Below are 144179 nucleotides of genomic sequence, written 5' to 3' on the forward strand. Positions count from 1 at the left end.
ATGAAAGTTTTTGTAGTCAATATTTGAAGTTATTTAGTGAGGAAGTCCTATGGTTTTAATGACAATAGGTCGTTAGGAGTTAAAGATCTACTGTTACTTGTGCACCTTTTGGTTCTAATATTTTATTGAATCTATTTTTTGGTAGATAGTGATTTTTTTTTTTTTAATTACCTTTTGTCAAATTTCTTTGGTTCTACACTATCACTGGTTTTGTCCAAGTGATTCTTGAAGATGGGTCTCTAACTTACTTTCCCACCTTTCAATTTGTACGACCTATTAGGAATAGTGAGTAGGCTCTATGTACATAATGTATACATAAAAAAGGGCCCTTGAATGTGGAGAAAATAATTTTAAAGTCTTTCCCTAGGCAAGCTTGTGGTGAGTCTAGTTAGGGAAGACCATACAGAAATCAACATATCTTATAAAGGAGAAAAGATAAAGTAAAAATTACTATTGGAAATGGAATAAGGATTTCTTAAAATAATTAATTGAAGAGGAGAGGTTCATACCAATCCAAGAACAATCCAAAAACAATCTTGTTTGTTGAAGCAACCAATGAAGCCTAAAAAGTCCTATTTTCACCTTAATTAAGTTAGGGTAATGGATGGAAGGGTATGACCCCAAAACCAAAATTTTTTATAAGGAGTTGGTAAATAAACCAAGAAACCTAAAAAAATATTGCAACATTCCTTTGCAAGGCATAGGATAAAAACTATGTTTTCTCGCCATAGGAGACCTAATTGGGGCTACTAGCCTCTTAGGCCTAATTGTAAAGAAAAGAAGCAATTAGGTGGAAAGATGGAATTGATGAGAATTCTAAATAACCTATTTTTTTGAGTTGTGTTTTTTGATGATATCTCCATACCTATGAAAGGTTTGGTTTAGGATTTTAAGGTTGAGAGCCTTTATGTTACCACAAAGGCTAGGATGAATTAAGTGTGAAAGAAGAAATTTTTCACTTGATAGTGTAATATTTCTTGGTAGTTGGGTTGGCTAGAGAAACTAGCGGACCCTAAGAAGTTTAAGGTCCTATAGGTAATAAAGGGGTGAAGAAGAGACATCCTAAGGGTCTTGCATGAAAACCAAGATCATGAATCAATGAATGATTCATCCAAACTCCCTATCAGAGTTTGTATGAGGTCACATGTGGTAGAGGATGAAAACTTTAAAGTAGTTAGATACCTTATTCATTGCCTAAGATGGAACATTCAATAAGAAATGACTCTACTCAATCCTAAAATAATACATCAGTGCTACCAATTAGTTACAAAGATTGAAGAAAAGAATAAAAGAAAGCATGATCAGTCCTCCAAAGGAAGAGGTAGAGGAGATATTAGAGAGGTCATAGATGTGGTTACCAAGGTAGACGAAATGTATGAAGTAACCAAGGGGAGTTGAAGGATATAGAGCATGGTGGTATAACCACTCCAAGAGGAGGTCATGTAAGAGGTACATGATCTTAAGAAGGTTCTAATAGAGGAAGGGGTTCAGGTAGGAGTAACTCTTACTTTTCTAGCATGAAGTGCTATAGCTATGGATAGTTGGTTCATCCTTCTTATAAGTGTCCTAGGAAGACATCCTTTTCTAACAATGTGTTGGCTACTAATTTTACATAATTTGAACAACCTTTTACAATGTCAAAAAACCTAGGAATTAGGTAAATACCATAATGGAATTTTGAGAAATAGAGTAAAAGGACCAACCAATAAGACTTCTAAGGTCTTCTCCTCTTTGAATTCTGTAAGATTCAACTAGGTCTACCTAGGAATTCATTCTTATTCATTTACTGTTAATATTGCCAATATGAATTCTAGAAATAATAGATAATTTAGCCTTCTTTCTTCTAACTCTAGAATAGTACAAGAGATGAAAAATAGCTACTTTATCAAACTCTAGAACTTCATGAGTCAAGTATTGGATGAAATTTCAAGCTTCAAATACAAAAAAGTAAAATATTAATTTATATGAATTTCTACATTATGCGAAGCTTCCCAACTAGATAAATTCTTAAGAATAGCTAATGCCTTATCTATTGGGCTATAAAATCATAGGTATTATACATTTTTTTCTAGATTTTATCTTGACACTTTGTGAAAAGATTATCAATATTCATTTCTAGATCTCATACTTATCATATCTTCACTGAAAACCATAAAGCTCTTCCAATTTACGTTAACCATTTACATAACCCATTAGATTATCAGCAAAAGCAAATTGAATTGTAACTCAAAATGAATTACAACTAAAACTTAATAAACTTTGCCATTAAATCTCAGATAACAAAATGAAGATAAAGCAAGAGATAAGATCTATGATTAACAACCAACTTTCTTGATTTGTATTAATTTATTTGAAATTGTATATAATTTAATGATTATCCCTATTAGAAAATGACACCAATAGACTGGCATCTGTTAACCTTCACATTCAACTCTAGAAAAAAAATCACAGTAGCATGAATCAACTAAAAATTAAACAATAATAAGTTTAACAAAATAAATTTGGACCAACCTCTAGCCTTGGAAACTCACTTATATAGTGTGAGATGCAACAAGCTTCAAGTATAGAAGGAATATGATAGCTATCATTAAACAAAAGGTTTACATACAAGATAAAAAGTCACATTCACTATTACACAAGGACAACAAACACATTTTTGGCCTTCTGCTTGATAAATAAATGATTTCTTTATTCGATGCTTTATGGTGGGGCTAGTTCTCTTTTGGTAGTTTCTTGTTCCTCCCACTACAACATTTGGGATCAAATTGAAACATAAGTTTGCAATGATGATGTAATTTGTGGTGACTTTCATATATTTTTTGCGATTGTCCCTGACATCATCACAATATTGATGTTGTCATCATAATTTTTATGCCCACATGAACATAAACAAAAAAAGAAAACATGAAATAAATTATTCCCATTTATTTTGAGTGTGGAGAGCTATGCATGAAAGATGATGGAGATCTCTAAACATTATTGTGCCCTTGTGGTCAGTGCATTTTGTTGATGTGACATCTACATTTATTTGCCATGCCTTTGCTTTATGATTTCATTGTTATGATCTCTTCATTTCATTGTTGTGCCCTTGTTGTATGACTTCATTGTTGTGCCCTTTCACTACTTTTTTTTGCCGTGCCCTTACTTTGCAATTTTTTCACCACGTTTTGCTTTGTGATTTAATTTCTATGCCCTAGCTCTACAATTTTCTTCAAGGGCTATGTAAATGTTCATTTCTTTTCCTTCTAAAGAGGTGTCTCTTTATATTTCCTTCTAAAAATGTATTATAAAAGATGTTTTTTAAGGTGCTTATTACATCTTATCACAATAGAAAAATTTATCTAGATACACACATATTATAGAATCCAAATAATAAAACAATAATGTTGGAAATATGGTTAGTTAGATGTCTAGAGAGTTGTCATTTATGGAAACATGTATTTAGCATTTCATTTATGCATTTAGAATTAGAAAATTGTCTAAGTGTTAGACAGTTTGCAGTAGTACAAAGACAAATATTATGTGTATGGATTACACACTTCAAGTTAGCTCATGCATAGTTGAGGATAGCTTAGAAAAATATTAGGATGATTTAAGTCAGTGTATACATGTGTGCAAACAATATGATGCAAGTTGTAGATACAATACTAGTTTACATATTTGATAGAGTATAATAGAGCATATCATAAATAAGAGTTGTATGAATTAAGGAATTATTTTGGTAACAAAATAATTACTAATTCATGATGATGCAACTTTATGGATTTTAATCCATAAGTGATTTTATAATATGTCAAATGTGTGAGGACATGAAGGTTGACTAAGCAGAGAATTATTAATTTGTGAGATATAAGTAGAGAACTTTTCTTGCACAAACCATATGAAGTTGGGGTGAAAGTAGTATGACATGTGAACTTGAAGATAACTTGAAAGATATGTGAGCCTTATGTGATGCAAGATCTGATGTATGATTAGATAAAGTGTGAGTTTTAGTAGTGAGAAAGTACTATATATATATATATACTTGTGAAGAACTTTATTGATTATTGCATGTTAGGGTAGTGTGCTCTTCTTGCGTACATTGTATTTGATCTACCAACTCATAATAGGTTTGAAGAAACTCCTAAAAAGGTTGAGGCTTCTAACATGACCTAGTCCTCTAACAAGGAATCAAGACACTATATGTACTTCATAGATTCCTAACAGGGTCAATATCCTTAACAAGATTCTTTTGTTTAGTAGATCATCTAGTGGGTATCATGCCCACTAGGGTTTTCCCTTAGCCAAGGTTTCCATAGTTAATAAATAATGGTGTTATGAGTTCTCTTTGTGTATGGTTATATTCACTATTCAACATTATCAGTTTAATTTCATATGAAATTTATAAAGTAATCAACAATATTTAGTTATGGCCAAAAGCTTGTAGAATACTGATTCACCCCCCTCTTAGTATTATCTATTTCTAAAAATTGGTATAGATTTGAGTTACTCTAAAGAGGCTTAATAGCTTGAGTAAGATCCCTATGGACATGGAAATGTTAAATAGAAATTTTGAAGAAGCTCTTGAACATATTTACCTTCTTACAGATGAAATAGATAACCTGAAAGATAGGTATGAAGATGCAAAATTTTATATTGTCAAGTTGAAAGACAAGATTGATGATCTAAAAGATTCATCAATAATGAAAGATTCACCAATAATTTATATCTTTTTCTAGAGGGGGGTTTCTAAAATTTCTCATGATGGAGGAAGATCTGATGGAGAAAGGAAATAGCATGTATGTTACAAATGTAACAATCCTGCACACATTAAAATGAATTATAGAGCACCTGATAATCAAAATGAAACCATTCAGAGGAGGATTGCACCTATATGTTAGTTATGCAATAACTTTTAACACACAAAAAGATATTATATAATAGCTAGAGGGAACTTCAACAGGAATGCTAATCATAGAAGAAAAAATAGTGTTAGTGAGAATAATCAGAAGGAAGAAATCAAGGAACATGTTGATGAATTTATGGAAGCATTTGTGAAAGCTTATAATCTGAAAAGTTCTTATACAATTTTGGAGGAAAAATATTTTGATCAACTTGATGTGAGATTAAAGTTAGAAGATGTTTGTGACTTATCCTATCTAAATTAGCAATTTTAGAAGAGGTAGACCATCAATTAATGTTAGAGAGTGAATTGAAAGTTACATAATTAGTAGAAGGTAAAGGACATAGATAGAAAACTATGGTTGAGTTTGCAAGCTTAGATATGATCATAGTAAGTTGTAAGATGGAAAACAAGTTTACTAGTAATCAATGATAGTTTTTGATTTTATGGTAGATACACATTTAATGCAAAGTCTGATTTGAAGTTATTTAAATATTGTAAACAAGATTGTGTGTACCATTTGTTCATGTGAAGAGTTGAGAGAAATTAAAGAGAGACTTGATAGAAAATTGAAGTCCATAAAGAAAAATTTGAAATGTGAAGTTTTAAAAGACCTAAACATGATATTTTAAGGTAATTAAAAAAGATTGAATTAATTTTTCAGCGCATACAATTGAAATAATTATGGCTACTTAGATGGTATATGATGTTAGTGAAAGACCAAGATACAAGTTCAAGAAACACCCATTTTTTTCTTTAGTGGATGACATGTTAGGTACATTTTCACAAATCCCACAAAATGTGCTTCATGTAGAAGATGTTTGGATTTATATACATTGTAAAATTGAAAGTATTTGAGATGAGGATATACATAAGGATTTAGTAGTCATGTATAACAATGACCTAACCTTGAAATCTTTGCACACACACCTGAATGAGTTAATCCTTGAAAAGTATATGTTTTACATAGAGTTTGACAATCATGATCAGACTAGAATCATTCTAAGGAAAGTGTATGATGAGATGTTTTGGATAGGTGATGCATAGGCAGCAATTGATAATGACCTAATTCTGAAGGTCATAGGTCTGAGTAATGAGGTACGCAACCTTGTAAATGACGTAAATGTAACGAAGTTGGTTGAGATGAACCTATTTACTAGATTTGATGGAAGAAACATGAAGGTCGATATAATTCAAGATAAAGTTGTCAAGGTATTGGGTAAGTTTTTAGGGTACAAGTTTAACCATGGTTAAAGGGTTAACTCAGTACCAAATGAATTCGTGCATCCAACCTATGTAATGCTAGTTGAGAGGAAAAAAAGTGAGCTTATGTGAGATAATCAGAGTATAGTTATTGGATAACATTGTAAAACTAAAGAAGACCAACTTCAAATTTGAGTCCTTATTAACACATTTGTTTTTCTATGAAATAAAGAAGTTCCTAGGAACAAAAAATTGGGAAAGCAACAAGCGGGCAATGAAGTTGATGACATAGTGCTAAAGGGAAAAGTTGCAAAATGTTAAAGACAATGATAGACAGGATGATGAAGAGTTTTTAGACTAAGATGAAATAGAGGTATAGAGTACTTCCCTCCATCATGGAGAAGTAAAAAGGTGATTTATACTTCATGGTGAAAATTGATAACACATGCATGGATGTAGTAGAACCTAGGGTGAAATTCATTGAGGCCATGGGATATGGGATGAGTGGAAAACTCATAGAAGGGTATGCATAGATCATACTCTAGTTGGAGAAAGACACAAAGTGCTCTATATGTGGTACTTATGCAGAGAAAGTAAGAGAAGTTCATTATAAACTTCACAACAAGGAAAGAAAGAAAAAAGTGGAGAAAGTGACAGTTCTATTCTTTAGGAAACATGCATGACTCGAGAGGAATTGGATGAGGTCAAAGAAATTGCACTAGAAATGAGGGAAAGTGGGCAATGTAAGGTGATATCAGAAACACCTATTATTGTTGAAACACCTTTTTAAGGTGTAACTACTGCTAAACTAAGTGTCTGAGCACTATATGGAGTAGTTGTGAAAATTCAACCAATAATAATTTAGCTACCTAAAAGGCAATCAGAGATTATCATACCTATTGTGTAAAGGATGTAAGAAAGATTGGTAACAGTCGAACAAAAAGCCACACCACCTACCAAGAAAAGGATCAAGAAAACTATAAGTGGGAAAAAAAAAGAATAAAAATTCTACAAGCCAGTGGTTCTAAGGAATCAAAGGATTAAACTGAGGACATACCAATGGAGAAAGTAGTGCAAGAAGGAATAACACTAGTAGGAAAGAAATCATGTAATACTTACCTGGAGATCCTTAGAACAAGGATAAATAGAAACCAAGATTTTTTTTTTGAAAAAGTATGAAAGAACAAGACAACAATCATACATGGATTATAAAGATTGCAATGAAAGACTAACTAAACAACCAAACACCAAAGAATTCTAAGCATCATCACTGACCAAAATGTAAACAAGAAAACAATAAAGACCAATCATGGTCTGACACATTTTGAGAACACAAAGTAAGCACAAATCAACTACTAAACACCAAGGTAAAAGACAAGAGCTAACTCTTGAAAATTGGTTAAGTCTTAAATACTAAGCCCTAAAATTTCCTAGAATCTATATCTTCGCTCGTAGAGGTTTGGAACCTATCTCATAAGACTCATTGCATATATTAAAATATATCTTAAGTATAAAAAATTAAATATTAAATGATATATTTTAAACCCCATAGGAAAAAAAATTCAACTAGGAAGGTGTAAAACCTAACAAGGTGTCCAAAATCAACTTCCAAACTTTTCTCAAACAAGCTTAGATAGCCCTTATTTTTTTCCTGAAGCTAATAGATTGATAGATTCTTGCATGAGGAAGTGCAATATGCCATGTGAGAAACTACATCTATGCAAGAAAGTGTACTAAATGGTGCAATAATATACCTGGCCCAATATCTAAGACACCTAAAACTAGTGGTGGGTTTTATGAGAGAAAGTGCTAGAAGTTGCATGAAGATACCCAATACACCACATGAGAACTTGCATTCTCATGCAAGAAATTGCAATTTTGCATGAGAATCCAAAATAACAAGCTAGAAAACATTAAAGGAAGAAAGCTATAAAATTAATTCCTCCACATGTAATACCCCACCAAGGGATCCAAAAGAACTAACCTAAAGTTTTACTAACTTTGCCAAACATTTTTTTTTAAAAACAAGATAGATAAATCATTCACATCAATCATGAAGTAGCGGAAGCAGTAACATACAATTAACTATAAGCATACATAATAGGTTACATTCCTTAAGGATCCCAAGATGTTGAGTCACATATAATTAATTAATTCTAATTCTAACAACTACCATATCCACATGAAAGAATAATTAGAAATTCCAAATTCCATAATATACATTTGTTCTGAATACCTCTTAGCAAATGAAATCCAAAATGCTCAATTGTCCACTGTACATGTCACAGGGTATGAAAGGCTAAAAGAATATACATATGTAAAAATAGAGATACATCATCCTCATTGAATCCATGATACAAGTGCAATAAAATAAATGAAACTAATAACATACATGATAGATCCCTACAACTATCCATCATAAAAGATATATACATCCACTATGAAATATAACCATCCATCATAATGATCCATGAATAGAATGAAGGTAAATGTAGACAAGCAAGCTCTAGCCATGGTGACTATGGATATATCTCAATGGTAAGAGTGAAAAGGCACTACCACTCGACCACGTGTAACCTAAATGCCCCACTCCCATCGTGCTGAGGAGATAGTCTCAAGTCCCAAAAAAGATATCAAATTAGATAATCACAAGTACTCTCTAAGTCTAGGAAATCCTAAAAGTATACTAACTCAAAGCTTCCAACACATAGATCGACATCTAGAACCAAAGGCACACAAAACATGTAGGAAACCTACTATGCAACAAGGAAAGTTTCATCACATGAATCATGTTGGAAGTTACCCGAGCAATCCCTTAGGAATCTTGGATCCCCAATGATACCTGTGGCCACTAGTATTCTCTCATACTGACACATACTATGGAATGCAAGGTTATAACCAAGCATTCTCCCAACTCCTAACCTAGTTTGTACTAACACTCGAGGCATGGGAGAGAACATATAATTATCTTGTTAGGGTTCATTTTTCTCTTATTTAGTGTAAATTTTTTCACTTATTAAAATAACTTACAATGGGTTTCACTAGCAATCTCTTAGGGCCCTGACCCCCATTGCAAGCCACTTCTCAACACTACACATAGAAAACCTGCCCTAGGCTCATGAAAAAAAAATCAAAGAATCATAATAAAATCACATTAGCCCTATACAAGTGACTGGAAAGCATCAAAGGATAGTCCATAGCAATCACATGGGTTCTCCATGAGCAACTAAAAAGCATCAAATGATAAATCACAATATCCATCAGTTCTCCACAAGCAACTGGAAAGCATCCCCAAAATAATATTGATCAAAGACTCCAAAATGGTCAAGTCAAACATGTCAAAACTTGACATTATCAAAAAAAAATCATCCAAAGCATCCCAGTCCTCTCAAAGTGAGTGGAAGGTGAATCAAATATAACTAATCGATGACTCACAATGGTTAAGTCACATATCTCAAATACATACACCTCAACTTCACACAAGGAAATTGGAGAACAATAAAAATCAATAATCCACACACATCATAGAACATGCCATCACATTACCATGGATGGGATGAAAAGATCAAGATCAAAATAACATAACATTAGATTCACAGAACCCCTGAGCCTTTGGTAACAATCTAAATTGGTCAACATATAATCAACCCAAAAACCCCAAATACAAATAACATATAGAAAGTAAGATGCAAGAACATGTTTTGGTTTGTTTTCAAAATCACACGGTTGGGTTTAATATAAGGTTTTCAATTTTTGTTTCAAAGACCATTTCGAGTAAAAGAAATTCTCGGTATACTTTTCGAGTTAACCCATTCTATTTATACGAACCTAATATAGAATTAACCCCATTATATTTAAAATAAATTTTAAAATATTGTAGGGATAATTATTTAATATTTTAGATTATGGTAAAAATAAGTTTTGAAGGGACCCCTAAACCCTTTCACATCTTCAAAAAAGGAAAAAAAAGGCCATCCATCAGGAAAGAGTCCTTATACCTACTAGAAGCAGAACCAAAATCAAGTTTTATAGGGACCTAAAATCACTAACAAAGTCCAAATAAAGTACCTAGGTTTTACAAGGACCTGGAACCATTAGTATAGTTTAAAACTAAAAGCTAGAAAATAGGACCAAACATAGGAACCAAAAGTAACAACCAGCAAACAGGACCTGAACAGGAACCCAACTAGAAAAGAAGACCCAAGAAACTATTGCAGTTCTGCTATTATCTTAACTGCCTCCTTACCAATCTTAGCCATGTCCTAGATGGAGTTAGCAGCTGAAGAAGCAGCAACAATCAAAGCTTTCTTCCTTGAACTCTATCTTGTCCTCTTGCTAGGGCCCTCCGAAGATATGGTTCCTTCATTTTCTCTTTTTCCCAATGTCGTTGTAGCTACACAGATGCTTGAGGTTACCTGCTCCATTTTTTCTCCACTTTTCTTGATGAGCATTCTAAGATTCTACTCATAATCCTTAAATTTTGTTGGGATATCTCCCATTTGCACCTCCATGTGTTGAATAATAGCCTTGTCAGCCTCCTGGTTATGTTCCAAGGTATCCACTTTCTTCTTCAGCCTCATTATTTAATTATAAATCTAGGAGTTGACTTGAAGGAAAGAGTCAACTTCTTGTTTGGTAGAGTGAAGGAAGGAAAGTTTGGTTTCCCTCATTGGGGAGTCACCCGCATCATCAATAGTGGTGTGTGGTAAAGGGCCAACTTTATCAATTTGTACCCCCCATCCTACAACTCCTCCACATAAGGCTCTGCAGGAATATGATGGATCAGGACCTCCTTATCTTGTCCCTCAGTCTCCTTTATAGGAGTGGAAGCTATCCCCATTTTTTCCCCCTCACTCAAAATTGTTGGATCATCAATTAAATTTTCCTTCTCTTTATCACCTCCCCCAGACACAATATGAATATCCTCATTATCAAACTTGCTCTATTCTAAGTTATCCTTAGTAGTATCTTCCTCTCTCCCTTCCTCATTTTTTTCTTTCATCTCTAGATAACCATCCAAGTTAGAGCTAAAATCCCCAGCATCCATCCCTTCCTCTTCCTCAGGGACATCCTTATCTGAGCCTTCAGTACTCTCCACCTCTATATCCTCTTCCATAATTTGTCTTCGAGAGCTAGAGGGTTTTAGTTTAAACTTAACTATCTCTTTAACATTCTCATCAGTTTTACCTTTTAAGGGTTTATGATTCTTATGCTTGCCAATGGAAGGAGATGAGGCAATGGAATAATTTTTATGAAAAAACTCAATGAGTAAAATCAGACCTTCATCTAAGATCGGTCAAGACTATTTCTTTCTATGGGCATTCAAACTTTGGAGCAAAGAAAACTACAAATAGAAAGGGAAGGAAATTTTTTCCTTGTACCTAAAATGGTTAAGAAAGACAAAGTGGAATTTGTGCACCCTTTTATTCCTTCCATCAAGGATAAAATACTCACAAATACATCCAAGCACATCATGCCAAATACCTTTAATCTATTGCACATCAAAGAAGTCTCCATTCTTCTCCAAATGCATCTCCTCTTCATCTATCTTCAAGAATTTTTGTTAGGCCACATTGGAAATACTAGTCTACGTCGATAATTTGATACCTTTCATGGGGAGACCAGTGACCTAGGCAATGAATTCCTTAGTAAGCTTCACAAAGACACCATGTAAAGTAACTTTGTCATCCACCTAGTTTTTGAAGAAGGTGGTGGTGACATGGGGTTTGAATCCATGCAACCACTCCACGTAGCTGACCACCTTCCCTTTCTAGAGAATCTTCCAAATGTCTTTCCTAGCCTTCCAATCATCACATTTTTTGGGTTCCTACTTCCTCAGTTCACCCCCCATATTTCAGAGCAAACAAAAAACTAGAGACACCCAGATACAGATAGCAGAGAGGTTGAAGTGAGACCAATTTTTTGTGACATGATATCGAGGTTGCCTTTTTGATGATACGTGTAGAGAACACATAACCTTCACATGAATGTACCTCCTCAAGGATTGTAATCTGATAGTCATAAGGCCACTCCCACAAATCATTAAATTTCTAATCCAAGCAAATCTTTCCCACTTTGGAATGAATAACATCATAATTAATAATTTCTTTAAGATCCACATGTTTGTTTAATTCATCAAGCCACCTCATCTTTTACCCCATTTGAAATGCATGATTGCTATCCAATCAGCGACCACATTGGCTTCTCTATAAGTATGGGAAATGATCACTTTTTCAAAATTTTGAAATAAGGTTTTGATTTTCATATCCGTTGCCTCTATAGACCAAGAGATAGAATTTTTATTATTAAGGATATTAATAATATTTAGAGAATCACCTTCCAACCATAATTTGGAGTACCTCAATTCAACAACTAAAATAGTGGTATAAAGGGTAGTGGTAGCTTCAGCAATATGGCTATTTGAGTGACCAATAGGGATAGCAATAGTATCAATAACATTTCCCATATGATCTCTAAGAGCACCTCCACATCCTACTCTTCTTGGGTTACCCTTAGCTACTCCATCAAAATTCCCCTTGATCCATCCATTAGGAGGAACAAGCCACTTTATAATCGATCAAGGATTATCAATTTTAAACTTAGATCCTTGAGATCTTATAGGGTAATCAAGTTGGAATGTTTGAGCATGCTCCCTCTAGGACTTAAAATTCTCCTTGAAGGCTCTAATGATATTTTGACCAAGCACCCATCCTGGAAGATCTTTATTTTTTAATATTCTATTATTTATTTCTTTCCATATGGCCCACCAAAGGTGGTGGAGGGTTAGTTTCCAAAGAAATTAAGCATCAAGATCCTTTGAGGGGCATCTCCAACTCTTGAAAGAAAGATCCAGATTGTTTTGATGGACCCATGTCATATCCCAAAAATTCAAAATCTTAGTCCAAACTTCCTAGGTATAAGAGCATCTCAAAAACATATGATCTCTATCTTTAAGTCCCTTTCTGCATAAAGAACACCTATTTACCAAATTTATACCTCTTTTTTGTAAGTTTTTGAGGGTTAGAATTTTGTTTTGGAGAAGAGTCCAAAAGAAAATGTTAATTTTGGGTATGAGACCCTTAATCTAAGCTTGTGACTAGAGAGGTTGATTACTCTTATCCTTAGAAGCAAAGATAGAAGAGACTTTAAATTTCCCACTAAGATTAGCATACCAGATAATCTCATCCTCAAGATAAGGGTAAATAGAGACATCATTTAGGGATAATTGAATATTACTAAAGCCTTGATCAACATCAATTAAATTCACCCATGAATCATTCTGCTCGTAATGACTAACAACAAGGCCAAATCTCTACTTGCATCGATTAATTAAGGCTTTGTCATGAAAATCTTCAATCAAAGGATGGTCCATAAGCTAGGTATCCTCCAAAAATTTCACTTTTAGTCCATTACCAACTTTCTAGGAACAACCTTTTTCTAAAGTTTTCTTGGTCCCCTGAATAGCTCCCCATATGGAGGAAGAGTGAATAACATCAGGAGAGTCAAGGTAATCTAGAAGGGAATAAGTATTGAAGAGATACTTATGTTTCCAAATGGTACTCCACTCTTTGTTATGATGGTAAACTCTCCACCCCTGTTTGGCTAAAAGGGTTTTATTCAAACATTTGATTTTTTGAAGTCCCAATCCCCCTTCACTACGAGGTTTACAAACTTAATCCCAAGAAATTAAAGGCATTCTCCTTTTTTCCTTAGAGCCAGTCCATAGGAAGTTTCTTTGAATTTTATCAATTGACTTAGCAAATTTAAAAGGAATTCTAAAAAGACTTAGAGCATAAGTAGGAATTCTTTGGAGATAGGCTTTGAGAAGAGTTAACTTACCAACCTAGCTTAAAAGAATTCCTTTCCATCCTACCAACTTTTTGTTGAATTTATTAATAAGATCTTCCTAGAAAGCATCAAGGACATTCAAGCCTAGGGGGAGCCCCAAGTAAGAGGATGAGAGAGATCCTATAGAATGTCCCAGGATATTAGCAATTTGAAATTGTCTGTGGATAGGGGTGTTAATGAAAAACATAGCACTTTTACTCTAGTTAACCCCTTGTCTGAAAGCGAAAGAATATAAGTTAATAGCTTGCTTTCAAGTCCTAGCTTCCTTCACTTCAGCCTTACCCATGAAGATGGTATCATCAACAAATTGTCCATGAGAACAAATTAATGGATGGGAAGATGGTTGTAAGCCCTTAAGAAATCCTCTTTGGACAAAGTTCCCAATAAATCTCCCCAAGAAATCAACCATAATAACAAAAAGGATGCGGGATAAAGGATCACCTTGTCTCAACCCTCGAGAAGGAAAAAAGAAAGGAAAGGAGCTACCATTAACCAAGACCGCAATAGAGATAGTAGAAATCAACTGACTGATTAGACCTACAACCTTATGATCAAAGCCAAAAGAAAGAAAAATATTATAGAGGAAAGAACAATCCACTCTATCATAGGCCTTAGCAATGTCCACTTTCATAAAGAAGCCCTAATTGTTAGAACATGACAAGGAATGAATATTCTCATGAGTAGAGATGATAGAGTTAAGGATTTTTCTACTAGGGACAAAAACCATTTTGTTGTTTCACAATAATCAACGAGATCACTCGAACAAGTCTGGAGGTGAGAACTTTGGAAATAATTTTATAGAAAGAGTTACATAGGCTGACCAGTCTAAACTGATCTAGAGAATCAGCCCCAACTTTCTTAGGAATAAGGCATAGAAAGGTGGAATTGATTTCTTCAAGCAACTATTTTGCCCCATAGAATTCCTTAACAACATCACAAACATCTTTACCAACAACTTTCGAAAGCTTTTGAAAGAAAAACATGGGGAATCCATTAGGACCAGGGGCTTTATCTCCTCCCAGAGAGCTAACATCTTTAAGAATTTCATCATCCTTAGGAATTGAACATAACATTTTATTTTGTTCCTTTGTAATCAGTGAAGGAATCATTTTGAGGAATTCAACCTGACTATCCACATTAATGTTGGAATCAACCATCATAAGGGAGAAGAAAAAAGTCACCATCTCATTCATGATAGCCTTGTCTTCAAATAATTTCACTTCTCCCTTTTTAAGATATGATATGTGAGATTTGGCCCTATGCTTTAGAGGGAAGAGATGGAAAAACTTTGTATTTTTATCTCCTTCCCTCAACCATAACAATCATGATCTCTGTCTCCAATATATTTCTTCTTTACTGATGATGTCATGGTATTGGGAAAGCTTTTCATTTTCTTCAAGGAGGAGATTAGAAGTATAACCTTCCTTCGAGATTTTTTCCTATATATTAAAAATTTCCTCCTTAACAAAAATTTTGTTCTAAAAAATGTTCCCAAAGCTATTCTTGTTTCATTTTTTTGACTTCCCTTTTAACATTTTTAAGCTTGGAAGCAACTCTAAAGAGGGCGGTACCTTCAAAATCAATATTCCACCATTCTTTCAATTTAGTTACAAACTGTGGGTGCTACATCCACATCTTCTCAAATCTAAAAGGAAAATTCTTCTTGAGGTTAATCTTCTTAGCAGTGAATATAAGAGGGAAATGATCTGATCTTATTTTCTAAGAAGCCTTTAGCTTACAAATGAAGTCTTTAGTCCAATCAGGAGAAATGAGAGCACGGTCAAGCCTAGCCTGAATACTTTCATTACCAACTCTCTTGTTGCTCCACGTGAACTTGATTCCATAGAGGTCCAGATCCATTAAGCCCTCATTATTTATGAACTCCATTAAATCCAATCTTCCTTCCAACTAAGTAGTATTGCCTCCCATTTTCTCATGGTCATAAAGAGGGACATTAAAGTCTCCCATAATGATCCATCAACTAGAATGGTCTTTGCTTTTAAAATAAGAAACAAAATCCCAGACCTTTTTCCTTAGATGCTTTGAGTTTGGAGCATAAATATTCACAATATACCAATCTTCCTTCTGGTCTGAACTAGTAATTTTGGATATCATAAGGTGTTTACTAGAAATCAAAATTGTTCCAAAGAAACAATTCTTCTTCCATAACATCAAAGTTCCCCCTAATGCCCCTTCTGAACTGGTAGCATTTAATGAATAGTTTTCAAAAGCTTTAATCTATTCTGCTTTCTCTTTATTCATCTTAGTCTCTTAAAGCAAGAGAAAATTAGGCTTTTTTTCTCTAACAAAATTCCTAACAATGTCTAGTTTATGAGTGCTATTCAACCCCCTAATATTCCAAGTTATGATCTTCATATCCAATTTTTAGGAGTAAAATCCAGAATAGTTTCCTGCGTACCATTAGCAATATTTTGCATACTTTCTAACTCTCTAGTTTTCTTAGTCGATCTTCTTCTAGGTTTGTCTAGGGAACCAACATCCAGTTTTACCTTAGTTTGTTGTTCTGTTCTTTTCCAAGTTTTTTTTTGGATTAGAAATAGGAGGGTTTGCCTTGATATACTGATCTATTTTGCTGCTTCTAGTCTCTATCCCCTTAGTTTTGTTCTATTTTTCAACCATTTTCCTTTCGTTTGGTTTATGAATTGATCCATTTTATTTCACACCATCCAGGGGAGAAGGCTCCACCATAGAAAGGTTATTTTCTACCTGGGTTTGCACCTAAATCTCCCTAGATTGAGAAAAAGGAAGATCTCCTTCCTCAAGTAAATTTCCAATATCAGCCAAGATTTCACCATCCTCAAGAACAATTTTGTCATCAATATCTCCTCATTGTTCTTCTATCCTTTGATAAATAATTATATGTTTTGATATATTTGCCTAGTTTTCCAATTCTTTTTTAGGTAAACTAGTTTCAGATTGTAAACTAGGACCTTCTTTCTCAGAGTTGGCTTCCTCAGAAGCGAGCTCTTTCTCTGCTTTAGCCTATGGAACTTGAAAATTTTCAGTACTTTTTTGTTCTTGGCATTGGCCTTCTTTGGGTTTCCATACTTTCTTATGCTGAACCTTGTTCTTTTTCCCTTCCAAACCACTGCTAGCCTAGTTTTTACTTTTGGAAGGACAATTTTTAACCAAATGCCCCTACTTCTTACAAGCATAGCAGGAATTAGGCAAATCTTCAAAAAGGATTTCTTGTGTTATTTTACCCAACTTGGAGATCAAATCCACCTTTGCTGGGAGGTGATTCAGGTCTGCCACCTTAACAAAAAGTCTGGCACATTGAAGTTTGGATCTAGAAGCTGTAGCATTATCCATAGCCTCTAGTTCTCCAAAAGAACTAGTGATACCTTTAAAGATATCTTCATGCCAAAATTCTAAAGGGAGTCTAGCAAGTCTAGCCCAAATAGGAGTGGTTAAGAAGAAAGAGTCTAAAAGATCCATGTTGGGTTCCCATTTTTTAATGGTGAGAGAACTTTTACCAAAAGACCATGACCCTCCACAAAGAACTCTATCCATGTCTTCTTTATAATTGAAGATAAATGAAAAGAAGCCATTCAACATGGGGGCGATGTCTACCTCTCCTCTAATAACCCATTTCCTTGTCACCATCTTTCTAAGAGATAGAAGATCTAGTCTAGTGCCTAAAAATTTTCCCACTAAAGTGAAATCCATGGAACACACAGAAAAATCAACTAAAGGGTCTGGAATAAAAACTTGAAACTCACCTTTCTTCGAGCAAGTTTTTGCAGTCACCAGTGGGAAAAGAGACTTTCCAGTTGGTTTCTTGCCAAATAGGGATGACCAAGTTTTTCCTTTAGAGGCCCCTCACTTCTACCTTGCAAAGGACTTTTCCTTAAAAGAAACAACATTTTGTTTCTCCTTCTTGAGATCCTATCTTGACACATGAGAAGTAGACAGGGAATCCAAAGGTGGGACACAGACCCCACACAAAGGTTCAGAATCACCGAAGGACTTTCCATTGTCCACCTCAACCAAAGATTTTGACCTCGTAAATTTCTTAGCATCCTCTGTCATTCCCCCAGGGTCTATACCGCTAGCCAGATTCTCCCTGACCAGTTTCCCAACAGCATACGATCTAGCTAATTCAATTTTTGAAAAAGCACCCATTCCCCCTTTCACAGTTGACAATTATTTAATGTTAATTTCCAAAAAAAAAAAAAGATAATTAAAGGATAATTATTTATTCATTTAAATTATTAACATAAGTCCATGGATTTAAAATAAAACAATTTGCAATTTTATTAAAAACTAGAAATTATTAATACTTAAATGAATGTGTCTGTGTGTGTCTATATATATATATATATATATATATATATATATATATATATATGTATGTATGTATGTATGTATGTATGTATGTATGTATGTATGTATGTATGTGTGTGTGTGTGTGTGTATATATATATATGTATATGTATGTATATATATGTATATGTATGTATATATGTATGTATATGTATGTATATGTATATATATATATACATATATATATGTATATGTATGTATGTATGTATATATATATATATACTAATTAAATAATAATCATTATTAAATAATTAATTAAATTAAATTAAATTAATCAATAAATATAAATATATAAAATAATCATATCAATTAATAAATATAAATAATTATATTCTAAATTAATAATTAAAATTTTAAAAAAATTAATAAAATTTTATTTATTAAATAATATTTAAAATCAATATTAAAATAACATTTATAAAATTAAATACAATTATAACCCTACATTTTTGTTTTTATTTTAAAAAAAAGAGAGGCACTAATTTAAACAGTTGTCAGCCTTAATAACGGTGACCACCTGCTATCGCAAGGTGCTTATGACTGCAATGTTTTGTACCACTACTATTGCAATACCCTACGATTAGCAGGGGTACACTACTTATGCGGTGAAGGGAGGAGATAAGGAGGTGGGGGGGTTGGCCCCCACCCACCCAAACACATTTTTATTTTTAAAAAATAGATAAAACTTTATTATTATTATGTTTTGTTAAACATTTAAAATAAAATTTGTTTATTTTATAAAATTTATAAATCTGTAAAATTTATTAAGCAATATATATATATATATATATATAATTTATTTTTTATTTTTATTTATTTTTTGAAAATGATTTCATCTTTACTCTGATAGAGAAAATATTATCAACCATCCAAATTTTTAATTTAGAATTTCATCTTTAAATTCAAACCCTTCCCAAATTAAATCCTATTTTCCTTAATCTATAAAACAAGCTTTTCTAATTACTTTTCTATTCTCCACGTATGTAGAAATTAATGACAAGCATTTAATAATTTACAATATTGAAATGTTTAAGGGTCTATCACAAAGAATTCAAATTTACAATCCACAGGCACAAAGAAGACAGGAAAGAGAAAATTGCATAATTAATTAGTGATCAAAACATAATACCCTACCTAAGCTTGATGTTAATACGCAACCCCCAAAAACTATGAGAAAATTCACTCCTTTTCAAGAACCTTTCTTTGAAAATTTTCCCAAAATTCTCCTTCTAAAATTTGCATCCAAAATTCACATTCAAATTCATCTCCAAAATTTGTGTCCCTTGAAAATGAACCCTCAAGTGGTGATAAGGAGTTCTCTCATCAAATTGGGGCACTTAATTTTGCATTCACCTGAGAGGACTCCTTGCTCACAAGACTCAAACTCTCCATTAACTTTTCTTAATCTTTTCCATGCATATCAAATGAATTATTATAACTTTATTTAATTTTCCACTTGACTTCTATTTTAATTTATTTATTAACTTTAATCTCATGCACACTTTATGAAATTAAAATGTCTTTATTAAGTTCACATGTTTAATCTTTTTAAGTAATTTCTTCTATTTTAAACTTATGCACGCATCATGGGATCTACAATCTTTTTATAAATTTAATATCTTTTTCACTTTTAATTTATTCAAAAATTTAATTGATAGAATATTTATTAACTCAATTAATAATAATATTTAACATTTATTTAAAATTGAACTCTAAATATATTATTATTAAATTAAATAAATATTATCATATTCTAAATTTAAACTTATAACTTTTATGTTAAAATTTAATTCTTTTTTATTTAATTAATTTCTAAATTAATTAAATATAATTAAATATTAAAATATCATAATAATTTTTATTAAATTAAATCATTAATTTAATCTTTTAATTAGACTTATTTAACAAAAAATACACCAAAGACTCATAAAACAACATATGAAACCCATAATAGCAAAAGACATACTAAATCAAACATACTAAATCAAACAAAAGGGTTATAATCATGAATTAACATCATTTGATGCATTCAGAGGGTACTTGACTCAGATACTTATCCTAATTTTTCATTAGGACAATGGCTTAAAGGTTTAGGATTTGGACTTGAGAATTTATCTCCCCTCTCTTACCATTGAGATAATGCGATAGGGTATGCTCATCTTGGAAATTCAGGGAAGTCAATACATGGTACCTACAACCTACATAAAATCCACACATGTATAGACACAATATTCTAAGCTAAACAAGTAATGGCAAGAAGTGGTGCATCGTGTAGATCTCAACTAGTAGGTGACTATGACTCCCTTCCTTAAACACTTTAGAAATGTCATACGTAAAGAAAACAAACACTCACACCATACACATGCAGTATGAGGTAAGTATCCATAAGAAAACACATGTGATAATAAACCATCTAACTAATCATCATGTCAATAACTAAAAACATTGAATAATCATCATACATACATGAAATATAGAGTACCAAGTAATCTTATCATATAATAAATTGAGTGTAAAATAATTTCTAATAATCTCCAAAATAATAGTACTAATCATGAAACATAAAATTGGCCTAAAAGAGTTTGGCAATGATAGAAAAATGTAACTTAGGGGTAGGCACTACAATACACCAGGGAGTACCAAATCCACATATCAAGGAAAAGACACTTGAATTAATACTGAAAGACTAAAATAGCATCTAACCATCTAACAAGTAGTGAAGGGAAAGTACAAAAGGAAGCATTGTAGTGTACTAAAATAACATCACAATGAATAGTACAAATAAACTAAGTATGGATTCCTCCCAACCATAATAGCAACATAAGACCATTGTGGGCCCTAGCCATCCCAAGCTATGAATCAGATCATCGGTACTATCATATAATGATGTCACTACTAAAACATGCTACAACATAAGAATTATGAAATCTAACATGCTAAAAGTAAAGCATAAGATAATCTTACAAATATAGATAACATCACCTATCATATGCTAATCATCATAATAAGGAAATGCATCAATAAATAACAAATATAAACATGATATACAAGCATCCCAATGAAATAATAAATCACAAGAAAGCATAGTCCAGAACTCAAAGCACCAAGTGAAAATATTTAGCTATGGTCACACTAGGACAAGAGACCATCTCTTTAAAATGGTCCCTAATAGTGGTATAGGTAGCTATGCCTCCTAGCAATGTGGCACCCGTAGACCCACTCCCACTGTGCTGATGGAGATAACGATCCAACCATGAATACACACTAAGAAAACATTAATGGCTAATACACATGTCATGCAGTATGATGACTGAAACCAAGACATATAAAATGCATAAACTAAAAGTCCTAGTCAAACACTGAATGGGATACTAAGTAGGGGCTAACATCATGAAGAGTTGCTTGGCATCAATAAGCCCATGCTCAGATCATGCAGATTCAATTGCCTCAACAGAAGGTTCAAGCACAAAACATTTTTTATTAACTTAAATTTGATTGCCACCTAGTATTTTCTTTAGCTATCACTTAATTAAAGCTCCCTCTCCCAATCTATGGCACCATGATCACCAAGCTACAAGATAGAAGCCCCCTCCATATGCTACCCTACTCTACCCATGTTCATCCAATGATGAGTGCCTATAGGCATGGAAATTCCCAACCCAATTCCAATGGTCATAACTTCCAAAAGTATTATGAAAGATTAGGCCTTGCAAGTCACCCAACAAATGTACACACATGTACTCATGTATGGTGCACCACCATCATGAAAATCAAACACAAGGACTGGATGAGAACATAAAGTAGAAGGTCACTTGACCAAAAATAGACTTGGGAGTACAAATGTGAGAAGCATCCCAAAGAAACATAAAAGTGCAATGAAGGTCCAATTGACATCCAAACAGATAATACAGGTCCGTAACCAAACTCATGCTAAGAAAACCTAAGAAAATAGGGTGGCACAAAGAATGTCGTAAAAAGCCCAAAAATTGGAAAACTTCAAAATTAACACCCATTTGGACTCTACATGCAAAAACACCCAAAATCAAATAATATTTGAGTTCAGATATCATGTGCAAAAATGGGTAGCGTAACAGTGTGAAAACCCAAATCCCCATCCCAAAAATAGGGAAAATATTCATACCTAACCAACCGGGTAGAACCAACAAATAGAAATGGAGGGGAACACTAGTTCTTAGCCTAATAACAAACTACTACAAGGAACAAAAGATGAAATGAAGTAACAAGAAAACTGGAAAGTTCTACCTAACAAAAAAATGGGTAGAAATTGAAATCAACAGATAAAATAAATAATCTACCAAAACTACTGAAAGTAATGGAAAAGCAAGGTCTCCCCGAGTCAGATCCAGTGAGACTAATCTCACAAAAATACCATGCTCACAACTCCTAGAATGAACAAAAATCCAATCCTTCAAAAGATGATTTTATAGGAGCTCTCCAATTTCCAAATTGTAAAATTGAAAAGTGAGAAAACAAATCTCTGAATCAACCAAAATGAAAAACTAGACTCTGAATCAACCGAAATGAAAAAGGTTATTCCTCGTAATGGGAATTCAACTGAGGAAAAGTTTCCAGAAATTAAGTTCAAGAAGATTTCAAGCCTAAAAACCCAAAATCACATAAAATCCCATAACAATTTTTGTGACAAATGTGAATCTCTAAATGCACAGACATGCTCACTAGTCTAATCACATAATGCAGATGAGTTCAAATTTAATAATCATTGAAAGGCTTTAGTTTAAACAATTAACATAAGGATACGTCAACCATAGATGGATGAAACTGGTCATATGAATAGCTGAACAAGTAACTTCATGTGCCACTGCCAAGGATATAAATCCTACACACTAAAACACACAATCAAGTGCAATTGCATATAATATCATAGCCAAAGAAAAATGCATTAATATGCAAATATGATAAATTGAACAACATAGTAGTAAGGCATCTATGGTATTGAATAAAACTATAACATTTGACCCTAAGGCCATCTGAAATTACAAATAAAAGAGTATTAAGTATCTCTCAAATAAAAAATAAACAAGGTACAAACTGCAAACACGAAAGGCACTACCAAGCATGGAAACCAAAGGTAGAAAACCTTAACATGAAAATTATAAATGATGAATTTTGTACAGTTAAATAAGTATTATAACTTGTATAATAATATGGATAGAAGATAAATAGAGAATTCCATAGTGAGGAATATGATTTTGATGAACAAAAGATTTGGTATCATACAAAATAATATTCTAGTGAACCTATATAATAGGTTATGAAATAGGAAGAAAAGAGTGATAGAAAAGGACATTAAGTTGAGAGAAACAAATATTAACAAATTATGTGAAGTTAACATTAAAGAGGGCATGGACATAATTTTTAGGGGTGTTGAGTTGTTGCTAAGGAACAAACTAAGAACAATTCTTTTGATGGTAGGCAATTATGAAGATGCAAGAAAGGAAATATAGGAGGCCATAGTGAAACATATGACCTTAGTACCTTCTATATTAAAGAAGAGTGCACAATAACAACCAGAAAAAATCCATTTTATGTGGAAGACAATACTCCCACTGATGATAAGGAAGAGTTTGAGGAGACATAATAGACATGGTCACCACCTCATATATTTATAGGTACTAAGTCCATGCATGTGGATAGTACATATATAATAGTGGATACAAAAGAAAATCCATTTGTAGCTTTTGGCACATCTATTGTTGGCAATTGTTGGATACAATTGTTAATTGTCTATTGTCTTTGATGTTACACAAATGTCATATTAGTCATCAAATAGAGTCTATGAAGTTTACATGATCAATAAAGCAATTTACAGTATTAACCGAGCTCCCATGATTAACAAAGAAAAGTTAATGTTTACCAAGCTCACTCGGGCATCAAAGGATCTTGTAGCAAAAAGTTAATTTTTACTGAGCTCACTTGGGCATCAAAGGATCTTATAGCAAAAATTTAGTGTTAACTGAGCTCCCAAGGTTAACAAAGAAAAGTTAATGTCTACCGAGCTCACTCGGTTATCAAAAGAAATGTGGTAGAGAGTTAGCTTCTACTGAGCTCACAAGGTTAGCAAAGGAAGGTCAGTGCTAACCTAGTTCAATCGGTCTCCAAAATATTTTTTCAGGGTTTGCAATGTTTACCAAGCCTCACTTGGTTAACACTAGAAAACCATTCTGGAGCAGTGGTCGCTGAGCTGGGTTGGCCAGCAAAGGATTTTATTATTTTAATATTAAGTTCAATTATTTCATGCAGCCGACTGATGTATGATTTTTTTCAGTTGTTGTAACTTATATTTGAGCCGACTTAATAATCTAAAAGGTATATATTTAGATGTTCAAGTTGTGAATTAAAGAGTGTGTGAATATATGGATTAGGATGGAATAAGCGAATATTGAGAAAATTTTGATGAAGGATTAGATATCCTGGAGGAGCTGCAAAGTTGTATTTGATCAATAAGGATCCAGTAAAGCATAATAGAGATCTGTAATTAGTAAAAGATAAGTTGCATATTATTCAGGTCACCTCATTGTCACTTTCTAATTATTGTAACAGTGAATTTAGAATCTCTTAATAGAGTTAGTTTAACAGCCATTTTGTAAATCCTCTAACAAGGTGACAGTTTAGTTGAATTGTCCTAAAGACCTCTAACTAGGCCACTCCTAACAGGGTGATTAAATCCTCTAACAAGGTCACACCTAACAATGTGCATTGTAACTTTTTAATAGGGTTGGCTCCTAACAGGGCTCACTTCAGAAGAGTGAAAATTGGTGACTAGTTACTTGGTGGTTTTTCCCATATTGGGTTTCCACATTATTTAACCTTTGCAAGAATAATAATAACTATGAATGCTAGATGATCAGTAATTAGTTAACCTACCGAGTTACAGTATTCCTACACTATTTACCAAGTATCAGCAGTAAGTAAATATTATAGGCATCTAAGGGATTTTTGGAACTATTTTTGTGGTAACTGATTCACTCCTCCCCTCTCAATTACTTCATCTATATTTTCAACAATTGGTATCAGAGCCTTTGGTTCTTATAGGACAAGATTTCAAGGATCTAAGCCAAAGATCAAGCTGTCTTATAAGAGAAAAATTCCAAGACTTAACACAGACAACTTCTTAGCATGGCAAGGGTTGATGAGACTTCATCTAGCTTCTATTGGAGATACATGACTAAAATACCTTGACAAAAAATATACAAAACTAGTTGGTACACTATCTATCAATGACATTGCTAAAAAGAAGACCCACAACATTATGATGATAGATATAGCGTCTGCTCTAAGTTATGAAGAATTTGATGAAATCAAGGAAGCAAATCTGCTTTTGAAATGTGGAAAAAGCTAAAAGAGATCTATGGAGGAGATGATAATGTAAGAAGAGCCAAAGCAGAAAGTCTAAGAGGACAATTTGATCAGATGAGGATGAGAGAGGATGAAAACATTACAAAATATGTTGAAAGAGTCAAAGCATGTGTCAGTGCAATCTAAGCATCTGGAGGAGACAGTTATAAGTAAAGTTCTTAGAACTCTACTTCCCATTTTTGCAATCAGAGTTTCTGCAATTCAAGAAAGAAGATGTGAAGCAAATCATAAGATAAATCTAGAGGCCATACTTGGAAGATTAACTGCATTTGAAGTAGACAACTTTGACAACTATGTTCCAACTTTCAAAAATATTGAATCAGCATTTGAAGCCAAGCTTTCACTCAAGGAGAAAAGTAAAAAGAAAAAGGAATCTTAGTCAGGAAGTGAAGATGAATCAGACCAAAGTTCAGACAGTGATCTTGAGGTGATTGAAGCTCTACTAGCAAGAAAATATTCTAGAGGCAGAGGAAAATATAAAGGTAAAGTTCCTCTAATCTATTTTTCATGTGAAGAAATTGGTCATATTGTTGCTAGGTGCCCAAACAAGAAGAACAAATATGAGAAGAAAGGTTACAAGTACAATGGCAAGAAATAATTCAAATCATTTAAGGATAAAGGTAAGAAAACATGTTTTATGGCTAAAGATTCGAATGATTCTAATGATGAAGAAGAAGATGAAATTGTCTACATTGCTGTGAAACATGAGTTTGATAATGATGAGGAAATGGCACTCATTTCTCATATGAGCAAAAATGATACATGGATCATAGATAGTGGTTGTTCTCATCACATGACTAGTGCTAAAACTAAGTTTGAGTACTTTGAAGACTATGATGGTGGCAGTGTAAGATTTGGTAACAATAAACCTTGTTGTATAAAAGGAAAAGGAAGAATCTCTCTAACCAAAGAACTTATATGTGATAATGCCTATTGGATAGAAGGACTAAAGCATAATCTATTGAGTGTGGCATAGCTACTCAATAATGGATTTAAAGTAGAATTCATGCATGGAAAAGCAAGACTGCTAGATGGCAAAGGAAAACTGATTGGATCAGGCACTCAAACAAAAGGTAACTTATTTTATCTTGAACTTGGTGAATGTTCATGTTTTATTGTTCAAGTTGAAGAAAGTTGGTTATGGCATAAAAGGTTGTGTCATGTAAATTTTGATAACTTGGTGAAGATAAGAAAATTCAAGAAAGTAAGAGGCATTCCAAATATAAAGAAACCTGAGGTCGGTCTATGCAAAAATTGTCAGATTGGTAAAATGGGAAAGACTAGTTTTAAAAGTAAAAACTATCAATTAGAAGATATATTAGAAATTGTGCATATTGATTTATGTGGACCCATTGGAATTGAAAGCTATACTGGAAAAAATTTCTTCATTCTTTTTGTTGATGATTACTCAAGAATGATGACTATCATGTATCTAAATAACAAATCAAAAGCATTTGAGAAATTCAAATGGTATTTGGCCAGAGTAGAAAGGGAAGCAGGAAAAAGATTGAAATGCTTGAGGTCAGACAGAGGTGGAGAATTCATTTCACATAAGTTCAATAACTTTTGCATTGAGAGAGGAATCAAAAGATAGGTATCAGCCCCTGAAACTCCAGAACAAAATGGAATAACTTAAAGGAGGAACAGATCTATCATGGATTGTGTAAGAACCTTAATGATTGAAAAGAACATTGCTATCAAATACTAGAAGGAAGCTATCACCACTTCAGTTCATACCTTGAACTAAGTACAGCTTAAAAAGGACTCATTCAAAACTCCCTATGAGCTATGGTATGGCTATAAACCTAATGTAAGTTATCTAAAAGTATTTGGAAGTAAATGTTACATCTTGAAAGAATCTAGAAAATGCAAATTTGATGTAAAAGGTGATGAAGGAATATTTTTGGGATACTTTTGCAAAAGTAAAACATATAGATGTTTGAACTTGTCTATTTACAAAGTCATAGAAAGTACACATGTGAAAGTTGATGAGTTTGTAAAAAGGACTGAAGAAGAAAGAAAAAGGGAACCATAAGATTATAGAAGGTTTGGTTTTACTGAACCTGATACAGTACCAGTCAATCAAGAATCTTCTACTCTCGAGTCATCGGTAATCGAGTTACAGGAAGTTCAAACCAAGCTACAACAACCCGAGTTACATTTTGATGCTACTAAACAAGTGTCTACTGAGTCTGAAGGACTCAAGCCAATATCTACCAAGTCAAAATAGCCAGAACAGCCAGAACCTGAAGCTAAAGTGCAAGAGGATAACAATGAAATTCATTCAAAAGGCAAGGAACCTGTATTAGCAAAATATGTCAAGAAACATCATTCAACATATCAGATCATTGGAGACAAATCTGAAGGAACCATGACAAGAAATAAGTTGAAAGGTACTTGTTTACTTGCTGATTTTGAACATAGAAATATCAATGATGCATTGGGAAATGATAGTTGGATTGAGACTATGAATGAAGAAATAGAGCAGATAGAGAAAAACAAGACATGGACTCTTGTACCTAGGCCTAAAGATAAAAATGTGATTGGAACCAAGTGGGTATTCAAAAACAAGTTGGATGAAGATGGTAAGGTATTAAGAAACAAAGCTAGACTAGTATGCAAAGGATATGCTCAAGAAGAAGGAATAGACTATGGAGAAACTTTTGCTCCTGTTGCAAGATTGGAAGGAGTCAAAACCTTACTAGCATATGCTGCTCACAAAGGATTCAAAGTTTATCAGATGGATGTCAAGTCAACATTTCTCAATTGTATACTAGATGAAGAGGTTTACATTGAACAACCTAAAGGTTTTTTGATCCAGATAAGAAGAACATGGTCTGCAAATTACACAAGGCATTGTATGGTTCGAAACAAGCCTCTAGAGCATGGTATGAAAGATTGCAATAGCTTCTATATAAAGGAAGGACCAGATAATAAGATTGTTTTGGCAGAAATATTTGTAGATGATACTATTTTCACAGGGAATGATGATCTTTGCAAAGAATTTTCATAGCAAATGAACAAGGAATTTGAAATGTCTATGTTTGGAGAAATCAAATTCTTTGTTGGTCTTAAAATTCAGCGGAATAAAAAATGGTATCTACATCACTCAATCAAAATAAATCAAGGAGATATTGAAAAAGTTTGGTATGGAAGATTGTAAACCAGTTGGGACTCCTATGTGTACTAGATTAAAACTTACCAAGGAAGATGAATCAAAAGAAGTAGATCAAACATTGTATAGATCTATGATTGGAAAGTTGCAGTATGTAGTTCATACTAGGCCAGATATTGCCCTTGCAGTTGGTATTGTAGCAAGATTTTCAGCAAAACCAAGAGAAAATCACATGATGGCAATCAAAAGAATAATGAGATACTTGAAAGGAGCTGAAGATTATGGATTCTGGTACAAATTTGGAGGTAATCTAGATTTGAAAGTGTTTACTAATGTTGATTGGGCAGGAAACCTTGATGACAAAAAAAGTACAAGTGGAGGAGCATTCTTTCTTGGAAAGAGGTTGGTTTCTTGGACAAGCAAAAAGTAGAATTGTACATCTCAATCTATAGCAGAGGCAGAGTATGTTGCTACTACAGTAAACTATTCTAATATTGTTTGGTTTAAATAGTTGTTGGAAGGCATGAAGCTAGAAATCAAAGAACCAGTTGTTATGTTCTGTGATAATACAAGTGCAATAAACATATCTAAGAATCCAATGATGCATTCCAAAACCAAGCACATTACAATAAAATATCATTTTGTTAGAGAATTGGTGCAAGATAAGGAGATTAGATTGGAATATGTTCATACAAAGGAACAAATTGCTGACATATTCACAAAGCCATTACCTAAGGATGCATTCTTGTATCTAAGATGTAAGTTAGGGGTCACTCCTCTATCTGAAGTTCACTAAAATGAAGTTTTAGTGATGCATCAACACATACCAAGTTGAAGATCTATCAGTTGATGCAGCATAATCAAGAAATATTGCATATGATTTAGTACTAAAGGTACATTAACATCCATTTGAATTGTGTTGTCTTTGACATGTGTTGTCAAAGAGGGAGAGTTTTACTGTCATATCTTTTTGAAATTTGTTTGAGAAGAAAAGTTTGCTATACAATTCCTTCACATAGGGAGATTACTAAAAGAGGAAGAGTTTTCTATCTAATAAAGAAAGTTGTTCTAACAGAAAAAGGCTTATTAGACTTATTTTCAAATTTCATTCAAATTTCATTTTGTTATGACATGTTGTGTTGCCATCAATGCCAAAGAGGGAGATTTTTTAATACAATTGTTAATTGTGTATTGTCTTTGATGTTACACAAATGTCATATCAGTCATCAAACAGAGTCTACCGAGCTCAGATGATCAACAAAAAAATTTACAGTGTTAACCGAGCTCCCATGATTAAAAAAGAAAATTTAATGTTTACCGAGCTCACTCAGGCATCAAAGGATCTTGTAGAAAAAAGTTAATGTTTACTGAGCTCACTCAGGCATCAAAGGATCTTGTAGCAAAAATTTAGTGTTAACCGAGCTCCAAAGGTTAACAAAAAAAAGTTAATGTCTATCAAGCTCACTTGGTTATCAAAGGAAATGTGGCAGAGAGTTAGCTTCTACAGAGCTCACAAGGTCAGCAAAGGAAGGTCAGTGCTAATCAAGTTCACTCAGTCTCCAAAGGATTTTTGTAGGGTTTGAAGTGTTTACTGAGCCTCACTTGGTTAACACTAGAAAACCATTTTGGAGCAGTGGTCACCGAGCTGGGTCGGTCAGCAAAGGATTTTATTGTTTTAATATTAAGTTCAATTGTTTCATGCAGCCGACTGATGTAATGATTTTTTTTCAGTTGTTGTAACTTATATTTGAGCCGACTTGATAATCTGAAAGGTATACATTTAGATGTTCAAGTTGTGAATTAAAGAGTGTGTGAATATATGGATGAGGATGGAATAAGCGAATATTGAGCAAATTTTGATGAAGGATTAGATATCCTAGAGGAGCTGCAAAGTTCTATTCGATCAGTAAGGATCCAGTAAAGTAGAATAGAGATTTTTAATTAGCAAAAGATAAGTTGAATATCATTCAGGTCACCTCATTGTTGCTTTCTAATCATTGTAACAGTGAATCTAGAATCTCTAAAAAGAGTTGGTTTAACAACCATTTTGTAAATCCTCTAATAAGGTGACAGTTTAGTTGAATTGTTCTAAAGACCTCTAACTAGGCCACTCCTAGCAGGGTGATTAAATCCTCTAACAAGGTCACACCTAATAGTTTGCATTGTAACCTTTAACAGGGTTGGTTTCTAATAGGGTTCACTTCAAAAGAGTGAAAATTGGTGACTAGTTACTTGGTGATTTTTCCCATATTGGGTTTCCACGTTAAATCTGGTGTCTCTTGTGCTAATTTATTTTAACCTTTGCAAGCATAATAATAACTATGAATGCTAGATGATTAGTAATTAGTTAACCTGCCGAGTTATAGTATTCCTATACTATTTATCGAGTATCAGTAGTAAGTAAATATTATAGACATCTAAGGGATTTTTGAAACTATTTTTGTGGTAACTGATTCACCCCTCCCCTCTCAGTTACTTCATCTATATTTCCAATAGGCAATATCACAGCCTACACTATCTCTAATGAAGAAGACAAGGAAGAGGAAAAGAAGAAACATGCATACGAGAAGAGGAAAGAAGAAAAAACTAGAGAGGTTAGAAGAGGAAAAGAGAAAGAAACATGAGGAAGAGGAAAAGAAAAAGAAGCAAGTGAAAGAAGAAAGGAAGAAGAAATAAGAAGAAGAAGAAAGAAAGAAAAAGCAAGAGGAAGAGGAAATAAAGAAGAAACAAGAGGTAGATGAAAGGAAGAAAGTAAAAGAAAATTAAAATAAAGAAGTTGAGAGAATAGAAGAAGAGAGGAAGAAGGCTGAGGAAGACAAGAAGATTACAAAACTAAAAACAATTACACTCATTCCAATAGTAACTCCAGTAGCAGCAACAAAAACAATAATAGAAGTAGCAATACCATCTGATGATGATGATAATCAAAAGGGATTGATGAGTTCTTTGAGTAAATTGCTCCAAAAGAATAATTTTTTTAAGTCTTTGGAGAAGAAATTATCAAAAGTTTTGGACATAATGTAGAAGATAGTTACTACAACTATAGTTAACCAATACTTGCAATTGAACACTAAAGAATTGGTGAAATTATTTGATGAAGAATTCACAACCTTTTTTGAAGTAGCTTCAACTCAATCAAAAGAAAAGTATGATACAATACTTTGTGACAAAGTGTGCATGATTCTAAGAAATCATTTAAAGGCACTTTATATATGTGTTAAGGAGTTGAGGAAACATATTGATGAGGGAAAGAAGTTGTATGGAAAATGTGCATTGTCATACAATTACCTAACAAATTTTGAGCATCAAATAAAGGATTAGATGAGTGAAATTCATACTCTCACTGCAAAGTTACAACTCCTTGAGGCTAGCATTGAAGACTACAGAAAAGAAGTGGAGAACATCCATAATACAATTAGAGGTTTGGTGTTTGATAAGGAAAAGGTAGTAAAAATGTTCTCTACTCTTAGATAAATCCTATCACCTAAGAACAAAATATTAGAGAGGCAACTGGAGGAATGTCTTGTAGCAATCACTTGTTATGATAATTTTGTATATACTAATTTGAGGGCAGTCAAAGTGGCATCCTATGTACTATGCACACTAATTGGTATTTATGATATAGTTAAGGTGAACTGGAAGAAGGAAGTGGAAAGACTAAAACTTTCATATGCAGATTTTTTTTCTAGGATATCAAGTTGATCAACAATAGGCTACCTAGTTTTGTATATAGTTTTTGACACCTTTTCCATTGATGTCAAAGGCAGAGTAATATATGTAAACAAAATTTTATGTACTAAGGAGGAGTATATGTAAAGGGGGATAAATATTATATGCGAAGGAAATTGTATATGTGTATGTAAGGGGGAGTACACTTATGTATCAATGTAAGGAGTGACAAGGAATGTAATGATCCATCAAAACATGAATAAAATGGTTGTATTGAAGACAATTTTGTGTAGTTACTTTAATTTAGTCATGTTTTGTATGACATCATTTTGAGACTTGGTCAATTTTTCCAAATGTTGCCATCAATGCCAAAGAGGGAGATTGCTAGTAATATGGTCAATTAGATGTCCAGAAAGTTGTTATTTATGGAAATATATATTCAACATTTTATTTATACATTTAGAGTTAGAAAATTGTCTAAGTGTTAGACAATTTGCAATAGTACAAAGACATATGTGATGTGTACGAATGACACATTTTGAGTTGTCTCATGAATAGTAGAGGATATCTTTATGAAAGTTTTATGATGTTGTAAGTTAGTGTGCATATGTGTTTGAACAGTATGACACATGTTAAAAATATAATACCAATTTAATATTTGATAGAATAGAATAGAGCATATAAGAAATATCATTTGTACAACTTAAAGAATTATGTTGGTAACAAAATAATTACTAAGTCATGATGAGTCAAATTTTTGGATATTAATCTTATCTTGTACAAACTAGGTGAAATTGATATGAAAGTAGTAAGACATGTGAACTATTGTGAAGATAGATTGAAAGATATGTTAGCCTTATGTGATGCAAGATCTGATGTATGATCATATAAAGTGTGAGTTTCAATAGTGAGAAATTATTGTATGTATACCTATACTTGTGAAGAACATTATTGATTATTGCATGTTAGGGCAGTGGGTTTTTCTTGCATACATTTTATTTGATCCACCAACTCCTAATAGGGTTGAGGATCTAACAAGGCCTATTCTTCTAACAAGGACTTGAGACACTATATATACTTCATAGACTCCTAATAGGGTTAATATCATTAACATGATTCTTTCTTTTAGTGGATCATCTAGTCGGTATCATCACCACTGAGGCTTTACCTTTGCCATGGTTTCACTAGTTAACAAATAATTGTGCTATGAGTTCTCTTTGTGTATGGTTAAATTTACTATTGAACATTATTATTTTACTTTCATATGCAAGTTACAAAGTAATTAACAATATTTGGTTTTGGGCAAAAGTTTGTATAATACTTTTTGACTGCCACCTCTTGTATCAATATTATCTATTTCTAACAAATAAAAATCACTCAACCCATGCTATGTGACTTACCTCAAGATCATTCAAAAAAATAATGCAGACCAAGAAAAATGGGTAAATTTTGTAAGAAGTTTTAAAAAAATATATCATAGAAAATATTTTTAGAAAGGAACTAGCCATAACCCAGTTAAATTAGTCTAATTGCTGATTAGCTAGGTTGATTAAAAATTCTTGTAGAACTCTCATTAGATTAGATACAATAAAATGAATAATCAACTTTTCCCATCTAGTACGATCAAATACAATTTTCCAAGGTGATAAAATTGCATAAGCAAGGAATTGAAGAATAACTTTACTGAAGAGTTGAGTTTAAGGAGTTGAAGAAGGAAGTTCTGCTTTTGTAAAAGGGTCATAATCACAAGGATCATTCCCTTTCTGAAGCCTCTACCACAATGAAATTACCTCTAAACCATGCAATGGATGTTGAAGTGGTTCAAAACCTTGAAACACTCTTATAAGCATTTGATACTTGGGATCATCACGGGGAGACTGTATGAAACACTCTTATAAGCATTTGATATTTGGATTGTAAATTCTCAAAGACACTTGAATGTGATTCCAATGTCATAGTACCTACTACAACACTTTCTTAGATTTTATCTTGTGGCTCCCATAATATCCTCTATGTTGTCTAGTTGTTGTTTCTTCCATGCAATCTCTTTATAAAGCCATTCCTTCTCCTTCTCTCTCATGCCTTAAATTTTGATTATCAAACTTCTGAATATCTGCCTCTACCTCATCTAAAATCATGTAGTGCCTACCCTCATTCACATCTTTTCTGGATATATTGTTGCTATTATTATCAGACTACGGTGGACTAGTTTTATGTTGATGGATTAGTGGTATTGTTTTGAGACTATCAGACATTATGTTATGGATTCAAAGGTTATGTGATGAGATCATTTAGACTTCAAATTTCATGCATACATGATGAAAATTATATTGTTTTCGGCTATTGTTGATGACTAGTTGATGGTTATTATCTCATGTGTTTTATTATGGATACTTACCCCATACTTGCATGTGTATGGTGTGCGTGTTTTCTTATTGTATGGCATTTCTGATGTGGTTAAGGAAGGGAGTCATAGTCACCTTCTTAGTCGGGATCTACACGATGCACCACTTCCTGCCATTGTCTATTTAGCTTAGCATTATATATTGTATGTACATGCATGGTTTTTTTGTAGGTTGCAGGTACCGGGTGTCGACTTCCCTGAATTGCCAGGATGAGTGTACCCTATTATACTATCTGAATGATAAGAGAAGGGAGCTAAATTCTCAAGTCCAAATCCCAAACCTTTAAGCCAATTGTCCTAGTAAGGTAGGACAAGTATTTGGATATTTTACCCACCGAATGTGTCAAATGACATGATTCGTGATTTTTAATCCTTTAGACTGATTTTGAGTGATTTTCTGTATGATGGGTTTTCATATTTTATTCTTGGAGGTCTATGGTGAATTTTCTATTAATTAAGTCTTAATAAATAGATTTAATTAATAAATTAATTATTTGAAAAAATTAATATAAAATATCATGTTATTTGATATTTTGATTATAATTAATTAAATGAGAATTAATTGAGGAAAAAGAATTAAATAAAAGAAAATTAGAAATTAAAAATAATAATAATAATAAAATAATAATAATAAGTAATAAATAAATAATAATAATAAAAGTTATAAAAATTAAAATGAAAGTTATAAAGATTAAAATGGAAGTTATAAATATTTAAATAGAAATTATATAAAAAGTGAATTGGAGTTATAAGCTTGCATGGGAGTTAACACACTTTTCTATTTCTCAAGTGTCAACAACACGGGGGTTAGTGCATCAATTAAGCACATGGTGTCTACAACCCTATGGCTCATCTTGAAGGTTGGAAAAGACCCATGCTTAGTTGGTGACACCTTCCAACTATTTCTAGAAGCATTCTAGATGTTTCCTGAAAGCTCTTTATATTCAGGCATTCATAGAGGCTTAGACATAGCGGTTGGAGTGCAAATTGGAGCATTGGAGGACTCGAGAACTCTGAAGAAGGGAGGAGCTTGCTCTGCGAGTTTCTGAGGAAGAGTGAATTAGCATCAAAATCTGGGTAGATTCTTGTGATTTTACTTATGCTATTTCTACATCATGCATTCCCTGTCTTCTTCGTGTCTTCCATATGTCTTCTGAAGAATTTCATAATTTATTGTGCATTCTCAATATGGGTAGATTAATTTATTTGAGAATTTTTATATGCATGGATCTAAAAGAACACGGAGCTAGGGTTGAGATTCATAGTCAAACCCATTAGATTAATTATTGGAAATTTTGGGAGATCAAAGGTTTATGGGGGAATTCTAAAAAAATTGAAGTTGTATTGATATATTGTCAATTTTCTTATACTTACATATATATATATATATATATATATATATATACATATATATATATATATATATATATATATATATATATATATATATATATGCTCATATATTATGATATTATTAATTTTGCATATATTTGTATATATACATACATACATATATATATATACCTTTATATATATACATATATATGTATATATAATATATATTTGTTAAAAAGCCGGATAACATACCCGTGGGCGAAAATGTTTTAAGAAACATTTTAAACCAAATCGCAAATGGAAATCGCGTTAGCAATTTTAAAAAAAATAATAAACATTATAAACATTGAGTCGGGGGGTGACGAGACCTGCACCCCCCACTGCGGTCGTAGGTACTGCGACCGCAGTGGTATGCAGTACCATTAACGTCGAAGGCCCTACGACCGCAGGGTCCTGCGTACCGATAGTCATATTATATAAATGTGTGTTGTTTTTAAAAAAAAATGTTTGCCATATTCGATTTTAATTTTGGCATTAATCGAATTTGATTAATTCAATTTTGTTAAATGATAAAATAATTTATATATTCATATATGTATTTATATATATATTTTTTAATAAAATATATATATATATATATATATATATATGCATGTATATAATATGTAAATACGATTATTTGTTTTATAATTGTAAATTGATAATTGATTTATATCAAAGGCCCATGATTTAAATTAATTGTTTTATTAAGTATATTAAAAATTGATTTGGTGGGGGATGTTTGGATTAAAATTATAATTAAAGAATGGATTTGTATTCATTCTAAATGTATAAATGTTCCTTCAAATTCTTTCTCTAAACTTGGGAAACGTAAACCGAGACTTTTGCATTTAAATTCAAATTGTAAATTTAGCAAAACCAAAACATGTGTTTACATTGTGTATTCATTATGCTATTGTTTTGGGTTTTGGGTTGACTAGTGTTGACCAGTTATAGGATGTCTACCAGAGGCTTGGGAGTTATGCGATTGTGATGTCATTATGATGTTTTAATCTCGATCTTTATAAACCCAACCATGGTTATGTGATGGAATGCTCTATGTATTGGATGTGATTACTGATTGTTATAGTTGAGATTCTTATGTATGAGACACTTGACTTAACCATTATTTTTGGTCATCGATCAGTTATCCTTGGTTATTTTCTAGTTGCCATAATGGGACTGTGATGTGGATTTATTCTTGATGATGTCATGATGTGACATGTTTGACTCAACCATTTTTGGAGTCTTTGATCAGTTTGATTGAGATATATTTTGGTTATTGAGAACCATTGGATACTTCGATTATCAGTGATACTTCAATTGCCAATAAAGAGCTGTTGTGTTCATGATTTTCTATGAATGTTAGCTCATGGAGATTTGATGCTTTTATGCATATTTGATGATTTTATTATGGATTATCCTTTGTGTTTTTGAGATTTATGATTCCATGAGCATTAGGGTAGGATATCTACATGTAGTGATGGGAAGTGGCTTGCAATGGGGACCGGGGCTCTAAGAGGCTGCCAGGCTAACTCATTGTAAGTTGGATTAATAAGTGATAACATTCACACCTAATACTAACTGAATGAACCTAAAAAGATAAGTGTTTTTTTCTCACCCATGCCTTGAGTGCTTGTACAAGCTAGGATGGGAGTAGTGAGATGCATGGTTGCGACCTTCCATTCCATAGTATGCCTCATCAGTATGAGAGGATACTAGCAGCCGCATGAAATCAGTATGGACCCATTGAGTTTAGCTAACTGCCAGGGTAACTTGTACATGATAATTGTGATGACACTTTCCTGCTTGCATAGTAGGTTCCTACATGTCATTGTGTGCCTCTGGGATTAGATGTCAGATTTTGTGTTTGGAACCTTTGAGTTAGTATACTTTTAGGATTCCTGGACTTATGGAGATTTGTGTATGTGTTATGGATAGCCTTTTTGGGACTTGAGATTATCTCCTCAGCACAGTGGGAGTGGACCACTTAGGTACCTCGCGGTCAGGTGGTAGTGTATTTTCCACTCTTATCATTTTGAGATTCATTGAGACATCGTGGCTGTTGCATCCTTCATGATGGTGGATATGTATCCTTTTTCATTGATGATTAGCATATGTTAGATGATGTTATCTTATGCTTTTATTTGCATGTTAAGACTACTTTCTACATATGATGTTGTATATGTTAGGAGCGACATTCCTACTATGTTAATATCGATGATCTCTTCGGTGATTTGGAATGTTACGCACGGAGGGATGGCTAGGATCCACGATGGTCTAATGATGCTATTAATGGTTGGGAGGAAATGTGCACTTAGTTTATTATGTTTGATCTTTATGATGGATGTATATGTCTTCTATGATGATGTATCATGTATATCATGTGATTATCTTTACTTTGATGTATCATGGATTAGAATAGGAAGATGTACCTTATTCTATGTATGTATATTCTTTTGAGCTTGTCAGACCCTATGACATGTACAGTGGATGATTGAGTATTTGAAATGTAATGTATAAACATTGGACTTATCATTATTATTTCATGTATCTAGATGTAATCCAATGTTAAGGGATCTTAAAGAATGTAATCTATTATGTATGTTATGTTTACTTTCAGATGGAAATTACTATTGCTTCTGTTATTGTGCATAAGTTATACGTGGTGTTTACTTTCATGAAAAAAAAAATGCTACTAAACTTAGTGAAATTCTAGGTTAATTCTTTGGATCCCTTGGCGGGGCATTACAAATCAACTTCACATCTTTTTTTAACTCTAGCATAGTTTTTCGATCAATGATAGCTTTCATTTCAGGATTTATGTTTTCAAGATTAGTCAACACCCTCACTTGGAGACCTCTCATGCCAAGTACTTTATGTACAGTTTCAACACCATGTTCTAGCTTCTGAGCTAAGAGTTCTTTAGGTGCATTTTCTTGTAAAACATTATTCTTTTTGAAAAATTGTAAACTCTAATAAAGTGCATTGTTATTTTCATGTATGTATGTATGTGTGTGTGTGTGTGTGTGTGTGTGTGTGTGTGTGTGTGTGTCTAGAGAGAGAGAGAGAGAGAGATCGTGGATAGTGGATTATGGGTTATAAACAAAGAAGAAAAGAAAACATGACATCAATCATTCTCCATTTGTTTTGATTGATTATGGAGAGTTGTGTGCAAAAGAGGGTGGGGAGCTTTGAACATTGGTGGAAATTAGTAAAGATCTAGGATTTTGTTTTTGTTCCCTTATGATTGTTGTATTTTGATTCCATGACATGCCCTTGTGATCTTTGTGTCCTTTCTCTATGATTTTCTTCAAGGGAAGAAGAGTTACCTATGTAAATGTTATTTTTTATTTCCCTTCTACACATCTATCTCTTGTTAATGTATAATAGTTTTGATCATATTCAAGGATAACTAATTATGATGATTATATGTATATGTGAATGCATCTATGTAACCCAGTTCACTATGTGAACTACTTTACATGCATACATACAAACTTGCATAGTATTTGTACTAAATTAAATTAATCATTCATGGCTTCAATTCACACAAAAAATAATCCTTGCATTCAATCAAAACTATTTGTACCAAACTAAGTATGTAGGAATCTATACTTACAAATTATATTATCTCTTGGTCATTAAGTAAAGATCTCGTGCATAATATCATCTAGGTAATGATTGGATGCATTCGCATCAAGTCATAATAGGATCGAGCAGATGATCTATTTATGTTACTTCATACTTTTTTTATTAAGAATTCTGTTTAACATTACCATTAATATTAGAATTATTGGTCCATTTCCTCTTGATGATTGGTCCTTTTCTTCTTGTTTTTTCTTTAGGTTGCAAGACCACTTTTTCCTCTTTGGTTATTCTTAGCTCAGTTTGATGAGGCATTTGTGAAATCAATTCCTCTATTCTCTCCTCATCTATTTGAACAATTTTATCAAAAATCTATAGCTCCTCTATAGTTGTTTCCTTGTCCACAAACTTTTTCTCAGATGCCACTTGTAATAATTGCAAGGCTGAAGAATAATCTACCATCCACTTGTTGAAGTTTGTATCATCTAGACAATTGAAACTAATAATCTCTTTTTCTCTTTTCAAAATATCATTTCCCAACTTATTTATCCATAAAAGTATTGTTGGAAAGAATCAAAGAATATTTGAACTTGAACTACTTCCTCAATAGTCCTTCCAAACTAGATATACTTTTCTTTATTCACAACATCATTCAATCTAACACTCATTAATTCTTTTAGTTCATTTCTCCATTCCTACTTTTCTTTTATAATTCCTAGGCCTTTTAGCACATGGGAAAGAAGATAAAAAAAATTCTGAGATATTAAGAGAATAATATTCTCAATTTCCTTTGCAACATATCTCTTTTCTTGTCAAAAGTCAGTAAATCATTTTCATGGTCAAACAATTTCTCAATCTAGTCATTAATTACATCAATGACAAAGAAACATAAGGTGGTGATGAAATCATCCCTACTAATCCATTTTTTCAAAATTTACCTCAAGGTATTCTCATTGCTCTCTAATTCCTTCCAAATACTTACTAACCTTGACAATTCTAATTAGAAAAGAAGCTAGTTTATTCTATCTACCAAAAGAAAAATTGCGTCCCTTCTCCTATCTTCATGTTGTATACTGAACTCTACATGAAATGCCTAGAGTTTTGTCTTTTCCTCATTTATTTTCCTTTTAGTGTAAAGTATTGGATGTTGGGGTGTGCAAGGGATCTCCATCATAGGACTAGTGGGAGATGGTGGAGAAGGGCAAGTTGTAATTAGAGGCTAGCTAGGTCCCTCTCCCACATTTCTCTTACCTTTCTACTTCTGCAAATTTTGAAATGATTTTTTTCCATTTCACTTATTATCTTCCCCCTCTTATCATATGATTCTAAGAACTTCTCAAATTTAGCATTTAATTCAAGAAATTTACTCTTATCTTTTGTAGCTACCATAATGCCAAAATCAGATACCTCTTTATTCATTCAAACAACACTCTCATTGTCCACTTCCTACCACTAGGCTTCAAGCGTATTAAGCATCTGAAGCTTCCTCCATTCTTGAGGTGTACTTTTAGATGTACCATATCACTAGAGCCTTGTGATCATTGTTGTACTTAACCCCTTTATGATCTTCTTTCACCTCTTCTTCTATATTGAATTTGGTTTCTTTTTCCTTGATTATTGCATAAAAAACCATTGCATTAGCAATGTCCAACTCTTGAAGTGTGAGCAGTTCTAAATCTTTCAACAATTTCCTTCCCCTTTAAGGGGTTATTTGACTAAATTCTTGCATCAAATTAGCATTTATTTCCTCCTCTATATCAAAGTCCTATTTATTAGGTTGCTCTAATTTTTCTTTCTTACACTTTGTCTAAAAAATTTCTATCTTACTCCAAAAAAAATGGATAAAGGCCCTAGATTTATAAAAGTCATCATCATCCAAAAATTTCATGGTAGCCTATTCTACAATAAGATCCATCATTTTCCCTTTGAAATCTTTGAAAGTGAGGGATAAGTGTGGCATGGGAGGTTCTTCAGGCATCCCCTAATCTAATTTTGATGTTGTTATCAAAACATCATCATGCCCCTTATCTACTTGAATTTATCCCTCAAGGAGTCTTCATTGTCAAAATTGATAGGAGTTTGGGATGGGAAATATTCTTCTACCCTTAATGAGGACACTTCTTCCAATTTATGCATCTTTATAGCTAATGCTAAGGGTGGGCTCTTTCAATGTATCCTTGTATAGAGTGAAATAGGCTATACAACTATATTCCTGACCACTACATAGCCTTCTTTCCACTGGAGGGTATACTTCCCTAGGATAATTACAACCTTATTCTTCATCCTCCTCTCTACTTCTTTGGCTTGATCTGGGTATGCTTTTATTAATATTTCTTTATTTTCATTTAGGGTTTGCATAATCCCAACAAAATGTATCATGAGTATATTTATTTTATCTCCCCAATATTTGATATCAGCTATTGGGTCATATTTCCTATCTAGGGCATTGACAAATTTCAAAACCCTACTATATACCTTCCAATTTTCCTTTTTTATTTCCTACTCCTATAGAGAAAATTCATTTCTGATTATATCCTTAAGGAAATACACTATTTTTTCATATGATTTGGCCTTAGTTCTTTCTTTGAACATTTCATAGAACCCTTCCGAATCATTAAAATGAGAATGGGACTCGGCCATTTGATATTTATCAAGGAATTTACCCAAATGTCTCCATCCTCCTTTGGTAAGCACAAAATTATGAATGACTGTAAATTTGGAAAGACGTTTCCCCAAGATCTTCCTACTAATTCCCTATCTTCAAGCCCTCCAACCTTCTATAAGAATTCAACAATTTGAACCTTCAAAGGCACTTGGTATGGTAGGACATGAGGTTTCCCTTGGAAACCATATACTTTGAACATGGTCAAAATTGAGTAAGGGATGATATCTCCCTAGTTGTGACTAACCTTCAAACCTTTAGCATGATCTTTAGGTCTAATCAACTCTAATAAGGGTTGAGGAATCCAAGGGTTGTCTCCACTTTAAAAAACCCTCATCTTTAATGAAAAGAACCCATTAAAGTGGAAAAAACTAGCATCTGTGACTTCCCAAGTCATGTTTGCACTCCAGAGCTAAACTAGTAGCTTCTCTCTATCTTTCTCCAGCTCTAGTTCCATGTCTTTTGAAAGGATAGAAATGCCCTTGTTCAAGTGCATGAACATAAAAAATGAATACCAAAAAAAATTCCTATCAACCTTACCCTTTGTGATGCCAACTAGCCCAATATGTATCTTCTTAGTGAAGTAAGATGAAAAATAAAAAATGTTTCTCATACCATATTGCAAAGTTTGAGCAATCATAAAAACCAAGAGAACCCTGGTTGTGGTCTTTCTCATCCATACCATTTTTTTTGCAAAGAGAGATATAAAGGACCTATGCACTAGGATTGAAATACATTTTTAATAAGGGCTCTAGAGTGTAAGATGTTACAAGTGAAAGATACCCTACCTTTTCAAAATGTTCCTATAATGGTCATCCCCACAGATATACTCTCCGAGCATCATATCTTGATTGCAAATTATCCAAGTCAATCTTTTCATGCAATACAAGATTAGTTTTCAACATAAATACTTCTCTAATCACCTAATCATTTACCCTAAAATTATTATCTCCAATTTAGTTCTTCACAACCCTCAACACAAGATAATATGTTTTTGTTAACATTGTCAACAAATCATTGTCCATATAACAGGGACAACCAACTTTCCAATATCAAAATCCTAGATGTTTCTTAGTGGTGTATCATAGTTTCTCTATGAAAATAACTTCCTGAATAATTCCAAACCACCCATTGATGTATTTTCATGTCTTATCCAATTTACTTTGTCATAGAGACCCTCATTAATTATCGATCTAGGGTTCTTAGGAACCAACTCATTAACCTTGGTTTTTGCATTGGTAGAGAGAGGTAATTCTTTGAGGAAATTATCGTGTACATTCCTATTTTGATAATCCATCTTTCTAGAAAATTGCTTCATGGAGGCATCAAAATAGAAAATCTCCAGGGAAAAAAGGCTCAGGCACTTACTCATAAATTTTCTAACCTTGGCAAGATAATTTGTTCACACTAGTTCACTGTGTGAAAACCAAAGTCCAAGACTTTCTTTACTATCCTTCAAATCTCTTTCACTTTGTGACAAGTTAAGGAATGAATTACAAACTTTCTGTAAAATTTTGTTGCACGATGTTGCCTTGAAACACCATTAACACTCCAATAGTCAAATTGTGTATGTTATGCTCAGAATTTGAAAAATGATTGTTGATCTAGCAAAAATTTGACAATGATGATTTAAATTTGATACTGTATCACTTTTACTTAATGAGATACATGGCATGTTCTCATATATTCACTTTGGTTAAAATTTGAGCTTTCTAATTTTGTAAGAACACGACATCCCTTTACCCTTTTACATCTAATGACTATGAAACATCATTATTTTCTTACCATTCATTTCAAGAAACTGGCCCACAGGGACACGTGGCTAGTCTTCACATTCTCATATTGGGTAAATTTCAAACACCTTTAATCTGCAAGGGTGCAATAGCCATTAATGTTAGCTTGATCTGACAACTAGAAGAAACTATTAATCTTTTTCATACTCAATGCTTAGAGAAAATTAGAACATGCCATTTGGTACTCCACACTAACATCATCCCTTTTTTAACTCATAACACAAGATGGTCCCATAAATTCCACATGTCAAGTTCTTTCTTAATTGCCTTGGTTAGAACCTTCACACTTTGACTTTGTGAGAATATGACCACCATGGATCTTCATCTAAATCTAAATCAATGGAATATGCTCACTCTTTATGTTATTGAATGTAATATAGGGCCCTAGGGACACTTGTCAGTTGTTCACATTCTCAGATTCTTCAAACATCAAATACTTTCATCTTGTGAGGATGTGGCAACCCTTTATCCTCATTGAAATCAATGTTAGGAAAGAAATTTTAGTCTATCATAGGAACCAATCCTAGTGTGACAAATGGCACATTACAAAAAAAATTTGAAGAAATATGTTTGATGTCACTTAGATTGTGCCTTTATGCTAAAGATTAACTTTCAACAATCTAGTGAAACATGGGATGATCCTTGGCCTGTAAGTATGCCATGTTAAGGATCAACCTCTGGTACAAAGGACCAACTTCCCTTGAATCACCTCTCAAAACTTGAAATAAAATTGATGGGAAAAGAGATAGAGAGAATACATTTAACCTAACTTGAACTTAAACTAAGCTGATTCACCAATATTATGAAGGTAATGCAGCTTTGAAGCAAAAACTCACAACTAAAATGAATGTAATAGCTTGATCACAAAGAGCCCCTACTAACATCAAGTTCATGAAATATAAAAGGTGTAGAATTAAAAAGAAAGAATCTTGTTCACAAATTTTAAACCAAGATTACACAAAAATTACACTTATTTTTAAAAAACTATCTCTCACATGCCTCATAAATACTTAACTTTTAAGCCAAGGATTTGTAAAAAATCACACTAACTTAAAGCTAACAAGACTTAGAAGATAAAGAGAAATTATATATAACACCAAAGAAGATCATTGCTGCATATTTATTTAGAAGGAGCCAAAATGCTCAAAATTGCATTACAAAAGGACTTGAGCTACAAAACACTATATGTCAAAAGAGGTAGAATTCAAGAACTCACAAGGAGGTAGAATGTAAGAGCTCGACAAAACAATGCTTAGGGATAAATATATTTGAATCCTAAAATTTTATCATCTCCTCAAAATGGAAGCATATCCATGATTTCCCTCAAATCATCTAGTAGGTATAATTTGTCATTTCCATAAATCATGTTGAAATCTGAAATTTGAAATCTCCCTCAAATCAACTGGTAGGTGTAATTAACTTGCCCTTTTATGAAAATTCTCCTACCCATAAATTTTCCATAATTAAATCAAGTTATCCTCTCAATTTTTGAATTTCATAAATACATTTAAATGGAATGATTTATAAGAATATCATCCATTTAAATATTTACATTAAATGCAAATGTAAAAATAAAATGCCCACCTTCTAAATGTTGAGCTATCATTTTGCGCGATGCTTAACAACAGGAATCCTTTCAAACTCCTCTCTTGAAAAGCTAATCCAAGGATCAACTCCAAGATTCTAAGTAATCTTGCGAGCTACTAGAATCCACTTAGTTGAAGATAAATGTGAATGTTCATGAGGATGCCTTTGCTAGTTCAAACCAATTTCGGATCAAATGACCAATTTGCTTGCTATTTCAAAATTAACCACAAAAAAAAGAAAAAAAGAAAGAAAGAAAGTGTTTTTGGTATAATTTGTTTATAATGAATGCAATTTTAACAATGCAACTAGTATGAATTCCTAATTTAACAAGGGGTTAGTAAAGAAAATAGCAAGAACTTTAAAGAAAATAACATGAAAGTAAAATCCTAATGGACATAAGCTACAAAAAATGACACATCTACGAGTTAAGCTTTCAAAGAAATCGGTAGGTAGACAATCAAAGTAGGAGCAATGCTTCCTTAATTCCATTGATGCAATCATCAGTGAGAAACTTAGTAACCGTATGATGTTTTTCTCTTCATCAAATTGCAAGGCCATGAGAAGTGCACTCATGTGAGACAAAGAGTTATATAGGCACAACTTGGTGATTTCCTCTCAAGCTAGATACATCAGTGGAATTCATAAAACTATAACAAACACTGGAACTAAAAGATCACACAACCAAAAACAAGGAAATAAACTTTTTTCTCAATCACAATTCCATGAACATAAATTCACAAAAATATGACACATCTAGGCAAGAATTAATACACTCTAAATGTGACCACCAAAAGCATAATTTTATTGCAAAATAATGGCAGCCTCAATTACATCTTTCAATGGAGTATTTATAAGAAATTGTCTCCTCAATTTGTGTTGAGAGTGAGAGATATCTTCATCCAATAAAATGCTTTTAAACAATAAAACAAACTAATTATATACAAACTAACAATCTAACTGGTGCTAAATAGGACTCCATCCATATTTTATTCATTATTTGGATGCATGAGCCTTTACATGTTGAAAAACAAAGAATTATGAGAGAAGATATAATGAGCAAGCTCTGAGTTGAAGTGGAAGTGACTGGAAGTGCCTAAATTAGAAGCTAATCCTTCACAAGGTGTTTGTAGGAGTTAAACTGCCATCAGTGTTGATGCTCAAAATTGCATTCCCATTTTGAGCATCTATTTGAAATTTTCAATCAATTTAAGCCCTGTAAGTGCTCTTTAATGAGATTGTACCTGACTATACCTTTGAGTGCCATGAGATTTTTAATGTTTCTAACACCCTCCATTCAGCCTATCCACTTGTTCCATGATGATAAATTGCCATTCTAAGTCATTTGGTGAAGTCTCGTTTTGAGCTAGTGTCAAATCTACATTTTTACCGTGTCAAACAGCGACAGGAGGCCATGTTTGCATCTGAATATCTCACACCTAGAAAATTTTCTTGACTTGACCCTTTTGGAATATTTAGTGTCCATACTAGAGAACCTATGTTTCAAATTTTGAGTCATTTCAAATTTGTTTGACTAGGTTTTGAATCCCTCAAAGTTGGTCAATTACTATTTTCATGCTTTTGCAATTAATTCTAAATTCTAGGAAGCCCTGTTTGACATGCTATAACTTTTGATCAGTTGACCAAAATGCCAAAATTCCTTTTACATTGCATTATAAATGTTAGAGACTTGTTATGTTTCAAGTTTCACCTCATGAAAAATCTATTTGATAAGTTTTCAAATGCGATTCCGAACGCAATTTCTAAAGTTTTACTGGTGTTAGCATTTGTAGATTGATTAGTATCCCTATTCATGATTTCATAACTCAAAATTCATGATTGGCTAGATTGAATGGATTGCACCACTATGTAATACTCTTAAAATACTTTAAGTGTGCCCAGTTGCAAGTCTTCACGAATCCATATGCACACTTTTGCAAGTCCATTCCATTTGCAAAAATTAATTTCCTGCCATTGTTTAAATCTGCAAAATCCAAGTAGCCCACTTTGAATGCTCACCATTTGCACCCAAATATTCATTATGAGCCCAAATTTTTGATCCATAATGTCCTCATGACAAAAAATCAATGCCCTACTTTTCATTTCCCTAAGTGTCAATTTACCCAGTTTTCGAAACCAATTCTAGACCTAATTTATTGTTTTCTAACTTGTTTACTTGTAGGTAATTCTGAGAGGTCAACTTTGACAGCGAATATTTTTTGACCTTAAATTCATCATGAGATGAGATTTGACGAGTAAAGAGTGTGTGGAACAAAGAATTAGTGTGCTAGTTTTCAGAGCCCGATCAGCTGTTCTGGTCAATTTTTAAGGCTAGTCAAAGGACCTCCTTATGCAAAATTGACAATTTGTAGAAATATGTAAAATGAGCTCCTAATTTGATTTCAATGGTCGAAATGGTTTCAAATCAGTGCCAAAGGGTGAATAAGTTAATTTGGCAATTTAGTCATCTGGAAACGAATTTTTTTTTAGCTGGACCCATTTTTGGGGCTAGGCTAAATTCGTTGAGAGATTAAAGGAGGCATGAAATATTATTGATTAGAAGGATTCCATCAAAGAAAGATCAAATCCAAGGGTGAGGGAGAAGTCTTTCTTGCTTCAAGATGAGATTTCAATAATACTCTATCAATGGAAAAGGACCTAGGATATTTGTGATATATGTTTATGGCATGTTCTCCATATTTTGTTGGTTGGACAATAAGTAAAAATTCAATGTGCATATTACTTTTTCCCTACATTTGACTAGATTGAGAATGAAGTTACAAAGTTTTGTTATCAGAGTGGAAATGAATTCAATTGTGGAGGGCTCACTATAAGATTTCTTTATGGTGTTGTTGGCTATGGTGGGCATTATCATTCAATCCTTCTTTTGTTATACACTAGGCATCAAAGTGGTTATTCCTTGGAGCCCCATGCAAGAAAAAGGTATAATTCTTGCATCAATATGTGATGCAAATCCTATTGTCTTTTTTCTTAACCCTAAGTGGTTGTATCAATTGGCAGTAGAAGAGGTTCCTAAGTAGGATTATACATTGTCATTGTCCCAAGTAGAGGTGATTAATGAGGGGATAGATGCATATATGGTAATAAATTAAACTTCACATCTAATCTTCCCATGTACATAGGCTGGTCGATTAACTATTAGCTGACACGTGCTTGGTCAAGGGAAATGCAAAAAACTAGCTATAGCAAAGAAGGCAGCCCATTCCAACAGAGCTAGCAGGTGACATCAGAGAGGCAGAACTTGTGTACAATGGAAGGAGAGTAAAGTACTCCATGTAGGGAGCCATGTTTTTATTAAGAGTTTTCCATGTTAAAAGTAGAGCAATGTAAAAAAGGAAGACTCCACATGCTAAGCAAAGGGGATGTCTACAATAAAAAACATAGCATGTGCAGATGTGGAGAGAACTCGCATTCCAAGAGGAAGATGCCACCATATTTCAAACGAAGCGGCTAGAAGGAGCAATTATAAATCAAACCACATAGGTCATGGTAAAGAGGTAGACCCCCACACATTTATAAATCTGCCAGTAGATAACAAGGTAGCTCAATATCAAAAAAACATAAGGCAGAGAGAGCTAGTGCTAAAGGATCTCTACTCACATAGGTTAATGAAAAGGGGAGTCAGTCCACGCATGTTTAATAGTAGAGTATCAACACTATGAAAAGGAAAGGAAAGTTTTTTGAACAAGTAGAGCCTCCCACTTATCAATTTGGGAGTCAGTATTATGCTGAGAAAGATTAGCAGCATGAAAGATAAGAAGAAGCCAAGAAAAATGAGCCCCGCAAGCTTGGATTGCTGCCCACGCATGTAGTTTTAGCAAGAGCTAATTGAAGGCATGAAAGGAACACACATGGTTTAACAAGTCATTCACACATGCAAAGGCATGCACATTTCATGAGCAATAGATATCTAGTTCCAAAATCACGTTAAGCACATAAAGGAGCTACTAGCCACATTCAAAGGGACAAGCAACATATCCCACATTGGTCGAGCAAAGGTCATTCCAATAATTTAAATATGAAAGCATTCGATATGTTTGATGAGTTAAAGAAAAGCCTTCTATAAGGTCGTAGGCTACAAGGTGGACCATGGTGTTGCAAAGGACATCAAGTATTAAATTTTGAATAGACACACAGTCCAAAGCTAGTGACATCAGCATTGTCGATTGCGAGAAAAGTCAAAAAATATGGCAACTCGCTACCTCGCTAGGAAAAAGATTGAAGGATTTTTGGCTAGTGACATAGCAAGTCAGCAAAAAAACTCAAGAATCTGGCAAAAGTCAAATACAATGTGGATCCTACCTAGATACGTCTGCATATGGAGCAGTGAATCAGGTAGCACCAAGTCGCAGCTAGCTGGATGGATCGTTAATGATGTGGTGATCAGATTTATTAAGTGCACCAGATCATGCCACACGGTAGATATAATGATTCTCATTATGTTGCTATGGTGAAGTTGCATGCCAGTTAACATAGTGACATAGCGAGTATGATGTGACATCCAGGTGGCTTGTTGACATGGCAGTGAACAAGATAGATAATGTGGTGAAATGTGGAACCCAGTTGTACAGGCTTGAACCAATCATAAGATGACACATGGAAATGGTGGTCAAACTATGTTTGACTTAGAATGAAACCTATGAGGAAATTTTTAAAAGTTTTAAAAACTAATTTTTAAAGATTTTCCCCCAAAGTCACATACAGATCAACATTTTAAATAATGTTTGATTTTTTCATATAGTTTGAACAATTGTAAAAGGGTAAATTTTTGCAAAATATTTCGAAAGCCATGGAGTGGAAGCCTAAAACTTTAGAAGAGCATAAATGGAGCAATTTCTAACCAAAATGGGTGCTCCAATATACCATCAAAACTCGAACAAGATGAGCTTTCTAAATTTGAGGTCAGATTATGCACAGGTACTCGCCAGTTTGTGTTAGAAGCCAATTTGTAAAATCCAGGGCATTCTTAGCACAATGGACAAAATTGTCAAGGAGCATAAGAATAGGTCAAAGAGTAGTTATGAAGACTATTTGAACATAAAATGTGGAAAAAATGACTTTGAGAAGATTGCATTGCATGTTGGAGGCCTTTTAACTAATTTTTGGCTTAACCATGATTTAAAATTTGGCATCAAAAGTGGTTATTATTCTATCAAGTTTGTGAGATACTTTATGCTTTTGATAGCCAAATTCATTAAGGATTTGATTCAATAGTTGAAGAGAGAGATTAGAGAGAGTCTTTTCATGGAAAAGAGAGGGAATTTCAAGTGGACACATGTCAGTTGCAGAGTAGATCTGGGAATTTCTTCTTCCTATATCTATCTCATTCTTTCTCTTTGTAGGGGTTCTAGCTTTTCACTATGAAACCATTATTGGTTCCATTCTTTTGGAGAAAATTGGCTCATTACTGTGACACCAGGGTTTTGGTTCCAGTCTTGATGCATTCCCAATACTAAGACACCATATATTTCAGCATAATTCTCTCATGTGAATAGCATTAGGAAGGACAATATGGACAGTTTAGATATGTTAGGTTATCTCTTGTTTTTATTTCATGCATATGACTGTATTAATTTCAAGGAAATAAATAAAAAGAACAACCAACTGAGTTTCATCTTGAATATTGTCTCTTTCATCAATGATCTTCAATGTTTTATAATCTTTGATAGAGAGCTTAGGTTGTAGTTACAATCCGTTAAGGTTGTATGTTGTTTCATTGTTGCCTATAACTCAAAGGGTTATGTAAATGTTTTAGGGAAATCAATAGGGTTGTAAGGTTACTGACAGGGATATCATGTAAGAATGACGTTTAGATTGAGCATAGATGTCTATTTACAAGTTAAATAGATAGATCAGATATCTAAAGATACACATATGTCTTAGATATCCATATGTATGTTTTTTATTCATGGAATTGCCCAATGGTTAAGGAATTGATCAGTTACAAGATCATTAGGTCTTACTATTGCATATTAGAGGGTATGTTAAATTCAACATTATTAATCAAATTGTATTTCTCGTTCATGTTGAAGGACCTAAATGTGATGCCCTCACTCAGCTTATAAATTTCATAGATTTGCACCTAGCTACCATAGATTTGTGCCATTTAATGAGTTATTAGGAGATATAGGGCTTTTATCTACTTTAATAGATTCATGAATATGTTTTTGCACTGGTACCATATTGATTGACTCTAAGGTCCACCCACCTAGGTTTTTTAGAGCCTAAAGTGAAGAAGGGTCAATACCTTATAGTTGGCTCATTGTCTGAAATGATGTGTTGAAGACGGGATTTAGCTACCCCTAGATATGTCATATTCTCATTGGGATAATTGGAAAACCTCTAGCATTTTCAAAAACCAATAGTTAGAATGTATTTCCAATGCATGGAAAGCTCTATTTTTGGAGCTAGCAATCAACTATCAATGGAACTTTTTCAAAAATTTGTACCTGTGGAGATACGGACCTACACACCTCAAAAATGCACACCTCCAAAATGTGCACCTATTGAAAATGCACACCTCCTAAAAATGCGCACCTCCAAATTGCGCACCTACTGAAAATGCGCACCTCCTAAAAATGTGCACCTCCAAAATGTGCACATGCTAAAAATGTAAACCTCCTAAAAATACACACCTCTAGAATGTGCACCTGCACACTTGCACACCTCGAAGGTCCAAAAATAAAAAGTTTTACTTAGTCCCAAAAATGAAATTCTGTCTTCTAGGTTTTGTTCCCTTCATACCAGAGCTATGTCTAGATTTTTTCCCTTAAATGTCTCAATAATATTAGTGACCTTCATCACATCCAATAAATCTAAAGCATTATATTATCTTTTACCTTTTGGCTATAATTATTTACCTCTACACGAGTTTCAACAAAATCCCCAAGCTTGGCATTGAGTACTAGAAAAGATTGTTCTATCCTAAAGGCCTACTCGATGTCTTAATCAATAGAAACTTCTTCAAAAATATTTTTGAACCTATGAAAAAGTACAGTCTAATTCCTTTGATGATTTATACCCTCTTTATATCTAGAAAACATGCATACATTTGAACTCCTTCTACTTCTTCTACCTAAAATTCCAAGGCACTCGTGTTGAATCTTGTCATTGCATAAGATGAGGAACATGTTCTGGTTCATGTGTCCAACCTCTATATCTTTGATCTTTTCTTCTCTCCAACTAACCTATCCTTCCTAGTGAGAGACTAAGTGATTCTTATTATCCAAAATGATTAAATGTTTGAAACTTTTTCACAAGATTTTCTAAGAATTTTTAACTGGCTTTTTCATAGGTCTTCTGCTCATAATTTCAAGTTGAAACTTTCATCAGTCCCTAAAATTGGGTAGCCAAAGGCTCACTATTTTGGGGACTAACATTAGATCTTCAGTTCTTCTTTCCAATAGTGTAAACAGTTTTGAATTTTGAGCTCTAGGTCAATAGTTATGACCTTAACTAGTTGAGGATGTCCTTTTTAACTACAAAAGAAGCAAACGTTAGTTAGGAGAGTTGAAAATTAATAAGCCCTAACATGACAAAAAAAAATACTAAGAATGTAAAAACATTGTAAAACTCACAAAAACATCATTTTAGCCTTTGATAAGCAAAGAAAAAGTGCACCAGGCACACCTCAGAGGTGTGCTAGGTGCACCTTGTCCTCATCAATGGTTTAATATATGAGAATGCACACTAGCACACCTCATGGGGTGCATAGGGTGCACACCTCACATATCCTTTCTAATGCATGATGAATATAAAGGTGCATAGGTGTGAACCTTCCTTTTGTGTTCTTTTCTTTGAATTTTGGTGCACTAGCGCACCTGGGGAGGTGCGCTGGTGCACTATTTTTTTCTTTGCAAGAATGACTTATCCTCTTTGATGATGATTTCCAGAATCTAGGTTTTTGAATCGGTATCCAAATTTGACCAAAGACACTAGTAAAAACCCTAGAAAAGACTTAGACCCTGAACTAAGGATCCAAAAAGCTAAAAATATAAAGTAGGGGATCCCTATTTCTAGGCAAAATGGGGCATGCATTGTGAAACCACAACACTACACTTGCATGTTTTATCTTGCCAACTTCACCAATTTGCATTTGAAGATAACATTTAAATAAAATGATTTATAAACCATCATCTTATTTAATATTTTACAATAATATTCAATCCATTAAAACCTCTTGAGATTTGGGCCTTTACAATTCAATTATCCAGCTATTTAAAAAAAATGTTTTAGCATTCTTTTTAACAAGATAGTTTTCAGAAAATGGATTAGATGACCCCCTAAACCTCCATAGAATTTTTATGGGAAAGAACAAAATTTTTTCCTAACATCAACATCTAACTCCTCACAAATTTATAGGGTCATATGACACCATATGTGGCCATACCAAATTTTTAATTCTTGACTGTAGGTGTAGAAACTTTTTTTGGGCAAAGGTATTGTCGATAAAAAGAGTATAACTCTTTCATTTATTCATGAAAATACCTCAAAATTGATTTAAATGAAAGAAAAATAAAATACCTTTCGATTGAGAATTATTTTTCATTATCAAATATTCATATATAATTATAACATTTGTGAAAAGTGTTACAATAGTCAAAATCAGCAACCAGTAAAACTTGTACACTTCTAGTAGCAACTGATAACTTCATATTTCTTAATTTTTCCAGTTGTAAATTCCTCACAACATATATTTTTACTTATAATCCATTTTACTTCATATTATTCCCTTATGTTTCACATTGAATATAACCTCCTATAGAATTCATCATGATTGAGCCTGCCAGCTGAAAATTAGATAACAATGTTACAAGGTTTGCTATTTGTGCATCAAAATCTTATGATGTCACTTTGGTTAAACTTTGAACATCTTTATTTTTTGAAGACACAAGAAACATAGTTCTTGGCAAGATCAGAGTACTATTTTTAAAATGCTAACTTTGTTATTTCCTTATCTCCCACAAGATAGGTGTCATTCCCTTGCTTTCTCACTTTAGGTAAAAATATTGCATCTTTACACTAAAATAATGTGACATATATATATTTTTAAGGATATCAATGGTTACAATAATAACTCACCATGAGAGTTAAAAATAGTTATTTTTCAACAGACAAGTTAACTACACCATAACCATAGGTGAAAACGAGTCACAAGTTAGGGAAATAACCAAATTTTGTGAAGGAATTCAAAAATAACCAAGAAAAACCTTACAGAAAAAAGATTAAAAAGGAACTAGGGATTTTTAAATATTTCACATTAGTACTTAGGATTCAATTCAAATTATTGCCTTGGCAAAAGACATGATCATTAATTTTTTTCAACAATATTGCAAAAAAATTTGACAAAAAAAGGGCATTGATTATGAAATAGGGTTTTCCAAAGGTAAACCTACATATGAAAAATGTAAACCCTAACAACTAAGAAAATAAACATAATTCTCAAAAATATTTTAGGATTTAAAACAAGGTGAAAATATAGGCCAATAGTGGCTTTGTCTGGGGATGATGGATAGCTAGCATCCATACAAGGATTAATAATTTCTAGTTTGAATAGACCACACACTTGGAAATGATGGAAAAAATTTAGAGAGCAACGAACACACATGGGAGATACACACCAATAGACAAGATTTAGAAATTGCACATAGACTAGAAACTACTACTCATAGAAAGAAAAGTACCTTCAACATTAGTACTTCTTCAAGAATTGTCCATGAACATAAAATTCAAGAATATTTCTTGATAATTCCTTCTAGATATATGAATTTTAACCCCATGTAGATTTTATCATGGGCCAAGCCAAATTGGATCAAACTTGCCATGCTTGCCTTTGTCTTCAATCCTTGCATTCCGCATTAGAATCAAATCTGAGTTCAAATTTTCCTACCAATGCCTTCTTGTTATATAGATGTTTTGCTTGCAACTATAACTTTTCATTCTTGTTAGAGACTTCCTTCATGACTTCATTCAAGCCTATCAATTCATCCTTTCTTTCCTACATGCCATTTATGTTATCATCATCATACATCTAGATATAATTGTATAGCCTATCAAATTTTTTTTAGGCATTCTTTCTTGGATTCTATATACTAAATCAAAGGGTGAAACATCAATTGCTTTCTTCATTGTTTCTCTCTCAGCCAAAACTATGAAATGAAGCTTGGAATCCTATGCCTTCTTATTATCATCCAACATCCTTTTGATAATTTTCAATAGACTTTCATTTGTCAACTCTGCCTTCCCATTCCCTTATGGATGATATGGGGATGATATTGACCTTGCAAAGCCATATTTAAAAAAATAAAAAATAAATTCCTCTGATGTAAGGCACATGGCATTATCTGTGACTATTCTTTTAGGAAACTCAAATATGGTTATTATATTATTCAACAAAAAAATTTCCACCACTTTATTGGTAGCTTTTCTGGTAGGGATAACCTCTACCTATTTTGCAAAGTATTATGTTCCTACTAGTATCCTTGAATAACTAGTGCTAGACTTAGTTTATATTTCATCGGTGAAGTCCATTCCCCATTTTTTCAAAGATGTTTACTATTCAACTAATTTCAAAGGGGTATTTCTAGAGAATTTTAAATTTCTAGTAAATTAGTGGCAAGAATCTCACTTCCTAACCAAGGCATGTGTATCTTTAAATAAGCTTGGACACTAGAAGCCAACTCTCATTACCTTGTGGGAAATAGTATTTTCCATGCAATGACCTCCACATACTCCTGAATGCACTTCAAGGAGTATTCTTTCTGATTTCTTATAATAAATACATTTCAACAATATCTCTTTATCTAATTTCCTGTAATTTCATAGACCTTCTCTCATTATCAATCAAATGAGATGGAGCTTCTACCTATTTTAAATAATATATAACATTTATGTACTACCGCTCACAATCATCTATATCACATGCGTTTTCTCTATGGACTTCATATGCAACATTGATGTTGTTAGCATCCAAGTTTGATTGAGCCATCAATTTTGCTAAACCCTAGCCTCTCACCAAATTTGTAATTTGAATTTCAATGTTCAACTCTTGGATTCTATTAATCCATCTGCACCTTATGCTAGACACCTCTTGCTAAGAGAATATATCTTTGACTGCTACACTAGACACAAATGCAATAATAATGACACCAACTAGATAACATCTAGAAGCTTTCACAACTTTAACAAGAGCATTTGTCTACTACTCATTAATCTTATATTTTAATTTTTTGGGCTAGAGTGACTTTTTGAAAAAAGAAACAGGGTTTCCAAAACCTTCTTCATTATTTTAGAGTAGGACTACTGCAATAGTATGAAAGGATGTAAATAAAAAAATATGTATGGATTTTGCATAATGTATCCTTAGCACTAGTGCATTTTTTATGGCATCCTTGATCTCTTGGAAAGCATTAGATGGTTCACCTTCCCAATTAATTAATGCTTGTTTCTTAAGAATTTTAGAAATAGTCCTACTAATCTTAGTAAAATTAGTGACAAACCACCTCAAGAAATTAACTTAGCCAAAGAAGGAATGAATTACTATGGCATTTTAGGCTTAGGGACCTTATCTATTGATACCACCCTTTCTAGATCTTTATCTTAACTCCATCTTTAGATACTATATGGCTGACCAATTTCCCTTCTATCACTATATAGGTACACTTTTTTGGGTTTAGTAAAACTCAATTTTCCAAAGCTTTTACAAAAATCTTCTCTAGATGCCTATAGTGGTCTTTAACCTTAGTTGAATAAGTTGGAAAATCATCTTGATAGACAGCCATGAACTTATCAATATATTACTTAAATGCAATATCCACAACTCTCTGTAATGTAGCTTGTTTGTTGATTAGATCAAAATTTATTTGTACATACACATATGTTCTCTAAGGAGTTATAAAGGTTGTCTTGAACTGCTCCTCATCAACCAACACTTGGTTGTATCTAGAAAAAACATCCATCGTGGACATTAGTTTAGAACTGGTAACTTGCTACAACATGACTTCCATATTTCACATGCCATAATTATCTATCAAAGAAGAAATATTCAAATTCCTAAAGTCTACACACAACCTATTGTCACCATTTTTCTTTCTAACTAGCACTAGGTTGGATACCCATGAAGAATGTTTGATGGCCTTAATAATCCCTCCATCCCTTAGTTTTATAAGATCTTCTTTTATCTTGAGGGCTAATGTGGAGGTAATAGGTCTTTTCTTTTTCCTAAAAGGATTGACATTTTCTTTAAGGGGTATTGCATGTTGAAATAAATCTTCCTATATGTCATGCCCTAAATTTAACAAGGCAAAACACAACCAACAAATTTTTTTTGAAAGGTGAACTAAAGGACAACACAAATAGACCTATACTTTGTTATGAACATTCTATTGAACTAAGGGTTGTTTGAAAAGAAAATAAAGGGTATGTGCAAGACCATGGTCAACCAAATTATGGTCTTAAGTGGCAATAAAAAATAGAAAATCAAGGTTATGTCAACTTGACATGCAATTTTTTACTCGTTATTAACTTTATATCAAAAAGTTGAGAGAAAAGAATCTCTAGCAAATTGAATCTAGTTTCTAAACTACTAGGACTTATCTCAAAAAAATAAAAATTGATTGGTCAAAATTTTGAATTTTAATGCAATATTACAAAAAATTTAGAACAAAAATAAGAAGTAGATGTATGTTTGACCACCTTAATCAAAATCAAAGGATAATATTTTTTAATAATATTATAGATATAGATATAAGTAGTAGACTCATGCCTGGATGTGACACATATATTTGGGTGTTTTAATTCTAAATAAATAATTTATAATTAATTTTTAACTTTAGTAGATTTTGGAACAAAAAAACTCTCGTGTCTGACAACCTTAACTAATTTAAAACTCTACAAAATTCAAATTTTCTTTTTTTCCCTTATAGTAGAAGAAACATGGAATGTGATGCATTTTTTGGGTTTAAAAAATGTTGTATTGTTTTAAAGTTATAGTTATTTTTCAAGTAGTGTGTCAGTTAGCACTTTATATGTAACGCCATTAGAAAATAAGTAATAATTACTTACTAAACTCATAATTTGACAAACCCTATTTTTATGGAAAGATAAGAACATTCTTAAGAAACCCTTTTCATTTCATCAAATTTTGGTCAAAAAAAGGTCATCAACCACATGTTTGAAGTAAAAATCACATAAAAACAAGTCAAAAGCACATTTTTATTATGTTTTTATAGTTGACCATATAGGTTTAGTATGAAAAGATATAGTAGACCTTATAAATATGTTAATTGTTTTCATTTAGTATCAGGGTGGGTGCAAAAAAAGTTGGAATAGATTTTGAAATGGTTTGAGATATTTTAGAACTGCAAATTTATTAGATCACCACTTTTAGGCACACCATGATCTTGCACATACCCTAAAGTAACAACTCTTGTTACTCAGGGATGTTGGATTATTACTTTATTTGATCATTGAGTTGGATCTAATTAGTTCTAGTTCATGTGGGAGGATTATGTTTCATTCAAAACTCTAGACTTCAAGTGTTCAAGGAGACCAATTAGTTTTCTAGCATTTGTTGGAACCTAAGTTATAATGTAGGAGCCAAATGATGTTATCATATTGAATCCACATCCTATCCTTGAAGTAAGACATTACATTAGTAAAGGTGACATTCAAATTCTGCACCAATGTGGTCAAATGATTCAATAGTTTGCGAAAGTGAAATTTGTTTATAATTGTCCTAAAAGTTTTGATTCTAGGCTGTCTAACCATATATAAATAATCTCAACTTGCTACATCCTATGTCCACTTCTATTTAGGTGTTTTATTATATACGTACTATTATTTTAATAGACTTCTTACATTTTATCCTTAACAAATTTCAACTAAATTGATGTCTTATGAGTTAGGTACTATTAACTAGAGTTCTAAATCTATCATCACTATTAAATCTTTGGATTACTATAATGTAATACCTGACATTCATCTTATCAGCAACTTCCTATATATTTACTTATTGAATAGTACCCTGATCCATTTAAATGATTATGCTCATGTGTTCTAAATCTACAAATAGCCACAAGAAGTGTATATGTTTTATACATTTTAATATATATATCCTAAGTACATACTATACCTACTTACTAACACATACCCTACATAATACTCAAAAAAAGCATGTTGAATATATATATATATATATGTATATATATATACATATACATATACATATACATATGTATATGTATATGTATATGTATATATGTATATGTTATATATATATATACATATATAAATATACATATACATATATACATATACATATATACATATATATACATACATATATATGTATATATATATGTATATATGTATATGTATATATGTATATATATATATATATATATACATATACATATATACATATATATACATACATATATATATGTATATATATATGTATATATGTATGTATATATGTATATGTATATATGTATATGTATATATATATATGTATATGTATATATGTATATATATATATATATATATATATACATACACACACACACACACACACACACACACACACACACACACACACACACACACACACACACATATATAATTACTAAACTATAGTAATTTCCAAATTTATCCATATCCTACTAAGAATCATACCATTACAATTTGATTTTAAAAATAAAAAATTAAGAAAAATAATCAATTTATTAACCCACATTAATACTGACTTCTATACTAACCTCTACTTCATAAAATAATACAACCTAGTTGCTAACTTTTCAATTTATATTATTTCCTACCCCTTTACTAACATTTCTTTAGCTCCTAAGCTCCACCATACTTACTAATCATATCAGCATTCCTAAGTACTAACATACACATCCTAAACCTATACATACCTAACCTTACTCCTTACACATTTTTTCTTTCGAAAAAAACTACTTATTTTCCTTTTAAAATTTGGCACCCCTTCTTTCCCAAGACTCATGTGACATGGGAGGAGGGACCCTTGATATCTCTTGCCTTTGGGATGCCTTATCCAAGGTGTAGATTTGGGTAAGGTGCATATTTATATATGAAGACTTTTTTTGACTTTAATCACATCAAGCACTTTTTTAAAAGCTTAGAACTACACTTTCCACCTTGCTGACTTGGTCCTCTCACATGTGAGGTAAAAGTAATTGTGAGGCGTCCAAGGTGGTCGGCCCTTGGGGTGTTTCCAAGATTTCTCTTTTATATATATATACTTTATTTTATTTAGTTGTCACTATGAAATGCATTTTCCAAAAGGGGATGGTTTCTTAGGTCTTACAAATTTATTGACTTAGGTGTTTTAAAATGTCTAGCTTCTAGGTATATGTTTCTCCATGGGTAGGACATATAATGAATTATCATGATAATATTTTATTTATTTATATTTATCTTCAAGGGATTCCAAGAATATTCTCTTTGAATATTTTATAGGACTGTAATAGGGAGGAATTAATTTTCTTCCCTCCATAAAATTTCTAAAGAGGAAATGTGTACCTACAACAAGTTTTCTAACTTGTGTTATATGGCTTACAACTCCCAATTTCTTTTATAAATCCCCAATTATGGGGCATCAATGTTTTGACTTAACCTTTCTATCACTCATATTTACAAGTTGATATCAATGTTTGCATACATCTAACCTATGAATTTATGGTACTCAAAATTTAATTATTTTTTTACATTACAAAAAATCAAATCTTAAGTGAACTATGGAATGAGAGGATGCATATGATTTGTTTAAAAACATATCTAATTATTTCACCATGCATAAATAGGATCCATTAAAAACTTAATATTATCCATTTCATCAAAAAGCATGACAAAGAATCCTTAAATGCAACCTTTCAAATTACATTAAATAATCATTACAATGTCCTTCTCACATTAAGAATTCCATAGGGTTTAGTTATTGATTTATCACAAAATCAAGACAAGAACAATGAGATAATATACATAACTTCAATATGTTTCCCCACAACATTAGATATTCTTCTAAATGAATTGATCTTTTCCCTCCTACACAACTATGACAGTGTTACAATAAGTCTCTTCTAAAAACATCTATATGAAAAATCTCAAATTTCACTTTACATAATTTACAACAATGGAAAATAGGAAGTAAATCCCCTTTCACATCACAATATCAGAACAATGGAAACTTAATATCATATCACATTTTGAGATAGCCTGTAGGAGATTAATCTCCTCACAAGCACTTGGTTCTTCAACATTTTCCAAGGGTGAAACCCTAATCCTCTTCAAATGGTTCTATACTTTCCAAACCTATAAAACAACATGAAACTTGAAACAACTGATAATACATGAAAACATAAAACACAACACATAACAATCCCTTCCAAGGTTTGCACATTGATTCAGCATTAGAACCATTAACACATTGGGTGAAGGTTGGCTCTCCAAAGAGGAGAATACCAAATCCATATACACATATACATTTGGAATTGCACATTGCCTCTTCTAGGCTATGAAAATACATCATCCTCATCACATCAATACACTTATACCTTCCATGATACAAATTCCTCTTCAAGGCTATTAAACAAGGCATATGGCTTCAATGGAGCCCATACTTCATGAACAAAAACATCGTCTCCAATTGGAGAATCTCTCAACTTCAATGTTGAGCCCAACTAGCACCTTCACACAGGGCTTCTCTTCCTTGCCAAGGGTGAGTGAAGCCTTCACACCCATGAACAAATTCAAAATTCAAAGCCAAACAAAGAGATAAAGGAAGAAAACCAATAAAATGCATAAACACAATATATAATCACAACACTACACCAGATTAAAATGAAAATACATGGTCCCATAGCAACACTCAATACCTGCGGGTTCATTATGTAATGCTAAAAAAAAATGTTGATGATTTGATCACCAACCTTAGTCCAAGCTAATAGAAATGATAGTTGATGAAGAGCTCCCTTAGCCTCCCTCCAAAATCCTAACTGTCTCTAAACTTAGAGAGCGGGTGAACACCCCACTAGTTTGTCCAAGACTCTTTGAAAAGGCCTTCCTACTAACTATTTTAACAAAAACACCAAGCAACTTCCTCTTATAAACTTATCTCCCCCTAAGTTTTCCATTTTTGACTTAGTGGGAACATGGGAGAGAGCTCATGTGACAACTTCATTTTCGAATTGATGGAAGAAGGCATTGGTAAAGGGGTCCCCTAGGTTGTCTAGTCTCTATCATGGTCAAGATTAGGTCCCTAACATGTCATCCTTCCATATGGGTAGATTATTTTCACACAAATGGAACTTTCAAACAACCTAATTACCCTTCAAACCCTTGGTCAATTCTAAATTAGAATTGCCTTGTGATAGTGACCCATCCTACCCCTTGACAATTTGGGTTTATTTAATCACTAACTAGTTAATTAGTTTTAGGGTAACATGTTACCATGACCAAACCCTAGATGACTTGTCATAACACACAAAATTCACAAGTTTCAAGTGATACATAAAAGCACATTCCACATCATCATGACATGCCCCTAATGCATCTTTGAGATTAAAAATTTGACACACAACCAATCTTACATTTATGAAATAAAATACATCATAATGAGGCTTTTGAATCTTTCAAAGATTTTCCTTGGCTACACTATGTTCACATAGGTTTGGAACTTGTTTCCCCCAAAAACTTCCATGATTCCACTTCTTGCACACTAAACTTGAGCATCAATAGTCCCATAAGGTTATACAAAATACATATCATAAATGGGTAAGAATCTAAATAATACATAAATCCATATTAACATAATTCAATTGAATTCCTTTAATTAATCATTTCAATATAAACATTCAAAATGTTAAAATATCAAAATTTGCATATCAACAATATTTAATTAAAATTTATTTCCTATCATAGTGATGGAATGTTGAATCTACACTATTAAATCAGTCAACATTGAAATTTGTTCCAAATACATATTTTAGGTCAAAATCATCAAAATGAAAACATCTCCACTAATATCCTTTGATTTAGTTAAATATCATTGGGTTGTTTGTCAATATCCTATTATCATTATGAGATAAGTATAAAGTGTATCAATTATGTCAAGTAGACATGATGTTTGCATAGTCATGTCACATGGTTTTTGGATCCAATCATAAAATGAATAAATTATATTTTTTTGGTTCATAAAATATTTCCTTATAAATATCAAGATATCCACCTAATTGAATCATCACATTACATCATATCAAGTTCTTCCATGTAGACCTTTATCCAAATTTGATAACAATTTTCATCTTATGACTATTAATATTATCCACAAGAGTGCGTGTTAATTCATCTTTCCATACTAGCCATCTAATCTAATTATCCTAATAGGCCATCAAATATCAGGAACCCATCGACATAGTTTTCTAAGTTATGGAACCTAAAGTCTCTATTCCATAGGGTCTTAGCTTATCAACCTAATTTAATTTGAACATAATACTTAGCACAAAAATGACTACAATATACATCAATATCAATAAGATTTCAAGTTTGTTATAAATCAAGGCATACTTAGATTCCAAGTCCTTCTTACCATCATTCTATCATGATGTGTATAGTAACGGTCTAACACTCACAAGAGACAAAACATAACATCTTATCTCCTTTATTCTTCCTAGATCTAACCATATTCATGTTATTAAGATTTATAATAAGGTACTAGGGAAGGGCATAAATTTCCTTAAAAAGTCAACTAGGGAATTTCTTATTGAAGGAGATAGTGTTTTTAATATATATACTTTCTTTGGAGACTTAGCTATCTCTAAATTTATTTCTTCCCATTCTTGTGGTTTGTTACCATTGGAATCTAATTGAACCTTTGTCTAATTATTTTAAACACTCTCTAAAACCACTAGTCCTTTGGGAACTTTGTTTATTTTTAGCTACAAAATTTCTTGGCCAAAAGTGGTCTCTTTCCCATCTACATTCTCAATTGAAGTGTTACAATCTAGTTCCTAGCCATGGTATTTATTTTCATTTAGAAGAAAATTTAAAATATCTTTATCATCCTCAAATACCTACCAATTTTATATGACTTTAGGAATGATTTCTTTTTCCGCATCTCAATCTTAGGAACACTAGCAAATGATATGTCATTAGACTTAATGGATACAATATTAGCCAGTAGATCAACTACATTATTGTTACTCCTTTCCATCCAAGAAATACCAAAAGAATCAAATGCTTCAATCTGATCCCAAATAACATTTATGTATTGTTTTAACCTCTTGTTCTTGGATGCATATGCCTCCTTAATTTGAGATACAACCAATTCTGAATCACTAATAACATGCAATTTTTTGATACCATGATTTGTTGTCACATTTAACCAAAGTAAAAGAGCCTCATAATCTGCTATGTTATTAGTATAGGAGAAGTTTAGGTTAAATGAAAATATAAATATATTTTTCTCTAGGGATATAAAAATGACTCTAGCCCTTGACTCTTCTTTAGAGTTAGCCCCTTCAAAATGCATAGTCCAAAGATGCTAAGAATCTATCCATTTTTTTTCTTCTTGTGAAATTAATGGGACTATAATGGCGATTTCAGCTCTAAAAACATTTACCTCTATATCTAGAATAAAAGTAGCATCTGTATCAATGTTGTCTTCAATCATGTGAATAAATTTTGGCTCTCTATTGACCTTGATGGATTTATCTCCTCTATGAAATGTGGAAAATGAAAAATCACATTGTAGGCTACCTCCTATTATAGTGCTCTACTTTCTTGAGAGTAACATTCCATATTGTGAAGGAATATCAACTACTAAGATAGTCATAGTTAAGTCAACATCAGGATAGGAAGCTAATCTAAAAAGAAATGGATTAATTGTTCCTATGATAGGGACTTCTCTAGCATGGGAAGCTCTATAGAAATCCTATTTTGTATCTACCTTTAAACCAAAGTCTTCCTATTGAAGAATGAGATTGTTGAGAATAGATTGATACAAGTATGATAAATATGTTTCAATCATTATTTTTTCACTAATTTCAAACCTTTTTTTTTTGGTTAAGACAAATGCTTATATGATTTAAGTACCATCACTTATTTGATTGATGAAGAGGATTTGATCAAAAAGATGTAACAATAGCACCTAGAGGAAAGGTTGAGTTATTTTATGTAAAGGAATACAAGAATAAGATAAGATAGTGATAACATGGTGTATTGATAATCTACTTATGGTTGCAAAGGTTGGTTACACTAAGAATGTTTAGAATAACAAGTTAAACAAAGTTTGTCTGCAAAGCTTGACTAAGTGGATAGTAGGTGCTGAGAAAAGTCAGTGCAACCAAACCAAAAAATTAGTTGGAGCCAAGTAAGAGGATATGCTACTGTATGCTAAGAAAAATAGTGGATGTCAAGTAAATTCTAGTTGATGTCGAGCACTAGTAAACTTTACTTCATGTCAAGTGATTTTTTAGTGGATGCCAAGCAATGCAATTTGTGCCAAGCCTCAGAAGCAAGTTAATGTTGAGTGGCTGCATTATTAGAAAGATCATGAATTCAATCGATCTGAGCTAATAAATTTGTTTTCTTAGATTATGTCTAGGTGGAAGATAAGATTGATGAGCTTGTGGTACATAATTCATGATAAACTATTTCGAGGTGAACTCAAAGAGGATTGAAGGAGAAGTTTCTAGAAGTGATATGGAATGAGGGATTGATTCATTGTATCCTACCTAATTTTTCCTAACCCTAAATTGGATGATGGAGAATCAGCGACAAAAGATCTTAATTCTCTATTTATAGGGATGGTTGGTCAGAAGCAAGGGTTTTCATGTGTAAGAACCTAAGAAAAAAAAGGAGTAAAGGGGTATTTCTTCATCAAGTGAGCTAAGTGAAGAAGTTTGCATTGGCATGTTAAGAAAGAAGGCTTAAGGGTATGAATTCTTGAAGGTTGAACAAGCTATCAAAGCTGAAATGTGTGAAAGCCAATCAGAATGGAGGACTAAAATAGAGATATGTAATCTACAAATGGAGTTGTAAGTTGTTGTTAGATCAAGCCTTACTGCTACTCTCTAATAATTGTATCAATCTAGGGTAAATTCATTGGATTAAGGTTGACCTAATAGTCATTTGTAAATCCTTTAACCAGGTGACATTCCAAGTGAATGGTCAAAAGTCCTCTAACAAGGCTTACTCCTAATAGGATAATTGAAATCCTTTAACAGGGTCATATTTAACAATGTGTATTATAACCTTTAATAGGGTTGGCCTTTCATAGGGCATCACTTCAGAAGACTGAAAAATAGTAGCATGTTACTGGTGATTTTTCCCAAATTGGGTTTCCACATAAATGATTATGTCAAGTGTTTCATGTTTAGATTTTTGCAAATTGATTTTATAGTAACCTACAAGTTTCTAAGTGATTGCATAATCTTATAGATGCATGTATGATGATAAATATTTTATGGGTTCACTAAGCTATGAAAAGTTTTATTTATACATATGGACTTTAAATAACTAGTTCACCCCCCCAACCCTCTCAATTATTCTAAAGAATTCCAATAATTGGTCTCAGAGCCATCTACTTGAGAGGAATTGTTTGAAGATACTAGAAGTATAAAGATCAAGATGTCATAAAGAGAAGTACCCAAGCTTAATAGAGATAACTTTCCTACATGGAAAAGTTTGATGAAGCTACACCTTAGAGGAATTTGAGATCATGCACAATCTACCATTACAACTGATCATGTTGATCTTGACAGAGCCCTAACTATCAAGGATATATATATATATATATATATAAAGAACACAACCAAGCAATGCTAGAGGTTACCTCTATCCTAAGCTATGCTAAATTTGATGATATCAAAAATCTTGACAGTGCAAAGAAAATGTGGGATGCCTTAACCACTATCTATGGAGGAGACACTAATGTTCTAAGAGCCAAAGCTAAAAGTCTTAGAGGTAAGTTTGATGATATCCAAAGACAAGAAGGTGAAAATATTGCTTAGTATTGCTCAAGGATAAAAGATTTTGTTAATGCAATAAGAGGAGCTACCAATAGAATAGATGATGATATTGTACTAAGAAAAGGTTTAAGAACACTACTACCAATATATGTTATTAGAGTTTCTACAATACAAGAACTAAGATGTATACTAGGGAATAATTTATCTCTTGAAAGTTTAGTAGGTAGGCTCACTACTTTTGATCTATCTAATTTTAATAATTACAAACCTAAAAATATTAAATCTACTTTCAAAGCTAAGCTATCATTGAAGCAACTTGATGAGAAGAAGAAGAAGAAAAAATATAAGGTATGTGTCGACTGATAGTGATACAAGTGAGGAGGATATAGATCAACTTGAGGGACTGCTAGCAAGAAGATTATACAAAGGTAAAGCAAAGTTTAAAGGTAAGCTACCTATCATTTGTTTCAATTCCAATGAGGTTGGTCATATTGTTGCTAGATGTTTAGAGAAGAATAACTACAGAGGTAGTGACAATTACAAAAGTAGAAGAGATGAAGACAATAAGGATTACAAAGACAAAGGCAAGAAGTCTTGTGACATTGCTAAAGAGGAACAAAGAGATGAATTTGATGAACATGATGATGAAGTGGTGTATGTTGCAATGAAGGACAAATTTGATGAAGATGAGGCAACTACACTTGTGACTTGTGTGAACAAGAACGATAGGTGGATCATTAATAGTGGGTGTTCACATCACATGAATGGAAATAAAGTAAGTTCATTACATTGAATTTTTATGATGGAAATAGTGTAAGATTTGGTAATTATGGACCATGCTTGATAAAAGGAAAAGGTTCTATCAAACTCATAGACAAGATTTTATATGAAATGAATACTATATTGAAGGACTTAACTATAATCTATTGAGTGTGTCACAATTGAATAATTTAGGATGTAAGGTTGAGTTTGAAAACTCATTGGAAAGGGTGATTAGACTCAGAGTAATCTATTCTACCTTGATATAAAGGATTATACTTGTCTATTTGTAAAATTTGATGATGTGTGGCTATGACACAAAAGGTTATTTCATGTTAATTTTGATAACTTGGTTAGTATCTATAACATGAGAAAAGTTAGAGGTTTGCCTAAGTTGAAGAAGCCTGATAATATAATGTGCATACAATTTTAGTTTGGCAAAAAGACAAAGTCAAGTTTTAAGAATAAAACTCATACCTCAAAAGAAATATTAGATATTGTTGATACTAGCTTGTGTAGACCAATCAAAGTGAAAAACTACAAAGGAGATAAGTACATTATTCTATTTTTTATGGTTATTATAGAATGATGATAGTTATGTTTTTTAAACAAAAATTTTATGCTTTCCAAATGTTTAAGTGGTACTTAGAAAGAGTTGAGAAGGAAACAACTAAAAGTCTAAAATGTTTGAGATCTGATAGATGAATAGAATTTACATCAAATGAGTTTGAGATGTTCTATAATGATAGAGGTATCAAAAGATAGACATTTTCTCCTAGAACCCCTCCACAAAATAGAATTGCTAAAAGAAGGAATAGGTCTATAATGGACTATGCTAGGACACTTGTGATGGAGAAAAATATTGCTTTGAAATACTAGAGAGAAGATGTAAGTATAGCAATATATACCTTGAACAATGTATAGGTCAAGAAAGGTACTCATTCAACACCTTTTGAACTATGGTATGGATACTCACCCAATGTAAAATATGTTAAGGTATTTGGAAGAAAATGCTACATTCTTAAAGACTTTAGGAATGGTAAACTCTATGAAAAAAGTGAAGAAGGTATATTCCTAGGTTGTTACAAAAGAAGTAAAGCTTACAAGTGTTTAAATGCTAACATTAACAAGTTATGGAAAGTGCAAATGGGAGCTTTGATGAATATATAGAGGTATGTGAGATTGAACCTATAAAATAACCAAAGAATAAAAATCATTTATATACTTTTATGAAGGTATGTCTGCTAAAGAAGATGCTACAAATCAAGCTACAAACAAACAACAAGTTTCAGTGACTACCAAGTCATATACTATGAATGCCAAGTTGCATTCAAGAACTAAGCCACATTCAGATGTTGAGCTATAGAATGAAGTTGAAGCACATTCTAATTCTAAGATTAGTACACATGAGAGAGATGCTAAGCTACCTGATAGAGATGTACATAGTGACTCTAAAGTTGAAAGACCAAATGAAGAAACTAGAGTTCAACCAAGATTGTCCAAAAATGTCAAGAGACATTATCCTGCTACAAAAATTATTGGAGATATAGATGCTAGACCAATGACAAGGAAAAAATTGAGAAATGATACATGTTTTCTGAGCGTGAAATAACCTAAAACAATGAAATATGCCTTAGAAGATGTGGACTAGAGTAAAGCCATGGAAGAAGAGATTGAATGAATTAAGAAAAATAAAACATGGACTCTAGTTCCTAGACTAGGAGACAAAAATGTGATTGGCACCAAGTGGGTATTCAAAAATAAGCAAGATGAAAATGGTGAGGTCACAAGGAACAAGGAAAGATTAATCTACAAAGGTTATGCACAAGAAGAAGAAATTTAATATGGAGATACTTTTTCTCATGTTGCTAGAATGGAAGGAGTAAGAACTCTTCTTGCTTATTCTACATAGAAAGGTTTCAAAGTTTATCAAATGGATGTTAAATCTACGTTTATGAATGGCATATTAGAGGAAGAAGTTTACATAGAACATCCAAAAGGATTTTTTGATGTTAACAAAGAAAATATGGTATGTAGATTACATAAAGCTCTATATGGTTTGAAAGAAGTACCAAGAGCATGGTATGGGAGACCTCATAACTATCTTGTGAAGGTTGGATTTGAATGGACTGATGATAATAGAAATCTATACATGACAATAAAGAAAGGAAAAAGTATTTTGTTATCTAAATTTTTTGTTGATGATATTATATTTGGAGGTAAAGATGCTTTATGTAAGGCTTATGAAAATGAAATGAAGCAAGAATTTGAAATCTCTGTATTTGGGGAGATCAAATTCTTTGTGGGTTTGCAAGTATATCAAATGGAAAATGGTATATACATCACTTAGTCAAAGTATGTCAAGGAAATACTAAAAACTTTTGCTTTGGAGGATTCCAAACTAGTAAGTACACCTATGGTTATAGGACTTAAATTGTCAAAGCATGATGATTCAGCTAAAGTGAATCAAACATTATATAGGTCTCTGATTGGTAAATTACAATATGTAGTACATAGTAGACCTAGAATTACATTATCTAAAGGGATAGTTATAAGATTCTCTACTAATCTGAGGGAGAATCATTTGATGGCTATAAAGAGAATAACAAGATATCTAAAAGGAATAGAAAAATATGGTCTATACTATAAGAAAAATGAAAAATTTGAATTAAGAGCCTATACTAATGCTAACTGGGTTGGAAACATTGATGATAGAAAAAACACCAGTGGAGGAGTCTTTTTCTTAGGCAAGAGGCTAGTTACATAGACCAACAAGAAAATAAACTACACTTCACAATCTACTACTAAAGTTGAATATGTTTCCGCTACTATAAATTGCACAAACATTATATGGATAAAAAAGCTACTGAAATGTATGAAGGAAGAGATCATAGAACTAGTGATACTTTATTGGGACAATATAAGTATTATAAATATATCAAAGAATCTAGTGATGCACACAAAGACTAAGCACATTGCAATCAAGTATCATTACTTGAGAGAATTATTTTAAGACAAAGAGGTGAAAATGGAATATGCTAATACAAAAGAGAAAATTGTTGATAGCTTCACAAAAGTGTTACCTAAGGATGCTCATGAGTATCTAAGAGGTAAAATAGGGGTGATACCCCTATCAAAGGCTATCTAAGTAACAAAAGGAGTGCCCTACATCAAACAAGTTGATTTCCATATGTTACGAATTGATGCAGTGGATCTTACTTTAGGAGATGCCTAAAGTAATCAAAGAGTTGAAACTAAAAATTGGTCACAAGCAAGGTGACACAAAAGAAACTGAAGAAGTTCATATCTACATGTTAAGATGACAAGTCTTTGGAATTTTTGTCAAAGAGGAAGATACTTACTGATCAAAAGAATAAAAGAAAGAGGGAGATAGATAATAATTAGGAGAAATACAAGAGATTGGAGATTGAACAAAGAGGGAGAAATCCTAACACAATATGAGGGAGAAATGCTAACATAAAGATAGTGTATCTGATAATAACATCTACCTACTATGAGGGAGATTATTGTAGAAGGGAGATATAAGAAGTAATTTAGAGGTAGTCATAAGGATGAATTGATTGTCTGATGGTCTATTGATCAAAATAGAACGATTGTTTTTTCCCTATTTAGAAGATGAAAGTTTCTGATAGAGAAAGAGATTCCCATACGAGTTATTTTCTTTTTGGTATTTTTTTGGTCTTACTATTTTAACCTTGTTAGTTTGGTTGATCAATTTGGTTTTCCATTAATACCAAAGAGGGAAATTGTTGAAGAAGGATATTGTTGAGAACAAATTGATATAAGTATGATAAATATGTTTCAATCATTGTTTTTAATTGATGTCAAACCTACTTTTTGCTAGTAAGACAACTGCTTATATGATTTAAGTATCAACGCTTATTTGATTGATGAAGAGGATTTTTATCAAAAAGATGTAACAATAGCACTTAGAGGAAAGGCTGAGTTATGTAAAGGAATACAAGAATCAACTAAGATAGTGATAACATGGTGTACTGATAATCTACTTAAAGCTGCATAGGTTGGTTAGATTAAGAAAGTTCAAAAGAATAAGTTAAACAAAGTTTGTTTGCAAAGCTTGATCGAGTGGATAGTAGGTGCCAAACAAGGTCAGTGCATGCCAAGTAGAAAATCAATTAGAGCTGAGTAACTATATATTATAGTGTATGCAAAGAAAAATAGTCGATGTTAATTAAATTTTAGTTGAATATAAGCACCAGTAAACTTTGGTTCATGTCAAATGTTTTTTTAGTGGATGTTGTGCAATGTAGTTTGTGTCGGGCATTAGAAGCACATTCATATTGAGTAGCTGCATTATTAGAAAGATCATGAATTTGATGGATCTAAGCTGGCAAGTTTGTTTTCTTAGATTATGTGAACTAGGTGGAAGATAAGGTTGATGAGCTAATGGCACAGAATTCATGGTAAACCATTTTGAGAAAAATTCAAAGGGGATTAAAGGAGGAGTTTCTATAAGTGATATGGAATGTGGGTTAGCTTCATTATATCCTACCTAATTTGTCCTAACCATAAATTGGATGATGGAGAATGAACGAAAAAAGATCTTAATTCTCTATTTATAGGGATGGCTGGTCAAAAGCAAGGGTTCTGATGTGTGAAAACCTAAGGAAGATAAGGAGTAAAGGGGTATTTCTTCATCAAGTGACATAAGTGAAGAAGTCTATATTGGCATATTAATCAAGAAGGCTTAAGGTTACAAATTCTTGAAGGGTGAACAAGCTATCAGAGCTTAAATGGGTGAAAGCTAATTAGAATGGAGGACTAAAACAAAGATTTGTAATCTATAACTAGAGTTGTAGTTGTTATCAAATCAAGGTTTACTATTACTCTCTAATAATTGTATTAGTCTAGGGTAAATTCTTTGGATTAAAGTTGACCTAATAGTCATTTGTAAATCCTTTAACTAAGTGAAATTCCAAGTGAATGGTCAAAAGTACTCTAACAAGGCTCACTCCTAAAATGTGATTGAAATATTTTAATAGGGTCACATTTAACAGTGTGTATTGTAACCTTTAACAAGGTTGGCCTTTCATAGCTCATCACTTCAAAAAAGTGAAAAAGAGTAGCATGTTACTAGTGTTTTTTCCTAAATTGGGTTTCCACATAAATCACTATGTCAAGTGTGTTTTTGAATCTATTATGTTTCATGTTTGAATTTTTGCAAATTGATTTGATCGTAACCTAGAAGTTTTTAAGTGATTGCATAATCATATGGGTGCATGCATGATGATAAATGTTTTATGGGATCACTAAGCTATGAAAATTTTTATTTACACATCGACACCTTGAATAATTGATTCACCCACCCCCCCACCCCCCACCCCCAAATTTATTCTAATGAATTCTAACACTTCCATGATCTGAAATGGCATGATAGTATTTGAGGATCCTAAATCAATCATGCAATTCTTCAAGATTTTCCCATTTATGATTAGGCTAAGGAAGAAAGGGTCAATATCAACTATAGATGAATCATCTAAATTAAACTGAGGTATTTGGGACACGACTCATTTATCTTCTCTTTTACTACAAGTGGTATTTTGTACCCTATTGATGATTCCCTTTCAACAATATTTCTATTCATGATTCCTTCTAACCAAAAGAGGTCTTTACTATTATATTCTTTTATTCTAAATATTTTAGATAGAGGGACTTTAACAATAATTTGTGATAACATAGAAATCATGTCAATATGATCATATACAAGAGGTTTGGATAGATTACCTTTGGCTACTTGTACTTGAACAATAGGGTCCTCTACTTGTCTAATAACATCAAGATTTGATTTATTTTCATGTGTATTCATGTTGACTGCCTCTACACCTCGGGACTAAACTTGTTTTTTAGGTTCCCACTTCTTATTCTTACTCTCTTTGATTTTGACTATCATTAGATTATCTTCTTTGTTTCCATCATCCATTTTATGAGTTATGTCCTTAATGAAAATGCCAGATGTTTTCCCCACAACATTGTTTACTATTCTATTTTTGATATTATAGGTGTTGTGAACTTGGACCACCATCTCAGTAGTTATTCTATAAATTTCTTCATTAGAAGGCTTCCTCAAATTCATTTTCTCAACATATAATATCATATTGCACATCCTATCATCATTTTGATCTTTATCATCTAAAAATATTTTTTGATGATGTCATTGATACATATTTATATGATTATTAACATCAATCTCAAAATCTTCTAAATCACATGCTTCACCATTATCATATAAACTAATCATATTACATGCTACATCTTCATGGCTCTTCTCTTCCTCACTTTCCTAAGGATGTATTTTCTAATTTTGTAGAAAATGATTGAGCAACATTACAATAGTAAGGAGAATGAGGTAATTGCCAAATAATGCATCGAGGCATTTCCTCCATCATATTTATATAATTTCTTTGTAGTAAATTTGGTGTACTTTTATCCTTTGTGTCTTGGGTAGTGTTATGAATAGGTTTACCATCATTCTAATGTATTTTATAAGGATAGTTCTATTGGTAGTGGGCCAACATTGCTCACATGGTTTGTGACATTTCTTAACCACCTCCTATGGTTCTATAAGACAATTGGTTGTATCAAGCATTAATATGTTAATCTTTTGGTGCAAGAAAAACCTTGTTCTTTCTAAAAATTGGTATAAGAGCTTGGTCATAAGTTTGAATCTTGCAAGCCACGAGGAGTGACACTGGGAGGGGGATTGTTGGGAGTGGTCCAACATCCCTTGCCTAGTTCAGGACATGGCTTAATAATCTCTTATGGTTCTGTAATACTATAGGTTGTATCAAGCATTAATAAGTCAATCTTTTGGTCCAATGAAAACCCTATCCTTTCTAACTAGTTCTGCAATCTGGTCTTCTTATTACAATTATTATTGAATTATGTTTTTTCACCATAATTAGGCTTATTTTTAAAGTTTTATAAGGGATTCAAATTTTTCAAAAAATTTAAAACCTAATCCATCTTATTATCACTAGGCTTGTCACCTTCATTCCCATTTCCCCTAGGATTGTATAATTTTGGATCGTTTGTCCTTCCCAACTTACTAGATTCTTTTCTATTATTTTCAATGTTGACAACTATCTTAAAATCATCCCTTATTATTCTAGGATCTATCTCTTAGAATATAAGCCATATTACTATCAAAGGCATTGAAATAAGTAACAAGACATATGTTCTCACCTAGTCTCATGACTTGAAATAACTTATACATTCCCTTTTGGAATCTTACATTAAAATAAAATTTTGACTCATTCTAGTTTTTCTTTATGTTATTGAACTCATTCAACATAAAATTTGAATTAGTATTGTCACCATACTACTTTTTAAAGAGCTTTTCTAAATCATCCCAAGAACCAATATTGTCATCAAGTAGTCTTGTAAACAAATCCCTTGCATCCTCAATAATTTAGTGCACAAAAAAATTCATAACCATATCCTCATGCTCCACTTCATAGTCATTTAGCATATCAATAAATTTTCTGACATGCTCTTCACTAGTTATAGAATTATTTCATAAGAATTTAGTGACCTTATCTTTCAAGTCATTAGAAGTGGGATGGGGAAAACCATGGATACTTACAAAGGTCATTTTCTAATATATTTCCATGTAAATAGGCCTCTTATGGAAACCTAACATATTTGAATTAATGGTTCCAACTCCTTGGGTGTGTGCAAAGATTTGAACTTGTTGAGTTGCTATTGTTTGGCCAGTATTTGGGGAAGAGGAAGTTGGTATTGACTAAGAAAAGTTTTGGCTAGTCACTATGGGTCCAAAATTGGAATAGAAGACATGGTCTATGAGGGCTAGTTGTGAGGCCTCGCCCTGACCCATCCTAGCACCGATGATACATTATTATTTTGATACTCATGCCTTGTTATGTCAAAACATTATTGGATACACTGAACATTTTAATGCTATTTTACAATATGTGATGCTTTACTTCAGTTATCTAATTTTATCATTTAAATGCTTATAAATATGTATAATGATGAAGAAAATGTATGCAACACTAACACTTTTGGTTATGCAAGTCAAAGGGTTAGGAATATGAGTGGAATTAGATAAACAACTATTTATTAAGAAATGGATGCTTTAATTTATATAATTCCTCTAATATGTAATTCACATTATGCATGTGGTTTTTGGACCTATTGATGTGTGCAATGACTGTGCAGGAAAATTAGCTGAGACAACTCAATGGAAAGCCAGAGCTAAATTACTCTTTGATTTTGTGCTAACTTTGTATTGTAATTCTTTAAAGGTTGTAAATTGGTCTTACTATTATCCTAGCTTTTAATTGTTCCTAATAAGTCTTTAAAGGCCTAAAAACATTAAATTTAAGTACCCTGTGGGCAAGGGTATGGGTGGGGAGTACTTTCCAACCCTTTAACCTCCTTGGTTGACTTTTAGGGTCACTCAAAAACCCTATTTTAGGTTGATTTCGAAACTATATTGTTCTTTACTTGAGTTAGTGAAACCAAACCTCCATCTTGAGTTACTTGAAGTCTAGTTAAGGACCATACTTAGAGGCATTTTGGGAGTAGTTTTGGTTTTTTTCACCCAATCCTCTAGTTTTGGAGGAAGTTTTAAGATTGAAGGAAGAAAGGGAAGCTCTTCTCAAACCACCATTGCCATAACTCTTCTATGAAGGTAGGAGTTCTTCACTCCTTGAATGGTTCTTTATGTGTGTTCATGTTTTGAATCTTGCATGAATCATGTTTGAGACATTGTGTAGTTATGCATTTCTTGCTTGTGTGTTGGGGGTGGATTTGGGAGGGATTTTATCTTGTTTTCTTTTGATGTTATTCATATTCTTTCTTGATGTTTTTTTTGTCTTTGAGAGGTTTTCATGGGGATGGTTTTGGAAACACTCACCCTTGGATAGGGAAGAAGTGGTCATGTTTGGGGAAAGGGCCTTAGTTGGACCTCAATAGTGTAGAGTCTCCTCTCATGGTGAGAGGAGGGGAAAAGGGTAGGGTGTATGGGCCCCTACTTTTCATCCCATACCTTGTGGTTATTGAGAATTCTTGAATATGAAAAGGAATGGAAATCCTTGTGGAAATAGCCTCAAAAGGGCCTTGTAAAAGAATCGAAGTTCTTGAAATTTTAGCCCCAAAAGGGCTATGTGATGGTATGGTGATTGACTTCTCCTATTGAGAGAATCCACCTTTCCCCTATATTGGTTCATTTTTGTACCTATTGTGCAACCGGGTTGGGAATGCATGCTTGAATTGCTCATCTCATTCTGTTGTTTACCTCTATGTTGTTTCTTGTCACTTCCATGGTTTCCTTGATGCATTGAAAACATTTGAAAAAAGTTCTCTTGTGAAAGCCTTGAATAAAATTCATTGAATTGTAATATTATGTAAATCATAATTGAATTTTGATATATTGGCAAAGACATCGAGTTTTCTTACTGGTTCTTTCCCGATGGAGCCTTGAACCAGGATGAATAATAGAGAAAAGAAAAGAGATTATGAAATCTTCCTTGTGTTGCTCTCATGTGATTTCAAATTTTTCATATGTTGTGAGAAAGAAATTGATAGATAATGTCATTGAATTATAAACTTTCAAGTTCCAATTATGTTAATGAAATGCAATTAGATATGTTGAAGTTCCAAATTTTATGGTTTAAGTATTTAGATTAATTAGAAATCCTACATTGAGATCCAAGTTATCATTCTCTCATTGTTAAATTTCATCATTGACACAATCAAATTTGACTAAAAGTTATGCATCACTTGAATCCTAGATAAATGGAACATACACCTTACTATGATGATTGTTAGAACATGAATTGTAGGATGAAAGACAAAAGAAGGTACAACATTATGCACTTCCTTGTATTTAGAATGTTGTTAATGTAATATCTATATTGTCGTTACACTAGAATGCACTCTTAGATAAAGATTAATTGGCCAACACTAAGTCAAAATTGGCTTTCAAAAAAAAAATGTGCATCTCCAGGTCTAAAAACCCTCTCTAGAAAATGTATGGAGGAAATTTTAATTCCCCCTTAGTCATAGAGAATATTATCTGTATTATCCCTTTAGATTGCAATTATAGACCAATATTAAATCTCTAAAAAAAAAAAACAAGGAATATGTAAATCAATTACATGTAAAATTAAAAATATTTAAATGTATGCTTGGTGACATTTCTTAGCTATAAAACTTTTACATTAACTCCTAAAAGCTAAGAGGCAAGGCTCTAAACTAGGACTCTATATCCATCATTAATTTTATAATCAAATTTAATCTAAATATGACCCACTTTAATATTACTCTTTCTATCTTCTATACTATTTCTTTAGCCCTTATTAATGCTAGGCATGGACTTTACCCCCACCTACATTGTACCCAGGCCACTCGATGGCTAGGTCACATCATAGGGAGGCAAGGTAAGTGGCTCACAAAAAAAATTAATGCAAAAAGGCCAAAATACCGTCACTTCTCCCAAGTGCTGGCTCCATCCTCCCATTCACACAAGACCTAAAGAGGGGGGGGACATGTCTATGTACCACAGACCTAGGGCAGTGCATTGCCCATTGGGATGTGGGGGAAACGTGGGTAGCTAGCCCACTTGGCCTAGGATAAGAGGGGGTATGGATAGGAAATGTGTAGTAGTAGTTAGTATTATTATTTTGGGTTGGTAGATTTTTATGGTTAGCTTAGATTGGATTCTTTTAATTCATTAGTTAGATTTTTAATTACTTTATAAATTAGATGAGATTCTAATTTATCAATTAGACTTCAGTATATTGTTTTTTTTAGTTTTCATATTAAGCTTGGTTAATTTAGAATCCTTTGTGTTATGCATTTATGCTTGGGTTGATAGTTAAGCTTTATCCATAATGTTATAATGAAGGTAGTATGGGATAGAAATTTAAATGTAGACTATTATAAGTTCTAATTTAAAAGTTAAGTTGATATTAGGTCATTTTAATTAAAATAGGTTTAAAGTTTTATAACTAGTTGATACTATTTTTGAATTAGTTAGATTTAATGTAATGTTGACATTTCAATATTGGACCTTAAATTATAATAATTTGAATAAAGTTTAATAACTTATAGATTTATTCGAAATTGTTCTAGTCATCAATTTTAATAGTAAACACTAAATTAATTAATTAGATTGTATAAGTATGTTGGAGGAAATTTTAAGGTTAGTATAGATTTTGGACTAAAGATTTAAAATGTAGATTAGAATGAAGTTGAAAGAAGTTAATTAATGGCATTAAGCCTGAAGTAAATGATTAAGATTGTAATGATGTTCAAACTTTATCATGCCAAAGAAGGGACTAGTCAATTAGATCATCTTTAGGGTTAGTAGTATATTTATCATAATTAAAGTGTATCATTTAAACAAATTGATGGATTATGACTTTAGTTAATTAGATCAAACATTTAATTTCATTAATGGAGGAACTAAGAGTCTTTCAAGTGTAACCAAGCGATCCCTTTTACAAAATGACCAAATTGAGATGTAACCCTTTTATTTATCAATGGTGAACTTGCACGTATCTTCAGAGTACCTATGGTTATTAGAATTCAAAACCTCTCGAGCAATTTGTTCCACTATAGTTAATCATTTAAAATCTCTTGCGACCATTGTTATCTTATTTAATTGTAGTTTCAAAAAAAAAAATTGTGTGCATTTTAGCCCTTATATTTTGGGCATGGCACTAGTTTGACCAATATGTTAAACTAGAGGTGGATTTGTGAAAATATATCTTCCTCGTTTCTATAATTTTGGCCTCATTTTTTAGCCTTTTCCAACTCTTTGGCCAGATCTTCCGTTTATTTCTTTGTTTTTTATAACTCTAAATCAAGTTTGGACATGACAAGGGTTTTTGAGGCAACTCAAGGTTCATTGATTTGTATCCCTACAACCTTTTTCTTTCCTTTATCAAGGTTCTTAATGGTTATATCTATGACATTTTCTTCAATAGCTTTATAGGACTAGATTTGGGAAATAATAGGTCCTTCCTTCTCTCTTAGAAAATGTTCTTAGTCTTGGATTTTTTACCTTATCTCTACAACATCTCCAAATTTTTATTTTTCTCTTTGAGAACTTCCATTATTCTAGAAAATCTCTCTCTCTCTCTCTCTCTCTCTCTCTAAGAGCATTCATGGTTATAGCTTCTTTTTCTTTTTCCAAATGATATTTTATCCATCTTCTTTACCAACCTTCTTCGTTAATGTTTGAATTTCTAATAACAATTCATTAGGGTCTACTAAAGTATTTTTTGAATCTACTAGATCATCTAGGTCTATAAGATTCCTTTCAATGTATGGGACTTTTCCTATGTTTGGTCCAATATTCAAATTGTCCTTATACCCCCACCTATGGTTTATTTCTTTAGTCACATTAAGTCTCAAAATGGTATCTCCTACAAAAGAAAAAAATTTAACATGGTATATTCTCTCCTTTGGTAATAGGGCATTAAATATTTCACCTAAAAGTCTAGGGTTCTTAGATTCAAAATTAAGAGATGAAAATTTTCTCTCTATTATTGGTTGATATTGGGAATGAGAAGAGACACTATCTCTAGGCTTCCATGTGTAGTTAGGATCTCCCTTCTTTTTCTTTATATATTCTAAAAATCAACTCTAGTGGCTAGAAATTATGATTTCCTCATAAATTGTCAAATGCTATCCCTCAACCAACACTATGTTCTAATGCTCAATAATCACTAGGTTACTCAATTGCTACTAACATTTCTATTTTCCACATATATTGATGCTCAATCAATATCAATGCACAGTCAACACTAGTTCTTCTTAGCACATATAGGGGCTTAGTTGACACTAGCATCACTTGATATATACTTCAAGTTCCTTAATTTTTTCTCTTCTTCTCGATCAATCCTATGCATGCATTTAGTTATTCTTTGATCACTTCTTTAGGGCTTCAAAGAAACTATTTTCTTCACTTGTAGCTTTATTAAAAAACATCTTTATCTTGTCAAAGTCTAACTAATCAAGAGTCCATTTTAGTTTCCTCTCATAACTCAACCTTTCCTCTAGGTGATGTTTTTTATGTCCATCTTCTCTCAAATCCTCTTGATCAATCATATAGATATGAGACTTAAATCTGATAGAAAATTATCTTTCTGATAAGGTTTGACATCAATGACAACATAATTATTTTTCCAATTATAGTTTAAAACATAATCTAGTCTTAGACTCACATAATAAGCATGTATCACTCCTCAATATTTTTCTTGTCGTAAATCCCAAGTCTTTATCTCTAATGATTTGATCTAGGGCATGATGTATTCTCACATATTTTTCTAACAGATGTTCTTGTCTTCTTACTTGTTTCTCTTTCTCTTTAGGTTCATCTTCTATAGTCTTTTGAAGTAACATTTCTTATATCTCACCATCTATTACTGGTTATTTGGCAATCAATTCCTAATGTTTAGCTCCAACTACCTGATACTTACCAGTTAGCAACTGTGACTCAACATGCATTGGTTTTTACTACTTGACAACTTTCTTCTTAGGTTCACATAAAGTGTTGGGATCTCTTTGATCAATGTATATGAAATTTCTATAATCTTTAGGTTTCTTAGACTTATGCTCAACTTCATTTTCTCTATATATTCATGAACTCTAAATTTTTCACTTTCTACAACCTTTTTAGTGTTAGAGTTCAAACATTTGTACACTTTTATTTTAGTGGAATATCCTAGGAATATTACTTCATCACTTTTTGCATCAAGTTTTCCATGTCTATTATCTTTCAATATATAACATTTTCATCGAAATACTTTGATATACTTCACAAGAGGTGCATATCCATACCATAACTCAAAAGGTATAACATCTGTAGCTTTCTTGACTTGTACTCAGTTCAATGTATAAATAATTATACTTATAGCTTCTCACTATTGCTCTTGTGAAACATTATTCTCCATCATCAATGTCCTATCATATTACATGATTGATTTGATCCTCCTTTAATCTATACCATTGTTTGGAGGGGTCCTTGGTGGTGACATATATCTCCTAATTCCTCTATCATTGCAAAAATGTGTTGAATTCCTCAGATATAAATTCACCTACTCTATTAGATCTTAGACACTTCAAGATTTTACCTATTTCCTTTTCAACTCTAGCCAAATACCACTTAAATAATTGAAATGCATTATATATTTCTTTGAGAAAAAATACAATAATCATTCTAGAGTAATCATCAAAAACTAGAATAAATATTTGTCACCACAGTAGCTTTTCACTCTAATAGTTCCACAAAGGTTAGTACGAACTAACTCTAAAATATCATCAGAAGTATAGATCTTTCTCTTGAAAGTAGGATTTTTTATTTTGTCCAATTGACATTGTTCACACATTACATTGTTAGTTTTTGTCAATATTTGTAATCTATTAACTCTTTTCATCTTACTAATGCTTACAAAATCATCAAATTTGACATGGCATAGCCTCTTATGCCATAGCCAAATGTTTTAATATTGTCCTCTTTTTTATTCTCCACTTCCAATAAGTTCACCATAAACAACATATATCTTAGCCTTCTTGTGCTAAAATTCAACTTTGTAGCCTTAAATGTTCAACTATGCTACACTCAAAAATTTGTTGTTAAGTCCTTCAAACCAATATGAATCATCACATTTAATCTTATTAGTTAATATTATTGTTCCTCATAGTGTGTCATTTCCAAACTCAACTCAACTTCCTTTATAATATCTAACATTTAAAACTTACTTTTATCACTAGTCGTGTAATGTGAGAAATCACTATCAATTGTCCATCTATCATCTTTACTCACATATTAAATAAGTGTAGTTTTCTCATCTTCATTAGAGTCATATTTAATAGAAACTTAAACAACTTCTTCATCATTACTATTAGAATCATCATCAGTCTCTTTTCAGTAATTTAGCAACACTTCTTACTTTTTTCTTTGTAGGCTTTATATCTATTGTTGTCTTTTCCATATCTTCTTCCTTTGCACTTGGTATCTTTCTTCTCATCCTTATCATCCCTATCAAGACATCTTATAGTAGTATGGCAACCTTTATTGAATGAAAAATAAATTATGGAGATTTTACCCCTAAATTTTTCTTTACCTCTTGGTAGTCTCCTATCCATTAATGATTCAGGATCCTCAAGATCATCATCAGAATATTCACTCTCACTATCCTCATACTTTCCTTTCTTTTTCTTAGACTTTTGAAAAACTAATTCTTACTTGAAAGTAGATTCAATAATAGGGGCATTAAAATTATCAAAATTTGTCAATTCAAAAGTAGTGAGCCTAGGAACTAGACTATATAGGGTTAGATTACAAGTAGTACATCTAGGTTCTTGTATTGTAGAAAATTTAAAAGCATAAATAGCAAGTAATTTTCTTAATACATTTATGATCATAGTTTCATCACTAATCTTTCCATCAACTCCTCTAACATCATTCACAATTTCTTTGATTATTCCAACATATTGAGAAATTTTCTCGCTTTCTACTATCTTCATAACATTAAAATTTCCCCAAATTTTTTTGATTTGGATCTTAGTAAATAATTATCTCCTCCAAGGATCTTTCCCAACTTTTCCCATAGCTTCTTTCTAGTAATTCAATCCTTTATTTCATCAAACTCTTAGTAACTTAGGGAAGATGTAATTCCAAACATTACATGATTGTGCTCTTGTTTCTCCTTCATATGATTGGCTATGATAGACATAGGTAAAATTAAATATTCTTTCTCCAAGTGAAATATTATTGAATCTTCAATTCCAACAATGTGCAATTTCATCAAACTTTGACATGAAGAGAAGTTCTCCTTGATCAAATTGAGTATCTTCTTCTTGTATATCTTGGTCCTTAGCTTTAAGTACCTTCATACTTTTCTCTACAAGTAAAATAGTTCTAATACGATTTGTTAAAATTATTTAGAATAAATGAGAAGAGGCAGGGAGTGAATCAATTATCCTTCAGTCTAAATCTACCAATTAAATTTTTGAATTCATCAAACACCTTAGATCTAATCATTAAGTAGCTTGGCCTCTATAGCAATTTATTAGTAATATAAAATTGCACTCCCTTATCCCAATAATAATTTAACTTGTTGAATGTAAAACATTAAATTCTAAACATGTCAATTAACATCCACACAAGTAAGATACTAGGAGTTAATGAGGAAACCCAATTTGGGAAAAAGGACTAGGAATATGTCACCAATTTTTCAATGTTCCAAAGTGAGTTCTATTAGGAACCAACCCTATTAAAGGTTACAATACAAACTACTAGGTGTGATCCTATTAAAGGATTTAATCACCCTATTATGAGTGGCCTTTTTATAGGAATTAAGAGCATTCCATTAGAATGCAACCTTAATTAAAGGATTTACAAATAATTTTTAGGTCAACCTTGATTAAATAATTTTAACTGATACAATGGTTAGAAAGTAACATCAGATTGATCTGATAAATATAACACACTTTGTAAATAGATATCACAATTTGGCTCAACAGTTGATTCACTAACCAACCTCCATTATCATCTTCATCACTGATTTTCTTGGAAACCCTTTAAGAAATCACTCTTCATTGTTTAGTCTTTTGCTCAAGTTTTCCAATCAGAAAAAAAAAAAAAAAAGCCCCAACCATACAGTGTTGGCTCTTGTGTCTCCTTTAATATGTAGGTTTGATTTGTTCCCTCTTAAAAACCATTTTTGATCTTAGGTTTAGGTTAGATTCATTGAATCCTTCCATCTTCTCATATCCTCCTCCTCCTTCTAGAAACTTCTAAAAAGTTCTCTTTGAATTGAAACTTAGAAATGCTCAAACATGGTTTCTCCTATATTAAATAATCCATCTCATAATTTTTTATCTTCAAAATAATTTACATATTCCAAGAATTGATGATAGGTGATCCCCTTAAAACAATATACTCATAACAAAGACAAAGAAACAACAAAAAATACAAGAACAAAATATGGACTTCTTATTATCACTGCAAATGCAGAATTACATAATTCACAAGTACAGTATGCTAACCCAAATGGGAACCTTCATTACAATAATTTGCAAGACTAAGCTGCAAACTACCATCCAGAGTTTTCCTAGACAATGTTTAGGCCTTTCCTAAATAGGCAATTTTATGCAACTTGAGAAGGTTCTAGACATTAAAAATTAATACCTAGGATAAATAGACCCTAAGAATAGATATAGAGTATGCTAAATAAATCTTTGAGAAATTATTTTAGATATTTTGGGTAGCCCAACTCTAGAAGGCCATAACTCTTGAATTTTTGCTCTAATTAACTATTATAACCACTTTTTAGAAATTCCATCTCTCAATCTATAAGCTACAAAAAGTGCAAATGCCCTTCTATCAAGTTTTTTGGCCTCATTTAGGAACTCTAAAGCCTCCAATGGTGAGCCTACAAATTTTTCTGCAAAATTTTCCACTAAAAATTCACAATAAATTCTATGATACCTAAGCTAGAGTAATGAGATTTTTATTGTTGGCTTATAATTCTAAAATGAACCTTCATGTAGAAAATGAGAACATTCTAAGCTTGTATGGAAAACTTACTAAAAATAGTAAGCCCCCAAAAATAGTAACCACCATTTATACTAATCTTTATTAAAATAGAAAAACTGAAAATAATTTTTTTTGGGTGATGCAAGATTTCTCTTACACCTAGGATGCTCTTGCATTAGACACCCAGGGTAATTTAAGAAGTGACTTTGTCATATCTTAGGTGTTCAAAGGAAAACCAAGATGATTAACCTCCTCCCTTGCTAGCTATGATGAATCTTCTACTTTCCTCCCTTTCCATTTGAATATGTATTCCTCATAAGTTTTGTTCCTTGTACTTTTTCCAACATGACTGTCCAATATCTCCTCAATCTCCTTTGTAGTCGAACTAGCTATTGGAATGCTTCACTATGCTTTTGCAACTTTATCTCCATCACCTCCTTCATAATACTTATCATATTTGAAATTTTAAATACTAGTAAAATATTCAATTCAACGGGAAACTCCACTTGATAAGAATTTCAAGAATCATGCCTTTTCACTCTCTTGCATGGTCCAAACCTCTTCATCTTCAACTTATTATATGTACCCATTGGAAAACACTTCTTTCTCAAATGAACCATGAATTCATCCCCAATCTGAAATTCCTTATACCTCCTTTTCACATCTTCCTTAGCCCTTTATTGTGTATTCATCTTTATGATGTGCTTCCTCACCTCCTCATGGACGTTCTTCAAATGTTCAAAAAATTATTCTACTTCAACACTACCTATATCTCCTTTATCTAACTACCACAATTTTGAAGCATTTCTAGGACTACTCTCATATACAATCTAGAATGGTGATTTACTAGTACTCCTATTGATAAAATTATTATATGCAAATTCTACCTATGGTAAAATTAGATCCCATCCTTTTGGCTTGTCTCTAACCAAACATCTTAGCAAATTTCTCAAACTACAATTCACAACTTCTATCTATCCCTCAGTTTGTAGATGATGTGATAAACTAAACTTCAAATCTATCTTCAACTTCTTCCACAATGTATGCCATAAATACCTAACAAATTTGGTACCTTGATCTGTAAGTATACTCTTTGGCAAACCATGTAGTCTTACCACTTCTTTAAAAAAAAACTCGGCCACATGAACAACATCACTAGTCTTCTTGCAAGGAATAAAATGTGCAATCTTGGAAAACTTTTCATACACCACAAAAATAGAATTATGCTCACACTGTGCGGTAATCCAAAAATAAAATCCATGCTGACATCCTCCCATGGCTTCTCTGGTAAAGGTAATGGCTGATACAATCATATATTTTGCTTCACTCCTATTGCCATCTGAAAAACTCTACAACTCTATACAAACTTCTTCACATATTTCTACACTTGTGGCAAGTAATAATTCTTAGAAACCAAATCTATGGTTTTATCTCTACCAAAATGTCCAAGTAATCCTCCATTATGCTTCTCCTTTATAAGATTCTCTCTCATTGAACTTCTAGGAATGCACAACTGACTTCCTTTGAACAAGATACTATCTTGGATCATGAAATCCAACCACTTTATCCTATCAAGTGTAACAACTTCTATGCAAGCCTTCCATACTTCAACAAAATCATAATCATCTAGATACAAAGTACTTAGCTCCTTGAACCCAACCATCTCTATCTACATTTTTGTCAACAAAAGTTGTCTTCTACTAAGAGCATCTAAAAATCTATTAGACTTTCCACTCCTATGTTTCAAAATAAATATATAACTCTACAAAAACTCAACCAACTTCAAATGCCTTTGATTCAATTTCCCTTGCCTATTTAAATATTGCAAAGCTTGATGATTAGTATACAACACAAACTCCTTAGGAAGAAGATAACATCTTCACTTCTTCAATGCTTAAACTATAGCATAAAATTGCTGATCATAAATAGAATATTTTATTGTTCCATTACTCAACTTTTCACTAAAATAAGCAATAGGTCTACCTTCTTGGCTCATAAAAGCTCCTATTGCTAAAACACCTTGTTAAAATTAGGAAGTGCTAAAATAGGATGCTCAATAACTTTCTATTTCTACAAATTAAAATTCTTATCTACTCCTACAGTATACTTAAACTCTTTCCTATCCCTTCTCATTATTTTAGTCAAGGGTCCACAAATATTGCTAAAATCTCTTATAAAATTTTTGTAAAAACTAACCAATCTATGAAAAGATCTTATCTCTGTCACACTCCTTGGAGTAGGCTATTCAAGGATAGCCTTCACTTTCTCTAGGTCCATTTTTAGACCTTCTACTAAGACTACAAATCCAAGATACACCAACTCCTTCTTTACAAAACTCCACTTCTTTAGGTTTATCAACTACTTTTCTTCCCTTAACTTATCAAACACCTTACAAATATGAATCAAAAGCTCCTCCAATGTCTTACTAAACATTAATATATTATCTAGGTAAACAATGAAAAACTTACCTAGAAACTCCTTTAGTACCTCATTCATGAGCCTCATGAAAGTTCTTGGTGCATTGGTTAGCCCAAAAGGCATGACTAACCACTCTTACAGTCATTCCCTTGTCTTGAAAGAAGTCTTCCACTCATCACCTTCTTTGATATGAGTCTAATGGTACCCACTCTTGAGATCTATCTTTGTGAAATATTCAACTCTGCTCAAACAATCCATAATATCATCCATCCTTAGTCATGGATGTCTATACTTGATTATGATGTTTTTGATAGCATGAATCTATGCACATCCTCCATTCTCCATTCTTCTTTGGTGCTAATACAATTGGTACAACACATGGACTCAAAATCTCTCAAATCAATCCCTTCTGCAACAACTCATGAACTTGTCTATTCAACTCTTCACTATTTGCTAGTGTCATTGTATGTGCTACCTTATTTGGAAAACTGGCTCCTGGAACGAAATCTATTTGGTGATTGATCTTCCTCATTGGGGGAAATCCATCAAGTGCATTATCAAATACAATATCATAAAACTCTCCCAACATAATTGCAACTGCTACAAGTACCTCCTCTACTTTTTCTTTACTATCTTTAGGAATTATAACAAAACACATATGATCATGCTTGATACCTTTCATAAAATATTTTCCATAAAGAAAACATATTTTGGTAGCACTAAATACCTTTTCTTCTTTCTCCTTCAATGACTTCAACTTATGTTTTAGTCGATCCTTGGTTAGAGTGTAGGTATTTTCTCACCCATTGTGTACAATATGCCTATCAAACTACCATGACCTACCTAACAACATATGATTTTTTTGATAGCATGAATCTATGTACATCCTCTATTCTCCATTCTTCTTTGGTGCTAATACAATTGGTACAACAAATGGAATCAGACTCTCTCAAATCAATCCCTTCTGCAACAACTCATGAACTTGTCTATTTAACTCTTCACTTTTTTCTAGTGTCATTCTATGTATTTCCTTATTTGGAAAACTGGCTCCTGGAACCAAATCTATTTGGTGATTGATCTTCCTCATTGGGGGCAATCCATTAGGTACATTATCAAATACAATATCATAAAACTCTCCCAACATATTTGCAACTTCTATAGGTACTTCCTCTACTTCTTCTTTACTATCTTTATGAATTATAACAAAACACATGTGATCATTCTTGATACCTTTGAGAAACTCTTTTCCATAAAGAAAACATATTCTGGTAGCACTAAATACCTTTTCTTCTCTCTCCTTGAACGACTTCAACTTATGTTTCACTCCATCCTTGGTTAGAGTGTAGGTATTTTCTCAACCATCATGTACAATATGCATGTCAAACTATCATGACCTACCTAACAACATATGACATATGTCCATAGTATGATATCACATAGAACCTCATCCTAGGAGCTTCTAATATTGAACTTCACTAAGCACTACTTATTGACCATGCCCTTGTGGTCATCTTGTAGCCAAGCAATACAATATGGACATAGATGTTTCCATCTCTTCAACTTTAACTTGGTGACCGTCATTTCTAACACTAGATTGTCAATACTTCCACCATCAATGATCTCATCAAAATACTTATCTTCACAGCAACACCTTGTGTGAAAAAATCTCCTTCTTTGATCAGGTTCATTCTCACCACTTAGTAGGATTCTTTTGTTAACTAGGACTTCTCTTGTTTCAACATTTTCACAATGTGATGATCTGGCATCTTCATCAACATGTACAACTCTAGCCTATATTTTGTTCTTTGATTTTTCCTTCTTTAGTACTAGGTACATTCAAATACTCTATGCCCTTCTTTTTTGTAGTGACAACATTTCCCATGGAAGCTTCATCTTCCATATCCTTATCATCTACCTCTTCCTCTCTAATCTCAATATCTGATCATGGAAAAAATTGAAATTATTTCCCCTCTAGTTTCTAAGGCTACTCCTAGCCTCATACTTATTCTTCTAATCATCATTATTACCTCCATAAGATTTTCTGTTAGATCTTCCATTGCAACCTCTTCGGCCATTCTTATGGTCAAACTTCTTGCTCAATTTTTCCTCAAATCTTAGGGAAAACTAGTATGCCTCCTCAATATTATTCATTTGAACCAAACTCAATTCATCCTTAATACTTTACCTTGACCCATTATGATAACAAGCCACTCTTTCCTTATCAACTTCTACATGGTCAGTTCTAATGAGAACTTGGTAGAACTCTTTGGAATACTCTTGAAAAAAATTTCCTGCTTCCTTTAAACCTTGCATTTTCTTCAGTAGATCAAGCTAATAATCCATAGGAATGAATTGTCACTTCAATTTGGCTATCATCCATTCCCATAGTGATTTTTTCCTTTCTCTTTCTATTTCTCTCCAATTGAACCTCTTGCCACTAGATCTTTACATGTCCCTTCAACTTCACCCTCACAAACTTGACCCTATTAGGATCCTCAATATCTTCATACTCTAAGTACTCCACTAGTTCATTGATCCAATTAATCAACTCCTCTAGGTTAAGATTTCCCACAAATATGGGAACTTCAAACTTAGGTCTTTTTTCAATCTTGGAGATGACCCTAGAAAGCCTCTCTTCCTCTAGGTTTAGAATTGCCTATGCTTTCGCATTTCCTTCTACTTTTTCCTCATCCTCACTTTCATCTCTTACAGGAACATTTATTCCTTTATGAATTTTTCTTCTAATGCTTGTATTTTTTTGTGGAGGGCTCTAAAAACTTTAGATGTAACACCTATAGGTCTTCCACCACACTCTCTTCATGGAGTAATTTTCATGCTTTCACTAAAAACCTAGTGTAAATTGCCTCACAATTAGCAATTTTTCTACACACTTAGCCCAAACTATGCTCCTGGTGTGGACTACCTCATAGTCAATGATCTATCCACACACTCAAGAACTCTAGATCTAATACCACTTGATGAAGGGTGCTCCCTTAAAACCATAAACTCATAAAAAAAACAAAGAAACAACAAAAAAATATGGACTTCTTATGATCTCTGCAAATGTGGAATTATAGAATTCACAAGTACAATATGCTAACCCACATGGGCATGTTCATTATAGTAATCTACAAGACTAAGGTGCAAACTACCACCCAAAGTTATCCTAGACAATGTTTGGGCCTTTCTCAATTAGGAAATTTTATGCCACCTAAGAAGGTTCTAGATATTTAAACATAATACCTAGGGCCAACAGACCCTAACAATAGATATAGAATTGGCTAAATACATCTTTAATAAATTATTTTAGATATTTTGGGTAGTTCAACTTTGGAAGGCCATAACTCTCAAATCGTTGCTTTGATAACCACTTTTAAAAATGATATCTCTTGATCTACAAGGCTAACATGGTGCAAGCACCCTTTCATCAAGATTTTAGACCTTATCCAAGCACTCTAAGGCCTCCAACGGTGAGTCTGAAGATTTTTTTGCAATTTTTTCCTCCAAAAATCTGCAATAACTTCTCTGATACTTAAGATGGAGCAATGATATTTTTATGGCAGGCTTATAATTCCAAAATGAACCTTCATGTGTTAAATGAGAACATTCTAAGCTCATATGATAAAATTACTAAAAATAGTAATCTCCCAGAAATATCAACCACCTTATCTACAAGTCCTTATTAAAATAGAAAAGACTGATTTTTTAAAAAAAATTTGGTGATGCAAGATTGCTAACACCCAAGATGCTCTTGCATCAAGAATTCAAATATATTGGCTAGGATTCTAAATTCCTTCACAAATTATATTGTCACTCATCTAACAATGTGTTGCTTGGCCTTAGTCATCACTAGACAACTCAATCATCACTAACCATCTTGCTTGACTTATACTATCTTTGCTTGGTCCTTTTACTTTTGCTTGGTCGAAATTTTTTGATACTCTATCTTTATTGGTGCTTAATCGATACTATATTTTCTTAGCTTCTACTATTCACTTAGTCAACACTAGCATAGCTCAACCTCAACTATAAGTTCCTTAATCTTCTACTTTGAAGCTCTATTAAGCCTATGTATTTTATCCTTCATTGATAATCTCTTTTGTGCTTCAACTCAACTATCTTTTCAACTTAGTGTAATGATTAAACAACATATTATCTTGTCAAATTCCAGCTGAACAAGTGTCCATTGTAATTCCATATAACTCAACCTTTCATCTAGGTCCACTTGTTATCTCTTATTCTCATGTCCTCTTCATCAATCATCTTGATATGGCACTCTACTCAGGTAGCATTGTCTCACCAATATAGATTGACATCAATGACAACATAACAATAGTTCATATTGTAGTTTCTAACATCTATACCTATGTGTGACAATGGTAAGTACCTAGGTGCAATATATAGATGTACTTGAATATTTTTATATTATAATTTATTTATATACAATTCTAACTCAAGGTTTATATATATTCATGATGATTTTGGAGGATCTCAACATGAGTACTAGTAGGAGTATAGGACTAATCTAGATGGAGCTACATACATCATTCGTTTAGGTTAGTATTATGCCATTTATATGTACATTTATTTTATACTATGATCTTTAGAAAAAAAATTGATAATTTATGTATTATGTTGTCAGATTTGACTATAACCACATTTGGTGGCCATGATAGTGCACTTACTTCTATCACTAATGGAGGCCATGATCACATGGTAAAATTTTCAATAAGTTTATTTTTTGTTCCTTTTGTGAACTAGATTATGCAAATCATTTTATGTGCATGTTGTCTTCTCATACTACTTTTTAATAATATATAGGAGGGTTGACAAAATTGCACATAGGATGTCATAAAAGAAGCCACAGAGAATGATCCATCTAAGACCTCTTTACATGGAATGAAGAGGATTATAGATGATATTTTCTTACTACTTTATCTATCTGCAACTAAATTTCTAAAGGTTGATACACATTAACTGATCTGATTAGGATCTAGGACTATTATAGAGGAATGCTAATTTATCACATAGAATTAATTTAAAACTTTTAACGAATCAAATTAACGTAAATGAAATAAGAGAACAACAAGATTAAGCTGATAAAAGAGACAATGAGAGAAAGAAGATGCAAACAATTTGATCTCAGAGTTCATTCATATGAACTATGTCTCCAAGTCCAGCTCCAATAGGGGGACCGATCCGATTATCTCCAAAAATCATGTACAAATTTTTACAAAGTCATTCCTTTAAAGTACAAAAACATCACACTGTTTCAAAGTACAGGAATAAACGCTTCAACAAATCTCCCTTACTCTTAGCACTTCGACATTCTCTCCTTTTTCTAAATGCCCCAAGAGTCTCCTAAACCCCCTTTTTATACATGAAATTAGCCAAAATAAGGCTATAACAAAATGATGTAATATTAGACCCTTCAATTAATTCCTCCCTTCGAATTAACCTTTAGCCATTTTTGAAAGATTTGGCTTAGGTTAATTTTGGGGTCAAAATAGATAATAACCTTATTTTACTAAGGTTAGGCCGTTGGTTTAAAGGATAAAATAAAACTGCCCTAAATATATCTTAAAGTGCCAAAATAGCGCATTGGCAGTTGAGTATTTTAAAAAAGGCATTGGTCGGGGGTTCCAACCCCGCCGACAGCTTCCTTTCTCTCCAATTTCTGGTGGGAAGGGGTTATATACAAACTGCACTTTATATATTTCAAAAGCAACGAATGCTCCAATGGTCATCAGCGGAGTCTTAGGACTAGGAGGTCACGGGTTCGACCCCCCCCCCCCGACCATCATCTATATTTTTGAATGGCATTTTTAATTTTTTTTTTTAAATATATATATATTTAATGCCACATCACCTTGGACTTCAATCGAGCGTCATTTTCACATACGATCTCCGTTTTTGACAAAACGAACATCGTTGGAGAGCTCTTGATGAGACCTTCGATTTGATGCCGAATTTGACCAAATTTGGAGAGTTTGATTTTTTTTGCCTTTTTAATAGCCTCTGTACCTGAATTTGACCAACCTTTGACTGGTCATAACTTTTGTGTACGGACTCCTTTCTCACCCGTTCAAATTGCGTTGGGTCCAAAATTTCAAGGAGTTTAATCTGATGCTAATTGTTGGAGGTTTAGAGATACTTCAATTTTGACGTAAGTATCCCCCGGATCAAGCCTCCCCATTGAGGAGCTTTCGAACCACCAAAAGTTTGGATTACTCAGAAAGAAGGTGAGGGTATAGTTCCCTCACTTTACCAATATCCATCCATCTTGCCTTGCTTGGATGCATCCCCTTCAATCCCATTGGAGGTATTCAACTGGTCCTCTTCATGAAGTTCTGACATTCCTGTCTAGGATAACATCTTCTAGCAATTCTAACATATACTCTAGTGAAAGATCATCAACTGATGGAACCTGAACACTGATGTCTTCATCCAAGATCATTGGAGGCTCATACAACTTCAGATTCTCAACATTGACATCTGAGTAAATTTGCATGTATGGAGGAAGATTAAGGTGAAAAGCATTAGTACCGATCTTTTCCAAGATCTCAAAAGGACCATACCTGATAGCTTTGAGCTTCCTTCCTTCACCTTGCATTCTTTCCTTGCTGATATATAACCAAACTCTATCACCAACTTGGAATTGGTGATCAATGCAATGCTTATCATGGCAAGCCTTGTATTTTGCTTGGCTCTGCTCTAATTGTGCTTCTACTGCCTGATGGATTGCTTGGACCTTCTGGATGAACTTTAAAGCCTTTTTTGCATCATGGCATCCATCTACAACATCGTCCTTCCCAAAAGCAAAATACATTGGTGTCTTAGGCAAGTAACCGAAGCAAGACTCAAAAGGAGACCTCTTTGTAGAAGAGTGTGCTGCATGGTTGTAAGCATGTTGCACATAATGAAGACTTTCATCCCACAACTTAGGATGTTTTCTGCAGTAGCCTCTAAGTAGATGCACAATTGTCCTGTTCACTACCTCTATCTGTCCGTCGATCTGCGGATGGAAGGCTGTACTCTTCTTCAGCTTGGTGTCCATGAGTCCCCATAAAGATGACCAAAATTCCCCTAAGAATCGAGAATCTTGATCCGATACAATAGAAGTGGGTAACCCAAAATGAACCCATACATTTTGAAAGTACAAATGAGCAGTCAATTCAGCAGTAACTTGCTTTTTACAAGACATTAAAATACACATTTTGCTGAACCGATCAACTACTACATACAAATAATCATGACCCTTCCTAGAAATAGGTAAACCTCCCACAAAGTCCATAGATACACTTTCCCATGGACAGGATGGTACAGGTAATGGTGTGTACAAACCTAATTTCCTATTACTTGGTTTACTGGTTGCACACATTACACATCCTTTTATATACTTGGTGACAGTTTCCTGCATACAAGGCCAATAACAATATTTCTACAATTGAGCTAATGTCTTACTTACCCTGAAATGTCCTGCAATCAATGAGGTGTGTGCTTCACGGATTACATGTGCTTTTTCATTTCTAGGAATACATAATTTTCCCAAGTGGTACAACAAATTATCCTGCACATAGTAATCTTTCTCTTCTACATGTTTACCTTGGATTAAAGTTGCATAGATATCCTTAAAGTTCTCATCATTAGCATATTGTTCTTGAAAACTTTCATGAACCATAGGACTATTTTGAAGGATTATCAAAGCATTCTGAATAGGAGGTCTAGATAGAATATCTGCTACTTTGTTATGGGAACCCTTCTTATACTTAATTACCAAATGAAACTGTTGTAGAAAACCCATCCACCTAAAGTGCCTACTTTGTTGCAACTTAGATTGTGAGTGCAAATATTGTAGTGGTTGGTGATCAATGTGAATTATAGTTTCCTTTCCCATTAAGTAATGTTTCCATTTTTTAACACTTTGAACTAAAGCATAAAGTTCTTTATCATACGTAGGATAGTTACTTACTGCTCCTGAAAAAGTTTCATAGTGGTAGCAGACTGGTTTACCTCCTTGCATGAGTACAGCTCCCATGGCAAACCCACTCGCATCTGTCTCGATCTCAAATGGTTGATGTAAATCTGGTAAAGCCAGAACTGGTGCAGTGCTCAACTTTTCTTTTAAAGTGTCAAAAGCCTTCTATTGCGGACCTCCCCACTAAAAAGTTGCCTTAGTACTGGTTAATGCATGTAATGGTGATGCAATATAAGAGAAGTTTGCAATGAACTTCCTCCAGTATTGAACTACACCTAAGAAACTCTTGACTTCAATAACTATGCTTGGCTTAGGCCATTTTACAATACATTCAACCTTTTTAGGGTCTACTTTTAGTTGACCATTCCCTACAACATATCCTAAGTACACTAAAGATGTCTTTGCAAATTCGCATTTTGACATCTTTACATATAGTTTTTCTTTTCTCAGTATTTCAAATACTTTCTTTACATGAATTACATGATCATCCCAAGACTTACTAAATACAAGAATATCATCTAAATAGACTATGACAAAATATCTATAAAGGGATGAAAGACATCATTCATGACTCTCATAAATGTAGCTAGTGTATTACAAAGCCCAAATGGCATGACCAACCACTCAAAAAGTCCCTGTTTTGTCTTAAAAGCAGTTTTCCAAAGATCACTTTCTGCAATTCTTATTTGATGATATCCACTACATAAGTCTAGCTTAGTGAAATAGATTGCATGTTTCAACTGATCAAGTAAATCATCAATTCTAGGAAGAGGGTACCTGTTCTTTATCATTATCTTGTTCAAAGCCCTATAGTCAATACACATTCTCCAAGTCCCATCTTTCTTTGGAACCAACACAATAGGAGAACCACAAGGAGAAGTACTAGGATGGATAACTCCTTTCTCAATGAGCTCCTAAACTTGCTTTTTGATTTCTTCATTCTGCAAGATTGATAAATGGTACATTCTGATATTAGCAAGTGGTGCATCTTGCTCCAACTGAATCTCATGTTGTATCGCTCTCTTAGGAGGCAATCCTTTCGGTTCCTGAAACAAGTCATTGTAAGCAGAAACAACTTTGACTATTTCAGCCTTATGTTTTGGATCACATCCCTTAAATGCCTCAGATGTTTCATCTTCTTTGTCTTTTACAAGCATCAACACAAAATTCTTACTAGAGTTGACTAACCTTTTCATCTGACCAGCATTAACTAGTGCCAGATTAGTCTTAACCTTATGTGCCCGTACAATGTATTCAATCTTGTCTTTAAACAAATGATATTTATTTTCCCCCCTATAAAAGGTAGCTTGACGATCAAAAAAATAGGGACTCCCAAGTACGAGACCACATATATCTAAAGGGACTACATTAGCTTCTACCTCATCTACAAAGTTTGCAGTGATAGCAAATCTTAACTTGCATTGTTTAGTTACCTGTAACTGTGCATCATCGCAAACCCATCCAAGAGGGTATGGTTTTGGATGAGGTGTTGTAGTCAAGTTAAGATTTTTAACAACTTCCTCAAATTTCAAATTAACTTGGGAACCCGTATCGAATAATGTATCAACCTTATTATGCTTGATAACAACTCGAATGTGAAATAATTCATTCCTTTGCTTATCATTCTTAGGAGAAGATTCTTTACTTGTACTTGCACTTATGCTAGAAGAACTTGGAGCTAATGAAAGAGATATACCTTCTCCTTTACCTTGAATCCTAGTAGCAACAATCTTTGTCTCATCTCCGGAGTCAGATCCAAGATCTTGTTGAATTACAGTAGCAGTTTTCTGTTTACCTTTGTTTCCACCATATCGCTTTGGCCTCTTTTCAGGATGTAACTTCCAGCACTTAGAATCATCATGCCCTTCTTTCTTGCAATGTGAGCATGTGGGTTTCTCACCCTCTTTCTTTACTATTGCTATCATTTTACCCTTTCCTTTTCCTTTGGACTTTTCCTCAGACTTAGATGGCTTTTTATCAAACTTATCAATGAAAGTACCCTTACCCCTTGATTCTAAATGTGTTGCCTGGACACATACTTCATCCAAATTACAAGGATTCAGGACGAGAATAGAATGCCTTAGGTAAGAATGAAGACCACCTATATACTTGAGTAAAGTGTCCTGGGTATACAATGGTACATTTAATGAAATAGCCTTTTTGCGAAATTCATGGGTGTAATCCTGGACAGACTGACCTTTCCCTTGCCTAAAATGTTGCCAGTTCATCATTAACTGCTGCATATGGCCTAGGGGGTAGAATTGCTTTTTAAAAGCAGTAACAAATTCTGACCAAGACAAACTAAACTTACCATGTTGTGAAGTTTCATCCCAAGACCTACTCTCTCACCAAGTTAGGGCTACACCACCTAAATGAAGAGTGGCTAACTAAATTCTGTCAACATCATCTACAAGGTTTTGAATTCTACAGTAGACTTCTACTTGCTGAATCCAGTCATCTAGTTTCTCGGCATGTAACTCCCCACAATATTTTGGTAAGTCAAACTTTACATCCAACTTAATTCGAGGCTTATGTCCTCCTTTGAAAATATTAGAAGACTCAGAATGGGTAGAAGAAGGAGAATAGGGGGAAGAAGGAGAAGAGGGAGAAGAAGGAGAAGATGGAGGTGTCTTTGGTGGATCACGATCAGCTCCTTTCCTTTTCCCTTTGTCCTTTCGAGCTGCACGTCTTTGCATCTTCTCTTCTCTTTCTCGTACCAAAACCTCTACCATTGTCTGCAAATTCTGAAGAGTCTTCTGAATACTCTTATCTTGAGAAGCTTGTCCACCTTCATCTGCCATTTGTGATGATGGTTTAGTCCTTTGTTTTCCAATCTCAGGATTGTATTCCTCAAGCGTTCCTTCGCCTTTCTCAATCCTAGATCTTGTTAACATTCAAATCTGCAATACTAGTCCAACAAAAGCTCTGATAGCAAATTTGATCTGATTAGGATCTAGGACTATTACAGAGGAATGCTAATTTATCACATAGAATTAATTTAAAACTTTTAACAAATCAAATTAACGTAAATGAAATAAGAGAACAACAAGATTAAGCTGATAAAAGAGACAATGAGAGAAAGAAGACGCAAACAATTTGATCTCAGAGTTCATCCGTATGGACTACGTCTCCGGGTCCAGCTCCAATAGGGGGACCGATCCGATTATCTCCAAAAATCATGTACAAATGTTTACAAAGTCATTCCTTTGAAGTACAACAACATCACACTATTTCAAAGTACAGGAATAAATGCTTCAACAAATCTCCCTTACTCTTAGCACTTCGATGTTCTCTCATTTTTCTGAATGCCCCAAGAGTCTCCTAAACTCCCTTTTTATACATGAAATTAGGCAAAGTAAGGCTATAAAAAAATGATGTAATATTAGACCCTTCAATTAATTCCTCCCTTCGAATTAACCTTTAGCCATTTTTGAAAGATTTGGCTTAGGTTAATTTTGGGGTCAAAATAGATAATAACCTTATTTTACTAAGGTTAGGCTGTCGATTTAAAGGATAAAATAAAACTACACTAAATATATCTTAAAGAGCCAAAATAGCGCATTGGCAGTTGATAATTTTAAAAAAGGTGCCAGTTGGGGGTTCCAACCCTGCCGGCAGCTTCCTTTCTCTCCAATTTCCGATAGGAAGGGGTTATATACAAACTGCGCTTTATATATTTCAAAAGCAACGAATGCTCCAACGGTCATCGATGGAGTCTTAGGACTAGGAGGTCACGGGTTCGACCCCCCCGACCATCATCTATATTTTTGAATGGCATTTTTAATTTTTTTTTAAAAATATATATATATTTAATGCCACACCACCTTGGACTTCAATCGAGCGCCATTTTCACATACAATCTTCATTTTTGACAAAGCAAACATCGTTGGAGAGCTCTTGACGAGACCTTCGATTTGATGCCGAATTTGACCAAATTTGGAGAGTTTGATTTTTTTTGCCTTATTAATAGCCTCTGTACCTAAATTTGACCAACCTTTGACTGGTCATAACTTTTGTGTACGGACTCCTTTCTCACCCGTTCAAATTGCGTTGGGTCCAAAATTTCAAGGAGTTTAATCTGATGTTGATTGTTGGAGTTTTGGAGATACTTCAATTTTGACAAAAGTATCCCTCGGATCATTAACATCTCAAGATTTCTTTGTTAATCAAGTTACATTGAATATCTAGTTCTAATTGAGTTGTGAGAGGATTTGCATAAGGGATTTGGAATTTATTTAGTAGTAACTAATTTACCCCACTCCTCTTAGTTTTTGATAAGAAAAATAGGTTTTGCAGGGATCCTAAAATGCAAGAGTTAAAGCATATCGTAAGGTTGATAATAAGGAGTTAAAGCCCAGCCAGAAAAAGAAGGTCAACCAAAGGGCCAGTTCAATAGATAGATAAAATTCCAAAGGCTGATAATAAGTAGTTAAAGCTAGCTAGAAAATGAAGGCCAACCAAAAGGCCAATACAATAGACTAACAAACCAACTAGCCAAAAACTACCGCAATCTTATAGTCCAAAAGATAGGAAAAGAAAAACCATAGTTATTCCTCTATCTTTCTCTCAAGCTCCTACATCATTTCAACTGCTTCATATGCTTTGTTAATCTCCTTAGCCATCTATTCCTTCTTCTTCTAGCCATCTAGCTCCATATTATTGAAGGTAATTTTAGTCATCACATCCTCTTCCATTCTGGGTCTTTCTCTATCGTTTTCCTCATTTTTATCCAAAAGACCTCTAGTTTTTAGCATTCTAGTAAGGGATGAGAAATTATCATTAATAAAAGTCAAAATGGATATCATCAATTTTCTAGATTATGATTGTAGTTTTCCAAATTCTATATTTTCTTCTTAGCCAAACTAAGTCGATCCCCCTATTCATTGAAATTACCACAATCTAGCATCTTCCTTTTTTTTTCCAATTGGCCTATTTTTCTTTGAACTCCTCCAACTCATGGTAAAGCCATTTGATTGACTTGAAATTCTCAATCATGTTATTTATAGTATTATTAAGAAAATTTATGCTAGTCACCCTTGCATTATCTATTATGACTAACATTGTTGGATCAATGAGATCCTCCAACTAGAGTTGACCTTGTTTTTCTTCTAAAATTTGTGGGTTCATAGCCTCTCTTACTATACCCATTTTGGAAGTTCTAACATTAAATTTTCTCTAGGCCATGTGCCTATCCTTAATTATCACCTCTCCTCCTTCACCATCTTTCTCTACCTTGTCCTCATGAATAGGGGAAAGAGGAATGGTAGAGAACTCTAGCCTAGTATCCAAAATCCCCTCTGCATCCTTCTCTTTAGACCTCCTCTATTTTTATCCACCAACCCCAATGTCTTAGTTTCCACCTCCTCTTCAACCTCTTCATTAGATTTCATATCATCCCCTTCCTCATTGTACTCTTCATCTCCCTAGCCTAAAGATCTAGACCCATGTCCTCTAGGGCTCTTATTGCTTGGGGTTTTGATTGATGAGGATGATTTATTGTCTAAATCCTTGCCCTTCTTTCTAGGCGTAATGTCTCTTCACCCTCTGAACTAATACTTTGGACATCCTCTAAATTATATTAGAAGCTAGAGCTTCTCGTATCCATAAAATCATTCATGCTTTGTAGGGGGGTTTTGCTTATGGTTTAAGCCTTGAAATGCTCAATATTATGCCTCAAAAGAAGGCCAAGCATTTAGATAAGAATTCACCCTCATCATCCAAAACCTTGAGCAGGAAGAGCCCTAGAGGACACAAGTCTAAATCTTTAGGCTAGGGAGATGAAGAGTATAATGAGGAAGGAGATGATATGAAAATTGATGAAGAGGTTTTAGAGGAGGTGGAAACTAAGACAGTGGAGCTGATGGCTAAAAAATAGAGGAGGTCTAAAGAGAAGGATGCAGAGGGGATTTTAGATTTTGGGTTAGAGCTCTTTGCCATTCCTATTTCCCTTATTCATCCTCAAGAACAAGACAAGGAGAGGAAAGATGGTGAGGGAGTAGAGGTGGTAACTAAGGATAGGCACATGGCCTAGAGAAAATTTAATGTTAGAACTACCAAAATGGGTATAGTAAAAGAGGCTATGAGCCCACAAATTTTAGAAGAAAAATAGGGTCAGCTTCAATTGGAAGATCTCATTAATCTAGCAATGGTGGCCATAATGGATAATCCAAGGGAGAATAGAATGAATTTCCTTAATAAGGCTAGAAACAACATGATTGACAATTTTAGGTTAATCAAATGGCTTTACCATGAGTTGGAGGAGTTTAGAAGAAAAAATAAGCCATCTAGAAAATAAAAGGAAGATGCTAGATTGTGGTAATTTTAACGAACAAGTTTGAAGGGTGAAGAGAACATTACACCTAGAAAGAAGGCCAAGGATTTAGATAATAAATTTCCCTCATCAATCAAAACCTCATTTAGGAGGAGCCCTAGAGGACACAGGTCTAAATCTTTAGGCCAGGGAGATGAAGAGTACAATGAGGAAGGGGATGATATGAAAACTAATGAAGAGGTTGAAGAGGAGGTGGAAACTAAGATAGAGAAGCTAGTGGCTAAGAAACAGAGGAAGTTTAAAGAGAAGGACGCAGAGGGGATTTTGGATTTTGGGTCAAAGCTCTCTGCCATTCCTCTTTCACCTATTCATCCTTAGGAATAGGACAAGGAGAAGAAAGATGGTAATTAAGGATAGGTGCATGGCCTGGAGGAACTTTAATGTTAGAAGTTCCAAAATGGGTATGGTAAAAGAGGTTATGAACCCACAAATTTTAGAAGAAAAATAGGGACACCTCCAATTGGAGGATCTCATTGATCCAGAAATGGTGGCTATAATAGATAATACAAGGGAGATTGGCATGAATTTTCTTAATAATTCTAAAAATAACATGATTGATAATTTTAGGTCAATCAAATGGCTTTATAAAGAGTTGGAGGAGTTCAAAGAAAAAATTGGCCAGCTGGAAAACAAAAGGAAGATGCCAAATTATGGTAATTTTAATGAATAGGGGGATTGACTTAGTTACTCCTCTTATATTTTCATCAATTAGTATTAGAGTTGATAGTGCTTGCAGAAAAGGGTTCAAGTAACTAAGCTAAAGATCAATATGTCTTACAAAAGAGGGATTCCTAAGTTGAACAAAGAAAACTTAAAAGCATTGCAAGAACTCATGAAACTCCATTTGGGAACCATTGGAGATACAACTCTACACTTCTTGGATAACTAATATATGGCACCTACTAATCCTTTAGTTGTAGATTGGATGGTAGATAAAAAATGAATCAAAACACAATGATAATTGACATTGCTACCTCAACTATTTTGAATTCGATGAAGTCAAAGGCTGCCCTACTATCATTGATATGAGGAATAAACTAGAAAAGATCTATGGAGGAGATGAAAATTTAAAAAGATTCAAAGTATAAATTCTAAGAGGCCAATTTGATCAAATGAGAGTGAGAGAAGATGAAAAAAATTCAAAATATAGTGAAAGAATCGAAGCAAGTGTGAGTGCAATCAGAGTTGTAGCAGAAACAATAGATGATGTAATAGTTTTCAACAAGGTATTAAGATATATTATTCCTATCTAAGAAATTAGAGTTTCAACTATTCAAGAGATGAGATGTAATACCAAAAATGATATAACTTTGGATGCACTAGTGGGAAGGTTAATAGCTTTTGAGTTGGATAACCTTGATAACTATCTTCTTGGATCTCATAACATAGAATCAATAGTCAAAGAAAAATTAACTCTTGGTAAAAATGGAGGAAACTAAAAAGGAAAACAATTTGATAATGAAGAAGAAGAATCAAATGATGACCTTGAAGCTACTGAAGCCCTATGTTCAACAAGGTTAGCAAAAGACAAAGGTAAATATAACTTGGAAATTTTCTATTAATTTATTTCTCTTATAAATAATTTGGTCACATTGTTACAAGGTGTCCAAAAAAAGATAACAAAGATAACAAAAAGTTTAGCGAGTTCAAAGGAAAGAAATATTTCAAAATCTACAAAGACTATAAAGATAAAGGTAAAAAATCTTGTTATATTGCTAAAGATTTTGATAGTGATGATGAAGATGAAATGGTATATATTTCTATTAAAGATGAATTGATAAGAAGAATAAAAAGATGGCACTTATTTATCATGTTAGCAAAAATGACACATGGATAATAGATAGTGTCTATTCTTATCACGTGACTAGTGATAAAACTAAGTTTAAACACTTGGATCACTATGATGGTGGAAGTATTAAATTTGGAAACAATAAACTATGTTATGTGAAGGGAAAAGGATGCATTGCATTGAGTGATGAACTCAAATGTGACCATGATTTCTAGGATGAAGGTGTAAGACACATTCTTCTAAGTGTGGCAAAACTAAACAACATTGGATACAAGATATAATTCATGAATAGGAAGATTGGGCTATTGGATGGTATAGGAAACCTAGTTGGAACTGGCAATCAAATAAAAGCTAATCAATTCTATCTTGATCTCATTGAAAGGTCATTCATTTTGGCACAAGTAGAGAAAAGTTGGCTATGATATAAAAGAATGGGTCATGAAAAAATTGATAATTTGATTACTATAAGTAAGAATAGAAGAGTAAGAGGTATTCCAAATCTAAAGAAACTTGAAATGGCCATATGCAAAAAATAATATATTGGAAAGATGGGTAAAAATAGCTTCAAAAGTAAGAATTACAATACTAAAGAAGTCTACTAACTAGTTCATATAGATCTTTGTGAACTGATAGGCATAGAAAGCTATAGTACAGATAAATATTTTATTTTGTTTGTTGAATATTATTCTAGTATGATGACAATAATTTACTTAAAAGAAAAATGTGAATATTTTCAAAAGCTCAATTGCTATTTGGATAGAGTTGAGAAAGAAATAGGAAGGAATTTAAAATTCTTAAGGTCATACATAGGAGGAGAATTCATCTATAATGAATTCAATGAATTATGCAATGAAAGAGGAATCAAAAGACATGTATTTGGACCTGGTACACCCTAGCAAAATGACATAGTAGAAAGAAGAATTGTTCCATCATGAATTGTGTAGGGACACAAATGATAGAGAAAAATATTGCATCCAAATACTTGAAGAAAGGTACATATCAAACACCTTATGAATTATGGTATGTCTATAAACCTAATGTCTATTATTTTAAAGTATTAGGAAGAAAATGTTATATCTTAAAAGTGACAATGAAGGGAAATTTTTATATAAAAAATAATGAAGGCATATTCCTTTGGTACTTCAACAAGAGAAAAGCATATAAATGTTTGAATCTTGCTACTCACAAGGTTATAGAAAATGTACATATAAAAATTGATGAGTTTACAAAAAAGAGTGAAGAAAAAAGTAGCAAGGAACCTAAGGACTACATTAATTCTGTTTACTTTGAGACTAATACTTTATCAAAGGTACAATAAAATGTGATTGGGAAACAACAAATAACATCACTCCAGTAGTCAACACCACCCAAGTCACCTAATTCTATAGTGTAGTCTGATTTTCAACCAGAAAAAATTGAGCAACAACTAATAAAAATTGAGCCACAACTAGTAGAAAAGGAATCTGAGTCACAATGAGAAGAAACTATGTCTTAGATAGTGGGACCCAAGCAGAGTTTAGAGTTTCATAGAAACTTTGAGCATGGTGAACCAAGTGAAACAAGTTCAAAATCTAGAAGAATGGAACATATACTTTCTAGTATGTTAGAAGGTAGTACACATCCAAATAAATAAATTAGGATTAGACAGAAGGCATAGTGACAAGGAACAAACTAAAAGGTACATGTTTTCTTACTAAATTTGAACCTAGAACTATGAAAGATACTATGAATAATGAAAGTTGGATAGAGACAATAAATGAAGAGATTGAAAAAATTGAATGGAAAAATACCTAGACTCTTATTCCTATACCCAAGGACAAAAATGTAATTGGTAAAAAGTGGGTATTTAGAAAACAAATTGAATAAAAATGGTGAAGTATCAAGGAATAAGACAAGACTATTGTTTAAAGGATATGCTTAAGAAGAAGATATAGACTATGGAGAAACATTTTCTCCTTTTCTTAGACTTGAAGTGGTCAGAATATTTCTTGAATATGTTGCATTTAAAGGATTCAAAGTGTATCAAATGAGTGTAAAATCAACTTTCTTGAATGGAATTCTAGAGGAAGAAGTTTACATTGATCAACCTGAAGGTTTCACTAATCCAAATAAAAAAGACATGGTCTATAAGTTATAAAAGGATTTTTATGGTCTAAAAAAAGCTCTTAGAGCATTGTATGAGAGGCTCCATGGATACTTGGTAAAGATTGGTTTTCATAAAACCAATGATCATAATAGTTCATATATTAAAGGACCACAAAATAAGATATTTTTAACAAAAATATTTGTGGATGATATACTATTTACAGGTGATGATGTCTTATCTAAATCATTCACTAAAGAAATGAGGAAAGAATTTGAAATGAATCTTTGGAGAGACAAAATTATTTTTTGGTTTACAAGTTCATCAAATGAAGGATGGAATTCATCTTACTCTATCAAAATATATCAAGGAGATATCGAAGACCTTTGGAATGGAAGATTCCAAAATAGTTGGAACACCTATATGTACTTGACAAAAATTGTATAAGGATGACAACTCAAAAGAGGTAAACCAACTACCTACAAATATATGATTGGGAAACTTCAATATGTTGTCATAAAAGACCTGATATTGCATTAGTAGTTGGTATAGTTAAAAGGATTTCTACAAATCCTAGAGAAATCATATGATGGAAGTCAAAATAAGAAAACTTTGATTTGAAATCCTTTACTAATGTAGATTGGGATGGAAGAATTGATGATAGAAAAAGCACTAGTGGAGGAGCATTATTTTTTGGAAAGAGGTTAGTGTCATGGAAAAGTAAGAAGCATAATTGCATCTCTCAGTCTATAGCAGAGGCAAAGTATGTTGTGGCTACAATTAATTATAGCAACATAGTATAGATCAAACAATTATTGTTAGGAATAAAGGAAGAAATCAAGGACTCGATGGTTATATATTGTGATAACATAGGTACAATCAACATATCCAAAAATCTAATGATGCACTCTAAGACAAAACACATTGCAATCAAGTATCATTTTATAAGAGAATTAGTTCAAGATAAAGAGGTTAATTGGAATATGTGAGCACAAAGGAGCAAGATTCTAACATATTTACCAAACCATTATGTAATGATGCATTTTTTTATCTAAGATGAAAGGTATGGGTCATTCCCTTATCTGATGCCCACTAGAGTATAGATTAGTGATCCATTAACCTAACCACATTGAAGATCTATCAAGTTGATGCAAAGAAGTCAGAGCTCATTACATATGAATTAGTACATTAGGTACATTATAAATTCATTTTATAAAGTCTTTGGAATTTTATGTTAAAGAGGGAGAGATTGAATATGTCATGTTCATATCAAAAGAATTGGGCAAGATTGATTTCATGAATCAAAGGAAGAAACTTGTATATCAGCAAGAGGGAGAACTTGATCAAATGGAGTCTAAAAATAATGTGTCAGAGCGAGTTATCATTGATGAAGATTTAGAATGAAACTAAGGATATTATAAAATATTATAAATTATTTTTATTGCTTTATGTTCCCTTTGCTTATGATATGTTGCATTTCCATGAATTCCAAATAGGGAGATTATTAAAAAAAACTATTCAATTATGTCTTGTCATTGATGTTACACAAAAATTACATTCTAATAAAGCACTACTAGTAGTAATCAAGCTTAGAAGAATTTAGTATCAGCTGAGCAAAAGTTTAGAATAAGATAATTTTAGTGATCAAGTGTTAACTGAGCTAGGTCGTTCATTGAATAATTCTCATGTAAATCAAGTTGGGTTGCTTACCACATGGGTTTAGTGTAAACCGAGTCAGGTCACTTAACAAGGATCTCAGTGGTAACTGAGTGACCTAGTTTCAGCTTTAGTCAACCTATAGTAGAAAATTTTTTATTATTATTTTTCTTTAGCAAGCCAACTCGACATTGGGTTTCATGTATATGAAAGTTCAAGTTTTGGATTGAAATGTCAAGTAGTGGAATAAGATAAGATGCAAATAAAGAAGGATATTTGATTAAGGGAAGAACATCCAAGGAGCTGCAAAGAATATTCTATCAAGGATGATCTAGAGGTTAAGCCTAAAAAATGATTTTAATCTAAAAAATAGTTTCTTCATAAACAAGTCAATCGTTGTTACTCTCTAACAATTGTAGTAGTGAAGAAATCTTTTAATAGAATTGACATAAGAGCCATTTTGTAAATCTTCTAAAAAGGTGACATTTCTAGATTGAAGTGTCTTAAAGACCTTAGTGTCTTAAAGACATCTAACAAGGCCAGAGTCTTAATAGGGTGATTCAAATCCTTTAATAGGGTCACACCCAACTATGTGTTTTGTAACCTTCAATAGTGTTGGCTCCTAACATGGCTCAATTCAGAAGAGTGAAAAGTTGTAACTAGTTGTATTGATGGTTTTCCCAAATTGGGTTTCCATGTTAATTCTTGGTGTCTAATGTGTTCACATTATTTTCTTACTTCTTTATCTTTTTGCAAATAAGTTACTAAAGTTTAATACACATCAATATCTCAAGATTTCTTTGTTAACCGAGTTATAGTGAATATCTAGTCCTAACCAAGTTGTGCAAGGATTTTAGTTAATAAGAAGTTTGTGCTGACATCTAAGGGATTTGAGATTTTTTTAATAGTAAATTATTCATCCCTCCCAATTACTCCTCTTATATTTTCAACACCATCTACATCCCCTCTCTCTTCCAATTCATCTATGATTGCCTCATGCTCTTGAATTGACATTGTCCATAATACCTTATTAGGAGCTCTATCTTAATTTATATCTTTCTAATTCGATATTTTTTGCCACCACCAAATGAGAATACTGTAAATTCTTCTTTTTTTGGTTGATGGTCTTAAAATGATGATAACTCATTCCTTCTTGTTAGATATCTATGTCATTTAATTCCCTCCACTTTATTAAATTCTCTAATCCTATGATTAAGTTAAATCATATTTAATTTAATCCTAATTCCTTCCTAAAAACTAGTCTACAACCATCACCCTCATCCTTCTAAGCCTATCCATTAACTAATCCCACTTTATTATCCTAAACCTCTCTTAATCACCTCTTTAGCAACTAAGTGGTTGCTCACACATGTGTGAGCAACACAAGGCTCAAGGAGCCTCCCCTCATTAAACTCTCCAAAAAGGTACTCTTACACCTTTGTCCCCCACTCCTTTTCCCAAGGTTGCTCACACATGGGTGAGCATAGCTTGAGCCTCTCAACCATAAAGGCACTTTTTGACTTTTGAATGGCATGTCCTTTATCACATGTGTCTCACTTGTGGCACCTATGTGGATACCATATAGATGTCACCTCCTCAAAGCCCCCATCAAGCATATAAATAGAACCCTTGTCTCAAGCATTTTACATCTACCTCATTTGCATTGTTATCATGCTAGTTTAGAGTTAGAGCTTTCTTATAGATTTCCATATTGCTATTAAATCTTCTGTAGTTGTTTACTTCTTGCATTGCTTTTCTTGTTCATGATAGTATTGCACTCTTAGATATATTTTCTACATCCACTTCCATAATCCATTGAGTGTTCTCAAGAATGGTTGCTTCCATAGCCATCTCTTGAATCATTCTTCATCATTTAGCTTAGTTGCATGATTCATTATTGCATCTTTCATATTATTGGGATTCATAGTTGTGTTTGGGGAGAGCAGACTCACATCCCTCCAATCTAAATCACACCAACAAGGCCTCTTATGGGTGCCCTTATTGAGCTGCTTTGAGGTTGTGTGAGGACTCTTATTTATCAGTTGCATTAGTTTTAAAACACAATATTAGTTAGTAGTTTTCTTGATTTTGATATTATGATTTGAACATGCTACTAATTTTTTATTGTTTACACATGCTCCCAACATATTAGATTTTCATGCATACATTCTAGCACACCTAGTGGGACCCATGTCCCTTTTCATATTTAAAATTGATCAAAAACTTAGATTTTTCCATAGAAACTATGCAATGTCATCTTTTTTAGGAAACAATATCATCTATAAAGATGCTTTTTTATCTGCGTCTCTATGGTTTGGCATCTCTGGCTATAACAAAAAAAAATTTAAAATATTGCATCATACTACAAACCATGGGTATTATGTCATCTCCATTCCATTTTGTCATCTCTATATTTTATACGATCATCTCTACCATTTAACATGTTCTATCATCTATGTTGTGGTGGCCAAAATCTATAATATTTATTAATTTTTATCTTTGAAATTTGGTCTTCTGTCATCTGTGTGGTTTGGCATCTCCAATTTACATCCTATCATCTACGATCTGCAATTGTAAGTATCAGGTATATCATACTTCTTCTTTTTTCATCATCTATATTTTTTGTTGTCTCTGTTATTTGTCATCTCTACCTACATTCTATTGTCTACAATATTTATATTAAAAAAAAAAGAGTATAAATCAAAATTTAACTTTTAGTGGTTTTATGAGATTGAAGTCATTATAAGCCTAATTACATATAGAAAAATAACCAAAAAAAAAGTTAAAATAAAATTTCCCATAGTTAGATTTCATTTTTTGAGATTTTGTTGAATCTAATCAACTTGTTTATTGCAACATTATAGATGGGAGAATTTTAGAAATGCCTAACCATATTTTCTTGCAAGTTTTCCTTAATGTTTTATTTCTCTTGGGAATGACTTGAATGCTTAACCATTTTTCTTAGAGTTTATATTGCAATCAATTTGATAAATCTAACACACTCTTGAATGCCATGAAGCTAAAACTATCCAAATTTAATCTCGAATGCCTTAAGGAAATTCACAAATATTTTTTGGAATGAATTCTTAGAAGTCAAATACATTCTTGAATGCACAAAGGTTAAAGAACAATGCTATGATACACATTTCAATTTGGGTTTAAAATTAATCTCATCAAATCTTGAATGCTTAAGGATCAAAGAACATTGCAATGAACATTTGGATTTGGTTCTTAAATTGAACACTCGCTCAATCTTGAATGCTAAAATGAACTTTCTCTATCTCTATTGATTTTCTTATGTTTAAACTGATCGATTTATTTTTGTTGACAAATCTTCAATTTTATTATGTTGATGATGTTGTCAAGTTGGAAAGAATATTGTACGCTATAAACATGAGTGCCTTCAAAAGTAGATAGAAAACTTAAAGTTTCATTGAAAAAGAACAAGTGCCTTTCACACCCAAGACCATTTACATATTCACTCCTCTTAGACCTTTGAGTGATGTTGAGTGCACAAGAAATAAGTGGCATTGTTTTAAATTTTTTAGGAGGCTTGCTTGGGGATTTCATCACCCCTTGGGACAACCTCAACTGGCAGAGTATAAATATCAGGAGGTGAATTGAAAGATAGTTCTCTTAGAAGTAAAATATTGTCACTCTTGGCAAGACCCAAAGAACTTTATTCCTTTGGCAAGTGAAGGTGGAGATTTGGGTTACCATCTCCTCCTAGCTATGAGGCATTATTTTCTTTCATCTACATTTTTGGGCCTCTGTACCTTGTGTATATTGATGCAACCCCTAGTTGAGCTTGTATATCCTAGTCAAAACCTTATAGGATTGTTGGTGTGTTCAATGTGCTAAGTGTTCAAAAAGAAAAAAAACCTCCCCATTTGAAGGGGATACACCATATAATATTTTCTTGTATATATATTTCATTATATGATTTGCATATTATGTTTCAAAAAAATCCAAAAACATCATAAAAGTTCAAAATTCAAAAAAAAGTCAAAAAATCTTAAAAACAACAAAAACAAGTCTTGTTTTAAGTCCTCTTAGTCAAGTTATCCACATCAATTCAAAATCACTTCTTCTATCCATCAAATTCATCATCATCTTGCATCTCTTGTCTTAATTATTCAAATCATTCCTTAAAGTCATAATCATCTCTATTCATCCAAATCATTTCCTCATCTTCCTGATCATTCCATCAAATTATTGATCTTCATTCTAATAATGGTTCATAATCCACATCAAGATCCAATTCCCTCATTCAATGATTCATCCTCATGATTCTCAATCCAATCTCTTGTCAAATTTATTCTTTTCTAATCAATTCCTAAGTCAATCCATTTGCATCTTCATTCAAAATCAATCAACCTCTCTTCATCTTTTCAAATGTTCTTCTAATTCAGTTTTCATAAAAAAATTTACTTTGGACTTAGAAGTACCATCATAATCCTAGTTACCTTGAATGACCCAAATCTTATCAAGGTTATCTCTAACCTTCATCCAATATCAAATCATATCCAATCAATATCATGTTAAATCCAATTCAATTCAAATCAAAATAAAGTCAAAAATTGTTCCCAGTCCTAAGGTCACATTCCATGCATCATCAAATATGTCATCACTCCTCATCTAATCTCAATGGATAAGAATTGGCTTAACCAAATAGTTGGGTACCTTCAAAGGTAATATCGAGTCACACCTCTAGAAAAAACTCCATATCAAATCAATCATCAAAATTGTATGCCCAATCCTAATCCATCTCACATTCCTTATTCTTCTACATTTGACAAGGGAAATCCACCTCATTATCCTTTAACCACATATGATTCCATTCATGGCCCACACAATTCCTCAAATAGAATCACCATTGCTAAAGAAATTGAGGAACTCAAGAATTCTATCTTGAGCCTAACAAATCAAAAGAAAAAATCTATCTTCCATGACATATGTCCTCTTCCCCCATGTTTCGAATACCATAGTCCTCATGTCCCATCCAACCCAAACTCTCCATGTAATTCCCTATACTTTGAGCTTAATGTCCAAAACCATCATCCTAATCCCCTACCCATACCTCCACCTCCACACAATCCTAATCCTCCAAAATCAACATAATCACCACCTTGTAATAAGTTTATCTCACTAGAAACCTTGTCTAATTATAAAAACAAAAATAAAGTGATCCAACCACCCAAATTCATACACCTAAATCCATCTCAAGACCTTCCTCCAAAGCATGCCATTATGGATTCCTTTCCTCCTCTAGATCTAATCATTTCCCCATTGCATCATTCCCTTATCCTTCAAGATCCATTTATCCCTCTTAGTCTATCTCATGATCCCCTTCCTAATCAAGATTAAGACATCCCATGTACCGCACACATTACTTATTCCATTCCATCTCAAGAGTTAACATCCATAGATCCTTCACTGCATGAAGACCCTCCTTCCACTTCATCCACTATGATTCCTCCATGTCAAGATCAAAATGTTCCATCTCATAGTTCAATTTCATCCACTCCATTATATGATCCTATCCCACTAGATGATCCAATAATTCCTTCCATCCCACTATAAGATCCTTTTTTAAGTCAAGATCAAAGTACCCCTTCATTTTCATTTCATGATCTAACTCCATTTCATGATCCTATTATCCCTCATAATTCCCCTCATGATCCTAGTCCTCCACATGACCCTATCACACCTATCTAATGCATTCATGAACCCCATATACATGGACTCGCATCATGTATTGAAAATGAGAAGAGTCCAATTTAGGAAATAATGTCCAAGATGTTGGTAGACCGTCCAGTCCTTCCAAACCTAAAATTCCTCCATCCAAACCTAAATGTTCTCATCATCCATATTCCACATCCATTTTGGGTACTTATATGCATAATCTACTTCCTTCCCCATTTCCATCCATTTTGGGTCTTTACATTCCAAAGACAAACCCTTCATCCCTTCCATCAATTTTTGGTCCTTACATACATTCATCCACTATATCCATGTTTTCCACTTCATCCCCTCATATACCTATTAAAGTTCAACACGAGCACACATCCTTGAATTCCTTCCAATGTTCACCCTCCATAATTTCATCCACCATATCTCCATACCATTTATCTTCATACACCCATCCCATGGCTAATGGAAGAACATTGGATGCCAAAGATAAAGTGAATAAAGCCAAACATTTGTAAAAACCCAAGGATCAACATGTCCCCTCTAAACGACATGTTCAAGAAAAGAAAAATATGATCCAAAACAAAATCAAAAGGCCACAAAGGATAAAATAAAAAATTCAAAAATTATGTGGATTCTAAAGCTACTTAATGAAGTAATGAATCTCAATGAAAACTTTAAAATAACATCCAATCTTGCTAATCCAAAGGCTTCCTTCATCCATAAATCCTCAAAACTTCCATTTTCCAAATCCATTTTGGGTCCTTATGTACCCAAATCCACCATCCTAAATCCATCATCTCCTTCATCCATTTTGGTTCCTTACATCTAAAAATTTCCATGTTTCCATAACCCTTCAAGGTGTGTCTTAATACTGATCTTTCCATCTCCTTCATCCAATCATTCATAAGTCTTCCAACCTAGAATCCATCAACCATATCTTCCTCCCAGCCATTCCCAATCCACTTCATCCTTTGTTTTCCTATTCTACCAACATCTATGAGAAAATAGTAGAAATTACTTGAAACTAACAAAGAAAGAGAAATAACTATCAAGGGATACCATCCATATTAGTGTCTTCCAATTCCACTTATCCATCCATTCACTTTTCCTCTTCCACTTGCACTCTACACTAGGGGAAAGCTCCATCCATACTACACTACCTTATATATCTTCTATATTTTCATCTATTATACATCATCTTTTTCCATCTTTGATCTTGATTATCATTTTCCTTCCATCCATCCATGCTCACTTAACATATCCCTTGCACATTATCCACACACTATCCTACATCCTCCCACCATCTGTTCACATATTTATTTTTGACATCCTATCAATATCTTGCATCCCATAGTCCTTGGCATTTTCCTTTCCACTATCCTCCATCCATAAACCTACATACCTCCATCCTCCTATCATATTTCCTTGGTCTTGGTTATCCCATCCATTTCATGTCACATATTTCATCCATACTCTTCATATCATTATCCCTATTTCATACCCTACCTCTCATATCCCTTATTAATTACACTTTCATTCCTATGCTCATTATCAATACTAGAGGAACAACAAAAAAATGTTCATACATGCTTTGGAAATGCACATGCCTTTCCTTCCTCCATAATAGCCTTCACACATCTTTCCATGTTCATTAATCCTTTCCCACTATTTTTTCATTCTATTTTTCCTATTCTCTATATGAGGAATTTTTGGTCACTCCTTTCAAACATGGTCCTTGGATCCCCATTGTCCTATATTGGATCCTTTGGTCCCCAATATTATTCCACAATTCCAGTATCCCCACCCATCTCATCCATTTACCATTCCTTGTTCTCCCTTATTAGTGGTCCCAATCCAGTCATTTTTATCAATTCAATCATTTCATTTTCCTCTAAGCTAATCATATTCCCTTCTTCTAATAATTTCATACACATCATTTTCCATAATCAATTGCTTCATTTTTCCATCTATTTGCATATACCTTGATCAAATATCTATTCTTCCATTAAACAAACTTTCCTCTAGGGAACATTTATCACTTGCTCTCTCACATTCCCCTTCCATTCCAATTCAATTAATCCATCATCTTATCATATCTTATGTAAATTCTTTTATTTATTTTATGAAACTGAGCTTCACCCCATCAAATTGAGCTTGTCAAAATAGTGATTGCAAACAAAACTTACACAAATTCACACTGAGGCTATATGATTTGAGAACCTTGTTTGTTTCACACAATTCCTAGTGAACAATCACAAACATTTCAATGCAATTCAATCAAACAATCAATTTTTTCCTTCTGGATGCATCCTTCCTACACAAGCTTAATAAATTTCAGTATTAGAATTGAGTTCATGGAAAGAACTATGGACTAAATGACTACTTGGTCATAAGGTCATTTTTTGTTGAATTTATCTTTGTGTATTAGTGATAGCCTTCTCAAGTTTGCCCCAATTTTCAATATCTTGGTATCATGAATGGTTTAACTTGATTACACATGTCATTTTGTGATATGATCTATTTTCATGATTCTTTAGCACATCTCTGTCAGTTTTTGAGTTATGTTTATGCATTGCTCACTAGGGGCAATGAGTTAGCACATTTTCCACCAAGATCCCTAACAAGACTTTGGGTGTGCCCAGACCTCCCCAATGCATATATGTTATTTGTTCCATCATGACTATGAAAACTACATCTATTGTCTTAAAGTCTCTATTTTTGAGAGTCTAATCCACACAAAGGAAACTTGTCATCTATGCTACTATAGCATTTGATGTATAACTCCTCTTGCAATATCAAGCTAGGGTGTGCTCTCCCATCTAAACCCAACTAAATCCCATGAATTCATGTAGTTAGCTACATTTAGATTTATCATTATCCAATTCACCCTGCTTCATTCCAAACTTACCAACAAGTCATGCAAGGTCATCTTTTAAGCCTTTTTTTTTCTTTCCCTTTTCCTTCCCATGTTTATTTTCAAGAAAATGGGGCAAAAAAAAAATGTTGTTCCCCCTATTTCCTTGAGGGGACACCCTCCTCCCTTGTCATCACTATGAAACATCTCTTAGGACTCCTATTCTCTTTGAGGCAACCTATATTTTCTTTTCTTTGATATAATTTCATTCCAACATCACATCAAAGAGGGGAAAAATGTAGACACTTAAAATTATTCCAAACGCTATATTAATTCATTTAATATTTCCCTTGACATTATAATTAATTATAGTTGTCATATTCTTCTACTTACTTAATTAAATTTATTTTAATAAATAGGTTCATTTCCCTAATGTATTTAAATTTAATTCAAATACTTCTCCTCTAATGTATTAAATTCATTCAATTCAGAGTGCTCTATAAATCACCTTTTAAATAAATTCTAATTTGTTTAATTCCCTCCACTTTATTAAATTCTCTAATCCTATGATTAAGTTAAATCCTATTTAATTTAATCCCAATCCCATCCTAAAACCTAGTCTACCACCATCACCCTCGTCTTTCTAAGCCTATCCATTAATTAATCCCACTTTATTATCCTAAACCTCTTTTAATCTCTTCTTTAGCAACTAAGTGCTTGATTACACATGTGTTAGCAACACAAGGCTCATGGAGCCTCCCCTCATTAAGTTCTCCAAAAAGGTACTCTTACACCTTTGTCCCCCACTCCTTTACCCAAGGTTTCTCACATGTGTGACCATACCTTGAGTCTCTCAACCATAAAGGCTCTTTTCGACTTTTTTAGGGCTTTTCCTTTGGCCCATGTGTCTCCCTTGTGGCACCTATGTGGATGCCACATAGATCTCACCTCCTCAAAACCCCCATCAAGCCTATAAATAGAGCCCTTATCTAAAGAATTTTACATCTCCCTCATTTGCATTGTTATCATGCTAGTTTAGAGTTAGAGCTTTCTTAGAAATTTGCATATTGCCACTAACTCTTTGGTTATTCATGATAGTATTGAACTCTTAGATTTTTTTCTACATCCACTTCCATTATCCATCAAGTACTCTCTAGAATGATTGCTTCCATAGCCATCTCTTGAAGAATTCTTCATCATTTAGCTTAGTTGCATGATTCATTATTGCATCTTTCATATTATTGAGATTCATAGCTGTGTTTTGGGAGAACACACTCACATCCCTCCAATCTAAATCACACCAACCAGGCCTCTTATGGGCACCCTTGTTGAGCTTCTTTGAGGTTGTGTGATGACTCTTATTTATTGGTTGCATTAGTTTTAAAACATAATATTAGTTAGTAGTTTTCTTGATATTGATATTATGATATGCACATGCCACCAACATTTTATTGTTTATGTGTGCTCCTAACAGATTAGGTTTTCATGCATACAACACCATTCAACAATGTTGTGCATTTTTGAATTTGGATTTTTCCTCAAATTTTAATTTCTCTAAAAATTTAATCTCTATACAAAGATATCTCTTAAGGCATACACCAACACAATCATTTTCTCCTTTATCATCTCTAGCCTCAAAGTAATTCCATTTATATGTTGGATATTAGTTATCCTATGTGTCCTCCTCAACTAATAGAACATTCTAGCATTCTTAAATTTTCTTGTACAATTATCTAGCCATATTAGATGTTGTGCCATTTGAATTTTCCTCCCTCATGAATTATCATATAGCGCATTTAAGAAACATTAGAAAAATTTAGAAGAGTGTAGTTTTGTCATGCCCCCTTTTCAAATAAATAAAAAAATAATAATCTTTGCTAAGGCAGGCAGGCCCAAGAAAGTGAAGTTTCAGAAAAAGGGGGTTAATCTTTGGAAATTGTTGGACTAATAAATGAAAATTATTATTAAAATATGTTTCATTAACCTCTCTTGGACATGAGTTATAGTTATGCCCTCTTTTAAGGGGTTTGAAGGCATTTTGGGCAGATTACAGAACTGGATTTTTGCTCATTCTTTGTTATTCTTCAGAGGCTGCCAAACCTGTGGAGAAGGAGACCCAAGAACGAGAGTTTGCAGGTTTCCAGGGAGACCCAAGAATGGGATTTTTTAGGTTTTTAGGAAGGCAAAGGATGGGATTTTGAAGCCATTCCATGTGCATGCTCATACAGAGTTTGCCTTTGTGTTGAACAGTGTAGATTTGTGGGTTTTTGGGTGTGTTTTTTGCATGAGTTTGGTGTTTTCAGTTGAGCATTTCATATCAGTTTTGGTTGCTGCTGTATTTCAGACTTTAAGCTGTTAAAATAGAGCTGAATATATGTATTGGGACATGATTAAAATTCTGAGATAGCTTATTAGTGTTTTTGTGGTGTTTCCGGGCATTTTTGTATTAATTTCGGGAGCCCGATGAGCATAGTTTTTGTCCTACATTTGAGAACTGTTGTGTAAAGGCTATACGGATCTGGAAATGTTATTTTGTAGGCTGTTATGCTGCTGAAATTTCTGTAAGAATGTTCACTTCTAGATTTATTAATAATAACTGAAGCTGTGAAGCTTTTGGCACAATCTTTGGCATACCCGATTTGGGGTTTCTTGAGAAATTTGGAGGATCTTTGTGATATTAGTTGTTTGATTTTAAAGATCTAATCAAAGATTGGAAATATCATTAAAAATCAGAAAACGGACATTTCAGTGGTATTAGAGCCATGATCTTGCCAGCCTGAGGGTTTGTAGAAGTTGCAGGTCAGTTTTGACAAATACCCAGATCTTGCATTTCAGTTTTTAGAACTACCCAAATCTTGCATGTCATAATTTATAGTTGCATGTTGCTTCTAATCAGCTGCATGTCAAAATTTATGGTTGCATGCTACTTCTAATCATTTTCATGTTAGTTCTTGGTGAATTTGGTGGTTGTAGAAGTTTGCATATCAGTTTTGACAACTACCCAGATCTTGCATGTTAGTTTTGACAACTACCCAGATCTTGCATGTCAGTTTTGACAACTACCCAGATCTTGCATGTCATAATTTGGTGGTTGCATGTTGCTTCTAATTAGTTGCATGTCCAAATCTATGGTTGCATGCTACTTCTAATCATTTGCATGTTAGTTCTTGGTGTTTGAAGAAGTTATATCCTATTGGGGTTACACTCTACTTTATCCAAAATGGACAGGTATAGTACAGAGTCTCAGAGGACACGATCTTGGACAATTGATAGCCAGAGTCAAAACAGTAGAAAGGATGGTTATTTAGACATTCGAGATAAACTTATGAAAATAAGCCATGACATGTCTAAATAGTTGGTTGAGCACCACCGTATAATGAATGACATGTTATCTGACCCAACTAAGGTGGATAAGTTGACTGAATTTCTATTTGGTAGATTTTCTCACAGGACAGATGACACAATTCCCAAGAACTTGCATGAGGAGTTTGAGAAACTAGCTGATAGCCAAGTAGAGGTCTCAGATTCTACTCTGCCACAGGAGGTGGTGGGAAAGGATATTACACAGATTGATAGTAATGGTCAACTTGATACTCAAATTGAGACAATTGTTTACAAGTTGTCAAAGGGTGATGCCACAGGTATTCAGGATGGTATAGTTACAACAGGCAGTGACTATAGTGTAGTGGGTTTAGATGATGATTATGAGGATGTTGTTGTGTAGGATGGTGAGATACCTGTTAGGGATGAGCAGACATTAATCATTCATGAATTAGCTGAGAAAGAGCACCAGGCACAATTAGATGCTTCATCACATGAGGTTGAGGCTGGTAGTACTTCACATGATTTGTCCAGCCAGCTGAAGGTGAACAAAGATAGTATTGTGACTTCATTATCTCATCATGAAAGTATGTGGAGTTAGTTGGTATTGGTCATATTACTCAGGTGAGGAGTTTTCTTGAGTTACCAGTTGATTCTAGTTTATGGATATGGACTCAAGATTATTATATTAGCGTTTGGGATTTAGTTGACTGGAGATCTTTAACACTTTTTGGTAGCAGTGTTTGTTTGGGTGCTATCATGGATTTGATTAGCAGATTACATGGTGTTGTCTTTTCCTGTGCCAGTATCTTATCCGATGTTGGTATTAGTTTTTATACACCGATGTTGGGCTTTGTTCATATATCCAGTCGACCATACTTGCTAGAATGTGTTGATGATATTTCATATTTGGCAGTGTGTATAGATGAGTCCGAGGATCATATTGGCATTGATGACATCCAGGAGGATGCAGTGGGCAGTTTTGAAGACTTAGTTTCCTTGGGTATAGAGGAGTTGGACAGCAATGCTAATTTTTTTGATACTCCGTATGTTGATATGAGCTATAGATTTGATTCACAGGATATGGATGGTAATACTCTAGAGACTAGTAACTTTGAGGATACTCCTTTAGACAGTGCATCAGAGGAGGTTTGTAGGAGACAGTCAAGCCAGTGCCATCATGTGTCTAATCAGTTGAGAGTTAGTGATAGAGACATTGCTATCACTTGCCAGCATTTCGATGCTGCTCGTCAGTTGTTAGTAGTTTATGGATGGGGTTCTCCTACTAGTGATGAGCAGGAAGGTAGTTATCTTTCCTTGACAGAGATCCACTCTTTATGGGAGGCTATTCGAATTTTGAGAAAGAATTATATGCAGTTGTTAGCCGACAGAGATTATCTTATGGAGTGGGGCAATACAGCATATGATGCATTGTTGGCCAAGTAAGATGAGGTGAGTGAGCTTACTGAGTAGCTTGAGGTGACTTCTGAGATTCTTGAGAGTACACGGTTGGCTTTCAAGGAGTCACAGTTTCATTTGGCTAAGGTGACCATGGAGTTAGAGTGACTACAGTCTTTACCTAATTCTATACAGTCACAAGCTGTGGTGTTTGGTGATCCGAGGATGTCCATGGCCGAGATTGTCAGAGACAGTGGAGATGGGGATGCATACATCTTTGATACTAACATTGGCATATCAGGTTCATTCCCACTAGAGTCAGGTTTAGTTGAGTTGGGTATTGTAGTAGATTATTGTATGCCTAACAGGGTGGTGACCTCTAGTACTGAAGGCACAGAGACTAGAGATGTATCAAAGATCATGTGTTATGTTGGTGAGTCGGCAGTTGGCATGGTTCCTGCTAGTAATACTACTCCCTTGGTGATATCTTTGGAGGTAGTAGTTAGTTCCAACATGGTTAATGATCAATTGCAGTTAGTTTCATCTGGATTATAGTCTGAGCCACTGACTAAGATTGGTGCATTCTATCAGCATTACACTATGAGGTACGCTCATCAATTTACCTTTGATGACCATGTTGATGAGATGATGATACAGAGATGTACTTTGGTTCCTAGTGCTTATCATCAGTTATGGGATAGTTTGATGCCTCAAGATGAGAGTTGTGATGGGCATGACATGGTGATAGGTTTTGTAGTTGACAGCTTGATAATATGTGACTTAGAGCAGGAGTTTGGGAATGATGCTTCAGTGGGTGTTGTTATTGATTCTACTCCTTTGGCTATGACATCTCCTGACTTCGCTAGTGATCAGTCATAGTTGTATCACTTGTTCATGGTGAGCTGTTGACTGAGGTTGGTTTTTTTAATCAACATTATATTGCAAGGTATGTACATCAGTTAGCATTTGATCCTTGTGTTGAGGAGTTGATGGCAGAAAAATTTGGTTTGGGTTCCAATTCTTGCTATTTATCTTGTGATGGCTTTTCACCATCTAGGGTGCATGGTAGTTATGGTTATGAGATAGTGGTCGGTGATCTACAGAGTTGTATTGACTACAAGCATTGTATAGTGTGTGGATTCTCCATACTTGGTATAGTTTCATTCGAGAGCATTCACCATTGTTGCAAAGATGGAGTGTACATTCCGTATAGGCCAGTGGAATGCATTGATGGTATTTACTGTGTTGGTAGTCTACTTTACTTAGGTTCTGATGTTCTAAGAGTTTGTGCCTCATAGGTTTTTGATTGTGGTAGTGGTGATTTTGGAGTTTGGTTGAGCTATAATTGTCAGTTTGATTATGGATTCCTCTTGGTCATATTGCAGAGGATATTGCAGGAGCCTGTCTTAATTGGTAGTAGTATAGTTCATGACTACATTTGGGATCCAGGTGGATTGATTGGTTTATTGTTCAGCCATTGCTTGAGTACAAGCAATGTTTGGGAGGGGAGGACTTGTCATGCCCCCTTTTCAAATAAATAAATAAAAAAAAATATTTGCTAAGGCAGGCAGGCCCAAGAAAGTGAAGTTTCAGAAAAAGGGGGTTAATCTTTGGAAACTGTTGGACTAATAAATGAAAATTATTATTAAAATATGTTTCATTAACCTCTTTTGGACATGAGTTATAGTTATGCCCTCTTTTAAGGGGTTTGGAGGCATTTTGGGCAGATTACAGAACTGGATTTTTGCTCATTCTTTATTATTCTTCAGAGGCTGCCAAACCTGTGGAGAAGGAGACCCAAGAACGAGAGTTTGCAAGTTTCTAGGGAGACCCAAGAATGGGAGTTTTTAGGTTTCTAAGAAGGCTAAGGATGGGAGTTTGAAGCCATTCCATGTGCATGCTCATACAGAGTTTGCCTTTGTGCTGAATAGTGTAGATTTGTGGGTTTTTGGGTGTGTTTTTTGCATGAGTTTGGTGTTTTCAGTTGAGCATTTCATATCAGTTTTGGTTGCTGCTGTATTTCAGACTTTAAGATATTAAAATAGAGCTGAATATATGTATTGGGACATGATTAAACTTCTGAGATAGCTTATTAGTGTTTTTGTGGTGTTTCCAGGCATTTTTGTGTTAATTTCGGGAGCCCGATGAGCATAGTTTTTGTCCTACATTTGAGAACTGTTGTGTAAAGGCTATATAGATCTGGAAATGTCATTTTGTAGGTTGTTATGCTGCTGAAATTTCTGTAAAAATTTCCACTTCCAGATTTATTAATAATAAGTGAAGCTGTGAAGCTTTTGGCACAATTTTTGGCATACCCGATTTGGGGTTTCTTGAGAAATTTGGAGGATCTTTGTGATATTAGTTGTTTGATCTTAAAGATCTGATTAAATATTGGAAATATCATACAAAATCAGAAAAGGGACATTTCAAGTTTATTATTATTCATATAGAAATGGTACCCTCTTAATATTGAGAGTATTTTTAAACATTTTTTTTATGATCTTACTCCTAAAATCACTAATAAATTCCTGAGAACTAAAATCACTAATAAATTCCTGAGAACTAACTTTTTCTATAATTAGATCACAACTTCTTCCAACCTTTCCATCCTTCAATGGATATTCAATAGTTTTAAATATTTTTACATTAACTAATTGTTTACTAAAATCAGTCAAGGATTATCACTCAAACATTCATCTAACAAAGAAGTATTTATACACATATCATATGTACCAAAAAGACATGGATTGAAAAGAAAATATTTCTTATTAGGTGGATTACAAAATAAACCTAATATGAAATTCTTTATAGTTTTCAGGTGATATTTTTATACCACATTCCTACAACATTTCATTCATATGCATGTTACTACATATAGATCAAAATAAATCATAATGGTAACAAAATTGGACATTATTTTAACAAATGTGACTCTTTACTTGTTAATTCTTACAAACCATGGTTTACACTATTTCAAAGATCTTTGACTAATGCCAAAAGTTAACACTTTTTCATCTTTTCTTTTTTGAAAAATTGAGTTTATGTCATGTCCAAAAGGTGTTTAGGATGTGGATCATGTATTTTTTATCTAACTCTCAGTCTAAGAACATATCTTGAATTAGGTGAAACTCTTGTATTATCATGCCAAAAAATTTCAACCAAATTTTTCACTTCACATGTAAGCTTCATTTAAGATCTTGGGAGCCTACTAATGGAAGTCCAAAAACTATTTATTGGAATGCATTCAAAGTTAACCCTTCTCTTTACATCTCTTTCTAATTTTTTACAACTTGCATTTAGATAGCCACTTATGTTACTAATTAATATTTTTGTTTGAAGTTGAATTGTTAACTAAAGTTGTTATTGCTCGTGTTTCATTCTTATCTTTATTGAAAATTTTCTTTCCAATAATAGTAAAGGAACTAGTAATAGTGGATACACTTTATTTTAAATACTCATCTTTATTCTTATTTTTTTCATAAATTCATAACCTTTTCATCACTTTTTAAACATTAGACCTTTTATTTAGTTGCAACATTAATTGACATTGAAACACAAATTTCTCATTATAAAAAAATTATCTATATAATCTACTAACATGTGTCCTAATTTGTCTCCATTATTGATTTCCATGAGGATTATCTATCACATAATTAAAAAATAAAAATGTTCATCTAATTGACTATTATTCAAACATGTTTCTTCATTATTTAGTGTTTCCATGTCTACATTCAAATTGTTGTTTTTAATTATTCATTTTCAAATTTTTTGTATTTCATTTTTTGATTGAATTTTGATTAGAGTTCATTGTTCATGATCATTTATTATTCTATTCTCATGAAGAAACTCTAAATCATTTAAATTATAATGTTCTTTTTAAAAAACACTAATTTTATCATAGCAAAGATCTCAAGTTGTCAAGACACAGCTATATTGAATGATTGATTAGAATGTGCACTTGAATCTCCTAGTATTGTCTTATCATCTTTTACCTCTTCATCCATTATGATATCCTCGACTTGCTTCTCTTATTAAATCATATTTTAACTTGAAGCCCAATATTGCTCAACCCTCTAATTTTTTACCTTCTCTCTCATTGGCATTGTGCTTCCTTCTCTTTGTTTGTTGGAATCTCCTTATCTATTAAAACTTTTAATTTCTTCTTTCCATGTTATTTTGATACCATTTTTGAACCCAATTTGAATTCAAATGAATGATTTTGTCGAGTACAAAATATAAGAAGAAAAAAAAAGAATATCATAGAATTCTATTGTTGTCGCCAAGACTGTTAATGAATGATTGCAATATTTTTTTTGTTGATGTGGACTAGTTTTTAGGTCTCAACAATTCTCTTTGAATAATGTTCCATATTATTGAAATGATTAGGTGAGTGCTTTATAATTAGGTGCACGAGTTGTGCTCAATGGGAAAATTTTAATTAGGTGCCCATTTTTTGAATTTACAAACTAAGCCCCTAGTTATAAAATCATGGGTATGAACCACCACTTGGCCATTAGATTTGACTAGGGGAAAGTCATCGTAAATGCTTGGTTGGACCAAGCCTAGGCCTTGGCCTCTCAAGATTTGGATAAGGCATTTAACAAACAAATTTTGGTCTTTGTGTAATTTTTAGAGGGTCTTTAGCATCAATTTTTTTGACAAAATGAAAACCCATGAGATTTATCACAGTGTTGATTTTAGAACTATAAATGATATCTTATGATTTTATTTACTATTTTTTTATTATTTTTTAATCAAAGGTGGTGCCCAAAAGTAAAATAGTGAGGTTCACTAAAAATTTATTAAATTTTTTAACTTTTATTTTTTTTCAAATTAATTTACATGTCATTAATCCACATACAATTATTTGGAAGTTTAAAAAGGCTGAAAAATGTGAAATGTTGATCAAATTATGGTGTCTACACATGAGTGGTTTTAAAAGTTAGCTTAATCACAAATTAAAAATTAATTTTAAAATTATTCAATAAAAAGTTAAGGAAAAATATTATCATCAATCTTTAGCATGTCATGTAAATATATTTAAAAGGATTCACAAAAATTCTTTTATTTTTGTCAAATTATGGTGCTCGTACACGAGTGTGGTATGGTCCTAAAACATACATGTTCAAAAAGTGGTTTTTAAAGATCCATACCAAATATGAATTCTATCAAATGGATATATAAATACATTATGTATTTAAAAATTAGACTCTAAGAACAATTTTTATTACAAAGGTTTTATTATATTTAATCTATAAGTGTCACAATTTCTTACATCAATTGACAAGAAATTGTAGAAATTTTTTTTTTTTAAAACATCCAATTTTTAACCAATAGTGAGACTCACTTTCTTGCACTGACCCAATTGTATCTTCATGTAGTAGAACCTTCATAGTGGTAATGGCATGTATGTTTGTAACATGGAGATTAGTTTGTGATTTCATCTAACAAAGCACACCCATACAATCTACATAAGTCATTTCCATGTTGTATTCTTTTACTATTGTGAAAAGAGAAACATGAAAAGGCCTCTTTCCTCTTTGGGAGAAGTTAAAGCATGAAAGCTTGGTTACCATAGTTCTATTGGTATGAACATAGCTATGACAACTGCATACAAAACTTCTTTTACCACTTTTATTTTTTTATTTCTTTTAAGGTATAATGAGAATATTTATGCAAAAAATTAAAATTCATCCAAGAGATTTCATTAGGTCATAAGTCTATTTTGCTACTTCTATAAGAAGTTGTGAACATTTTTTCTCTATTGAAAAACTTTCAAGAGAGTGTATCATCTTAGGGCTGAAATTCAACAAAACACTTTAGTTTAAAAAAAAAATTTAGTCTTTCATGACAACCATATTTGTTACTCCCATCTTATCAAATTCTTCCACTTGCAATTTCGTAGGCATCATATTTTATTTTGTTGCTACATTATCTGGATGTTTGTCATGTCTGATCATAGATGTCATCTCTAATTTCTTATTTAATTCCTATCTATATTCATAATTTCTTCATGAAAAGTTTATTTCAAGTTCCATATTTATAAAAGATAAATATAAGGCATTTGTATCAGAATATAAAAAAACATGTTAGGAACTCAATAATGTTGTTTTTCAATTCAAGGATAAAAATGGATTAACCAATATAGATACAACCAAAACATAAAATATTATTTCTATATGTTTATGATATTGTAAATATAGATTTTGTATCTCCATTTATGACATTAAAGCTACAAAAAATTTCTTGTATATTTAAGATTTATGAGATGGTTTCCAGAGAAATAATATTCATGCTAGTTTATTATGGTACTTATTTGTTTTGCATTGGGATTATACTTCTGGTTCATTAGCCATCTTGTTTTTTTTTTTTCTTGGAGGATTCATCATCTCTAGAGGAACATACAAAACCCTTATAAGAGTGATGATTATCTATTGTAGTTCTTATGTTGACTACATATAAATAAGAGTTACTAACAAATGTTGGGTAATTATGACATAGGGTTTATTAAAGGTTGTTGGATATGGGGTTATTATATCTATCCTCTCACATACAATCAAAATAGTATTGGTGAAGGTTCTAAGTTTTTCTTTCTCATGATTATTTTTTGTGTTGTGTTTTTATTATAAAAGATAATAGTCATATTTGATGGTTAATCTAATGATTACTTATCAACTTGCATTTTTTATTTTACCACTTCAAATCTTTTTTCTTTATATCATATGGTCTTTCATAGACCTTTATAAAATTGAAACATAAACTAGATCGCTTGAATAATTTGAATTTGGTTGTCATTTATACAGAAATGGATGTAAATTGGGTTATGCATTATGGACTTTAATAAGGCCACCATTTTCTTCAAGATCACATTAGAAATAGTTAGCTTGACTGTGATACATAGTGATCTTTTCTTTAGTTTTTGATCCCCCCCCCCACCCCCCCCCCCCCCCCCCAAAAGACCAAAATTTTATAGTCATGAGAGTCATTTTCTCTCTTGTGTAACATAAAAATAACAAGTATTAACACACACATGATAAGAATCTTGTACATGTTTTTTCTTGTTACATTTTTAACCTTATAGAATAAAGCCAATGACTCTCATGACTATCAAATTTTGGCCATTTGTGCAAGGATCAAAGACTAATGTCAAAGAGATATATGTATCAAACTCAAGCTTGGCATCTCATAGGAAATCTCCTAGAAGGCTAGGTCCTATCAAACACCATGAAGTTGGCATTAGTATTGTGACACCAAGCTATATAATACAACACTTATTACAGCATGTATGTTATAATATATGTCATGATAGTGTCATTGAAATGGTTAAGTCACATCCCCACACTTACGATGCTAAAAATTAATAATATTATGTTCATTGTGATGTGTATGTGTTACATGTGATGATGGTATTTTGGAAATGGTTAGCCCACATCCATTATACTTGTGATACTAAAATTAATAATGTGATGCTTATTACAATGTGCATGATGTATATGTGCCAACAAAGTCATAATGGTTTTGATGTGTCCATTGTAATTGTGACACAAATATGAATTATGTAATACATATTGCAACATGTATGGTGTATATCCAACACCAGTGTTGTGGAAGTGTTTGACACACATCTGTCATATTTGTGATAAGAAGATTAATTTTTTGGTAGCTAGGCATATAACCTATAAGCAGTAAATGATGCAATTTTTATGATTACTTTTGTTGCAAGTGGAAATCTAATTAAAAATGTGGTAAATTTTGATGCATACAACTTTTGCAATTACTACACATTATTATCATAATTGTGATGCATAGTTGTCACAAATTACCTAAAAATGTACTAGTGCTATATTTTCAAACTTTTTAAAGTTTAAAGTTCTTCAAAATTTTGACATAGCTATAAAGTCTAACAAGAAGGAAGTGCCTCTAATGAATGTTCTTCTTAGAATTCTCTAACAAATTTCATCCTCATCAAAATTACAATCATGCAAGTTTGAAAAAAATAATGAAAATGATGTAATCAACCTCTTAGGTTTTGATGAGGATAAACAAAATGAAAGGTTTGTTAAAAAAAACCTCATAAAAAATTAAATCAAATGTATTAGTGACTCTACAACACCTTATGAAATACTTCCCCTACAACCTCATACTCTTCCTTTAAAACTTTTGACCCATCCATTGCACTCTCTTTCGTATCAGTATCACCCTAATTCAAGATAATCATAGTAGTAGCCTATAGTGCAACAAAAATGTAAAATGATTTAGTTTAACAAAGGAGAAGATAATTTCAATGTCTATGAGGCTAAATATACTTAAATACGACACACATGACAAAAATATCACTATATATGAGTGCACTCTAATTGTCACATTTCCAAAGGTGTATTAACACATGGATACATAGAAGTTGGGGAAAATGTGTTCCCACATATGATCCATATCGCATATGTTAATTACTTGTGTTCATACAATGAGTTTTAACTCCATCTTAGAGGAGAGAAAATGGAATAAACATACAGATTATATCAAAGAGTGCACAACTAAATTCAAAGAAACCCTTAGTTTATCATAATTAAATAATTTTTATAATAAATAATAATATATAAGTTATATTTTTATTGAGTAAAGTAATATTAATTTCTATATGTGATATTTAATCTATTTTGAATAATGGTTGACTCACAAAACATCACAAAAGAATTGTGATATATATAAAGTGACTATAGATAGTGAAATTTATAAAATATGGGCAACTACCTATACCATAAAAGCAAGTTGTGAGCTGCTCATGTATAGAGTCTTATTTTCTAGTTTACTTGAACTTACCATATAATAATAATAATTAATTTAAACCAATGATAACAATAAAATAAACTTTCTAATAATTAAATAAAAATAAGAAAAGAAAATTTGATATACAACAATAAATACTAATATTAATGAAAAAAATATTTAGTAGAAAAAATATTTTTCAAAACCATAAATAATGTACCAATAACTAAGTTCTAACATTCATTAATAGCTATTGAATCACAAAAACCATTTTCTTGTAACTACATTGTTATTTCCATTTCCCTACCATTATGTTTGAAGAGTTCAATCATAAAATACTTCTAACAATTCAAAAGAGACCTAAATCAAATTATGAAGAGTTTGAATCTAAAGGATGACCATACACTAAAATTCCACTTTTTTGGTGACAAATTCATGAGAAGCATGAAGTTGTCAGATACATTCAACTACTCATCTATGATTGAATCAAGAAAAAATATTAGTATTCCCAGTTCCATCAAGAACATCAGTTAGTTTAATGGACCATTGAATAAAATTTTTGATTGATTTTTATTGACTGTTAATTAATTAGTAAAAATTATAGGGAAAAATTATGATGTAATGCATATAGGTGTTTAATTCAAAGGACCATATTTAAGTTATTTAAGGTGCTTGTTATTATATAGTCATAAAAAAATCTTCCCTAGAGGTAAGTACATTCATGTTGTATATTAGATGAAGCTACAAAAAATCCAACTCCTCTCAGCAATGTAAAAATTAAGAACTTGGAACAATAGTATATTCTCATTAAAAAATATTAGACTTAATTTTCTCCCTTGTTTCCACAAATAAAGTTAATGTTTTTCCATAACATTATTATAATAAGGGGAGCAAACCACATTTAATGAATTTGAAGGCTACTAGCTTAATGGAAGATAATCTTCCTTACAAGTAGGAGGATGGTGGTTTGATTTCATTGTGCCCTAATACAATTAAATAAAATACCAAATAAACTACCAAATATATTACCAAATAAACTAGAAAATCAACTACCAAATATACTACCCAATCAACTACCAAATAAACTATCAAATTAACTACAAAATCAACTACCAAATATACTATCAAATATAAAACCACATAAACTTCTAATTCATAATAATAGACTACCAAATAAACTACCAAATAAATTATCAAGTAAGCCACAAATAGGCTGCTAAATAAACCACTATTTCATAACAATCAACAACCAAATCAATGATCAAATTGATAACCATATTAACGATTAAAATAGCTTAGTCATAAATTTGGTTGTGAGATTAATGATAAGCAATAAATCACCAGTGGTCATGCGATCAAAATTGGTCATATATCTACAATTTTTAGTAGTTTATTTACTCTCTCTCTCTCTATCTCACTCACACACACACACACACACACACACACACACACACTAGTGTTATAGAAATATGGTTTACAACATTAACAAGGCATTATATGGACTGGAACAAGCACTGAGAGAATAATATGAAACGTTACATTCATATATGATTAAGATTGGATTTTATAGAACAAGTGAAAACTATAATTTGTACTTGAAATGTGAATATGAGGACATGGTGTTGATCTCTAAAATATTTGTGGATGAAATTATGTTTGGAAGAAATGACATATTATGTAAGACATTTGTCGATCAAATGAGAAAGAAATCTAAGATATCTATGTTTGGTGAGATTAAATTTTTTGTTGGTCTACAAGTTCATCAAATAAAGAATGGTATACGTGTTACTAAATTTAAGTATCTAAAGAAAATATTAAAAATATTTGGAATATTTGAGTCTAGACTAGTCGACACACCTATGGTAACTAGAGTGAAATTATCAAAGGGTACATCAGAAAAAGTAAATGAAATATAATACATATCAATGATAAGAAAATATAGTATGTCATGCATAGTAGACTAGATATTACACATGTTTTTAGAGCTATTGAAAGTTTTTTTATCTAATTGATATGAGACTGATCTAGGAGCATCCTAGGTGCAAGGGTAATCTTGCATCACGCAAAAAATATTTTATTTTCAATATTTTCTATTTTAATAAAGACTGGTAGATAGGGTGGTTACTATTTATGGGAATTTGCTATTTTTAGTAAGTTTATCATACAAGCTTAGAATGTTCTCATTTTCTACCAGAAGGTTCATTTTAGAGTTATAAGCATAAAAATCTCATTGCTCAAGCATTAGTGTCAGAGAAGTTATTGCAGATTTTTGGTGGAAATTTTTGAAAAAAATCTTCAAGCTCATTGTTGGAGGCCTCAGAGTGCCTGAATGAAGTCCAAAAACTGGATGGTGTTGCTCTCAATTTGGTTTTGACATTTGAGTGTCAACACACTTAACCAATTTTCATATAGAAGCTGAGCTATAGTATGTGTCAAGCTTGAATTCCAATAGGTACCGAGTAATCTTCATTTGCCAAGCAATCTTCATCTGCCAAGCATTATACAGGTGGCAAGTGATATATAGGTGTCGAGTAATAGTTGATGTCAAGCAAGTTAGAATGAAACATGTGCTAAGTGAGCCAAAGTCATACATGTGTCAAGCAAGACAGAGTGCAATAGGTGTTGAATAAAGCAAGATAGTATATATGTCGAGCACTAGTAATCTAGTATGTGCCAAGTAACACATAATCATCATATGAGTTTGTGTCTTCAAAGACTTAGATGTAAACCATTTTTTGAGCCAACATAGAAGTATTTCAAAGGATAAAAAGTATAATAATGAATCCTTTATATTTCTTATGCAATCAGCATGGAGCCAATAAGAAAAATGGAGAAGGCATACAACCAATGAGAAAAGTGCAAGGAATGAGCGAGAATTAGAGTTTCAATATGGATCATAGATCCATACCTAACCCTAAGTCATTGTAATCTTTAAAAGGAGTATGAATACCCCATTGTAAGTAGTGGATGAGAACAATGTATGGGTAAACTATAGCAAAATTTAGTGGGAAGTGTGAAAGACTTAGAGGAACAAAGCAGCAATTGCATATCTAGTTGATTAGAACAAAACAAAAGCTACAAACAGATATCAAATCAAGCAAGGATCATATTAGAATGAGTAGATTGAGTGCTTGAAATTAGCAATTTAAGATTGTAAGCAATCAAGTCAAAGATTTCTAATACTCTCTAGCAATTATATTAGATAGTGAAAATCTTATGATGATAGTTTAGCTTAATAGTTATTGTGTAGATCCTTTGAAGAGGTAATTAAATCCTTTAATAGGGTGACACTTCATGTAAAGGGTTTTAAATATTTTAACCAAGTCACTATTAACACAGTGTAAAGCCTTTAACAGGGCAGGCCTTTCATAGGGTAGACCATCAAAACTGGTCAAACAATTATTGTTGCAGTGATTTTGTGGGCATCATCCCCACCCTAGTTTTACCTTCTTATTCCTGGAGGGTCTCTAGGTTACCAAATTCTAGTGTTATGTGTGTTGATGCATTTTTTTACTTCATGTTTATTTAATATGTTTACATGCATGCGATTTACTTTTAGTTATTTGTTTTAGACGATTTGAAAAGGTTAAAGTATGTTACTTTTGATTCACCCCCACCCCTTAGAAGTACTCTTCCCATTTGAATATTCCATCAATTGGTACTAGAGCCTAGTTCTCACAAGGAGAAGCTTAATAGCTTAGAGAAAAGATTTGAAGATGGAAGTCTTCAAACTTGGGAAGATCATAGACAGTCAAGTGATTGATGTGAAACTGACTCTACACAAATTGGAAGAAGCTAGAGAAGAATTGAGAAAGTCCTTGAAAAGAAGGAAGGATATAGCCATAGTTGAAAATGACACACTACAAGGAAATTGATACCACACAAGTGGTTTCCAATGGAGATTATAAATATTTTCATGTAGCAATAGTAGAATTGATGGAGAATAATAGAGCTCAAGCAGAAGAAACTAGAATACTCAAGCTTGAACAAGAATCACAAGCCATAATGCTTTGTGAAGTAACAAAGTAGAAGAAGAAAGCCATTGAAGACAAGGCTATGATAGAAGATGACAAGAGAAATCTTACCAATAGACTAGAGGAGAAGACAATTGAGTTTGAAAGAATCTTAGACATGAAACTTCACACCTTAAGCCAGATGATGAATGCACATCATGAGTTGAATATAAAGAACATTGAGATCTCTACATTGAAGTTACAAAATAATAAACTACAAAATGACCTAAAAAGAGAGAAGGAAGTTATAGAAACCTTCAACAAACCCAATGAGACTATTAAGTACTTTGAGTAGCTACTAAAATCACCAAGGGCTAGTAATGATACTTTAGGACTTGGTTACACTAACACTAAACATGGAGAATCATCCAAGATTGCAAAAGAAAGGAGTAACAAAGGTAATAATTTTAAATCTACTTGTCATTTCTATTGTAAAAAGGAACATACCTCTAATGTATGCAGGAGCAAGAATTCTCATTAGCATGATAGCCTAAAAATGCAAGCTATTATCAAAAATGCAATAAGCAAGGACACCTAACACAAGAATGTAGGATCAAGACCATGAGAACACCAAGATTTGAGGGTCACTACTACAACTGCAAGATGTATGGACATAGAGCTTTTGAGTGAAGATCAAAGCCTATGTGGACACCTAACCAATCAATAAGAGAAGGTAACCATGGTCATCACTACAATTGGGACTATAACACTAGGTATAGCTGTCACTACCATTAGGAATATGGACATATTCTTGATAACTCCATAAGAACACATTTTAGAGGTAACTACAATAGATGGTTGAGCCAAACCACATGTTTTAATTGCTTGAAGACTAGTCATATTAGTAGGAATTTCCCAACAAAGTCAAAGGAAACCAAGTCATAAGTCAACAACGAAAAAGATAAGGTAAATGTTGAACAAATCAAAAGGAAAATGAACAAGACTTGGAAGAAGAAAGATGAGTGCATCACATTAGATGGAGGGATCACTTCACCTAATAGGTCAAGTGGTCACACCTCATCCAACTAAGAAAAGATAGGCATATGGAACTGATATACAAAGTTATACCATATATCAGCCCCAATACAAACAAGCACTGCAAAGAAGAAAACAACATGAGAAAAGATGCAAAATTTAAATTCAAGGTTTTCACCAATGTTACTGAGTTGTTCTCAGATGTTGAGTAAAGCTCCAGTGGATGCTGAGTAGTCAGTAGTGACTGAGTTGATAGTTAGTGCTGAGCTGAGAAATGTGAATGGAAGCTAAGTGAACTAGAAATCTAGTGCAAACCAAGTGAACAAAATCCAATGGAGGCCAACTCATATAGAAACCTTCAAGTGCCAAATTTATAGTTGTATGAACTAAGCATTTAATGCTAGGTTTTAAAGGGGTATAAGGTCAAATTTTGATCATTTTGATGCATTCAAATGTAGAGCAAAGATGAGAAGAGTGTAGAAGTGATCAAATAGCAACCTTGAAGCCTTTTATATTGATGTCAATAGTGATTAGGCATAAATTTTGTCGATCTAAGGTATTTATCAAGTGCTGAGCTATGTAATATTAAAGTTTTAATATATTGAAACCCTAGATTGGTATAATGGCTTCTAATTATAAGAGCCCCAAGGGAAAAGAAAATCATGAGGTCTAGTTGGTTAGTAATGAAGTAAAACAACCTGAGCTTAGACCCATTCCCAAGGTAGGCTACAAGAACAACCTTGTCAATGCATTGTCCATAATTCCACCCAAGGTTGTCATGGTACAAGATGAAAGGAAGTGTTACAACTACAAGATAGGGGCTATAGGTGACCTTGAAATTTTTCAAATGTATGACAAACTGTGTGACAACAAAATACTCAAGGATGAGTTTTAGATAGTTGAGAAGAAGGGTTTAACAAATGCCCTAGTTTACCCCACAAGTTTTTTAAAAAAATGAATATGGATTATCTTGAGCAGAATACATAACGGATGTTTGTGGCTGGAAGGAGGACCCATCAAAATAACAAAGAGGATAGTACATAGGGTTATGGGTTTCCCAACCCTAGATCAGCCTAAGACCCTAAGAAATGACTCAAAAGAGGTCATTGAAAGGAATAAAGGGGCTATGTGCAATAAGAGGGGTATGACAATTGATACTGTAATATATCCTCTTCTAGATTTTGTAGTGAGAGTGATATCTCACAAATTCTACCAATCTAGTAGATTAAATAGTGTACCATGTATTGTTGTTGATGTAGCCTATAAGCTTGTAAAGAAAGATCATTCATATGATCTAGCAAAACTAATCTTGCAGCAAATCAATGAGAACCTAGGAGCAATAAGAAGCTCAAAAGGTGTTCAATGCAAATTTGGCTCAATTCTTATCTGCATATTTTTCTATATCATGGAAGAGTTTCCTTTAATTGGGAAAGTGAACTAGAATCCAAACAAAATTTCAATCACTCAAATCAGTGTGTGCATTGAACAGATGGGTGACAACTTTGAAGCCTAGATAACAAGCTATTTTGAGGATTTTAAGAAATCCATGAAGCAAACGATTAGGATCCTAATTTCCCTAGTGGAAAAACATATCAATCACATATGCTTCCTAGTAGATGTTGACTACACATATATCCAAGCAATAGTTCCAAGGGTGATATGGCCAAGGCCATTGCGATATGAATTAGGCATTGACAAAGCCTTAGCTGCAATCACTACATTTCTTATAGAAGAAATTGACAAAGAGGCACCCCATTTTGGAAAATATGATTTTATGCATTCCAAAGTAGATATGGAACTAAAAACAACATCCACCTTAAAGAAGAAGGATAACTTGGTGAAGAAAATAAAGAAGAAATTTGGTGCAAAAAATTGAAGGGACAATAGGTGTTGAAGAGGAAGAAGAAGGTAAAAGTGAAGAAGAAGAACAAGGGCAAGGCCCAATGGAACTCACTCAAGGCTTAGGTGAAGATAAGGAGGAAGGTGCAGAGGAAGACGAAGCTAAGGAAGCACCTACACAAGCCAAGTTAAAGAAGAGAAAGGCTAAAACTCAACCTCCAACTCAGCCCAAAGCCAAGAAGGAAACCAAGATTGCATAAGCCAAACCAAAGACACCTGCAACAAGAGCTACCACAAGGGCCTCTACTCAAAAGGTCAAGGAGCAAGAAAAAGAAAAGAAAAAGGACACTAAATAGACTAGTAAAGTGCAAAAGAAAAGAAGAAAGTATGTTGCACAACTAGATTCTGATGACGAGGAGAGAACAGAATTAGAGGATATCAGCCAATTCAGAGTGGTAAGCCATCCTCCCAAATCTACCATAGATAAAATTTGTGAAAATATTAAGAATGAATATTTGACAAATTTGAAAAGAATTGAATTTAACAAGTTAAGTAGAGAAGAAGAAAACAAAATAGAGAAATCTGTATATGCCACGGTGGCTGAATTTAAGAACACACCTCTAGAGCTAGACAATAACATGCCTAGGGAAGAAGACACCTCTACACCTCCAAAAAAATGACATTATTGTCTCAAAATGGAGAAGAAGATCAAAGAATCTACCTTAGCACAAGTAATGCCTAATATGACAAGAGGTCAAATTACTAAGGCTACTAAGAAACATGGTGGAAAATTTGCACCTAAATATAGAGCCTTCAATATTGTGCAAAATAAAATTGAAGATGTAGTGAATAAGTCCATACAATTGTGGAAGTCAATATACAAATTGACTATGACAAGGATGAAGTAGAAAATAAGGAAAAAGATAGTGAGAAGCTAAAGTAGTGGAGGAGGAAAAGAAAATAGAAGAGCAGGCAGAAGAGGAGAGAACAACAAAAGGAGAAGAAGAGAAGAAAAGAGATGAAGAGAATAGAGGAGAAGAATAGAAGAAAGAGGAAGAGGATAATGAAAAAGGAGAGGAGGAAACACAAAAAGGAGAAGATATGGCAGTAGCTGAACAGTAGCAGCAAGAGGAATAGAGTGTGCAAGGCACACAATTGCCACCTCCTAGCCCTCATCATGTAACCATCACACCTGCAGACACTATAACAATCAAGGATGTTCCTAACAATTTTGCTCAGAACATCAATCCCCTAATTGTAGAGGATCTCTCCAAGATCCTTCACCAATCAACTTTATAGGCACAATTATGTACAAGTCTTGCATAGGTGAATGTGGATGAGTTGAAAAAGTTAGTAGTAGGACCAATAGAGACAAGGTGAAACCACGAGAACCACCTTCCATCTCTACAACTACTACCACTAAGCTCCTAATGCTTCCACCACCATTTCTAATAGTTGATACATCTAGGATAGGTGATACCATGTAGAGGAAGCCAAGTGTACAAGTAGAGAAAAACATAGAGAAAATAAGATAGATTGCTACATCTAATCCTATAGTAAAATCAATAGATACATCTCAAATTATTGATCAAGTGAAGTTTGATGAGGAAAAGAGGATACATCAAAGGAAGAGGAGCAGGCTGCAATACAAACATTGGTAGAGTTACCAAAAATAGGCACTCCTACAAAAAATCTTCAAAAGCTAAGCACTAAAGCCATACCTTTGCAAATATCCATACCAAGCTTGAGTTCTATAAAGGTTACTAGGGTACTTCACTATGGAGACCCTGAGCTAGATGAAGATATAGTAATACCTTTTTACGACTCAAAGACTATCACCATTGAATAGATTATAGAGATGCAGGATGCATTAAATAGAAGGAGAAGACAAGAAATACTCAGAAAAGAGTATAAACATAAGAGAGCATTACTTGATATTAAGGACATCTTTATGGATGCCTTTAGCTTGTAGTCACTAGATGAGTCAAAGGCTAAAATGGAAAAATTATCAAATATAGTTGAGCAGGTGACAAGTGAAGACCAGGACACAAATGTCAAACTTATGTAGTGGTCTAAAAGGAAATTTTAGGGAAAGGTAAATGAGAAAATATCTAGTGGCATAGCATTTCAACAAGTCGAATTGGCCAAGTAGATTGAAAAGTTCAAAATTGTACTTGAGAATATCTTCTCATTATACAAAAATTTCTGTAATTTTTTCAATTTCACACAAGAGACAGGCCCAAGGATAATGATCTTGGAGAGAAATCTTAAGATTTCTAGCATGCAATTACCAAGAGATCCGGCTAAAAGTGAGAAGCATTTTTCCCAATTGCTTCACACTCAAAAAGAATTAGCTGCACTAGAAAGTGAAGAGGCCAATATAAAGGCCAAATTGATGTAGATACAGTCCTCCACTACCCCACATTTGGAGATCATTCACAAAGAGTAAGCCTATGCAAAAAATGTTGTAAAGAAAGATCCTAATCTTTCTACACTTGATGGGCTTGTACATCTTGCTGCAGAGACTGCAAAATCTAGCATAAGTCACTTGAAATTTCTTTGGAGAATTCGGATGTAGCTCTAAAAATGATTATGGAGGTAAACAGTACATTTTTGGTGAAATATGGTATTACTCCTTAGCACCCTTTGACATAAGTGTCAAAAAGGGGGAGACATAAAATAAAGGGGGATATATAGTAAGGGAGATATAACCAAGTGGGAGAATACTAAGTATTTTAGTGATTATAGTCTTTCCTTCATTCTTTTGAAGAATACAAGGGGAAATATTTTAGATAGCCAAAAGATAGAATATCTTGGTACTTAGGTATAGAATACAAAAACAGGGCAAAGGTAAAGAGTATCAGGTACATTCAGAATGGACTTTTTGGTTACAAGAATAGACAAGGCACAATCAGCTTAGGGGGAGTTATAAGGTATTTTGAAAAAATTTTGAAATTTTGTGCATGTACAAAATAGAATGATTAATGTACTCATAAGGTTAGATCAATAATGTTTAGTTAAGTTTTTTTGACACTCATATCAAAGGGGGACATTGTTGGTCTTAGATTGGTTTTGACATTTGAGTGTCAACACACTTAACCAATTTTCATATAGAAGCCAAGCTATAGTATGTACCAAGCCAAAATTCCAATAGGTTTCGAGTGATCTTCATGTGTCAAGCAATCTTTAGGTACCAAGCATTATATAGGTGCTGAGTGATATATAGGTGTCGAGTCACAATTGATGCTGAGCAAGTCAAAATACAACATCTACCGAGTGAGCCAAAGTCATAAATGTGCCAAGCAAGATAGAGTGCAATAGTTATTAAGAAAAGTAGGATAGTATATGTGCCAAGCACCAGTAATCTAGTATGTGCTGAGTAACATAGAATCAACATATGAGTTTGTGTCTTCACAAACTTAGATGTAAAACATTTTTTGAGCTTTATATTTCCTATGGAATCAGCATGAAGTTAATAAGAAAAATGGAGAAGGCATACAACCAATAAGAATAGTGCAAGGAATGAGTGGTAATTAAAGATTCAATATGGATCACAGATCCATACCTAACCCTAAGTAAAGAAAGAGCTTGTTTCACACAAGGTGAAAATGTGAAGATAAGTGTTGTGATGTGATCATTGATGGTGGAAGTATGACCAATCTAGTGTCAAAAATGATGGTCACCAAATTGAAGTTGAAGAGGTAGAAACAACCACATCCATACTGTATTGCTTGGGTATAAGATGACCACAAGGTCATGGTCAATTAGCAGTGCTCAGTGAAGTTCAAGATTGGAAACTACCAGGATGAGGTACTATGTGATATCATACCTATGGACATATGTCATATGTTCTTGGGTAGGCCATGGAAATTTGACAAGCACATTGTACATGATGGATGAGAAAATGCCTACACTCTAACTAAGGATAGAGTGAAACATAAGCTAAAGCCATTGAAGGATAAAGAAGAAAATGTATGTACTATTCCTAGAATATGTTTAGTTTATGGAAAAGAGTTTCTTAAAGGTATGAGGCATTAGCATATGGATTTTTCTATAATTTGTAAAGATAGTAAGGAAGAAGTAGAGGAGCTACCTGTAGAGGACCCTGGTGAGGAAGATCAGTCACTAGATGGATTTGGTTCTAGGAGCTAGTTTTCCAAATAAAGCAGTGTATAGAATGACACTAGCAAAAAGTGAAGAGTTGAATAGGAAACTTCATGAGTTGTTATAGAAGGGATTGATTCAAGAGAGCTTAATTCCATGTGTTGTACCAATAGTATTAGCACCAAAGAAGAATGGAGAATAGAGGATGTGCATAGATTCTCGCACTATCAACAAGATCACAATAAAGTATAGATTTCCATTGCCAAGGATGGATGATATTATGGACTATTTGAGTAGATCTTAGTATTTCAAAATGATAGATCTGAAGAGTGGGTGCCATTAGATTCATATTAGAGAAGGTGATGAGTAGAAGACTACTTTCAAGATAAGGGAGGGACCATATGAGTGGTTAGTCATGCCTTTTGGGCTAGCCAATGCACCGAGCACTTTCATGAGGCTCATGAATGAGGTACTAAAGGATTTTCTAGGTAAGTTTTTCATTGTTTACCTAAGTGATATATTGATCTTTAGTAAGAAATTGGAGGAGCATTTGATTCATATTAGCAAGGTGTTTGAAAAGTTGAGGGAAGAAAAGTTGTTGATAAACCTAAAGAAGTGTAGTTTTGAAAAGGAGTTGATGTACTTTGGATTTTAGTCTTAGAAAAAGGTCTAAAAATGGACCCAAAGAAAGTCAAGGCTATCCTTGAATGGCCTACTCCAAGGAGTGTGACAAAGGTAAGATCTTTTCAAGGTCTAGCTACATTTTCTAGAAAGTTCATAAGAAGTTTTAGCACTATTTTTGGACCCTTGATTGAAACAATGAGAGGGGATAGAAAAGACTTTAAGTGGATTGTAGGAGTAGATAAGAGTTTCAATCTATTGAAATAGAAAGTTACTAGCAACCTATTTTAGCACTTCCTAATTTTAACAAGGTGTTTCAAGTAGACTATGATGCTAGTGGTACTACAATAGGAGCAATTTTGAGTTAAGAAGGTAGACCTATTACTTATTTTAGTGAGAAGTTGAATGATGCATAAAGAAAATATTTTGTTTATGATTAAGAATTTTATGTTATAGTTCAAACAATGAAGAAATGGAGACACTATCTTCTTCCTAAGGAGTTTGTTTTGTATACTAATCGTCAAGCTTTCCAATATTTGAATAGTAAAGGAAAATTGAACCAAAAGCATTTTAAGTGGGTTGAGTTTTTGTGGAGGTACACATTTATTTTGAAACACATGAGTGGGAAGTCTAACAAAGTTGAAAATGCTCTTAGTAGAAGACAACTTTTGCTAATAGAAATATAGACAGAGGTGGTTGGGTTCAAGGAACTCAATACTTTGTATCCAGATGATCTTGATTTTGGTGAAGTGTGGAAGGCTTGTACATAACCTATTACACTTGACAGGAAAAAGTTGTTGGATTTAATGATTCAGGATAATATGTTGTTCCAAGGAAGGTAGTTGTGCATTACTAGAAGTTTAATGAGAGAGAATCTCGTCAAGGAGAAGCATAGTGGAGGATTGATAGGACATTTTGGCAGAGATAAAACTATAGCCTTGTTGTTGAAAATTATTACTTGCCATAGTTATAGAAAGATGTGATGAAATTTGTAGAAAGTTGTTGAGTATGTCAAATGGTGAAAGGATTTAAGCAAAATACAGGGTTGTATCAGCCATTATCTATACTAGAGAATCCATGGGAGGATGTCAGGATGGATTTTGTTCTTGGATTACTAAGGACACAATGTGGACATGATTTTGTTTTTGGTGGTTGATAGGTTTTCAAAGATGGCACATTTTATTCCTTGCAAATAGACTAGTGATGTTGTTCATGTATCCAAGTTATTTTTTAGAGAAGTGGTGAGATTACATGGTCTACTAAAGAGTATAGTTTTAGATCGAGATACCAAATTTGTTGGCTATTTCTAGCATACATTATGGAAGAATTTGAAGATAGATTTTGTAGGAGTTGAGAATCTGACTCTGATAATATGCCAAGATCACCTGCAATGCAAATAGCTTGCTGAAGAGAAACCTAGAGAGCAAAGAGCTTGAAACAAAAGCCACAAGAATAATTCACAATAGGAAATTAGAATTGCTATGTGAAAATGGAATGAATTTACAATGAGAGAGAGACCGCTAATAAAGGCCTCATGGAAGCTTGTAGAACAAGTCAGAATGTGGTAGAAGATAAACATGACAACTCAGCACACATCCACAAAAGGGGGAAAAGATAAGTATGCTAAAGGGAACAAACTCCTGTGTTGTCAACAACTAACCTCAACTACATGCATTAACCTAACTAAGCTTAAGCACTAGAATAAATAATTAATAATTAATTAATTATTTACTCTAACACCCCCCCTTAAGTGAAACTTAGGAGAATGCCTTAAGCCCAAAAAAAAAGGAAAAAATGCAAAATGGGTCCCAGCAACAAGGTCATTTTAGGTACCCAAGTACAAAAGTACAATGCAACTAAATGCAACCTCTATAAAATGGGGAAAGAGACAAAACCTTATGGGAAAAACTCTCCCCAAAAAAGAGGTAAAAACAACATGCTGAAAAAAACATGAAGTGAAGGAAGGAAGGCCTCAACCAATCCCCCCAAGGACAACTTCTGTAACCCCAAGCATTGATCGTAGCTGAAGAAAGTGTGGTGATACAAAAGGTTTAGTGAAGATGTCCACAATTTGACCAATGGTAGGAATGTACTCCAATGCAATAACACCATCCTAGATCAACTAATGGATGAAATACATATGCAA

The sequence above is a fragment of the Cupressus sempervirens genome, chromosome 7 (assembly GCF_028749045.1).
Source record: "Cupressus sempervirens isolate cs-2001-9-10 chromosome 7, ASM2874904v1, whole genome shotgun sequence".
Lineage (NCBI taxonomy): Eukaryota > Viridiplantae > Streptophyta > Pinopsida > Cupressales > Cupressaceae > Cupressus > Cupressus sempervirens.